Consider the following 144,179-nt stretch of genomic DNA (forward strand, 5'->3'; position numbering starts at 1 on the left):
AGCCCCCTGATTGATCGTCCTGCTGGCCAGTTGCCTGGGCCTCCCGCTGCATGGCAATTGTGGAGAGATGGCAGGCCCCCTGACCAATTGCATTGCACCCACCTTGGCTGGCCTGGCACTAGTGCACGTCATAGCATGGTCATCCAGAAGGTCATCCGGATGGTCATTCTGCTGTTCCGTCGTTCGGTCGATTTGCATATTACACTTCTATTATTATAGATTCATCTGTCATACAATTCTATTTTTTGTGCTCTGTGTTTGTTTGCATTGTCCTAGTTGTGTCTGTAATAGTGCAAACAATAAAAAATAAAATAAAAACAATGAAAAACCATATCTTTCTCACTGGTTTTACAAAACAGGTGGCACCCAAGGACCATCATTTGCCAGCCTCTATTCTAGACTAGGATCCTTTTAAATCTGCATGTCTCATGCACTCTATCAGTTCTCTAATAACTACAAAGTGATGGGAGGACACTCTAACTGTAATAATTTTATAATAATGATAATACACTATTTTCCAGATGCTGCCCCAAATGGTTTATACATATTGTTGCAATTTCACAATAGCCTCATGAGGAAGGAACTGTGATTTCTCTGAGACAGAGAAGAAAGTGGGGACTTAGACTACTGTAGTGACATCTCAGTCCACACACATGAATCAGTTGAACCCAGGTGTTTATCTCTACACTTGAAAAACTTATAATCATTCTATAGCTGAACAATAAGGAAAGAAGCAAGTAATTTTCACATTTCAGGAGAAAGAGATAACATAGACAAACCTAGACAATACTAACATTACAACATTGGTATACTAAGGATATTTGAAGGTCATTGTAATGTAGTAGTAAGTAAAAAAATAGTTAGCATTGTTTTAATTACTTTATGACTGGCTCTGTCTTCCAAATTTTGACGATGGATCCATATAGCAAACACAAATAATAACACTCAGAAGCAAAATCCTTAGTCACTATGTTTTGAATTAATGCAGTCATTTTTTTCCTTACTATAATATACATGCTGAACCCAAACTGATAGCTACTTAGTTTAGTTTTGTGAAGAGAATGAAGACAGATGGCAAGATGAACTTCATATACATGCACTATATATTTAACTGCTTTGAACTTAGCACATACTCTTTAAGGTGAAATTGTCTGACCTTCCTTGATAGAACAAAGAGGTTTTTACAAGAAAATGAGATATACTTCTTGGTTTTACAACTTTCCCTTTAGGACTAACAGGTAAAATTATAGCTATCTGCCATTTGACTGGACAAAACTCCAACTGTGGTTATTGCTTCACATTTGTTTTATTTAACACTTGCCCCTAGAAAACCTTGTAAAGTAGCTTCAGTTACTACAAAATTTAGAAACATTGAGGAAATGTGTCACTCTTTTCTAGTATTTCAGGAGGAAAGCCATTTTTGCCTGTCAAAATGTTAAAGCTTTTAAACTGAAAATAATTGAAGCAAATGGATATTTGTATTTTAATACTTATCAGTTTTTTTAAAAATTAAACTTACTAAAGGCTTACATCTGACAGTATCATTAGACACAAAGCATATATACTATATCCTATTATATATTTCATAGCAGAGGGAAAGAGTCAAAAAAAGTGTTATAAATATACATAATTTGTAACTCAACATTTTGCATCTTTCAAAAGAGGCATATACAGAGTTATAATTACAGTTATATATATATGCATATATATATATATATATATATATATATATATATATATATATACACACACACATATATATATATACACTTAATATTATGAGGTGATAAAAACATATATTTTGCTTTGGTAGGTAACTTTCTCATAGAGTCAATACATTGTTCAAAGTACCAAAACTCTATAAGAATACACATTATAGAATTAAAATGTATGAATTAAAAATATATCTGGATAAATTGTAGGTAATATTAGTTATATTGCATATGTTTTATGTTCTAAGTATTATGTCATATAAAAGCTACAGTATCAGATATATCAGAGCTAGTTTTATTGGTAAAAACACTTCATAAAAAATAAGTGTAATACAATGTGACATAAAATAGTTTAACTAATTAAGATAGAAATAATGAAATTAAAGATGAACACCTGGCACACTCCTCATAGCACTTATCACATTGCATAAAATAATATTTATTTAAGTTTAATTTACCATTAGACAATATGCTCCTATAAGAAATTATATGTATGTTTCTGTAGCTTTAAAACTCAACCAAGTACTGAAAAATGATTGGTATGGTTGGTGCTCAATAAACATAAAAATATTTGATTCAACTATGTGAAGAAACAAATCTTCCTAATTAAGAGTAGGCATATAAATGTTTGTTTTCCAAATTAATTAGAATCACATAGAAAATGAGAGAGAAAGAGAGGTCGGGGGGGGGGGGGGGAGAGGGAGAGAGAAAAAGAGAGAAAGAGAGACTTCCCAGGAACATAAAATTTATGGAAAACTGAGGATTATAAAAGTAAATTGATTAACTTGTTCTAATTTGCTTAGTTCCTCCAATTCTCAGGGAGAAGAAAAAAAAAAAAGACCTTCCATCTTATCTATCATCTCTTATATAAAACATATTATTTAAGATAATTTTTATTCTTTATCTCTTTTAGTACCAACAGGTTTAGAAAAGCACTATACAGTAGATTACATGTAATGATTTATCTAGTTTTGCACTAATAACTTTCATAGCATTGTGAAATATTATGTTACAACATTATAATGATAAATGAAATTATTTAAAAATATTTTATTACATAACAATGGTAAAAATTGTTTTCTACTTTTAAACTTTCTATGATATTTTATTGTTTCATCATCTGATATTAACTATATGCCATTAACTTCTTGACAAAATATGATATTTAATTTAATTGATAAATATGAAAAAAACAATCTGGCACTTACAGACATTCAGTAATCTAGTATCAACATTTTTAGAAGGAATTATAATATGAGCTGGTTGTCAAGTATGAAAAGTTCTGTCCTGTTTTAATTTTGAAAGTCACAACATTACAAGTAACAGAAACATTTCTGATAAACAAATGACCAGAAAAAAAAGAGACAGAGAGAAAATGTTGACTGGTACCCTGAATTGCTCTATGCCTTAGTTCAATTTCCTTAGACTTTTAGAAAAATAATACCTTTGAAAAATTCAGAAAAGCCTTCAACTTTATTTTTCATGATCATTTTCAAATTTTCTTCCAAAAAAGTGGTCAAATGTGTCAGTTTTATGGTCTGAGTGTCTAGTTGCGGAGACATAATGCTGTAACTCCCAAAGTAGAATACAGATACATATCTCTGTCATGTGAACGTATCTTTCAAGAATTATTTGATATATTTATGCCCACATGGGACTTTAACAATACATTTCTGTTTCCTTATCCAGTTTTATCCTTCATTACAACAGTCTTTAAATAGAACAATAGATAAAATAATATACTATTTGGGCCTAGCCTCCACCATATCTCAAAATAACATAAAAAAGTTACTTTTTCTAAGATTTCATAGTTACAAGAATGAAATTTGAAATTCATTCAAATTTAAAACATTAGAAATAGAAATATGACTTTGCTAAGTTTTTGGTATTCTCCTTTTAAAAAATTAACTATAGGGTGCAATTTATAATAATAAATTTTATAAGTTCATAATTGAGTTTACTTTAAAGCAAATAAAATGATTAATTGTTACATTACAATTTATTAGAGTTTAAAGACCTAGATTTAACAATGGCAGCCAAGTTGTGATTCTTTATTTCTGCTTAGAGAAATATTACTCATTTGTGCAATATTCACCATGCCTTAACTGCAGATGGTTTTATTTTTGAATGCTTATATTCATAGATTCCTGCCATGTCATTGCATTTTATGGTATAATTTCAGCATATTCTTAAGGATTTCATTTGAATATATTCACAGTTTATATAACTTCTCAATGAAAATGCTATAATTTTGATATCAATTATATGATATCCTCAAATCATCATTGATTATTCTCATCAGTTGTTGAGAGATGTTTTTAATTTTCAGTATGAATTTCCACATGTTGGAGTCCATATTAATAAAAACAGATATCTAGGTAGTAATCAACAGTACTATTTTATCAGTTTATTTAAGCCACACCACAATCTTGCGGTGTAATTATTACTATCCCTAGTTTATAAATGAAAGATGTTAGAATCAGAAAGGTTAAGTCACTTACTTGATGTTTCTTTTTTTTTTTAAAATATATTTTATTGATTTTTTACAGAGAGGAAGGGAGAGGGATAGAGAGTCAGAAACATCAATGAGAGAGAAACATCAATCAGCTGCCTCCTGCACACATCCCACTGGGGATGTGCCCACAACCAAGGTACATGGCCTTGACCGGAATTGAACCAGGGACCTTTCAGTCCGCAGGCCGACACTCTATCCACTGAGCCACACTGGTTAGGGCTACTTGATGTTTCTTAAATAATAAGTGACCAAGATTGGAATTAAGTTCTGTATATAAAGCCAAATATAATTTATATTTATATTTAATATCAGTTAAAGTGAATAGATTTTACTTATAGAGTGAGATACATGTAAGATTTAGACTTTAAGGAACCTGATCTATTGTTATTTATTTTAATTCCAGATTTATTTTAATAACTCCAGAAGTATTGATCTAGAGAAGAAAAAAAATATTATGCTTTTGTCAAGTTATTCCACAAATGGTATATTTTTTATTTAGGGATATTATAACAAGAAGATACATGTAAACATCTATTCTGACAGTGATTATTATGTCCAGAAACACTCTTCCTTAAAATCTTTAAATATGGTTGACACTCCAATGATTATGAAAGGATTATGCTCTGCATTTGATGGATGAAAAATTAACTAAATACTTTTTAATATTATGGCTATCAGCTTCTCTAAGGAACTAAAAAATTAGTGTTCAAGCAAACAATTTGATTGACCCAAAGAATAATTTTTGGTCTCATAATCAATATAAATATAAAAATACATTTATAAACATCATTTCCATTTTATGTAGAATGAAAGAGAATCAAAGTTCAATGGATAATTACCTGCTAATTTATATTTGGATCCCAGTCATATTATTCAGTCACAAGAATCAGCCGAGATGGGCACTTGGGAATTTCCTATCCTGACCCAGATAGTCTTTTGATTAAAATCACATGGTTTTTAGTTTTATTTTCCAGATGGGAAAAAATGAAGACCAAAGGATGGTTTATGTTGAAACTAGATTCCTTGATCCCGGTGCAGTGGTCTTTTCACTTCTGAAATCTTAGATAAATTACTATTATAGACCAATACATTGTTTATCCATTTACCTAATCAACATGCTTTTATTCCTTTAAAGATTTTCAATATTTTATTTAAAAGAATACTAGAAAGAACAGAAGCATTAAAAAGAAAAAGAAAGAATGTGTTCTTCACCGGTAGTTTCTTTCTCTACTCATCAGTAGAGCGCTCTTTGCTCAGTAAAGGAATTTCTCTTTAAGTCCTCCCTTTTTCTTTACACAACCTAAATTAGCACATGTGAAGTATGGTTTAAAGGGATTGTATTTCATATTTCTTTGTATAGTGCATTCCAAGAACACTATCAAAGCCATTACAAACATTGTCCCACTCCATGGAGTTTCAAAAATAAAGAACATCACTGGATGCATGCTAATGATCATATAATGAATCATGTAATATTATACAAGTGAAGAATGTTAACTTTTATGAAACCAAGTTTTGAAAGTCTCAGTGAATTGTCTAGTATTCACAACAAAATTGTGTAAAGACTATCTAGGACTCAGCATCTACCAGTTGGTCTATGGAGATGAGTATGTTTTCCCCATGATGCCCTGATACCCAGCCAAGTAAGACATAGTTGGTGAAATGCATTATTTAATTGTGTAAATATAGCAAGCAAAACCAAGCTATGGTACATTAACTATTGTACCAGTTTGTGTTCTTTAAATATACTAAAAGAAACCAACTGTATCTGCCTGGTTTAAACAAAAAAAGTTAACATGTTAAACATGAGGGGGTAGGTCATAGAATCAAAGAAACAGATACAGAAGCTGACTCAGCAGGAGAATGAGAAGTCCTGGGCATCCTTATATAACATCTAGTCTACAGTCTCTGTTAGGTCCCTCCCCTGGTCACCAATGCAAGATCTCATATTTTATCAAAGTTCAATACTAGCAAGCCAAAGAGACCAGCCCTTGCCCTCAGGGGGGGCATATATTCTAGAAGAAAGTCGTATTTCCAAGCTTCCATTTTTATGATTCTTCTAGGATCCCATTGCTTTCCATTTTAGTTACAAGTCTTGCTCTGTAAAGAGAGTTTTCATCTCTTTAGTGATCATTTAAAGAAAAATAGTTGATGTTTGTACCTTCTATAGCATTTAGCACATTGTGTAACACAGAGGGCACGGTAATAAACACTTCAACATTGGTCTTAAGTGCATAATCACCTAACTTGGTCTCCTGCTTATCCTGTCTTGATGGCTCTACTACATGTACAATAAAATGCAAATTCTCCACATGGTGCTTTGAGCATTTCATAGCCTTCCCTTAAGATACCTCAGTTTTATTTTCATTATGCCACTTATATGGACTATACTGTAATTCCACCCTATAGCCATATGAAACTCATCTTCCACTTAGGTGTTCTTATATTTAGTCATTATTCACACCTCTATATTGCAGACAGATTCAGCCTTACCGTGGACTTGTTTGTATATATTTCTAGGGTACCCTGTAATGGTGAGCTCCTAGAGAGGAGAGATTATTCAGTTACGGCTCTCTTTAACGGCTATTGGGATGCAATGCGCAAAGTAAGAATTCAATTATTATTAAATAAAGAAAGAAAATGTTTTTGATCATTCTTTAAAAGTACTTATTTTTGTATAAATTATATGCAAACACTGTACTAACTCTATAGAGAGTTATATCTCATACATTTCTTACCCTTATGGAAAGAAGCGATTTTGAGAGACTATGAAGGGGTATTAAGGAGAAAGGAAGGTGCTGGAGCAGGAGACAGGAGGAGGACAAAGGGAAGGATAGCAGAGAGAACTGCATTTTTCAAAATTCAAGCATGGACAGAAGAAAATAATCTATAAAAAGAGAGAGGAAATGGTCAGAAGAAAAAAGGAAAAGTAGAGAATTTTGGAAGCCCAAGGTGGAATGTTGAGATATTTGATTTCAGGATATCTAGTGTTCTTGAGAAGATCAAGTATGATGAGTGGAACTAGAAACATTAAGTGAACATTCAAAAGAAGTTTAAGAACAGGCAAAACTATGTGATAGTGACAAAAGTCATAGGTGTGGTTATGGGGCATTCATTAACTGGGGAGCTGGGGAGCAGTAGAACAAATCGTAGGCTGGTTGGAGACTGCCTATTTTTCAGGCCATGTAGTGATTAAATTACTACCTTTTTGTTCATATATAGATATATAGATATATGTTATGCCACAAATAAAAAAAAAAACAAAAATAGTATCTATAAAATAAAGATAAAGAAAACGTGAAGTGACTTTTTCAGATCACCTGAGTACTAAGTCAGATGCAAGATTCAACTCCAGGTCTGTTTGACTTCTATGCATTTGCTATTAACCACTATCAGATCTGATTGCTTCCCAATGCTTCCCTCTGATGTGGCAAAATGGACTTAGCCCTATTCAGTCTTATTTTAAAGACACCTCCTTATTCTACTAACCAATACATAGAGTTATTTTCACTTACAATTCTTACTTAATGATTCTATAACTTTGGTGAGAAATATTGTTCTGAGCTATTCATTAAGGTATTCTGTAGATACCCCATATGTAATTACTGAAATCCAAAGGTATTCATTCAGCTGAGAACTGTATTTTAATCTAGTGTTAGTAATGATATATGATAATAAGGAAAATATACCATTTCACTTTAATATTATCTTGAACTCAAAAATGTAAAAATTTCAATACCATGGAATAGAAAAATATTCATATACAAGGATGCCTTTTCTTAAAAGGACAGATAAGTCTCTATTTTCATAAAATTTCTTTAGTCATTTATTTATAAGAGATAGTCCTTCACATCTTTTCCTGTTTAGCTTAATATCTTACTTGTTTTGAAAGGTCATGTATATTTTAATGTGATAAATCTTATTTTAGCTTAACAGAGTATTAAAAGTGAGGGAGGGCAGATATTTGCAACTGTTTAATAAATTAATTAATTGTGGGCTGCCAATAATAAATGACTAGCTGATGAGAGTAGTTTTTATTTGTGGAAGACTGATTTCTCATTGTAAACAAACATATTTGCGTTATAATGGAAACACTAAATATCATTATTATAGTATCTTTGTTGGTGTGTGGCCACCAAGAATATGATATCTGGCTTCTACACAAGATGTAGAGTTTTCAACCTGAAAACTTAAAAGCTATATATTGGAAAAAAGCCACCAAATAAATGTATTTCCCAGAAGGCCCATCCCAGTCAGTGGCTTGCACCTGCGTTGTACCTCTCTGTCCAATACTTCATTTTAATAAAGGCATCATTTATACCATTAATCACAGCTTAAAATTTTGGTGTCAATTTAGGGTGAGTTCATGTTTTATATGGATTTAAATACACATGTTTCAAGTGGTGGGATAAAAAATTATTAATGGATTTTCAGTCTATTTGTATTACATAACATGATTTAGTTTTCTCAAAATGGTGCCAAGATTTGCATAATTTCATAGCTTATGGATTAACTGAACTACAAAATGGGCATACTCTATTGATGCTGATTGATGCCTTTTTAGCAGATAAAAGGTTATATTGGCGATGCCATGTCAGAACTAGTCTTGACTTATGAATTTAGGATAATTTGGAGTCTTAAGGAATGCAGACTTCATATTAAATGTGAACATCCTATATACCATCCTCATATTAACTTTATAAAGATATCCTGTGGACCCTAAAATGTCATTTAATATCACTTTCAAGTTCTAAGCTCTGTTGCTTCCTTAAGCAAAATTATGGAATCTATTTTTAAAAGTAAATTGAATTAAATTGACTGGGTTTTATTTCATTAGCAACAGAAAGTAATGTTACAAATACAAAGGATGTCTATTTTATTATGCGCTACCCTTCAATATTATTTTAACAGTTTTTTTAACCATAGGTCAATTTATGATTTAAAAAATCTATTCAATTTATATGTCATATACCTTCTACCCATGATGTGACAATACCATGACAAATTTTTACTTGGCTTTAATAAACTGAATGCCTGTTTCCCTCTCTTTAAAATATTGTAAAATATCAATATATTCAGATATTAAGCACCTCTTAAATATTTGCTGAATGAAAAAGTATGACCAAACTACTTTTATAAAATCTTAGGAGTTTGGATATAGAGATTTGATTCCATTCCCTTTAATTTTCAAAATTTTACATGATACAAAAATCAAATGCACAATTTAGACTCAGAGTTATTTTTAGAAGCTATAATTTTTGATTCAAAAGAAATCTGTGATCTTGCAAAAATGAGACTCAGTTTAACAGTGTGTTTACAACGAAATTGTGGCTGCTTTTCGACTTTTTTCTTAAATAAGACACTTGTGATAAGGAGAGAAAAAAAGCAGAGAAATCTATAAGGCTTGTAAATATAGACAGTTGTCCTACAGTTGAAACCATATTATCTGAAAGTGAGAGCGAAACATGTTCTTATTCTAGCTCTCCCTCTAACTAACTTACTATTGACTTGTCAATGACAGTCACTAGCAATGTACCTTTGGACAAATCACAGGGTTACCTACATTTTATTTTCTTCATCTGGACCACTTTACCAGATTAGAATATGGCTTTATCTTTTCAGATTAAACTTACTATTGACTTGTCAATGACAGTCACTAGCAATGTACCTTTGGACAAGTCACAGGGTTACCTATGTTTTACTTTCTTCATTTGGACCACTTTATCAGATTAGAATATGGCTTTTCTCTTTTCAGATTGAAGTAGAAGAAGTATCATATCTAAGTTGTTGTTTTCCAAACCCAGATTAAGATAAACCAGATTTATTCATTTTTTTTATCTGTACAATGTTCATAATGCAACACTGGATATATATATATATATATATATATATATATATATATATATATATATATATATGTATATATATTCTCCAGGATGAGTGCTTGAGTGCTTTTCCTGGAGCCAAACATTACACTTTGGAATGCAGCAAAAATGCTTGATTTTGTCACCTTGATTATTAAAAAGACATGTACTCCAGGTACCTTCTGGGAAACACTGTTTTTTTGTGTTTGTTTGCTTCTTTGCAGTGCATGCTTGGTTTTGACATTGATGACATCTAGGACAGTAGTTTCTTGCACGTTGGTCTCTGGTCTTCTGGTGTTTTAACACTATTATTTTATTCCAGCCATGCCAATGTCAACACAGTAAAAGAGACAAATATCTTCCTATTACTATGATGAAAATATATTTGATTTCTCAGATACCCTACAAGAGTCTCAGGGACATCCACAGATTCATACATGAAAAATTGCCGCCCTAGATTTTAGAACTGTCCTTTTAATTGTTCTGTACATGTAGAATTTTCTTATTGTCTCTTGAATTTTTCACATTGAAGTTTCTATTAAGGTTTCAAAGATGTGCACATCATTATATGTAATCTCTCTAGAGTCTTCTCTAGTATGTCCTAGAGTTACATATACATTATGTAAGTCTTCCCTTAATATGTTCTTATGGACTCTTGCTATGTGAGCTTTTGGGATCTTCTCTTCTTGAGTACAAGACACCTGTGAGCCTGAAATCAGGCAGAGCTCCTTGAGCAACCCAACCTCAAGCTCGTGTCTTCATTCATTTTCTTGATGAAATATCGTAGTCTTGCACACTCATTTCCTCTAAAAGCTATTTCTTGCTCTTTCAATGAGGTTTGGTGGCCTCTTAGATTGTCATCTTAAGTAACTGAATAGTGGGAGGGATAATATATTTGAGCATAAGAACACACTACCTTCTAAGTGGGATGAAATTGGCTTCCTGACAAAGTGTCATTAGAAGAATTCTTCCCAGCCTCCACACAGTTTATAAGGGTTATCAGTTTCTCACGTTTACGATCCTTAGTTCATCTTGCCAACATTAGAGCCCAACCCCAACAGTGACCTGTTCTGGGAAGCAGAAATTTTAAAAGACATCATGCTTGAAAGCAAAAGACTTCAATTGCATTGCAGAATACATACTGCTGCCAACTGTGATCATCAGCTTCTATGCTCTGCTTTGGTGACAGTTAATATCATGTAAAATGAAAAGCAACTATACCATATCTGTTACTTACATTTGGATGAATTTAAATGGAACCTGAATGATATCCTGTCTCTCAAAATTAAGGTTGTTGTTCTTAGCCTGCTATTCCTGGTGGCTGCACTGGAAAAGGAACTCCCAGATACTGGACATAGAATCTTGTCATGGTTTTTCTTCCTGTTTCCTGCAATTTACTGTGGAAAGATTTCACATCTTTAAGGCATGGTGATTTCAAAGGTGGTAAGAATCACTTTATACTGATTTGAAACTTCCAAATAATAGATGGATAGATAGATGGGTAGATAGATAGATAGATAGATAGATAGATAGATAGATAGATAGATAGACAGACAGTGGGTAGTAATTGGATCATAACAATTTAATGTATTCCACATTAATTTTGATATAATTTATAATTAACCCTCCTTATTTTATTTAACCCCTCTTTAATTTTTATTCTTTCAGAATTACATGGAAAATGTAAATCAAAGAGCATTTCCTCAGTAGATGTTATTGATTAATATGTTATTTTGAAGCACAAAAATAAAATTAATTGGTTAACATTTAATGGGTAAAGTGAACCCTGTAAATTATTTTTAGAGCTATTCTTCTGTTATTCTACTTTGTAAACTTACTATTGGTAATTATTTTTAAAATTAATTATTATTAGAAGCATTTTAGGACTTAAAAATAAATATAAGTGCACTCACTTTGAATTTTGAACATATGCTTTCATGCCATAACAGTTCCCAAAATACCACTGATATTAAGGGGAAAATAAGCTGTTATTGTCTTAAAATATATTCCTTTGTTGAGTTCATACTCCTAACCCTTTAGAGTGTTGACAGCCTATTATTTTTTATATGTGCCATCTTTATCCAGGAAACTGAAAGAATAACTAATTATATCTTTCTTCAAATAAATGCAGCAGAATAGCTTTTGTTCAACACAGTGTTAAGTCTCTTCAAGGGACTGTTGAATGACTTGATAATTTACTATGAAATGTGTTTGAGTTTGTGTTAGTGTACAGCCACTTTAGTGGCATAAATATATGATTATATGTTATGTACTATTATAAATGTAATTGTACTTGGAATAATTTTTAGAGGGTATATCTCTAGTTTAGGTTGTACATTTTTGGTTTGATAGACATGATAATTGCTGATCTTAAAGTTTGTTCAAATGTGGCTGGGAGAGGGCAGAGGAGTGAAGAATTAAATTGAAGGTCATAAAAATAAACCTATTAACAAAAGCATAATGATTTCTAGAATAATTCATTTATCTCTTCCCTATAAGTTTCTATCTATATATATAAAAGCCTAAGCGACCGAATGGCCAGTCAACCGGTCACTATGATGTGCACTGACCACCAAGGGACAGACACTCAATGAAGAGGATCAGGCTCCTTCCTGTCTGGATCAGGCCTGTGGGGATCAGGCCAAAACCAGCTACCCGACATCCCCCAAAGGGTCCCGAATTGCAAGAGGGTGCAAGCCAGGCCGAGGGACCCCTAGATTTCTAATAATTGGATTACTAATAATAGTTTTCTATAAAGGACTATAATTTATAACCACTGACATCCTGGAAGAAGATAAATGTTGGCGTCAAGATTGAGTAACTTGCCCAGGCTTCAATAACTTGATGAAGCCATGATTGAAATGCAAACTCAAATGCTAGTATTTTAGGTCTCTTGAACATATTATTTTACTTACACTAATAATATTTTATATCTGTTTTAATCATGAGTCACAGTTGTTATGTTTGATCAGGAATGCCCTTCCTGCTTTGAGATAAAGGATTATTTGGGTACTGATGTTATTCTCACTGGTAAGAAGCATTTCAGTGGTTACGTTGATCCAGAAATAGCACATGCTAAATTACCCTTTTCTACATCAAACTCCTTGACAGTAGGAACTGGGCTTTTATATTTTCAATGTATCTGCATTATAGCCTGATTTTCTTTGTCTACATATAGTGTACTAGATCAAAAAATATTTGCTGGATTACCACACAATGTTTAATACTAAGGCATTTTTGACATCAGATATGAATGACTATATTCTTTTTTTTGAAATGTATTTTTATTGATTTCAGAGAGGAAGGGAGAGGAAGTAAGAGATAGAAACATCAATGATGAGAGAGAACCATTGATCAGCTGCCTCCTGCATGCCCCCTACCTGAAACCTGATCATGTGACCTGATCAGGAATCAAACAGTGACCTCCTGGTTCATAGATCAATGATCAACAAATGAGCAACACCAGCAGGGCAGAACAATAATATTCTTAATATATATATATATATATATATATATATATATATATATATATATATTCATTCCAGCATTTTAAAAGTCTTAAAACATGACCCTGTTTAAAAAACAGGTAAAATTTTTTAGAATAAAATACAAAAAATTATTTTCACACTTTCAATATCCAATGGCTACTTCAGTATATTTGAATCACATACATAGATAATTAATTTTAGAAACAGCATCAAAATAAAATATTCATATTTAAAATAAATATGTACTATTTAGAAATGTAGATAAAATATTTATATAGCAGAATGGTGTTAGACAAAGTATTATTATTAAATGTATTATTTTAAAAAGACTAATAAAAACATTTATTAAATCTTAACCTTATGTCAATCATCATATAATTGTGTAAGCTGAACATAAATGAATAATCACTCATATAGGAGGACACTGATGCCTCAAGAGAGAAAGTAACTAACTCTTCAAGTTCATACAATTAGTGGAAAAGTGGGAATTTTAGCACAGCCAAACTTAATTCAGAATCATTTTTAATTTTTTAAAAAATGTGAACAATACTTTCAAATGTCAAGAATTCAAACTGTACAGAATTATAAAAGTCACAGTTTTTTTCTACCAAGACAACCATTATTTAGAGCTTTTTACCATATTTTTATCTAAAATAAAAATATTACAATATATTTTACAGCATATTAATGGTATATGTACATATATAATGTACCATTTTATATACTAGGATAGTATCTAATATATGTAACTATATATCACATATTTAATATGTCTATATAGCTACAGGTATTATATATCTTTCTCTTAATAATATGATTATATGCACAAATCTACTACATTTTAATAATAGCGTTATGCAATTCTAATGTATAGATAGATCTAAATTATCTTTTTTCATTATTCATTACTTTTTAGTTAGTTTCTCCTACTACTTTATATTTTTCTACTCCTATATATGCTGGAATAAACATGAGTTAATTTTGTTTTCCATTAAATGCACTTCTATTACTGAAGTACAAATGTTGAGATAACATGATGTATAAAATTATGTTTAAAATATTTTATCAAAAAAAACAAAGAAATATAGTAGGAGGTGTGCAAAGTCCTGCTATCTGCCTTATCTGAGTGATGAATATATGAAGTTTTATTGTTAACATTTTGTCAACATGTGTGTTTAAATATTTTATAACAATAAAAGAGTCTTTATTAGGCAACTTATTTTTAGGGAAGAAACAAAACTCTCCACAAATTCCTATTATCTTCAAGTAGCACAGGATATTCAAATGTGGCCATGTTAGCGTATGTCTAGAGGAAAATGTAAGTGATGTGAATATACATGTTAGAAGCCTTACATTTCATGTGAAATGATGTTTGAGAAAGGATTTTATAAAGAAGTATGATAGCAGTGAACTGAGTTTTGGAATGAGGTAATGTCATTCAAGTGAGAAGAATATGGTGAAGAATATTTTGAAATAACTGGAGACAATGAGGTCAGTGATAAGATACTAACATTAGTGCAAATGACTCAAAGAAAGAAAATGTGTTTTTTCCCCAGTTAAATTTTTTTAAAGTATGTTTTTATTTATTTCAGACAGAGGAAGGAAGGAGAGAGAGATAGAAACATCAATAATCGGAGATAATTAATGATTAATGAGAGAGACTCATTGATTGGCTGCCTCCTGCATGTCCCCTACTGGGGATCAAGCCCTGACTAGGAATCAAATTGTGACCTCCTGGCTCCTGGGTTGATGCACAACTGAGTCACACTGGCCAGGCCCCAGATGTTTTTAAATATAATTAACAAATCACGTTGTGTAAGTTTAAGGTTTACAATGAGCTGATTGATATACATATGTACAGGATGTCCCAAAAAATGTATATACAGTGAATAATTATAAAGGTAGTGTTTATTAAAATATATTTCATTTTCCTAATGTAATAGAATCTACAAAGTGTGTATACATTTTGGGGGGTGCCCTGTATATTGGAAAATTATTACCACAGTAATATTAGTTAACACCTCCATCACCTCACATAATTACCTTTTATTATTATTATTATTATTATTATTATGGGGAGGATATTTAAGATTTACTTATTTAGCATCTTTCATGTATATTTATAATACTGTACCAAGAAAGAATATATGATTATTTTAAAGAACCTTGTTCTCTCTCCATATTCTATATCTATCACTATATTTCTATTTATCATTTTCTATCTATATCATATGTAGAACTATATCCACATACATGTATGTATATACATGTGTGTATGCATGTAAACTATATGCTTATCTTAGCCTACTTGTGGTAACATTTATCTGATTTATGCATAGCTGCTATCAATTCATAAAGCTTAGCACACATTTCTGCTGTCATGACGGAGAGTAATGTGTTGTCATGCTTAGTGGGACAGCTGTTTTTCTGAGTCTATAAATTGTGATAACAATGGCACCATCATGACTTCTAAACCTTTATGGCAATCTCACACCTGTGACTTAAGGGATTACTAGCTCTCCAGTGAAGTCTACACACTCAAAGGCCAAGAAAATTTGCAGAGGAACTGAGAGGATTTGCTGTTGTGATTGCAAATACTCAAACATTTTAGGCTTGAAATGTGATTACTGACCTGTGTGTGTGTGTGTGTGTGTGTGTGTGTGTGTGTGATTTTGTAATGTGTGAAATATCTCCACCTAAAAATCTGCATATAGCAGATTAAAGATTAAATATGATAGTGTACAAATGCTACTCATCTATAGCAAAATCCTTCCATTGGTTTCAATTTAATCTGAATCATCTTTCTTCTTCAACAATAAGTCATCCTCATCTTTTCAGCTTCCCTCTCCACAGGCTTCAGGACTGCATATTGCTCTGCATTGCCTATACCTGCTCCTTATGCTTTAAATACAGTCTTAACAACATATTCCTATTGGTGTATAGTCTAGAAGCTCAGACAACTGGCTTTAATTACTGAACCTTAAGAATGGTAGAGTGCATTAATTTAAAAGTCAAATTTATTAATTATGCCTCATGAATCAAGTTGTACTTTACTTTTTCTCCCACTAGAAAAATGAACTACTAGTGTACTAAATCCCACAGATTCTACACCAGAACCTTAGGTCAGTGGTAAGCGCTTGTAGTTCAGTGGCTGAAGTGGGTTTCAAGTGCCTAAGGATTATCTCCCTTCATTTGAATGTTTTCTGCTTAGAAAGTTAACAGCTGAGTGCATTTTGAGTAAAATACTCGAGGAAATAGCTGATAAAAATATCAATTTCATATATCTGCTTGAAGGAGATACATATCTGTTCTTTCTCAAACCACTGTTAAGCTGTCATCCGTATGCTTATCACAGAAACAATTATCTCACAGTATTTTTATCTCCAGACGTTTTCCTGACCAGACTGAAAGAATCTGTGGAAGCAGCCATTCTCTTCATTTGTTTTAAGGAGGACTGTGTTGGTTCTCAGATGAATCCACTTACACAGGATATTAATATCTATAACTAGTCGCTGAATGTATTTGCTATATAGAGACCATTCCCTACATATGGGGAGATATTGTGGTAAAGCCAAATAAACAAAATGGCAAGAAAGTGATACTAACCTTTCCTTTGAATATTGGTTATCTCTCTTGTTTATGAAATGGTCAACTGATGAAATTCTAGTAAAGTCATATTTTTAACATCTTCTAATTACTCAGAGTTTCCTTAAGAAACTTAGTAGCTACCTTGTGGGAAAGAGGACATTTGATTGGAGATCAGGGAAGAATGTGTTAAGTGAGTGGGGCGCTGAAATAGTCTGGCCTGCATAGGGTGCCAAAAAGCAATTGTAAGATAAGGGAGCAAATGCGATATAAGCAAGAAAAAAAGAGGGAATTATGATGTAAAGTAACAAAATGTAATCTGTGGGTTGTCTTATATGAACTACACATTTGTAGCTTGAGCTTTCCAGGCTTAGTCAATGATGTCAATCTTTTTTTCCCTTTTTGCACAACATCTGGTTACAAAATTTTAAAGACTTTTCATGGAAATCAAATGAACATTAAAAGTCCTATAGAGGCCTAGGTAATTTTTATATCCTACTGGTATCTTTCTGTTTCATATGGCTTCTAGCAGCATTCAATTATTTTCCTTTTTATTAATAAACAACAAAATAATTTAGAATAAATATAATTACCAAAAATATAATGTACTTGGGCTTTTATAAATAATCTGTACAGAAGATCCTGGATATTTATGAAATGTGTATGTATTTTGTAAACTACTAAATTTATGAAAAACATTATTGCATTTGCTTTACTTCATAAAATGCAACAAAATGCAATTAAAGAATTAAAGTGATCCCTTTAGGCACTTGATGATTTTATAAGTACAAGGTAAGATATTATTTATTCATCAAAATGTTTAAAGTTTGCCCCAGAAGCAATATTTTCACAAAATTTACCTTCCCTTAACTTCATCACCAAAACTAGCAATTTAGAATATTTCACACAGAAAATATACACACTATTGATATGTGTCATTATCAAGAAAATCAATTTAAAATCAATGTGGTGGAGAATCTCTTTACTTGTTAGTGATGTGACTGACTTTCACACATTATCTCACAGCATCAGAAATTCGGGTTTATATGTGAATAAAATAACACATCATTGTACATAATGAACCATTAAGATGGGTTCTAAGCAAGCGAAACAGCAAATGCTACATCAGTTCCTGTGGGTGCTCTATGCTACCTGTACTTAGAACAGTTATATGCAGCCTTGCCTTTTGGTGGGAGGGTAAAATTTCCACTTTCTCCTGCCTCTCCCAACTAGAATTCTCAAATGTGTACGTCAGTCTTTTATCCAATACTGCCCAAGGGAAGATGTGTTTATTAGCTTGAGATTCTCCATTTGTGAAGACTGGACTTTATCTTACTGCAAGATACAAATGGTATGAAGGAGTCAGCCCTGAGTTCCTTCACAGTTGTCAATGAGTAACTGAAACAATTTCTTTGTCAGTTACTCCTTTTGCTCACTTGAACAATATTTATTTCTAGATTCAAAACTTTGCTGATTATGTTTCAAACCTCAAAGCGATTCTCTCCAAACCTTTGTTGAGGTCTGGTGTCTTAAGGAAGCATGACCATATAAAAAGGAGTTAATGATCCAGACCAACCCAGGCTGCTATGATTTGCATAATGCAAGCTTCATTGAGTTCCACTGTCCTCCAGTTCTTACAGATGGGATTTCTAAAGACATTATCCCTGGAGAGTTCATGCCAAGACTAGCATAATTCTTTATACAGGTGGTACTCAAAGTATGGCTAGTTAATCACCTGTATTATTATTATCTGAGGGGAAAAAACACTCAGAAAATGAACTATAATAGGATGTCTTTACTCTTGTGTAATGCCTGGAAATATATTGCATACTCCATTTAGATGTGGGTTCAGTGAGCCCAGAACTGAACACAACTCCTGGTCATAAGTATTTGTTGTATAAATGAATGGTCATATCAGCTCTTGTCAAATATCCCCAAGTATCTTCAGACTCTATCCCAAAATTGTCCAAAGAAAGATTCAGGGAGAGAAAGATACATAAAAAGATTAATAAAATATTTCAGTGATTATTTTTCAGAGGAAAATGGCTTCATCACATTTTTATTCTTTGAGAATTTTTTAAATTTGTTTTCATTCTTCTAGTGGTTCTAGAAATTCTATAACAGAGGCATTTGTATTTGAAATATTTTTAAAAATCTTTAAAACAGAGGTGAATATGGTAATAATAAATAACAAATATATGTCAACTAAATGTAATTGATAAGAACCTTACTCTGAATATGTAAAATTGAGGCTGCAAAACATGTACCAGATACAAAGATGTACTTTTGATGTATTTTTTTTTTTTAGTTGAAAGAGGTTATAGATTTTTTGGGAAAGAAACACCTCTTAATCAGCTAAACATATGAAACATTTTACTTAAAAATATATTTTAATCTCAGGATTTAAAATCAACAATAAACTATGATAACAATATACTAGTATTATCTGTTTATGAAATCTATTATAAAATTATAGCATTAGCAGCTTAGCATAATGTTTTTCCCTGTGAACAATAATCAAAGGTATAGTCTTTTTAGAAACTACTTTATAGTAATATACAGATTAAGTAAAAACTGTAAGAAGGGGCTTAGAGGTTTTGTATTACATGTATTTTTTATTTTGTTTACTGTGTCCAAGAAGAGAAGCGCATTTCACTTGCCAGTGCCCAGCTGTAACTTTGACATTTCACTGAGTCTTTGCTGCAGGGAGCTCATTCTATTTGATTTGGCCTCAAAAGTCCCATTGTATCTGGCAATTTAAGACATAGAATAACAAGTTTTCCTTAGTTAAAAGAAACTTTTGGTGTTTGGACAGCAGGATAATGAATACCCAGACAGTCAGTGTGTTTTCATAGAAGGTGCACGAGCTTTAGAATTAACAGGCCTGGCTTAGATTTCTTATCTTCCAATTATTAGGGATGTCGGCTAGGGCAAACCACCTTAATTCCCTACACTCTGTATTGATCTGGAAAAAAGGGGAAATCAATCCTATCATCCATGGTTGTAATGAGCAGTAATGTATCTAATATGTGCAAAAATGACTGGCTAGAACCTATGGGATATACCATTTACTTCCACATGTGCTTTGTGCCAGGGAGTATAACAGTTATTTTATAGGTTATAACATTACAAATATAGACGTGAACACAGGTATACAGACATATTTACCATTTATAGAGTATATATCCTTATACATGCTCCTACATGTTTGTAAAAAGGAATAATGGAATTAGAATTTAATAAAATATAACAGTGAGAGTCAAAATAGCATAATGGTCAGGAACAAAATAGTGGGAGATATAAATGAGATGTGCTTCTTCAGCTACTTATTTTCTGCATTATTTTGAGCCAATTATTCAACCATTTCAGTTTTATATTCTTTATAGATGAGTCTATATCTCCATCATATAGTAGTTGTTGGAATAAAGTAGAAAATACATAAAAGAACTTTAACAATTACCAAGACAGAGGAAATGATTGATAAATGGTCATTATTATTTTACATATTTCTTAAAAATTTTATTCAATATAAAACATTAGATCAGAGACCTTGCTGGATGAAATAAGGACTACTCACAATAGGGAAGGTCAACAATAAAATATCAAATGGATTTTCAGCTTTAGGTCCTTGACCTTAAGGTTGTAATTTAAGTCCCCTCACCTAATTTTTAGAAAGTTTCAAAATAGAATAATACTCAGAGTGGCAGGATATCTGGGTTCTTTTAAACTTTATCTGTCTAAACATTGGGAAAAACCAACTCTGTGAAGGAAATTGAATGTTCTTTGAATAAATAGAAGATGTTACTATTTAATTTTATAACGTAAAAGTTGCCTTAATGGATAATGCTTTGTTTTTTGTATAAATATTTTCAAGTTTTTAAATTGGATAATGTTGACTAAATTAATGAAAGTATATATTAAGGGCATTTCAAATGTGTTGCTATTATCAGAGTTGGCAAAACTATTAAAATTTTCTTATACGTAGATGATAACTTTTTATTCTTATTGAAAATGTTGCTCAGAATAAATTATCTTAAAGACCCTTTGCCACTACAACTATGTAAAGAACAAGAATGATGGTGCATAATAGTAATTATATCAGTTGTGATTCTTGGTCACAAGTAATATAAACAAAAATTTATATCAGGAAAGAATTTATCAGGAGGTTATAGAATAGATGGCAGAAACAGATGGAAGACCCTGATATTAGACAGGAAGCAAGAGAGGACATAGTTTCTGAATTATGTGCTCTGTAGCCAGACTGCCTGGCTTCAAATCCCCGCTCTATTTCTTATTAGACCTGTGACCTCGGGCAAGTACGGTAATTTAAATTATCTGTGCTCCAGTATTCAGGTCCCTAAAAAAAAAGACTGTTCTTATAATTAACTGATTTAATATATTTAAAGCACATAATAATTTTCAATAATTGTTCAGAAAAAAACAAAATCGGTCTAGGACCATGACCATCATTATACACTATGAACTCCACTAGACATAGTCATTGTAAAACCATTATTGCTGTCCTTTTGAGTTTGCATCTGTCCCCAATGTTCATGAAGCATATTTGGCTTTGACTGGATTGAGAGAAGGTCAAAAATGGCAGAGTTTCTCCTCTTTCCTTCCAAGAGCAAGGTACAATTTCCTAAAACCAAGAAGGGAATTTGAATGTTAAACAGCCAAACATTTTGAAAATGTCTACTATAATTAGGATGATCATATGTCCTGGCTACCTAAAGGGAGTCCTAGTTTACAACTGATATCCCACATGGTTAAACATATGTTCCTGGCATAAGTGTCATAATTTGCATGATAAATAATATGGCCATGCTAAACATCACTCACTCCCTTTTGCTATTGAAAATTTGCATACATCCTTTTCCTAAAATATATTGTTCCAATGGAAAAAAAAAACTCATTAACATGCAATTGCACTTATAAATAATTTGTCCACTCTTCAGAAAATGAAACAAACAAACAAAAATACCCAACGTATTGTCTATTTCTGAAATTATCTCTAAGGCTTGGATTCTGGGTATTCTCTTTTCCTTTTATATTTCTTTCTGATCTTGTTTCAATATTCTATCATTTATGGAACAAGTTTTAATATTACCATCACCATAACGCTCTGGATAACACACACACACACACACACACACACATGCATACCATATACTATAGTAAAGGAAGAGAATATATGAAGAATCTAGGTTTCTCATTTCTGTACTTGAATATGAGGCCAAATTAGGTGCTTATGACTTGTTTTCTTCATTATCTAGTACAAAGTTACTCTGCCTTCTGGGCACACCTCAGAAATTGCTGGAATTTTGTACATGAGAATTCAAAGATATTTTTCCAGTATAGTTACAAATGGTATATAAGTGTTGCTTTCCATTGGCACTAAAGTGAGTTTTCATTAGGTCACTTGATATTCAACAAAAGGTACATGGTAACAGCAGCACATTCTTTGGTAATATTCCCACTGCTTTACATCTTTTGTTATTGAACATATCCTCTGTTCAGTATCAATGACATATAAATGTGTGATTATAGAGTTTATTTAATATGTATACAGATAGTTGAGCAAGTGGATGCAGAAATAGCAAGACAAATATATCCATTTATTAACAAAGGTCTATTCCATTGATGATAACTCATTGCACTCTCCATGATTCAAGAAATCTACTAACCACCGTGTAGTTGATAGGTATTATAAGCCAAGGTGCTCCATCAGGGGCTCAAGTTGTTTTCAGTGTGGACAAACTGGACACTTTGAGGTGATGGTATCTAGGTCATACTTGATGAGAAATGTGTAATCTACTGTGTCATTAGCACATTTCTATCTCTGAGGCCTTGGCCACTTTACTCAATAAGAAAACAGTAGGGTAGCCAGGAAAAGATACTTTTCATTAGAAAATCTACCACCTTATTGGTGATTATATGCCAACCTGTGGGATGGGATCAATGGTTTGGCTGGATGGTAAGGTCTTGGAAGGAACATGTTCATTAAATTGGTGAGAAAGGAGTTTGGGAATGAGTTGTAAGGATAGGCACTCTGAGTAAACAAAATCATAAAGATATCTGTATCCCACATGGATGTTCATCAAAAGGTGACCTAGGCAGAAGAAGATTTTAATAATTAAGTGGATAGGATTACTGTTTTTGTGGATATTACTCAACCTTTTTCTGCAGCCACCTTTGTTATCACTCAATGGGCTCACAAACAAAATGGCCATGGTGGCATGGATAGAGATAACACATGGGCTTGTAAACATGGATTTCCAATTTCCAAGTCTGACCTGGCTATAGCCACTGCTGAGTACCTAATCTGCCAGAAGCAAGGACTAACACCGAGTCTCCAATATGGCACCATTCCTTAGGGTGATCAACCAGCTATCCAATGGCAGGTTGATTGTATTGAACTTCTGTCACAGAAGTGGCAGTATTTGGTTCTTATTGAAATAACCACTTACTCTGGATAACCACTTCTCTGAATGCAATGTATCTGTCAAAACTACCAACTATCCACTTACAGAATGTTTTGTGCATCATGATGGTGTTACACACAGCATTTTTTCTGATCAAGGTACTCATAGCAAAAGAAAAATGACAATGGGCCTATCCTCATAGAATTTACTAGTCTTATCATGGTTTCCAACATACTGAAACAACTGGCTTGATAGAATGGTGGAATGATCTTTTGAAGACTCAGTTAAAGCACCAATTCATTGACTGTACTTCACAGCACTAGGACAAGGTCCTCCAGAAGGCTGTATGTACTCTGAATTAGCATACAATATATGGTGACAATAATTTTGTTAAAATTAATCTATTTCACATTCACATTGCAAATAAAAATATATTTGTCAATTTGTTTTCACGCAGAATTGAACAAACTCTTTTTTATTAACTTTAGTTTCAAAAATGTATTTCTTATAAAGCAACCCATATAAATTATATGTTGTAAGGAAAAATCTTAAACAGATGGTGGTGTGGCAGAGTCATAAAAATTGCATTATGTAATAAATTCCAGAAATTACAGTACTGTCAATGTTTTTTTGTTTCTTTGAGATTGATTCTACTAGTTTTCAAGTGTCTCTGCAGTGAAAAAAAAAATGAACAGAAATAAAAATTGTAAATGATCACATAGGATTAATGTTATTCAATTTCTATTTCTTCATCTTTATATTCATTGTTATAGTTACTTATTTCAAATCACAATTATATAGTGTCATATGATTTGGAGATTGGGACTGTACTAGAAGCAAGCCTAAATAACCAAAATTTTATGAACTTTTTTCTTAAATCATTGACTAGGAGAGTCAGTGTTTTTCAAGGATGCTTATAAAATTTGAAGTTTTCTAATTTAACAGCCATGTAGAAAACAACATTCACTAAATAACAAGCAATAAAAGTATTCTAATTTGATGTTTAGACATATAATATTAAATTCAAGAGAAAAATATAATTGTTTTAAACTTTGATAAAAATATTTGGGGCAGGTGAACTTTTTGATCATGAACTAGAAACTACCCATGGCATACTGTGAAACAATTGTTCTTTGAACTCACAGTATTTCTGCTATGATTGTTAGGGCTACTATAGTCCTTGCCTCCTGGGAGTAAGTCCTAAGATTTTAGTTTCTACTGACACAAACACTCCCAATACTAATGTTTTTAGGTAGGTCTATATTGCTTTGTTATCGTTCCCCTATAGTCTCTTTCGATAGAAGTTTAAATAATCCTATATAATAAAGAGGTAATATGCAAATTGATCCTCACACCCTTGTGTCACAAGATGGCCGCCCCCATGTTGTCACAGGATGGCCGCCCCCTTGTCGTCACAAGATCGCCACCTCCACATCGTCACAAGATGGTCACCACAAGAAATATATCCAGCTATTCAAGGTAACCTACTGTAACCATAGTCTATGGGTAAGGGCCCACTTGAAATATCTACCTCAATTTAATTTTATTCCTCAATGTTTGAGCACCCTCAGAATCCATTCCTATGAAAATTCTCACAAATATTGCTGATATAAATAAGTCTAGCAATTGTGTTCCTGTGCCATTATTTTCTGAGTATACTTGGATTATATAAGAGTCTTAATTCTGGTTAAAGTTCTATATCTGGAGATAATGAAAACTGGATAAGTAGGGGGTGGGATGAGGATTGTTTTCTCAATCTGAGGTAATTCCTTTATATAAAAAGCCTCTAAAACAGGAAATGGACACATTTGTTTCCTATTGCTATTCTAATAAATTTATTGTTCTGTTGTGTTAGTAAAAATTCATTAATTTTGCTTCCATTTTAGAACTTTAAGAGATGAAAAAAAGAGTATTTAATGGTTAAATCATTGAGCAGGAAAGAATTGGAAACTTACTAAGGAGATAGGTATGTAGGGGAAGATACTGAGAATTCAGAGAATACAGCCACTGATTCAACCTTCCTAGTATAACACTGCAGATAGGTGTAGTGACACTTGCTGGACTATTAAAATCTCAGATGCAAATCTTAAACTTTATACCATCCACTCAAGATTTAAAATTTTTAGTGGTTAATACGTATTCAACTCACTTTGGACATTGATTTCTTTTGGGTGCCAACAAGTTTAGGAATGAAAAACTACACACTTTGGTTTTTGTAGAGAGATATAGGACTCCATGCAGTGTAAAGTTTTATACAAATTTAGGAAGCAGGTTGGGAGGATTGACAGACAGAAAAAAGTAATAAATTGCTAGGCTCAGGTAGAGAATTTTATCAAAAGTCAATATAAAACCTTTACTTCATCTCTAATCTAAGGCAATTGAACAAGAATAAATGTCTTATAAAATAACCTTTCTTTTAAAAAATAGATAAATGAATATTTAGAAGTTTATTTATTCCTTGCTCTTTCACCTTTTTTCATTCTTTTTTTGAAATATTTTTACAGTTATAACATGTTTCTCAATATTTAAATGAAAAAAATCCTCCATATTAAACATTTTACTCTTTACAAATCTAAACATAATGCATGCCTTATGCCTAAAGTTTTAAAGACCACAATAGCCCTAGCTGGTTTGGTTCAGTGGCTAGCGTCAGCCTGTGGACTGAAGGGTCCGGGGTTCGGTTCCAGTCAAGGGCACATGCCCAGGTTGTGGGCTTGATCCCCAGTGGGGGGCATGCAGGAGGCAGCCGATTGGTGATTCTATCTCATCTTTGATGTATCTATCTCTGTCTCCCTTTCCCTTCCTCTTTGAAATCAATAAAAATATATTTAAAAAAAGAGCACAATAACTATGCCATCCTCATAACCTATAATTATATATATTTTTCTACTCTATTCATTTAAGTGGTAAACCATTGTTTAATAGATACAATAGATTCTAGAATCTTGTGAGAAAGATCTTAAAAAGCAGTTTTTAAATTGACTCCTCCTTCTTGTAAGAAATACATTTCAGTGAGGGTTATTTCCTCTGATAGTGTAAGTTGATTTTCATTTTGACTAAATTTTCATAAGTCTAGGAATTTTTTGTCATCCATTTGTCCTGAGTAATATATATATTAAATATGCCAATGGTTTTTAACTCTGGCTCCAATTTGGTTCACTTGGGGATCTTTTACAGCATACTGATGACCTAGTATTATTTTCAAACCAATTGAACCAAATTCTACAATTTCATGGGACTAGTGTTAATATTTAAAACAAACATCTTCACATGATATCACTCATTTATGGAATATAATGAACAACATAAACTGATGAACAAAAACAGATCCAGAGACAGAGAAACATCGATCAGACCATCAAACCTCAGAGGGAAGGTAGGGGAGGGTGGGGGTAAGGGGGAGAGATCAACCAAAGGACTTGTATGCATGCATATAAGCCTAACCAATGGACCCAGACAACAGGGGGATGAGGGCATGAGTGGGGGGGGGGGGGGTTGGGGGTAATGGGGGAATAAGGACACATATGTACCACCTTAATCAATAAAGAAATTAAAAATAAATAAATAAATAAATAAATAAAACATCTTCCCAAGTTATTTTAATGTATATCCAGGATTGATATTCACTGGTCTAGATAATACTGAATTCAAGAATACATAGATTATGATTCCTTCCCTTCTGTGATAAAGCAAGGTCCACAGATTGGAAGAAAATATAACAGCAGACTCTAAAATACTGTTAATTCAGAGGGATCAGATAAGGTGCAGAGCACACATATACATTCTGTATAATGAAGCTTACTTCCAGTGTACATAACTATAGCAAGCAGAAATTTGTACTTAAAGTGGCTTGCCTTAAAAAGTATGCTAACAGTGTGATAGGCCCTCCATCCAGAGGTAGGTTTCCATCCAGATAACAGTGGTTTCAAGCAGGACAGATGATACCACATTCAAATACTATTTGAAAAATAGCATGTTCCAAGGATATCCTATGACTTACTTTTAGCATTAATTTTATTTAGTAAATTTCTACATACATTTTTATTAATTGAAGCTCTCAAGTAACTTAGGTAAACAACATATTTGGTGCCATTCTACTTTTTTAATATATACTTTTATTGATTTCAGAAAGGAAAGGAGATGGAGACAGAGATAGAAATGTCAATGATGAGAGGGAATCATTGATTGGCTGCCTCCTACACACCCTCTACTGGGTTTGAGCCTACAACCCAGGCATGTGCCTTTGACCAGAAATGAACCCAGGACCCTTTGGTCCACAGGCCGATTCTCTATCCACTGAGCAAAACTGGTTAGGGCAGTGCCATTCTACTTTGAACATACCTTTAAGGAAGATGTTTTATAAAATTAAAATCCATCTACATTATGATGTAATTGCTACAATAATCATGAATCATAACTTCCTACACTTATAGCATATTCAGTGGCAAAACAAAATATTCATGTGTATATAATATTGATTTATATTTTATTGTATTCACCAGTTTTCTCATGCCATAAACAATGCCCTAAAGATATTAAGGTATACTTATATAAAATTTATTCACTTTTATGATACTTCAGCTAACCTGAAAAACAATCCATGTTTTTATTTGCATATGGGTACATTAGGATATTTATTTTGTTTTAATATTTCCAGAGTTACATGAATGACTAACTATATGTGCAGATTTCATAATATTGGACAGAGTGATTTTTCTTTCTTGTAAACTTTTTTAGTTAAAGTTTTAAACATACAATTTTAGGCCTAAAGCACACAAGAATTGTCCTATATACTAATAGAAACTTTGTATGTCAATGTAAAATTTTCCAATTTAGTGTCAGGAAAAAATACATTTTCAAAGTAGATATTTTGCTTTTCTTTCCTCAAATCAGTGTTAAAAGAATTGATCTCATTTTTTTTTAATTGTATACCTTGAATTTGATGCACTCATTTGTCAGACCAGAAAAATTATATGATAATATTTTAAGATCAAGATAAAATAAACATTCTTAGAATATAGCTCAACTGTAGTTTGCTCAAAGAAATTTCAAATATCCTTAAACTATACTGTAAATTAAGTATTTCCTACTAATTTCCTAATGTTTTCTCTGACTTAGTTTATAAATCGTCCTCAATATTTAATATTTAACAATATTTTTAGCAATGAACTGTGTTGGGAAATAAAATATTTGGGAAGATAATTTATTATGATGATTTTGTCATATAGTTATTTGTAAAGCATTTCTAACTAAATTTAAAAAACTATTTATTCTATGGAAGGAGAGCTATTTCAAAAATTGTCAAGTTTAACATAGAACAAAAAATATCTTCATTTTTTGTCCAACCATTGTGGCTCAGTGGTTAAGCATTGACCTATGAACCAGGAGGTCATGGTTTGATTACTGTTCAGGGCACATGCCTGAGTTGTGGGCTTGATCCCCAGTGTGGGGCCTGCAGGAGGCAGCCTATCAATGATGCTCTCTCATCATTGATATTTCTATCACTCTCTCTCTCTCCCTTCCTCTTTGAAATTAATATATATATATTAGATAGGATATATATATATATATATATATATATATATATATATATATATATCTCCTATCTAATACAAGAGTAATATGCAAATTAACCATCACTCTGCTACACCCACAAGCCACGCCCATCAGACAATAAGGAGAGATTATGCAAATTAACCCAAGCAAGATGGCTGCGGCCATGGAGCGAGCAGGAGGCTTAGCTTTCCCTGGCAATGAAGCCAAGCTTTCCGCATACCCTGGCTGACCCAGGCCTCCACTCAAGGCTACAAAGTTTAAATTACAGAAGATAAATAAAGCCCAGATACCAGGGCCTCCATTGGGTCACAGGGGGCGTGGCCAGCCTGCAAACCAGCACAGACCCCTCGCCCAGGCAAGCCCACACACCAAGGGAACCCCCACCCTGATCCGGGACACCCTTCAGGGCAAACCATTGGCCCCCACCTGTGCACCAGGCCTCTATTCTATCTAATAAAATAGTAATATGCAAATTGACTATCACTCCAACACACAAGATGGCTGCCCTCATGTGGTCAAAGATGGTTGCCCCCATGTGGTCACAAGATGGCCACCACAAGATGGCCAGCAGGGGAGGACAGTTGGGAGGGAACAGGCCTGCAAGGCAGGGCAGGTGGGGGCGATCAGGCCAGCAGGGGAGGGCAGTTGGGAGGGACCAGGCCTGCAAGGCAGGGCAGGTGGGGGCAATCAAGCCTGCACGGGAGGGCAATTAGGGGTGACCAGGCCGGCAGAGGAGAGAAGTTGGGGGCAACCGGGCCTGCAGGGAAGGGCAGTTGGGAGGGACCCAGGCCTGCAAGGGAGGGCAGTTAGGGGTGACCAGGCTTGCAGGGGAGGGCAGTTAGGGGCAAACAGGCTGGCAGGGGAGCTGTTAGGCATCAATCAGGCTGGCAGGGAGTGGTTCGGGGGTGATCAGGCTGACAGGCAGAAGTGGTTAGGGGCAATCCAGAAGGCAGGCAGTTGGGAGCCAGCAGTCCTGGATTGTGAGAGGGATGTCTTACTGCCCAAACGGGCAGTCGAAAATCCCTTGAGGGGTCCCAGATTGGAGAGGGTGCAGGCTGGGCTGAGGGACACACCCCCCCCATACACGAATTTCATGCACCAGGCCTCTAGTATATACATATTATCTTCATTTTTAGCAATATCTTGCTAAATGTCTAATCATACATTTTAATCACTTTTGATTAAACATCACCAGACTAAAATAGACATTGAGTCATAGAATAATTTTATCTATGTATTACATTTCTATTTCCATGTATCACATTAAGAAAATATAAAAATCCTGTTTGATTCAATGAAGCTTCAATAACATTAACACTTTCATTTTGTTAATGCATTTCCGTAAGCTGCAGAGTGATGTAATCAATACCTGTCCAACACCCATTCATAATACTTTTGAGTTGAACCTAAAGACCATTTTGAATAAAAAACAGTATATAAATGATACTTCTCTTACTAATAATGAAAAACACATTTCAGGAAGAGTGAAAAAATAGAAGAACAAAACTTGTCACTGAAGAGACAGGTACATTAAGGTAATACTGTGGTCTCAATATTACTCACCAAGATGTTCTTTTTTTTTTTTTTTTTTGTCACTATCTATTATCTGGGCATCTTGTATAGTCTGCATGAAAAATGTCACTGGTATGCATATCTGTGTTACTGTGGTATTTCAGATGATGTAAACAGAAAGAATTTTAGATCATATATAATCCCTTTTTATTCATTTATGTTTATTCTTGACTTGTTCCAAGCCTTCCAACATTTTTTTTCTGTTTTTCATTATTTAATTCATGTTACCGCAGGTCTTTGGACAAATAAATGGCTTGATGCATTATCCCAATCTCCTCAAATTCTCAAGGAGGCATAGTGATTAAATGTCTATTAGGATTTTTTCCACATTTTTAATTTGTTACAAGTGAATTACTGTAAAACAATTTGTAAACACAAATTCTGAAGTTCATGCATTTATAACTTGTGCACATTAGTATATAAGCCATATAAGAAATTGATTACACTGAAAGGCAATGCCAGAAGACAAACAGAAAATGTCACATTCTCCTTTAGGTAAATCTGGATATAGACTTTACCCACATTTACATACAATGTTGAAATAGACAGATGGAATTAATTTTGTCATCACTTCTGCTTCTCATCTTCCTGGGTCATGGAAGCAGTTCCATTGGAGATGTATTGGTTGATCTGACTTAGTTTTAGTGAAAAGTTGGCCATTATGTATCATGCAATGTCATGACTCAAGTCATGACTCAAAGAGAAAATCAAGTATTTTAGATACAGCTTGATATGCCTCTACATCTTAAAAACCAGAAAACACAAAGCACTGAGCATTGCCATCCTTTTGAGACTGTAGCATGTCCTTTTTTATTTACCTTTCAGGTCATTATTTTGCTCCTGATAAACTCATGCTACCGTGTGACTTTTTTGCTTTATTTAATTTTTAGCATTTCAAAGAACGATTTCAGATGAGAACTAATCATTTCTAAAACAATGTACAATATAAAAAAGTATCTTTTTCAGAAACATTGATTTCTGATTGAATTAGTGTGTGAAAGACTATAACATGAAGCAAGCACCTGATTTAACTCAATACAGCTAATTACCATGGAACACTTACTGTATGTGACTTGATATTGATGTTCAAAATAAGGGTGAAACACATAATTTTAATAATTTTATAGTTTGAGGGTTGAGTATAAGGTGAAAGGAGAAGACAAAGTATAAAAAACAAATAGACAATAAGCTAGAGTAAAACATTTCTATGAAGAAAGTAAAATGTCAATAATTTGAAACTTAATAAACACTTTATACAGTGATAATTAACTGTACATGTCCCAAAATATAAAGGCTGAGAAGCATTTTTTAATATATTTTTATTATTGACTAGTGACCCAGTGCATGAAATTCGTGCATGGAGGGGGGTTCCCTCAGCCCAGTCTGCCCCCTCTCACAGACTGGGAGCACTCAGGGGATGTCCTACTGAAGGCTTAGGCCCGCTCCCAATGGCCACCCTCTGCGGGAGGCGACCGGGCTGATCAAGGCAAGGCACCAGCCCCATTACCCCGCTGCTGCAGCCACTGCCAGCCACCGCAGGTGCCAAGGTGTTTTCATCAACATGGACTCTAGTCCCTTCACAGTGAAAAAATGACAACTTTCTTTAGGCATTTTCAAGATGTCTTTCATAGGATATGACATTTCTTTCTTTTTTTTATCCTCACCTGAGGATATGTTTCCATTGATTTTTAGAGAATGTGGACGAGAAAGGGAGAGACAGAGAGAAACATCAATGTGAGAGGGACACTTTGGTTGCCTCCTGCATGAGCCCTGACCTGGGCCCCGGCCAGGGAGGAGCCTGCAACTTAGGTACATGCCCTTGACCAGAATAGAACCTGGACCCTGTGGTGAGGAGGCCGAGGCTCTATCCACAGAGCCAAACTGGCTAGGGCAGGATATGACATTTCTTAGCCCCTCCAGCAGTGGACCTTCATTTTTTCCTCCAGAAGTGTGGTGGAAAAACCCTAGATCACCTTCTGGGATTCTTATAACCCAAGTTACCAAGAACACTGCAAGTGGCAGCATACAGGGAGTTTAGCCAATGAGCAGTCAGAAAAGGTATTTACTCTCGAACTGGTTTGGCTCAGTGGATAGATCGTTAGCCTGCAGACTGAAGGGTCCCTGGTTTGATTCTTGTTAAGGGCATATACCTTGGCTGGAGGCAAATCCCCAGTGGGGAGTGTGCAGGAGGCAGCTAATCCATGTTTCTCTCTCATTGATGTTTCCAAATGTCTATCCCTCTCCCCGCTTCTCTGTAAAAAAATCAATAAAATATATTTAAAAAAAAAAAAAAAGAAAAGGTGTTTCCTTTGCAGCTCATGCGGCAGAGGACCCCCTGCGTTGTGTCCACTGGGCTAGGGGCGTGTCCCTGCCCTTGGTGGTGGCCACTGGGGTCTCCACATGCCCCCGAGGCCAGCAGCTAGCCCCCTTGTAGTGGACGCGGGGCTAGGGTTTTGGACCCGAACTGCTGCTTGGCGCCAGTGCACATGCAAGCTGCTAGGGGCGGGGCGGGAACATCCCCATCTCTGCATGCCCCGTGGCCAGCAGCTAGCCCCACATCATTGACGCCAGGCTGAGGGGCATACGGGGACCCCTGGGCCGCACACAGTGGTGGCCGCCAGGATCTCTGCACACCCCAGAGGCCAGCAGCCAGCGCCCTCCCCGCCCCCCGTCATGGGCGCTGGGCTGGGGGTGTGGACCCGAACCGCTGCTTGGCACCAGAGCATGCGCAAGCGGGTGGGGGCCTGCACCCATAGGCCTGGAGTGGTGGGGGTGCGTTCAGGGCATAAGCACCGGCCTACAGGCTAGGAGCAGCCTGGGTCCCAAGGATGCTCCGAGGACCCAGGCAGCTCAGCGCCTGCGTGTGCAAATTACCCCCATCTTTGTTGGGTTAATTTGCATACTTCTGATTGGCTGGTGAGCATAGCGAAGGTACAGTCAATTTACATGTTTCTTTTTTATTATATAGGATTTCAGAGAGGAAGAGAGAGGGAGAATGAGATAAAAACATCAATGATGAGAGAGAATCAATGACCAGCTACCTCCTGCATGCCCCACACTGGGAATTGAGCTTGCAACTGGGCATGTGGCCTGACTGGGAAACTAACCATCGAACTGTGACTTCCTGGTTCATAGGTCAACCACTGAGCCATGCCAGCTGGATCTGAGAAGCATTTTATAAGAGCAGATCACTTTTTCTAAAAAGACAGTTAACTTATAACTGCTTAAAGCCTAAATATTTTATGAGCTTCCACAAATACTACGTCTTTTGACTTTCAGATAAATTCTGAAGCTGTCTTAGTAGATAATGTGGTCCCTGTTTCAACATGAAAAAAAAGTCACTTAGATGTGTGTGTGTGTGCGTGTGTGTGTGTGTGTGTGTGTGTGTGTGGTCATTGGGCTGGTGGAAGGAGGGAGTGATAGCCCAGGCCACAGGGTGCAACTCACAAGTGCAGCTTCTGATCTGGAATTGAGACTGGACAAGTTAGGTGATGGAATAATGGGAAGGAATGAAATTCTGGCTTAAGAGTATTTTACCTAATCAGGTAAAGTTTTATTTTGGAAAATTTTTGAGCAGTCATGAAATTATCAAACTCATATTAAAACATTTCAGAAACTGAGGAGATCTTGAAAAGGTGGAAACATGAGTCAGCCTAAGGATGCAATGTGTAAAAGTAGATATAAATCTAGAAACCCATTCTAATTCCAAAAGATAAACTTCAGTATAGATGGGATAGATATGGATTAATAGCAGGCTTTATACAAAAGACCTAAATCTTAATTGACTGGAAGCTCAAGATGAGTCCACAGAGGCCAAAAATGCAAATATAAGTGAAGCCAATATTTTGAAGAATGGGGAGTCCACTGAACACATTACACTTATAATCTGTGTTCACTCTTTACGAGGGACATTGACAAACTTAAACACATCCAGAAGAGAAGAATAAAGATGAGTTAGGAGATTAAGGCCTATAAGAAATATTTAAAAGAACTGAGGAGGTTTTCTTAAAAAGCAGATACATTGGTTGAGACTGGGGTGGGGAAGGATTGACAAGTGTGGAAGGAGCTATTTTTAAAACCTTTGGGGAATGTTATATGAAAGAACAGTTGGACTTTTCTGTTGCTCTTGAAGGCAGAACAAGAATCATCAGGTGTAGATGTCAATGACTACCTTTCTAAAAATCACATTATTCATTCAGCAGTTAAAAACACTGCTTTCCTTATAAATTGCAAAATATACAATGCGATTTTTTTTCATCTGGATTACCTTGAAAGTCCATTTTGACCAAGATTCTATTATGTTGTTAATTATATGCTGTATCCCTGCTCAATAATATAGATATGGTTCTAAAGATTGATTAGCACCTACATAAAGAATCAAGGTTTTGTTTGTTCTAAATTATATAAAATAGCAGAAATACAATTTAGGTGTTTAACATGCTGATATAATGAAACATGTAGAATTCAATAGAGTAAATCAGAACTAGCTTCACCTTATGTAGTTTCAGAAAACTGATATTTAGAGAAAACAAAATTGCTTTAAGGAGCAATAAAAACAACAAAACATAATGTTAGCATCCAAAGCAGGAAACATTTAGCATAACATTTAGGTATATATTCTCAAGGGGTATTTGTTTAATGGATGAATGTCTGAAGGATTTACAAAGTAGGCAGCATATTTTCAACATTTCAGTGAGATTTCTAAATGGACAGCTCAGAGTAGTATAAGAAAAGGTCGAATGATACTGGAAACATGGCCCTAGGTCACAATTTCTCCTTGATACGCTCCCAAATCATTTATGTAAATGGTTTTACCTGGGTCCATGTGAAATGCCACAGAACCCATGAAGAGAGAGTTGGGATTTTGATCTTGAGCTAAATCATGCTTACTATGGGAGGCGACTGGTCCACAATAAAGAAGGAAAGTCTGGCTGTTTGGGGTGGTGGCATTGCTGTTATAATTGCAGCAATGTGCTGGCTTGGCATATCATCAAATATTCTTTTTGAACCTGTCTGATCACTTCCAGAGAGGGGAGGTTCTATTTTGTTATGGTTCATTGGCCATCATTTAGAAAAATGCATGCATTTTAACGCAATAGCTTCTGCTGCTGGGTGTTTTCAATCATGTCTAGAAGGGGTTGCTAAATAAGGCCAATGCCAAACACTAGTTTTAATAATCTAGTGAGATAAGAAAAAGGAAGTGAAGATTTTTTGTAACAGAGGTTACTTTTGAAATGACTAGAGGTAAGAATCACACATAGAGGCAGATTACGTCTTGAGAAAGATCAAAAGCATGAATCTTACCTGGTTGAATCCCTCAGTTATTCCAGAGATCAGTCATGCTCAGGGGTCAAAATTCTCTTTTATTTTTGACAGTACTGTATTCATCACTCTACTTTAAAAACTGAAAATTGAATGTGGTGATATATAATGTTGCTTTTAAAGTAACTTGACATACAATGACTTACTATATAAAAATCCATGTCTTCCATCTTTGGACTAAAATATAAATATATCCAATTGCATGACATTGGACAGTAAACTATTAAGGGAAACTTGGGTAAAATATATTCCCCAAGATGAAAAGAACACTAATGCTAAACCATCAATCATTTCTTGATGGTTTCCCAAATATTAAAATATGATGAAGATGCTGAGGAAAATGTCTTAATTTGGAGATCTCCCAGAATCCTTTAATCTTTTAAATGCCTTGATTCAACATTTACTGGATTTAGAAATGTTCTACCATCATCAAATTAGAGTGGAATGTAAATTAATGTTTTCTTCTCTTGCTTTGTGTCAGTTCAGTTTACCTTTGGTTGCATGTAAAGCAAAAAAGTACAGAGTGATTTGCATGAGTGGAGAGCGTTTTTTGTTTGTTTGTTTGTTTGTTTTTTCTCTCACGTGAAAAGGAGCACATGTGTAGGTAGTAGAGGACTTGTGCAACAACTTGATCAATTTTTCAAGAGCCCAAGTTCCTTCTAATCTCTTTCTTAGCTTGGAGCTTTTCGCTCTCACAATATTTTCATCAACAATGTGACTGCTCCATCTCTTTGTGCATCTTGTTGGCATTCAGACAAGAGAAAGATTAAGATTCAGTAAAATGCCAAGGCTCAAAAGGCATATGTAACTAGTCATTTATCTATTAACCTATTATTGTTGACACATCGTGGCAAACCCTTTCTGCAAGGGATCCTGGGCAAATGAGTAACTTAAACTAGGCACAATGAAAATTCTTTTTAAAAAATGCAGATCTTTAGTAAGAAAGAAGTTGTTCATGAATTGATACTGGGCAACTGGAAGTGCCTTCCACAAAGTTATTGAACTTTAAAGGGGAAAATATATTCCTAATTGTAAAATTAATAAAATGTCGATGCAGAGTATTAGAAGACCAAGTGAATTAAATGCCTTTCCTTCTCTCTCTCTCTTACACTTTCTCTCTAGTTGTCTGCATATGTTTTTTAATGTATTTATCTTTATTGTTGAAAGTATTTCAGATGTCCCCTTTTTTTATCCATTGACTCCCTCCACCCTGCTCTCATCCCCTCCCCAGACTTTGTTTTTGTAAGCATAATATTAAAGAGAACATTATGCCAGTTTGATTTTTTAATTTAACTATTGTAAATATTTTGATACCAATAGCTACTACATTATTTTATTTTTAATAGCTAAAATTTTACAATGGAATCTTTAGAAGCTACCACATCTATTATATGTGTATACTTCTATATGCTTAAGAACCTGCATAATAGAGATTGTTTCCAATTTTACTATTGATATTTTTAAAACTCTTAAATATACAAACCTCATGTTTATCTCAGGTCATTTCTGTAGGATGCATTTTGAAAGAGGAAAAAAATCATGGAATATGCACACTTTAAGGGTTTTGATATATAATGAAAATCCTATATAATAAAGAGCTAATATGCTAATTAGACCGAACAGCAGAATGAAGAGGCAGCAAGGGCCAAGCCCCTTGCACAAATTTCATGATCCGGGCCTCTAGTAACATTATAAAATTCTAAACCAGTTTATATTATTTCCTCAATGTCTTTCCAAATCTTTGCTATTCCTCAATGTCTTTCCAAATCTTTGCTATTCCTCAATGTCTTTCAAAATCTTTGCTTTCAAAATCTTTGCTGTTTCATGGGCATAGGGAACAATATCTTGTTATCTTAATTGTAATGTATATGTAGGAAGGGGTTGTAATTATTTTCGATGTGAGCCAATTAACTCTTATTTTTAAAATGACTTCTTCATATTCTTTGACTATTATTTTACTTTCTACTCATTTCTAAAAATTCACCCACTTCTTCCCATCTTAATAGGCCATATTTTAAGCCCAACTCTCTGTCTAGGTTATCAAACCATTCTTGCAATACCCTCCTACCTTTACCCCACCCCAATGTGCCTTTTATTTCTGAGGGAAAGAATTGGCAATGAGAGGGATGAAACAGACTCACTTCTGTATTGAAATCACCATCTTCCCCAGAAATCATATTTATACTTACATTTCAATTTTATCCCCAATTATAGAATCACAGTAACTGTTCCAAAAATGTGAATAGATCAGGAATATAATTTGAGACCATATAGGTCTTCTAGAAGCCTGAAAGGACACAATTGTTAAAGCACTTTTTATAACTCAAATGTACCTTCACACAGAATCACAAAATCTGGGTTCAGTCTTAGTTTTATTATTAAGGTTTTGAAAGGATTGAAAAGTTAAGCAGTAAGTCATGTTCTTCCTTCTTCCTAAGATTGTAGCTAATTGAGAGATTGATATAGGAGATCAGAAATCCTGGGTTAAAATAGCTGAGCTATTTCTAATAAATTCATATTGGAGAATATTGGCCCCCTAAAATGTGTCTCTCTAACTACTTGGATATTCCCATTTCTTCCTGACAGTTCTTGACAACAGCCAGCACATTGAATTTATTACACTTAAAAAATATATATGAGGGAGGGGGAAGGCAGGAAGAAATTAACCAAAGAAATTTTATGCATGTATGCATAAGCCATGAACAAAGAATAGTGTGGTGAAGGCCTGAGGAGGGTGTGGGCGTGCAGAGGATTGAGTCAAGGGTGGGGCGGAGGGGACATCTGTAATACTTTCAATAATAAAGATAATTTAAGAAAACACACACTCACAAAACAACAACAAACAAACAAAAACTTGACTGCACTTTCATGAAGATATGCTGGAAAACCCAGCACAGACTGTATTTCTGGTCTCATCTCCCATAACTATCCTGTGAGGGGTGGGAGGGAGGCCAGCTTTTGTTTAGTGATAGTCCCTGTACATGAATACAGACATAGAAGGACATAGAATCCCAGGAAACCAGTGTTTTTAATGTCTACAACAATTTCATTGTATGATTTTAGTCAAGCCTTGACTTCCTTTAGATTTCATTTTCTTAGGTTAAACTGAAAATAATACTATTTACCATACAGTATATTTATAAGAATTTAATAATGTCACATACAAAATAGATCATAAGACCCACTTCTGGGTTTTATGAACTGTAGGTATGATCCAAAATGCCAATTCTTTTTTTTTAATGATTAATACAGAATTAAATTAAGGACCAACATCAACACTAAAACAGCATTTGGGTACTTTTTCCTGTATATATAATAAAAAAAAATAAGTATGGTTATATAGAGAGTATTTATAGCAATTGTAAGAAAAATTTTGATATTCTTAGTGTTTAATATACTTAGTGTTTTGTATTTTCCTTGTACTTTAACACATTTCTCAATGTGGTTTTCAGTGAGTTTACTTTTCAGAGACAACATTTTTGCTTGTTTTTAAGAAAAACATTTAATTTTGAAATTGCTTACATTCTTATTTGACTTTGACAACATTATTTATCTATTATTCTCTCTTTTTGCAAATAAAAAGTAGATACTTATTAATGTAATTCTAGGTCATCAGTATGTGGGCATGAGGTATTCCCTGGTTAAACAAAGGCCTTCATAGACCCTTGTCAAAACTATATAAAAATGTTATTATTGCCTCTTTGTTTTGATACTGGTTTTATTACCTTTCATTTACAGGACTTTAAATTATTTCCTCTATAGTTTTGTGAGATTTCTTAACAACAACAACAACAAAAAATGCAAGTAGCAAGTTAAGGGAAACCCCAAAGTTTTTCAGAGCCTGTGGACCCAAGGCCTGACATCTACCCACATGTTCAGTAGAGTTTCCCAAAACTCCTGGGAAAGAACTGCATGCCTCCACTTCACCAAAGACCTACGGACCCTATGGAGCAGAGCTGTGTTCAGCAGGAGACTGGGACATACAAGCATTTAACACATTCTTGTGTAGTCATACGTTAAGTTGAAAGATTTAAGTTTAGAGAACCAAGATCAGAAAGAGAACATGGAAGGGGCTGAACATATACAACCCAGCTGATGAAAGATTGCATGTGATATAACATGACCTCGTGACTGAGTGCCAGGGCTTGGAGTCTGCCTGAGATCCCAGATACAGGTATTAAAAGCCCCTAATACCTGAAAATGCTAACCTGAATAGTGAAGAAAAAAAACCTACAAGATGGCGGAGAATACTATAAAATTCATAGCATTAGTGCAATTTTGGGATGCCTTGGAATTATCAGCCTACGACACTTAAACCAGCTCTTAAAAGTGACTCACTAAGTATGGCTAAGGGTTATAGAATGTAGAGTTACCATTCAAAATAAAAATCAGTATCTTAATTTATGAGCATTGTGAACAGATGTGGTAAAAATCCTTTTTTTTCTTTTCTTACTCTTCTTGGAAATTAGGTTGATCATTGACACAGCAAATAGAGTATCTTTTTTAAAATTTCTTTATTAAGGTATTACATATATGTCCTTATCCCCCCATTGCCCCCCACCCCCAAAAATAGAGTATCTTAATACCACAGCAATAGAAATAATAACTAATTTTATTCATTTCACATTTTTTGTGTAATCTCCATGAGGGAGGCAGGCTAGTGAATAATTTGAATAAGCTGCTATGACTTTTATTTATTATTAAAATGTATTACATTTTCTTCCCAAATGCAAATGGGATTTAAATTTGATGCTTCTTATCTTAAATCCATAAAGGTCATTCCAAGTCCTGTTTTGTTAAATTACCCCATTCTTTACTTTCTTATCCATAAAATCCTCGTCTAGACCCAGACTAACTAATATATTTAGATTAATGAAATGTCTTTCTCCTAGTGCCCTGACTTGCTGGCTTCAAGCCTTTTTGACTTCCAGCTAATCCTGCTCTTAGGCATGATCCAATCCAGAAGGGATAAATGATCATAAAGATGCTACTTTATTCTTTACTACTTGGCATTACTTACATCCAAGTACATCCCTGCCCTGGCCTTATTTCTGGTCCAGGTACTTCATTTTTAATAAATTCTATTTATTCATGCCTGAGTGTTTCTTTATTATCCCACTTGATATGATCCCCACACAGAGAATTGTTCTTCATAGCCTGCCGTATGCTTTGTGTCCTCCCAGACCATGACACTCACCCCAAACAGACACTTACAGAATGATTTGCTCACTGAAGAGACTTTAATAAGCTAATGTGGCATCATTCCCAACCATTTTGCTGCACTGCCTCTTCTCTCAAATTCTCCCTGTAGAACTTCACATTTTCTATGACATTGCAGTTATATCGTTTGTGAAATCTACATGGCCATTCTATTTCCTCTTTGGATTCCTTGATTCCATATCCAACTTCTCACTTCACTAGGAGCCTTGAAGATATGAAACTATGAAATAAACCTTACCAACACCATCTACTCACCAGTAAACAACAACAACAACAACAACAAAACAACATTTACCTCATTATCACTTTTACTGCAAGAATTTAGTAAAGCATTTTTCATGAAGGCCCATGAAGTAGATTGTTTAAAATGTTTTAGTAATTCTTCAAAGACTGTGGCCAAGTACACAAAATCTTAGCACAAAGAAATTGGAGTTTTATTCCCAATTCTGGAATTAGCTTTATAATCTTGAGAAACTTCTTACGTGTAAGATGCTACACCTGAAGTTCACATCTGTCCTTGTTGTTTTGAAAATTATTAAAATAACTAGAGGCCTGGTGCATGAAAAATTGTGCACTGGCAGGGCAGGGGGAGTCCCTCAGCCCAGCCTGCTCCCTCTCACAGTACGAGATCCCTCAGGGGATGTCCTACTGATGGCCTACTAAGCCACAGTCTGGCCTCCCTCTGTGGCCCCATCACCCCGCTGCTGCTGCCACTGCTGGCCGCTGCAGCTGCTGACCCTCTGCCCTCGCTTCTTAGTGCTGGACCTGCCCCCTGCCCACTGGTGGGTTGGGGGTGATCTGGGGCCAGGCTGGCTAGGGGAGGGGCTATGGGAGGTTGCGGCACCCTGTCTAGCCTCTGTGGAGGTGTGGTGCCGGGCCCGGGCCCACACCACTGCCTCTGTGGCTGCCTCTGTGGAAGGGGCAGCACTGGGACTGGGACCGTGCAGCCTCCTCTCCCGCTGCCTCTGCGGAAGGGGCCGCAGTGCTGCACTGGCCTGCGCCATCATCTCTCCTGTGCTGCCGCCTTTCCCGTGCCGCTCGCCCTTGGCCCTTGCAGCCACTGCGGCTTTGTCCGGAAAGATGTCCGGAAAATGTCCGGTCTATCCGATCTAAGTAGCATATTACCCTTTTATTAGTATAGAAGGACATAAACTGCACAGTACTGCCTGGCACATGGTAAAATCTCCAGTCATTTTAAAGAGTCATTCAATTGCAATTCTCATTGTTTCTGGTAATGCATAGAAGCAGGGGTTTGATAAACTTGGCTTTAAAGTGAAGTTATTAATGGGTACATTGCAGGGTTCTTGTGATGATGAAGTGATTGCTTGAGTTGGGAAACATTTCATAAACTAGTAAGTGCTATGTAAATGGTAGTTATTGAAGTATCATCACTACTGACCCTATAGGGAAAAAAATAAAACCAAAAAAAACAGGCACACATATTTTATATATAATTTTTGCTCAAGTATATTTTAAGTTTAGGTTTGGGAGTAGAAATTGCCACTGATAAAAGTATAGCAAGGAAAATATGTATGCTAAGAGGCTAGAGGTCTCTTAAATTTGGAAATCCTTTAATATCCTTTTTTTTAAAAAATATATGCTCTATTGCACAGTATGATACAGACAATTTTGTAAATACTACACTAGAGTGAGTTATCCTCGTCTAACTTGCCTTATAATCATATGAATCATTATATAATGGCTTATCATTTTGATCCTACTATGAAATAGTTTTAGAAGGTGTTTCTTTTCTACTTTTATTCTGGTTACACACCAAAAAAAAAAAAAAGAAAGAAAGAAAGAAAGAAAGAAAGAAAGAAAGAAAGAAAGAAAGAAAGAAAAAGAAATCTATGCAGTACCTTTGTCATAAACATAAAAAATAATCAACATTAACAAGATTCCCTCAACATCATCAAATTTCATTTTCCTTAACTTTTGCGACTATTCTTTTTGGTTTGGAAATAGATACAAAGTTTCTAAAAAACATCAAATTCATGTTGTGTATGGTTTCTCTTTATAAGTAAAAATAATATGGAATTATTTATTGCAGTAATTTAAGTTCTAAAAATATATATTGAGTAATTGTTTATATTTATTTAATTTATTAGGGTGATATTAGTTAATAAGATCTTATGAGTTTCAAGTGTACAATTCTATAATACATCATCTGTATATTGTATGTTAACCCCCTAAAGTCAAGTATCCTGTCACCTAAAGGAGATTAATTTTTTAAATGAGTATTATATGGCTTTTAATTTAAGAATGTCAATATTGAAGAGATTGAAAATGGTTTGCTACAGTGAATGACATGAGCTCTGGGATGTATTAGCAATGTCACACCAGTTTTCCCACATATACTCCAAGGGCAAGCTGGTTTGGATCATGTGACTGCAGTGAAATGCCCTCAGACTTGCAGTTCAGGTGCAATATGTGGCCATCTGTTGTGATTTACAGGGATTGGTGATTAATATCTGCTTTAGTAAGTTTGAAAAAGAATTATGTGTGCGTGTACTCGACATTTTATGCAGATCATATGAATTAATATTTATCTGAATATCAGAATTATCATAATTTAAAAGTGAAAAATATTTTATAATTATTACTTCTGGATTTAGTCCCAGAAGTGATATTTTCATGGCTCTTTTTAGTCATCTTTAATAATCAAAATAATGATAACATTAATGCTGACAAATACTGAGAACATCTTTAATCAGAACTCTTCTAGATGAGGAACATGCATAATGTTGTTTAAGCTTCACAATTAGCCAAACTGGTAGACACTCATTTTTCCTACTCAATGGATGAGCAAACTAAGGCACAGATAAATTAAATAAGTAATTTACAAAGGATTTGCTGTGAAATCAATTTGAACAAAGGGTCATTAGTGTCAGTGTTCCAAGTGCCTTAAATTCTACTATCGCTTTTATTGTTTACCTTGAGTTAAGTCTTGCTTTTATGAGTACAGTCGTCCCCTTATCTGTGGGGGATATATTACAAGACCCCAAGTAGATGCTTGTAACCACAGATAGTACACTGTTTTTTTCCTATGCATATATATCTATGATAAAGTATAATTTATAAATTAGGTACAGTAAGAGGTTAACAAAAGTAAGTAATACTAGAAGAATTATAACAAGATACTGTAGTAAATGTTATGTGAATGTGGTTTCTCTCTCAAAATATCTTAATGTACCGTACTTACCTTTCTTCTTGTGCTGATGTGATTTGGTAAAATGTCAAACCTATTCCTGAATCCATATAAGCATCTCTTACTTGCAGTTTTCCTATAGCCTCAGAACATGTTTTTCTTTCATGTCTTCCACCCACAAATGTAATGCCTTTTCCATCTTAACTAAGCACTTAACTTTTGCAGTTTGAGGTGCAAGAACAAAAGTAACATATATTTATTTTTCCTTCTTCATAATTTCATGGTTAGAAGAGTCATTCTTAGTAGATCTTAGCAATGTAAGCATATGTTTTTTTCTATCCTTATAAAGTCCAGAACTTTCATCTCTTTACTTAAAGAAAGCACTTACAACTTCTCAAATTGCCAGCATCACTACTCTTGTGCTTTGGGGTCATTATTAAATAAATAAGAGCTACTTGAACACAAGCCTGAGATACCCTGACAGTCCATCTGATAACCAAGGTTACTAAGTAACTAACAGGCACTGAGCATATGCATTGTGGAGATGCTGGGGAAAGGGATGATTCATGTCCCAGGTGAGGCAGAGCAGAACAGCCAAGCAATTGAAAACTTATAAATTGTTTATTTCTGAAATTTTTCATTTAATATTTTCAGACCTGCAGTTGACTCTGGTTACCTGAAACCAGGGAAAGTGAAACATAGACTAAGGGGGAGGATTAGGGGGAAACTACTGTATTCTTTTAAACAAAAGCAATTTGGAAGGGCTGGTACATTCAGTGATGACATTACCTCTCATTAATTAATCCAGAATATAAGAAATGCCCTTGAGAATCAGAGAACACTGGGTGCCCAAAAGAGGCAGAGAGGATTAAAAGAGAAGAAATGGGTTGAAGGAGCATATTGACCTCAACACTATATATAGTTATTTCCTACGTGTGGTATATTTATGATTTTCCTCAATTATGTCAAAAAAGGAAAGGGTAGAACTTAAATTAATACCAATTTAAAAAGTGTCTACAAAACAGTAACCTGAACACACTCCTGGGTGCCACACAGAGGCATCGTATGCAGAGCAGCACACAGGACAGCAGGGTGTCTGGGGACTGAAACCTGCTATTAGAAAATACAGCCATGGTTAAAAATGTTATAGTTTCCCCATGTACAGAGGGGTTATACAACCAGCCTTAAACTTCTAATTGTTCAAGTGGGAGTTCGCTAATAATATTTTCAAGACAAAATAAACGTTGGAAAGGGAAACACATAGAGGGACATGTCCAAGATAATTTTTTTTTAAATGGAATTGTGTGTGCCTGTGTTTATGCGTTAGTGGAATATAAATTTATACACAAAATTTTGAGTTTTAAATTTGAACCTTTCATTCCAACTTTTGAGCTTGTTTCTCAAAGGACTAGGCACTTTCAAAACTTTATAAAAGTCAGCTCCTCACGGGTTACTTTTTGGGTAATAATTCTTGTGGACATATGGAAAATGATTTTTTGAGTCATATAAGCCAATATCTGATCAAATGGATTTAGCAGAAACTTTCCAAATATTCACCTCTTGGCTGAGGCTAAACCTGGAGTGTTTAAAGCCCAAAAGGAGAGTTTTTTGAGAAAGTTATGAATGAATGGATACTACTTTATTATGGAAATACAATTGTAACCAAGCACTATAATGTGTCTAGACATATGGGTCTTGGTTGCCAAAAATGAAGTGTTCTAGCTTTAAAAGAAATCCTCATGGAAAGTGCACAAGATGTTACATGGTGAGAAGTCTACCAAAGGCCCATATGTGCTCCTGGCACCATGTGGGACTAGTTCCCCTTTGAGGAAGGGATTCTTAGGGATAGGCAGGAAACTGTGAAACCCTATTCATGGGACATAAGCCTAGGCTTGGGAGAGAAAAATAACGTGTAAGGAAAAACGGTTTTAAACAGTTTAAAGGTTATTGTAGTTTTCTGTTTTTATCCTTTTCTTTAAGGGTATTTGACAAAACTATTGCAGAGTGATGATTTTAGGAGAACCCAGTCCATGGTAAATTTAGCAGCTCATTTTCTTTCCCTGACACAATTTTTTGGAAAGATTACATTGCTATTATTTACATTCTCAGCAGTTGTAGGGTAAAATCCAAAGTGAAATGCTCCTATAAGGTCACACACATAAGAATCATAAAGAAATTCCTTATTAGAAAATAAATGGTATGATTTAAAAAATATGGTTTCTAATGGAAATAAAAGAAAACCACAAATTAATGTTCACTTTAAAAAAGTCTCATGCCAGTAATTAACTTCTGATTAATTGTGGGAATACCTACAAGGGCTATATTTTGGAGAGTTTGATTTCCTGGCAGTCTCTTTTCTGAGGCTGCATTTTTTTTTTTTTGAGAGAGAGAGAGAGAGAGAGAGAGAGAGAGAGAGAGAGAGAGATCCAGCAATCTAATTTACTCCAAGCACTTATTTTTACAAATGACTTTATAAGGCCTGAAAGAAGAATTATTCTCTAGTGTTTTCAGAACCACTTCCAGCGGTGTCTCTCCACACTCAAATAGAGCTGTCTTCATCATTTTTACATATAGACTTCCTCAACCACTAAAAAGTATGATAATCGCCTAATTATAAATTCACTGTTAATATAGCCTTAGAGCTGAGAACATTTCTCTCCAGCAGTTAATTTAGTCTGTGGTAAATTCTCACTGTTATTTAATGTCATTTATCACCTGCTGTTTTGTCTTACTGAGAACATCCTGCCTGCCCCACACTGTCTAAAGTACATGGACCTTCTGTGACTTTAATGTGCTCAGAACAAAGGCTCCAAAGTGCTTCTATCGGGAGGATTTTGGCAACTTGCCTTAGATATATTCAAGCCATTTTGCTGCCTGTCACTCAGTGCTGCACAAATTGAACTCAGAGGAGAGGTAAAAAGGGTCTATGAGGCATTTTTTTTTTCTGGGAAGAATATGCTAATAAAGCGTCATCAGCAGGAAGCAGGCTGTGTCTGAAAGAGTTTTGTCAACTCTGAATTAATTTTGTGTGTTAAGAAACACGGGGGTGCTTCTAGAGCCGGCCTGTGGTAATTAATCCTTCCTGTTTCTGGAAGAACAGAACTGTAATAAATGCAGCCCAGATTTAACAGATGTGTGCACACAATGTCTGCTTTATGAGGAGTAAAACAAAATGACGGGCACAGAACAAAAAAATATTGATTTGAAAAACTAAAACAGTATGGAAAGCACGAAGCTTGGAATTCCCAGCGTTTATGCAAATATAGTATTCCTTTAAATGTTCACACACAACTTGGCTTTGAAAACATCTGTCTGTGGGGTTGGATGCTGTGAAGAGACTGAAAAAGACAGATGTTTCTTGTTCCTTAGAAAAATGAGTAAAAAAAAAATTGCATGCAGACATAATGTATGTGATGGAGTTTGCTATTCCTAGGTGTAGTTGGAATTGCACCCAAATATTCAAAAAGTGACCTCATTCTGAGATAAAACTCTCATTTTTCTCTCCCTTATTATTTTTTTCCCAAAGTGCTTTATGGAGGGAAATACTCCGATTATATTACCTGTAACTATGAACACAATGCTTATGTGACAATTTGAATGTTGTCAAGAACAGAAGAATTTGGCTTTCAAAATTGGGCATGAAAATTATGCTGCCAATGCTGATACTTGATAGAAACAAACACAAGATTCCCATAAAGGTGAAATATCAAGTTGGTATGATATTTATTTATTTTTTAAATCTGTATGGAAAAAAAAAAGCCTTTTCAGTTCAGGACTACCAAAACAATCTAGCTCATTAACTCTTTTCCCCACTTTTTTTTTTTTTTCCTCCCTTTTTAGCTCAGTAAGCTATCCCTGCCAAATGTGCCTAAGAGGCAGGAGTTTGACATGGTTAAGTTAAAATGGAATAATGAAGAAAGTGCCCAGCCAGTAGCAATCAGTTTGATATGGTATGCTTTAAGCAGATTTTAACATGCCATTTTCTTCTATCATGAAGCTATCTTAGGTGTATATTTAAAGAGTCAAAATCAAAAATTTGGGGCCTAATGTGAACAGCATGTAATCAAATCCAGCTCTCTCCACATTGCCCGTAGCTTGTCATGTAGAACAAGTGCCGAAAACACTGTAACTCACTTTCAATGAAATGTATAACTTATTTCATGCAAAATAGCAGTGCCTTTAGGTTTGGCAATATTACCTATGGAAAAGTGGCTGGAAAAGGTCAGTCTGAGTTTACCCTTTACATTTCACATCAGTATCATGTAGAAGCCTTCCACTCCAAAGAATTTCAGCTTTCACCATAGTTTTTTTGCCAGATTATTTAGTCGTATGTTATATGAAATTTCTTTGATTAGCTATCTTCACATTACTTAGTGTACACATCAAAGTCAATCATTTAATTGTTATTCAAAGTTGCTGATATATTTCAGTGAAATAAATGACCAGAAATTGAAAGGCCAACTGGTACATAAAGAGATGGTCAAGAACATCACTAGTCATTGGGGAAATGCAAATTAAAAACACAATGAGATATCACCTCATGCCTGTTAGGTTAGCCATCATCAAAAGGATAGATACAAAATGCTGGAGCGGGTGTGGAGAAAAGAAGATCCTTGTGCACTGTTGGTTGAATTGTAAACCAATACAGCCACTCTATAAACACTTACATGTAGAATCTAAAAAAAAAAAAGAAAGAAAAAGAAACCAAGATCAGACTTATGCTTACCAGAAATGAAGTGAGGGAGTAGGGATTGTAAAATGATGATCAAAGATATAAACTCCTGTTATAAGATAAATAATTACTAGGATGTAATATAAAGCATTGTGACTATAAATAACAGTGCTGAATGATATACAGCGAAGTTGTTAAGAGAGTAAATCTTAAGAGTTCTCACCATAATAAGAAACTTTTTCTTTTCTCTTTATTATTTCTATATGAGATGATGGATGTTAGCTGAAACAATTGGGCTACTCTATTTACAACCACCCTCGTGTGTGCCTTGGACTTACACAGTGATGTATTTCGATTATTTCTCAATAAAACTAGAAAAAAAAGGCTAGAAACAACCTGTGATTTTAACGGTAAGAGCAATGCAGCTAAATAGACCTACTCATTTTATGTATTCTTTTAAAGTCTAGTTAATGAAGGCATACATGAAGAATGCACAGGTATATGTAGCTTATCATCATCTAAGTGAAGGTTTAAACTACCTCAAAGTTAACACATTAGCCATTTATATTTAAATAGACATTAGATCATTCAAATATATGAAGTTCCACATATTGTATTTAAAAATTAAATTTTAAGAGTTGCAAAAAATAGTTTAAATAATCCAAATTTATTAATGAAGTTTATCAATCTTTTGAAATGTTTCTATAGTCTAAAAATATTGTTACTCCTGAAAGCTTTGTTCATTTATTCAATAAGCATAGTTTGAAATTATACTTTTAGATGCTTAAAAATAAAGCTTGCTAGAATAGCTGCTTCAAAAGTAAAGGAGATCATTGCCTTCCCTTGAGTAAGTCATCATCTAATGTGGCGTCTCTGCAAAATTTACATTTCATCTCTAAAATACAATAAGAGAATTCAAGACCCAGGAAAAATGATTCAGATTTTTACCAGTTGACAGGGTTGGGACTGATGAAGAACTGTTTCAAATGGAAGAACCAGCATATGTGAAGGCCTGAAAGATTATGATTTTTTAAAATAATTTTAAGAAGTACTGCCAAAACCGGTTTGGCTCAGTGGATAGAGCATCAGCCTGCGGACTGAAGGGTCCCAGGTTCGATTCCGGTCAAGGGCATGTAACTTGGTTGCGGGCACATCTCCAGTGGGAGGTGTGCAAGAGGCAGCTGATCGATGTTTCTCTCTCATCGATGTTTCTAGCTCTCTATCCCTCTCCCTTCCTCTCTGTAAAAAAATCAATAAAATATATTAAAAAAAAAAGAAGTACTTTTCCAGGAACATAGAGTATACAGATCTTCATTCAAAGCTCACTCTTTACTTGGTGCAAAGAACTCTACAAATCATCGATAAACACATGGGAGTCTTCTTTGTACACAACAAAGATGCTAATCACAAGGCCTGTTTTGGATGCACATGGTACTAGATGAAACCTTGGGCCAATGTATCTCAAAAGTTTCTAAGGAACTTGGAAATACAACCCACTGAGAGAGAAGTATGGGGGTCCAGGGTTATAGCAGGGAAAAAATGTTTTTCAAAAATATCCTTGGAATCTCTTCTATGACTTAGGTAAAAGTTCCTGTGGGTGGGGGGAAGGTGGGCCAGGTCTTCCCTGAAGCATCTTAAAACTCTGTGCACTGTATCATCCTCATGATTTGGAAACTTAGTTGGAGAGTGATGCCCTTTTCTGAGTTGTTTTTAAACCACAACATGACTTGAATCATCTGTGTGGTGCCAGGGCCTCACCTCTAGAGATTCTGATTTTCTAAAACATGTGTATCCTCAGAAGAGATTATGCTTGAGAAGTGTTTAGCAAAGTACTGAGTGGGTGCCCAGTAAGTGCAAGTTATGATTATTATTGTGGTTGTTAGGGTTAAGAACTCCTGATGGTGAATTTAATGCATCTCATATTCAAAAATCACAGTGGTTTGCTGCAGAATACAAACCACTCAGGCTATCACCCTGCGATTCCCCTAAGGTTTATACTGGGGATGGATGGGGAGGGAGGACTACCAGAAGTCATGGCTGCAGGCTGTTTTGTTGTTGTTTAATTGTTAAATATGTATATATTGGAGCCTCTGAAAGTCATTTCCATAATTCTAAGACAAACCCAGTGGCATTGCACTTCTCCATTTTCCTAGCATTACTCATATTTTTGAATTCCTGCCTTGTCTGAGGTTATAAATTATGTTCATTCTATCCTTGCTTTGACTATATAATATTTGAGAGCTGAAGATAAGGTGGGAGGGTGAAGAAAAATCTAGTGTTAAATATATTAAGAACTGGGCCAGAAGTTTAAAATCTGACCTTGTTATCATCACATTTCAATTTATGTTACTTGATTTTGATTTGGTTCACACACTTTCAGAGATTTTACTTAGTTTGTAACATCTCCCTCTCTCTGTGCATTATTGATTCAGTTTTGGTGTGACATTTAAGCTGATATTGACTAGAACATAAAATTGAAATTGTTATATTTTTTCAAAATGGCTAGTAATCAGTATCTAAAATCCTGCTAATTCTTTCACCATCTTCAGCTAGTGATAATAAACAATGCCATGTGAACCCTTCAGTACCTTTAAAGATGGAGACAGAAAATGTCCCCTCCAAATTGGTATCAATAAAAGAATAACAATGTTATTAAAACCTCTCAGTGTTTCAGGGAGTAAAGGAGTTAGTAAATCTGTCAGACGATCATTATTCTGAATTCCTGCTTAGGAATGTTCTCAGATCCCAACATGGCACTGCTGTGTGTAATATCCCTGGGCAAATGCATAAAATAACAGTGGTAATGAGGTGTGTAAAAACGTGCTTATCTCTTTCCACCCGTCATACTGGAGTTGGACTAAATGAAAAAGAAATCTTTAAGAGGTTAACATTTCCCAGATACAAAGCTAGTGAAGGCTTTGGAAGGTTTTGTTTGAAGAATTAGTCAACATTTGATTCCATGTAGGAGGGAGCAAACTTGCCATTCCCAGTCCCTAAACACCAACTCCAGCCCACTCGCTTCAAGATAAATCAATTTGTCAGGGCAATTGAGCACCTATGTGGTGGGATGTTCCTGGTAATTAAGGTTTATAACTGCAGCTGTTTTTGTATCTTGGCTTTTAACCTTACGTTAGTGGGGGAAGCCATCCTTAAAACATCTGGGTGCCTTGCTGAAACAATAGCATGGCTTCTGCAGTAATCTTGTATAATTTCTGGTGAATGGTAGGGTACATTTAAACAGTTCTAATGGAGTGAACAATACTGTTTTAAAGGGCTTTGATCATTACTTATCTTTCAGCTGATTATAGGAATCTTGTTGGAAGTGTTCAAAGGATTTTTAATTTTGAATCTCTTTATGTCTTCAACCTAGTGATGACACTAATTTCCCCTATTGCCTGTGAAAGGAAGCCTAGTTTTGTCCTCAGACGTTTTTTGTTCCTTATGTCATGTCTTTTGTGTATGCAGATGGGGCTGATTAATTCCAAGGCCTTTGCCACATTAAAAAATAATTTAAATAACTAGACACGGTAAAGACAACCAAAGTGTTTCTGTTTAAGGAGGAAATTACCAAAAATACAAATATGTCTATTCAATTGTTATTTTTCAGAAACAAACAGTGAGGCTACTGCTTGCTGTCCATGCTAAAAAAGTATCTCCATATTTTGGAAATTATATGATTTTCCTAAACTAACTGTCTTCTTCTTTTTTCTTTTTTTTTTTTAATATTCACTAAAAAAGGTGTGTGGGGGGGAGCTATGTTCATTTAAATGAAGTAAGTAAAAAGTGCTATGAAAGGAGACAGTGTGTCCCATATCCTAGCATCATTATGTCACACAACAGGATAGCTATTTCTGAAGGAGAAAAAGTCTCGGATGAAAATGTGGCGTTTGTGTATTCTGAAATTATTATAAGATAAAACAATGAATTAAAGGACTTACATTAGACAGTTTACTCTAACCATGAAAGCCTGTCTGCTATAATATTTAGGAGGTGACTATAATTTACTTCCTTTTTTAAAAAGCTTTGTATGTTTTATGACATTTTTGTTTGATAACAGTTGTATGACAACATTGTGTACTTTAATAGGTTAATGACAGGTGTGTAGCAACATTTGCTACTTTTTTTTTGCTCCCGAGTATCCAAACTCACCCATCTCCTCTGGTAGCCTCAGTCCCTTGCTGGGAGGTCCTCATTTTGTGTTGTCTCAGCAGGACATGGCTTCCTGGGTCTGCTGCCCACTCTGGCCTTCCCTTATGGGGCCATGTTTTGTCTGATCTTGGTTGAAGAGTGCGGGGGTGGAGAGAGGAAAGGCAGCTTCTAAGAACTAAGTTCAGGTCTAATCGTTGGACATGAACTGAGAGTTTACGTAGGTCTTTGCTTCTAGAAAGGTGACCCATAAACTAACAGCATCGGCATCATGTGGGGGCTGGTTAGAAATACAGACTCTGGGGTTCTACTCCAGACCTACCTATGGAATCCAGAGCTGCAGTTTCAAAAGATGCCTGGTAATTAATCTGTGTACATTAAAATTGAAGTGATGGTGTGGAGCATGAAATGCACACGAGATGCCCATCTAAGAATGCCCAGCTGAAACTATAGTAACCCCCAAACAAACATGTGAAAGAAATTGTGTATTTGGTTGTATATTTGGATCTTAAAACAACTCTAAAATTAAAAATTGAATATATAGTTTTAGTGGGTTTTTGTTGGTTTGTTTTATTCTGGGTACATGGAGTGTTTCAAATTTCTTGACACTCAAATCCTGTATTATTGGCTAATTAAGAATTATAGGTTTAAAATTATAGGAAAACTAAGTATTATACAACTTTAGATGAGAAATTTGAGACATTTTCTCCATATTTTATCAGATATTTCATTCAAAGCATAAGCATTTTTTTTTTCTTTTTACTGACTAGAGCCTCAAGCAGAGAGATTTTTAGTGAAAATATGGAGAATGACTTAAAAATAACTTCCACCATTTGTGGTGTTCTCAGAAGTCATATGTCTATTGATCAGGACTGACCCCAGGAAAATGGAAGATGTTTTTATATTGTGGTAAAGGAAAAACAAAAACTAAAAACCATGATTTTAAGGCTTCCAAAATGCAAATGTTCTTTTTGTGTAGGACTTCAATAGGTTTAGAAAAAATAATTTGAAAATATTTTGTTGGGATCTATGTTGAATAAATATATTAACATATATTTATTAATTACATAGTATATATGCTATATTTAATAGTATTAAATATATTATACAACTATATTTAATAATAAATTAAAATATCCCCCAGGTTTATGGTAGAAAATATCATTAACTAAGAACCTACAATACTCAATCATGAACATAAGAAATAATATGCTAGAGGTTTCAGAACCTCTCAATATAAAAGGGAAAAAATGTTTTAAGATGGTCTTTTTCTAGTTCTCTACTCCTAGAGACTATTAACTCTAACTATAAAAGAAGAAATGTAAATTTATTACATTTACACCTTTCGATGACTTATACTTTTCCAGTGTTTCAGATTTAACAAAACAAATTATCATATAATAACATCATATTTGGTCCTATTACAGCCCCATATATTGAGCTAGCCAAGCATGAGTCAATTCTATTTTCCATCACAACTGAATAGGTAAGATAGTAGTTTTTTAATTTAGAGTAGATATAAACTGACCTGGATTTTAATATTGGCTCTGGAATTTATTGCCAATTAAGGACCGGAGCAAATAACTTGTCCAGTGAACCATTCAAAAATATTTCCCAAGCACCCACCATGTGGCTGGCATTCTGCTGAACACTGGACATATGGGAAATTTAGACATGGTCCCTGAGCTCCTGGAACCTAAATCACATGCCTATGACAACCAGATTGGCTTTTAAATCATAGTCCATTAGCTTAAAAGAGTATGTTCTTTTTCTTATGTCATGCCACCTATAACATATATTATATAGAACATTTTAAAGTTCATATTTTATTTCATGTTAGTGTTTTAACTTAGATTTTTTTTAATTGAAATAACAATACTTCAAATAATCCCTTGTCTATACTTAGTATTTTAGTGTGTTCATTGCCTATCAAGAGAGCAGCATTGAGGTTTGTTCTCATTTATTTTCTAGTAACGGTACCAGGAGGTTTTCCTCAGAAATAAAGACAATGTCTTGAGCCTTTGGGTTAGGTACTTGCTTTTGCTACCCTTTTTATTCTTCTGGGCTCCTGAACTTTGCTCTTTGCTGTGCTCCGTGCATAGCTCCTTCCCCTGCTTGATAGTGGCTTCTGGCTTGAACTCTGCTTTTGCTGAGTTCATCCCTCTTTAATCATATTCACATTGGTCTGTGATAGTTTCTTCTCTCAATGGTTCTTAAAGTAACACACACTACTCCATTGCTAAACTTAGCACAGTTGTAACTTCAGATTTATTGGGTGTTTTAAGCAATATCTGTCTTTCCCATCAGAATTTGCTCTTAATGAGAACAGGGGAAAAATGCTTTTAACTCAAATTTGATTTTATATGCTTTATATAATTTGCTACATATTGGTTGATAGGATGTAAGAATTATTAATGGCGCATGCATTATTTTCTCTCTGTCCTGTTTAGAGAGAATGCTGTAGGACTTATAGGTTACACAGTCATTTGTGAGGATGTCACAGTGAGCGTTATTTCAGTGATGGCATTAGGAAACATTGAACTGTTACTTTGTAAGCTAATAGTTCTGATATAGGGTTAAAGTTTTATTTAATAATCTGCTTTGAACTAGAATGTACAAAAGAAGGAGTCACTAGTTTCCTAAATATTCTTAATTATATATAGAACATTAACCAAAGTTTAATTTTTGGAGATCATTAAAAGCATAGATTAGAGTGAAGGGTGGGCAAACATAGTATGAAAAAGGCCAAAGAGTAAATAATTTTAGGCTTTCTGGTCTATACCATCTTGTTGCAACTACTCAGCTTTGCCACAGTAGTACAGAAGAGGTCACAGATAGCGTATGAACCAATGGACATGGCTGTGTTCCAATGAAATGTTATTTGCAAAAACTGTCAGTGAACAGGATTTGTCTATCCCATGAGTTCTAGTTTGTGGACTCCTGTTTTAATATATTACAAATACACTGATCATTTCCTACGTTATCCGCAGCCCTCAGAAACGGGGAAGCCTGGGCTTGTCCTCCCAGCTGCTAAAAACTTAGTTGCGAGCTCTATATAACCTTTGGTTTTATAGAGATTTTTGACCATTTTTCTTACTCCAGAATATGGACATATATACTTCAGTCACATTATCATCATCTCTCAATTGTGAGACATCAAAGAGTGTCAGACAGTTAAACAAAATTAATCTTAGTTAAATGGTTATTTATCCTTATTTATTATTTATTTTATAAACATCATCTGAGGATATTTTTTCTCTTTCTATTTATTCTAGAGAAAGAAAAGGGAGGGAGAGTAACACTGATGTGAGAGAGAAACATCAGTAGATTGCCTCCTGTACACAGCCTGTCCAGAGATCGAACCCCCAAACTAGGTATGTGCCCTGACCAGGAATCAAACTCACAACCTTTTGGTATACAGTATGATGCTCCAACCAATTGAGCCACCCAACCAGGGCTATTTATCCATTTTTAATAAGTCCAGTGTGCATGATTTTATTCCTCTTCAAGCTCATTTTTTTTACTACACATGTTTCTCTGACAGTTAAAAATAGCTTGTACTTTTATTTTCTTCCAATACTTTTTATTTAACTAACATTTAATAGAAAATACATTTCTCACTGCTATCGGCTTAGGACCAGCACATGTTACTTGCAGATAAAGAGAAAGAAGCACCCTTGTAGGCTACATAATAGACATTTATAATTTTATATGCACTGGAACAAGGTATTAGGATAACCGTGGGGTTCTGTCTGATTTATCTCTGTACATCTCAATGGATCAATGAACTAGTCTGGTCATCCTCTTCTCATGGTGATGGGTGGAAGAACCAAAGAGCGTAAACACTCATTATAAATCAAAGTATGTTATTCTGTCAACAGAAAGGACAATTATAAAAAAGTGAGACGAGAAAACCAGAATTGTACTTACACCTCAAGAGTTCTCAGACAGAGGACTTTTAAGATCAAATATGAAAGTTAAGAATGTGGGGTGGATCTGTTAGCCCCACCGTGCCTGTATAGCCCAAGAAAGTCTTTGCATACCTAACAGGTCTTCTCAAAACTGGTCTAAACAATTAGCTATTACAAATTCCATTTTAACAATCCTATATAATAAAAGCCTAATATGTAAATCGACAGAATGGCAGAATGACTGGTCGCTATGATGCACACTGACCACCAGGGGGCAGACGTTCAATGCAGGAGCTGCCTCCGGTGGTCAGTGTGCTTCCACAGGGGGAGTGCTGTTTAGCCAGAAGCTGGGCTCATGGCTGACAAGAGCAGCAGTGGTGCCAGGAGCCTTTCCCACCTCCACTGCAGGCAGGTAGTAAGGAGTGAGGTGTCCTGAACTGTGAGAACCTCGGACTGCAAGAGGGGTGTCTGCCTGCCAGCTTAGGCTTGATCCTGGAGATTGGGCCTAAGCCAGCAGGCGGACATCCGCCTAGGGGTCCCAGACTGCAAGAGGGCACAGGCCGGGCTGAGGGAACCCGCCCCCCCAGGTGCACGAATTTCGTGCATCAGGCCTCTAGTAGATAATAACCTTAAAAGAACCTTACATAATTTGTGGTAGTGAAAAAAATATATAGAGCATGGCCATAGAGTCCTTAAAGATGTATTTTTAAATTTATTTTCTATTGACTGGTAGCTTAATTTTATAGATTAAATTTCCTTTGCTTACTTCTTATGGAATATATAAGAAGCCCATATTTATTCACTGAAAATCAGACAGAAAGTTATCTGAAGCAACACATCAGATATTTTTTTTTTACTGGTGTTTGCCAGATACACTTTATGTATTGATAGAAATGCTGTAATAACTGCTAATAACTATGTATGTTACCAGATGGGAACTTACTTAAATTATTGGAGGGATCAATTTGTAAATATATAATTTTTAACCACTGTGCTATACATTTGAAAGTAATATAAAATTATATTGAACTCAACTATAATTAAAAAATAAAAATTTAAAAATGTTGTATTAATGTTCCATGTTCATTAAAATTTTGCAGAGAACACAAAACTGCATTTTCTAATGAGATAACATGCTGAATGTATCATGCAATGTAATATCAATAATCAATTACCAAGTTACTTTACTTTTGTTTCCAGAGTTTATGGCCATCTTGTATAACTTTACATACAAAATTTTATTTATATAAATCATATTAATTTTTATAAAATTTACCAAAAAGTGCTCTGAATGGGGATGATCAAGCTATCAAACAGGAACATTAAATAGCTCTAGACCTAGAAATACTAAACATAGTTCATGATAATTTTAATATTCATGTTATAGACAACAACAAATATTTTGACTTTATCATTTATTATTAAAATACTAGAGGCCCAGTGCATGAAATTCATACATGGGTAGGGTCCCTAGGCCTGGCCGGCAATCAGGGCTGATCTTTGGGGCAACTGGAGGGGTGATCATGGGGCCCCTGCTGGCACCCGCCTTGGCTGGCCTGGGCCCTGGAGGCCAGGGGCAGCTCCGGCTTTGAGCATCTGCCCCCTAGTGGTCATTCTGCCAGTGGTGCCACTGTTCAGTTGATTTGCATATTAGGCTTTTATTATATAGGATAACTTGTTAACATAATTGACATATATATGCCCATACATATAATGTCATTTTTTTGCTTTAATTGTTAACATGATATTAAGAAAATTTATCATTAGGTACAGCATTAATTTTTTGTTATAATTTAAACATTTGGATTTTGTTTTTAAATATGTAGATTTTCATAATGTTATTATGTAGATAAGTTGCATACAAAAGTCCAGATTGCAAAAGGTGTTAACTTCTTTGATAATATAAATACTATTTGATTAGTAATTATTATTTTTGCACTCAGGATTATTATTTATTTACATTCTTGAGAGTTCTCATTTATTTCTTATTTTACTAGTATTCCTTTTTAAAATGCATATGCACATAAGTTGTATTAAATATAGATATGCTCCTTTAACTGGAACATATAAAATACAGTTTTGTAGGAAAAAAAATGATGCTTTTTTATTTTTAAAATTCACTCAAAATACCCTAAAATGAATGTCTTTTATTTATTTTAAAGTGCTTATTAACTCTCAGGGAAATCATTCTTACTTCAAACTTATTTACTATATATCATATCTTAAATCAAAAGAGTGAAATCAAAATTCTAGAATACACATTGTACTTTCATATAAAAGCCAGCTGCTGTTCTTTTTTAGTGGAATCATTTCATATACTCATGGGTCCTGAACATTTACCCATATCCGAGAGCCTTATTCCTAACCTCCGCTTTATTTACAACTGACTGGCTATCTGTGTGGGATGCCTCAGAGAAATCTCCAATGTTAATGCAACAAAAACAAAGCCCCTGATTTCCCACTCTCCTACACAGTTGTCCTTTCCTAGGACTCCCTGACTCTGTAGTTCACATTCCTATTTTTTTAACTTGTTTTTGCCAGAAAACTAGGAGTTACTCTTGACCTCCTCTCTTTCTCATGCCCCCTTTTCTAATAACCTCCTAACTTTTCTCTTTTGTATGATTTCCAATGTAGGCTTCACGTGCAGGTAAATAACCGAATAAAAATATATTTTGGCCATGTCACTTGTTTATGTTAAACTCTTCAGTGACATGCGTGATACCTAGAATCAAAGACATTACTTTTCTGAAAGACACTCTAAAATCTTTCTTTCATCCAACTATACAGACATTCCTCCCACGCCTTTTCCCACTCTGGGATGACGCTATACTGACTTTGCTTTCCTTCCTCCTCACATGCAGATCCTGCTTTCAGCAAGAAGCAGACACATCCTTAAGTTGACAGTCGATGGAACTTGTTTCCCTGCACTAAGACACTATCTCTGGGCTAGAGTGGCAAGGATCTGGTCAGAACATATGCCTTTTGCTCCTAATGTATTCATGGAGTGAATTTCACTCATAAATGTATTCCTCTAGGAAGGATTAAAATTTGAAAAATGAATAAATAAATAAACTCTCTTCAGAAGTATTGTTTTCATAAACACCTGGAATGGTTTTCCAAACTGATTGGCCTACATCTCTTTATTCTTTAAAGTAAATACTAAATTTAAGTTCCTTCTATAGGGTTTCATTACGTCTTAATTGAAATAATGTTTGACCCTTTATTTTTTCTCCACTGCACTTCTTACAACTTCTAACTATATATTAATTCCTGTACAATGTATTTACTTTCTTTTCTAGTAAATTCTATGATCAATGCGAACAAGAGACCCATTCTTTTGATTGACAGTTATAGCCCCAGTACCTAACAGCATCAGATATGTATCATAATGCAAATTTTGTGATTTAGCTTGTGACTTGGCTTTGCTTGATTGGCTACATTCTTGGGTGTTCTTTGATATTGTTTTGTTTTCTGGGTAGTTATTTTTGTCTTTAAGTTCTTAGAAATTAAATTAGACCATGCCAGTACATATGCTCACACACAGCTGTAACTAAGAATTCTCTTTGGTTATGTACTATATACTTTGGGTTTTAATTGTTCTAGATTCATGGTGAGTCTCACACACTTATATCATAAAGCACAGCTCAGAGTTTTCCTGAAGCTTGATGTGCCTTTCCCTGTATTTAAGTCAACACCCAGAAATCAAATGCCACCTTCTTAGAAAATCTTCCCTGATCTCCCTGCAATACTCCCTTTTAAATCTCAAATGTGCCTTATCTATTGCATTCATGATTGCAAAGGTTATTTCATATGATTTTAATAGTTGTTTACATTATTGTCTCATGTAGCTTATGTCTTCCTTAAGATTAAAGATCATATCCTTTGTATCCTTCTATTCCCTGTGGCACTTAAGGAAACATTTGTACATGGTCATTTCATCATTTATTTACAAATACAAATGTGTACTATCTCTGAGCCACACACCATAATAGGTCTTGGGATCAATACATGTGTGTCTAATTGAATTGAAATTTACAGCATGATATAGAAAAGCATCATCTCCTGGTGAAAGCATCATGAATACAGAACCAGCACTGTACAAGGATATGGATTGTGTGTGTACCTGAATACTCAAGCACATTTAGAGTTGTAGTAAGGGGTGAGTTGAGCATAGGGAGTTAGAGCAGAGGAATTTCTTGGTTGCTAACTCAAGTGGAATAGACTTTTGTTAGTGAAGGGAAGTCAGCTAGGTTCAGTAGTATAATGTTTGGCCATCAGAAAACCCACAGAAATAAAATATATAAAACAAGTTTTGACGTTATTTTACTATGATATTTATGAAAAATGTATGGAGTCTAATCACAAATTATCACTGTATGTAATGCAATAAGTACACTTCAACAACCCTCCAGTCAGCTACTAATTTGCTATTTTTTTTTTCTCCTCAAGACTTCATAGATTTCCAAACTGGTCAAAACGATATCTGCAGAAGTTACAGAGTATAGGAATTAAAAGCACATTAACTCTCAATCCATTAGGTTGATGTGTGCCCTGTACTTGGACTGCAAGGAAAGCCCTGGCTTTCTGCCTGATTGCCTTGCATTGCTGGGGATTCCACGTAACACCCTGCCATGACCCTCTGCAGGTATGCATGCTGCCTCAGTCTGGGTATGTTTCACATTGAATGGCACTGGCAGGCCATGTGGCTCCACAAGGAAACATAATACCTGCATTGTAGAAAGCTTTGTAATTTACATGGTATTGACTTCAGATTCAAACCTAGCCCTTGTTTTACAACAGACAACTGTGATTTTAATTTAACCTGCCAATAACATGACCATTCTAAAACAATGGTCAAAGTGAAACATTTTGAAGGAAAGTGTTTTTAAGGTAACATGAGTAGTTCCAATGTTTATATTAAATGTAACATTTGTGCAAAGATGTAAGAGATTTTTATTCTACAGCAGGTGTCTACATAAAATAAAATATTTAAATATTTAGGAGTGTCATGTGATACTATAGTATTTATCTACATTTCTAGATTCTTCTTTTTTTTTAAATCCATACCCGAGGATATTTTTCCCATTAATTTTTAGAGAGAGTGGAAAAGAGAGGGAGAGACAGAGAGAGACGCCAATGTGTCTCTCAGACACACATCAGTTGGTTGCCTCCCGCTTGCCCCTGACCAGAGCCAGGAGCCTGCCTGCAACCAATGTACGTGCCCTTGACTGGAATCGAATCCAGGACTCTTCAGTCTGCAAGCCAATGCTCTATCCACTAAGCCAAACCAGCTGGTGCTCTAGATTATTCTTTAAGTAATCTTCAGCCTAACGCCCCTACAAGTTTGGGCAAGCCAAAGAACTCCTCCCTGTGTCCACATCAGAACACATTTCAGACTCACTTTGGGAACACATCTATATCTATATCTATATCTATATCTATATCTATATCTATATCTATATCTATATCTATATCTATATCTATATTTATATCTATATCTATATCTATCTATATCTATATCTATATCTATATCTATATCTATCTATATCTATATCTAATCTATATCTATATCTATATAACTAATATGCTAAGTGTCCAACCATCCAACAAGTTGCTATGACACACACTGACCACCAGGGGGCAGATGCTCAATGCAGGAGCTGCTATGACGTGCACTGGCCATTTACAGAGAAACTGCACTGTGGGCCTGGCACCCACAAAGCAACACTCGGCTTCCCCCAAGTGAGACACAGGCCCCACTACCATCCAGGAGCGACACTCCACCAAATAGCAGCCAACACTGCTGAGACTCCATGGCACAAAATGTAGCCCACAGCCCAGCCCAGCCCAGAAACAGTGGTTGTGAGCTTTAGGTAATGACGTCATGTGGCAACACCCAGCTTCCTCTCCCTAGCGACGACTAGCCTCCTTGCAGTTTCTTCAGCCCAGGAATATGACTTGCTTTATAGCCAGGTGGAAACATTTTACACTTTAACCAAATGTCTGTGAAGCATTTTCCCATGCCTCATCTCATTTGATCCTCACAGAAGTCCTGGAGTAGGTAGATAGGAGACTCGGTGGAATCCTATTTTCTTTTCATTAGCCAGAAAATAGAGATTTAGAAAGCTTAAAAACTTGACCCGACTGAAAAGAAGTAAGAAATGGTGGACCTTGAAAATGTCTTCAGGTTTTCTCACTGCACAGAATATAGTCAAATACTGCTGCAGTTAAATATTTTATCCTTTGTTCTCCCTGCATGATCTACAATAATAATGTGCTCTGTGTTGATATTTACTGCTGTGTTGCTGACAATTACCTTAAAGAGAAGTTGGGTTGTTTCACTGGACTGGAAAAAGTTTAGCTAAATCAGAAAGCAGGTTTAATTTAGCAAGTTTATTCTATGTACTAGAGGCCCGGTGCATGAAATTCATGCACGGGGTGTGTATATGTGTGTCCCTCAGCCCAGCCTGCACCCTCTCCAATCTGGGACCCCTCAAGGAATATCTGGCTGCCCGTTTAGGCCGATCCCACCTGGATTGGGCCTAAACGGGCAGTCGGACATCCCTCTCACAGTCCATGACTGCTGGCTCCCAACTGCTCGCCTGCCTGCCTTCCAGATTGCCCCTAACCACTTCTGCCTGCCAGCCTGATCACCACCTAACCACTCCCCTGCCAGCCTGATTGATGCCTAACTGCTCCCCTGCCAGCCTGTTTGCCCCTAACTGCCCTCTCCTGCAGGCCTGGTCACCCCTAACTGCCCTCCCCCACTGGTCTGGTCACCCCTAACTACCCTCCCCTACAGGCCTGGTCACCCCCAACTGCCCTCCTCTGCCGGCCCTGTCACCCCTAACTGCCCTCCCCTATTGGCCTGGTCTCCCTGAACTGCCCTCCCTGCAGGCCTGGGCCCCCCCCCCCCCAACTGCCCTCCCCTGCAGGCCTGGTCCCTCCCAACTGCCCTCCCCCACAGGCCATCTTGTGTGTTGGAGTGGCAGTCAATTTGCATATTACTCTTTTATTAGATAGTATATAAAAGGCTAAGTTGACTCATGCATGCATGATACGTATAAAGTTCTTGCTGGTGTCAATCACATGCTTGTGTTTTGATCTGTCATTGTTGATCGTGAATTTGGTTGACACTGTTATTATAGAGAAAGGGCAAATAGAGATATTAAAATATTTCTCTAATTAATTTCCTTTCAATGTGCATGAATCCATGCACTGGGCCACTAGTTATATTATACTGATATAGTAAAGCTGGGGCCTCTTGGAGACTTCTCCACAACAAGCAGTTGCTCTCTTTTGAGGGGCATGTGATACAGAGGCTAGGGTGACACTACCCTATGTCTTACATTATTAATCCAGATTCTTCCCATAGAAAAGCACAAACCTAAAACTACATACTTCTCTTTTAGAGGGAAAAAAGGAAAGCAAAACATTTGGTTTCATGTTGTTATTATGCGATAGAAATGGAATGACCTACCATAATTTTACATAGGTCCAGCATCCTCCAGGGCACATTTTGTCATTTGGTCTCCTTTTCTAAATGGTGGTAGCAAACCTCACTGTCATCAAATTATGTTGTTGTAAATAAGCAGAAGGTGGGTGATATCACAAGTTGGCTATGGGAGCCTCATTTTTAAGACTCAGGATGCCACAACTACTAAGGCAAGCCTGCATCTTGATGAAGATGAAAACATGAATGTTGTAAGACCATGACACTGAAGTTCCTTAGCACCAAATCCTAGTCCCACTGGGGTCCCAACTGTATTGTTCTCTCCACTAATCTTGACCTTAGTTCTGCCTTTCGCGTTAGCTCACTTATATTTTTACATGGCTTTATGTGGAGTTGGCCACTTGCCATAACTCTCCAAATTAGTTTCCAGTATGATTTTATATTGTACTTTGGCTACCCACCTCCATTCTAGACCAGTCATATTTAATCTGTTGTTTTGTTTTGTTTTGGGCACCAGTTCCAATGAGGAAAAAAAAAATAGAGGGGCATTTCCCCATTAAGAAAAAGAGTTACAAAGAACTGTTTAGAGTTTGTGTGACAAAGTTTATATTATCATTTATGATCTAGTTGTGATGAGGACAGAGATTAACCATTTCAAACATTGTGTCCCCGGTATCAAATAGTTCTCTCTTTGGAAAAACTAAAGGTTAAATTTAAGATTTTCTAATTCCAGAATCTAGCCTATTAATCAGCAATGCACATAACCATATATGTGCAATCATTTTTTTTGTAAGCATTTATTGAGTACCAATTATATGCAAGCCCCTGGGGATTAAAATTCAAATATAATAATCTCATTCTTGGATTGGATTTCTTATTGCAGAAAGGATATTATGCTTCATGAAAAGAAATGCATGAAGGGGACAATCTTTATTATGGAATCTTGTGGCATTATCTGTGAGCTTTTCAAGATTATAGAACTAATGGCTAAATCACAAAGGGGACTCTGTCAAGGTCCAGAGAGTCACGGGTGCCCAGGATGAACAAAACGGACAACACTCCCACTAGGTTGAGTCCATATATGAGGAAAGGTGCAGAGACCTTACCACATCGCAATGAGAACACCAGCTGAGTGGACACACTGACAATTCAATTTCTCAAAATCCCTTCTGATAAATTCAAATACATTTGAACATACTTACAAGTGGGGAGGTTGGCAACAAGCCAAAGGGCCATGTATAGGGAAATACTCTTGATTTAAAGCATGTTAATTAATCTAAATTAATCTAAATTATTTATGCTAAAGATATCATAAATGTGTATGGACCATATAAAAATCCCAAGAATGAAGTTACAGAGAGAGCTGATAATGAACTGTATAGAAACAAAGGATCAGAACAATAGTTATATAAGTTGTGTTTTCCAAAGTGAACAAGTCAATGGTATAAATACGGTACCAATAGATTTTTTGAGCTCTATTTCCTGCCACGAGAAATCTGACTTACTTTACAATGTTTTCAAATAGGTGTGGAACTTCCTACTTACAGTGTGTGTCTTTTGAAGGTCTCCTTAGAACTTCTGAGCTTTCTCTCCCATTTTCTGTTTTGCATTTTCTGTCTTTCCTTATTTTTTTCTGCTTGCTCTAAATCACTGTCATAACTTCTGCTCTTTATTCTGAGGTCTGAATCAGAAGCTATGCCACTAATGTCTACCAATTATGCCTTTGCCACAATAGTGTCCAACAAAATAGAAGCCATTGCCAATGTCCAGTCTGATTATGGTTGCTGCTGTCCACATGAGAGGTGCTAGTCCCAGCTGATTGCTGCTCTGAGGCTTCTCATGTGTGATGTGTGGACCTGAAATCTCTCCAGCTGATGCCAAAGTGGTTGCTGCCAGAATCACAGGCATTGTCTCCCGTATTGTAAACACATCTGCACTAAGACAACCAATACTTTCAGTGTCCCAAAGGGACTTTTGTAAATCTCCTCTTGTAGTTTTTATTCACTTTCTTTATACCTCTATGGTACGCTAAACAACTTTCCCCAAAGATGTTCAATTATAAGCTTCTGAACCTGTAAATGTTACCTTACTTGGAAAAGGGGTCTTTGCAGATGTGATTAAAGATCTGGAGATGGGGAGATAATCCTGCATTATCCAAGGAGGCCTTAATGCCATCACATAAGATAGAGGTATGGTAGGCGATGTGTCTAGAGGCAGAGATTTCTGACAGCTACCAGAAGCTGAAAAGGAAAGAAACAAATTTACCCTAGAGCCTTTAAGAAGAATATGGCCTGTGACACTGTGATTTCAGCCCAGAGATACTTATTTTGTATTTCTGGCATCCAGACTGTGAAATAATAAATCTCTGTTGTTTGTGGTAATTGTTACAGCAGCCATTGGAAATTAACATAACCACCATCCATTGTGACACAAGCATGGGTTCATGGAAGCAGAATTGGGAAAAAATACATATTTGGTTAAAGATGGACCTTTGAATAACTTATGTACCAGGCTCTAAAGGAGAAAATGTATTTCCTATTTTCTGTTGTGAACTGAGAGTTATTCAAAGATTAAATTTGAGCCTAATAATTACAAGAAGATGCAAACTCAAAAATTTCAGAGTATCCCCAGGTATAAATGATAGTCATTACACTTGAGTACATACAATCTCACATTTACTGCTTCTCAAAAATACTCTGCTAAGTCAGATGAAAACAGGGGGAAAAGGACAGAAGCAGATTTGCAAATGTGCATGGCTAGGCCAGAGCAGAGAGCGAGATAAGTGGCCTCACCCTTTCTGGTGCTTCTGCTCTTAACAAAGTCCTTGTAGGAGTCGTCTGGGCACATTTCCCTGGTAATTAGTGGTGCTCCTGAGACATGGCTATTTTAATACATTCCAGAGTGTCTGGAGAATAAATGCAAGGCTTTCTGAGTGTGGTGCCAAACTCTGGATAAAGGGATTGCTTGCCTAGACCTAGTGTGCTGGCCCAGTCTCCCAGAATGGAGGTTGAGATGTGAAAGAGCAGGTTCTCACCTATTGGAGTCCAAGAGGTCAGCCTCAGTGTGTGGTGCAGAAGTGATGCAGGAGAGAGACCCCTGCTCTGATGATTCTGTTTCAGTGCTAATACCCCCTATTTAGGAGTCAGATCCATCAATCAGTTTAGGAGAAAGCCTTTGAGATTTGTCTGCAAACAAAAATAATGTGAACTCTGAATGCCATGAATAATGAAAAAAAAGTGAATGAGAAAAGCATTGCAACAGAATGCTAATTGCATCTTTTATGCCAAGTACACAGAACAGCTAGGAAAGTATGGCTGGTCCTATGTTCTTCTGATTCATGTGGTAAGTGGGAAACTGGTGACTCCCTAGGGTATCCAAAGGGAAACTAACTGGGTTTCTGCATTGGTCCTTGAGTTGAGAAGGGTGACATCCTCTTAGTAGCATCTGGACTCTTTGGGCCTTGGCTCATCCAGACAGAGAAGGTAAAGTCCCCAGGGAAATGGGTTAAAAATATCCAAATAAGAAATGAAATACCTTATTTTCTATAATCAATCTATCCTATGCTGACTATAGTAAAGGGAAGTGTCCCTGGGGAACTCATGGAGAAACTAGCAATTTCCTCCTCTTGTCTTCAAGGAAGCCTTTACTTTTCAGCAGTTGGAAATATAATTCATTTAAGAATATGAGCAACTTAGGCACCAAACTGTGTTTCTGAGAAACTCAAAGGTGGTGTATGTCTCCTTTAATTTCCTACTATGTACATGAAAAGCTGATCTTTGCATAAAACAGCTAACATCTTGTGATGAAAAGCATGTAAAGCTTCTCTTAATAAAATTTCATTAAGTCTGTGAAACCTTGTGTACCTGCTGTGGGAAGACAGGGGGATGTCAGAGTTCACAGCGTGATGAGGCTCCCGGTCATTTATTGCCACAGTTGCATCCAACTAAGTGAAAGAGGAATGTTTGCCTCTTTTCTACTTAAAAGACCCTAAGTTAACCCCAAACACTGTTTATTAAGTAGGTACAGAATGCTCATTGACCATAACAATATGGACAGAATTTCTGTAAGTCATGACTCTTGAAAAGTCCCAATCTGGTCAGTTTGAGAGTAGATTTTAGAAACAAAAATAATACATAGTTATCTACATTTACTTCCTCCTCAATGAGTAAGAGTAGAAGGAAAAGCCAAAAGTTGTTTTTACATTTGGGAATAATTGGCAGTGAGCTTCCTAGAACAAAGATGAAGTAGTCATATTTGAAATGTAAATTTACTCTTGGAAGATAATTAGGTATAAATATTCTTCTACTTCAGTCTTACTTAAATAGTTTGGAAATGTCTTAGCTCATGCCTTGATCATTTATTATTATACTAAATATTTACTGAGCATCTACTCTATATCAGAAAGGTAAAGCTACTAGCATCACCGGATCATACTACCATTGATAGCCTGTTCCTTTTAAAATTCATTAGGTGAGGGAAAATACTTCCAAGCACTCCATCTATCAAAAGCTGTACACACAAAGAACTGCAATGAGCATGCATTATTGAAGGATTTCCAATTGTTGGCTTATAAAGTTTGAGATGCACATTTTCCTCCTATGTGCAGTCACCACCCCAATTCTGGTTCAAGCGCATGGTTTTAGAGCAGGGGAGTAGGGAAGGGAAGCTCACAAATTTCACAAGAGTGGTGGGGAAAACCGTCTGGGCTCCAACAGTATACACATTCATGACCAACTATTCGAAAGAAAGAGAACAGAAGTAAAAGAGGATCAAAAGTGGCTCATCCAGATATTGGTGAAGCATGTTACACCCTCTTAATTGAAGGGTGTGTGCATTTCTGATTCTTCTCTGATTTTAAAGGAGAATATCCTATCTAATAAAAGAATAATATGCAAATTGACCATCACTCCAACACACAAGATGGCTGCCCGCATGTGGACACAAGATGGTCACCACAAGATGGCCAGCAGGGGAGAGCAGTTGGGAGGGACCAGGCCTGCAGGGGAGGGCAGTTAGGTGCAAACAGGCTGGCAGGGGAGCAGTTAGGCATCAATCAGGCTGGCGGGGAGTGGTTAGGGGGTGATCAGGCTGGCAGGCAGAAGTGGTTAGGGGCAATCAGGAAGGCAGGCAGGCGAGCAGTTGGGAGCCAGCAGTCGTGGATTGTGAGAGGGATGTCCGACTGCCCGTTTAGGCCTGATCCTACTGGGATCGGGCCTAAAAGGGTAGTCGGACATCCTACCAGGATCGGGCCTAAATGGGCAGTCGGACATCCCTTGAGGGGTCCAAGATTGGAGAGGGTGCAGGCTGGGCTGAGGGACACACACCCCCATGCACTAATTTCATGCACTGGGCCTCTAGTAGAATATAACATACAATTTATACATGTTTGTATTCTCAGGGTGAAGGGGAAGATGATTGATTAGGAGATTTCTGGTCCCACACCTCATTAGTTAGAATGTTATTTTTTATTCACTCTTTTCTCATGGTTACTTCCAAAATGGCAGTCTTTATTTTCAGTTGGGTTGGGTGGATATAGACATGGTTGAGATACACACAGATCAATTTTACCTTGTGTCTGACTCTAACCACAGAACAATGGAGCCATGCTCTGTGTCAAGGATTTGATTGCTCTCCAATCTACAGAGCCAGGCTGAGGATGACTTCCACTTTGTTATATCTCTGTTTTAATTTATAGAAAGTCTCTGTATACTAGTCTTAGGCTAGTTAGCCTATGAGCCAAATATCATATGGAACTTATTGTTCTAAACTCAGTTCTTATATTAGCTCATTTAATCTTATCCACCAGGCAGAAGTTTATTTTATTAATCCTCTTAAAAATATGAAAGCTGCCAAAACCGGTTTGGCTCAGTGGATAGAACGTCGGCCTGCGGACTGAAAGGTCCCGGGTTCGATTCTGGTCAAGGGCATGTACCTTGGTTGCGGGCACATCCCCAGTGGGAGGTGTGCAGGAGGCAGCTGATCAATGTTTCTCTCTCATCGGTGTTTCTAGCTCTCTATCCCTCTCCCTTCCTCTCTGTAAAAAATCAATAAAATATATTAGAAAAAAAAATATGAAAGCTGATGCACAAAGAGATTAAGTAGCCTTTTAAGTAGACTTAGCCTGGCTCAGAGTACAGATACTATTAACTACTACTCTATAGAGTTTTGATTGCTCTAATACTTGCTTTAAATATTTTAGGTTATTTGAGTCATTTATTTACATCTTACACAATAAACAAATGTGCCATCCTTTACTAGTAAATAACATGATGCTATTTACTGACTGCCCATTTTTAGTTATTTTGCTAACAATAATGATTTGTCTTCTACTGATCCATTCATATCATATTAAGGATCCCTGTGATCAAATTTGGGATCCATCAATTCATTCAGATTTTGGGACAAACTTCCTCTTTGTAAGAAATTAGTATAGGATATTGGATTAAATAACATGATACCTTAAACAATTATATGAGACACTAGAGGCCCAGTCCACAGATTGGTGTACCAGTGGGGTCCCTCAGCCTGGCCTGTGGGGATCGGGCTGAAACTGGCTCTCTGACATCCCTCAAGGGGACTGAATTGTGAGAGGGTGGTTCTCTGTGACACATCTCTCTTCTCCTAATATTATGTCACTTTCTCTGTATCTGTCTGGCTTCTTTCATCTCACTTTACCCTAAGTTTAGGGGTAACTGACAACTTGTGGGCATTTAGCTGCAAAATGCAGTTATTTAGCAAACAGGATTTCCAGCCGTGGGCAAACTACGGCCCGTGGGCCGGATCCGGCCCGTTCGGCTTCTATCCTGCCCGTGGAGCCAAAAGAGCAGAGGGTTCTTTTGCTCTCCCCTCTGCTCCTTTACTTTGAATTTATATTAGTTCACACAAACACTCCATCCATGCTTTTTTTCCGGCCCTCCGGTCCAGTTTAAGAACCCATTGTGGCCCTCGAGTCAAAAAGTTTGCCCACCCCTGACTTAGCCTGTAATATAGTCAGCCTAGGGCAGGACCCTGCTCAATGTCAGGCTTCCACCCAGGTCCTTCTGCCCAGGCAGAGTCCTGTGGCAGCGGGAACCTCCTTCTTCCCACCTGAGCTGCTCCTTTGCCTCCTTCCCTCCCTGGAGGTTGCCCACTGGCACTACTGTCCACCTGGAAGGAGGGAAGCTGGCTGCAGCCAGTTTCCCAGCCAAGAGTGGTAGTGGGAAAATTTGCTGCCTTCACTGGAAATCCTGGATAGGCAGACATGAACGCCAGATGTTGGCACTGCAACCAGTAGGTCTGCACATCTCATCACTTAGCTAATCAAGTCAAAAAGTTTCTGTAAGGGCCAGACCCACAACCTCTGCAATGGGCTAGAGGCTTGGTGGGGAGCCAGACCCGAAGTGGGGAGCCAATGGGCTAAAGGCCTGGTGCATGGATTTGTGCACTGGTAGGGTCCCTTGGCCTGGCCTACAGGGATCAGGCTGAAATCAGTTCTTGGACATCCCCTGAGGGGTCCTGGATTGTGAGAGGGCAGTTCTCAGGTGACACACCCTGGAATTGGGCTCCCTCCTCTCTGGTTCCAGATGCATCACCCAAGATCCACAGCTGCCAAGTCACCACAGCTCGGCAGCTCCTGCATTGAGTGTCTGCCTCCTGGTGGTCAGTGCGTGTCATAGCTACCAGTCAGCCAGTCAAACAGTCCACCAGTCACTTAGGCTTTTATATATATAGATTGGTTATACTAATTTCTATATTTGGAATTACAGGGTAGATATTAACTTTATTATTCATTTGGTCACTGTTAGTGTAATGTTTAGATTTGGTTAATATGGTTGAACTTATGAGCTAACCTGAATGAATAAGGCTGAGAAAAGTTAAATTGGTTAAAACAAGTAATTTAGGAAATAAGTAAATTTTATATTAGTAAAGCAAAGAAACAGGTATATTTTTATAATACTTATATTGAATTTATTATTTTATATCAGTAAATAATAGAGTAGACCCAAGAGGAAAAGAAAAATTAGAGCACACTTTTGTTTCACTCTTTTTGCCTTCATTTCTGGAACTAATCTTGCCCCACAGTTTTAGTTTTACTGATTAAAAAACACTGCACTGGGGTACATATGAAACATAGAGAAGTAACCAGCATGATCCCAGCAAGCACTGAGACCCAAAGATATGTGTCCAATTTCCATTTCAGTTGTGGATGAATGTTGCTTTGAAGCATTGATTCATTTCTTCTTTTTTTAAGTTTCATTTTTCTTTCTTCACATAGGCAAAAAAAATTCTGCAAGTATTTCTTACACGGTTTCAAGCATATAGGTGAACTTACAGCATTTGAAGAGATAGAAAAGAAAAAAGCAATTTGCCGGGAAAAGCAGGTTGTCTTGAGATAAGCAGATTGGAAAGAGTCGAATTCCCTAGGCATGGAAAATGAAAGCTGAACAAGGAGGATCCTGGTATGGCTTATTGTTTGTGGCTGAGGTGGACTAGAAATAGACAATCAAAGCAGGCAGGGCCTCATGAAAAAAGTGTGGGTCCCCAATATGGCACAGAAGCAGAAAAAAAGATGCAGGACCCAAAGGAGCCATAAGATAGGAGCAGTGGATGTTGTTATGAACAAGACAGCAATGACCATAACCCTTCCCTACCAATGGGCCAAACACACACACACACACACACACACACACACACACACACACACACACATGCATGCACACACTTGTACTTATTAGGCCTCTGAACTTAAGAACAATACTTGATTGACCTGAAACTCAAAGTACTATCATAGAAAATAGATAAATGGAATATTCTTGTATGTCTGTGATTTTGGACTGAGATTCACAGACTCCACATACTATTTTAATATACCAGGTCTTTAGAGGTAATGGATGAGTGCACTTTAACTATCATTTACCAGCATTTGGATGATCTGAAAGAAGCCTTATTAGAGTAGTTGCATAACTTATTACTGAATTCTGATTTCTCTAAAAGGTCTTAGGCATTTTAGTATTAAAATAAAGCAAATGTAATTTCGCAGTTAAAAGTATATTATTATTCTGTTATATTAAAATATAAACATCAATGTATCTAAATTAATTATTTCCTTCTCATTAATATGGGTCAGTTGTAGATTCTGAGCTTTGATGACTGCAGTCTTCTTGCTTTTCCTTTTGTCTCAGGAGATTAACTTTGTGATAATAGTAATGATTATGTGAATCTGGAAAACAAGCTGGTAGAGAATTTTGTTTTCTCTCTGGTCTCTATTATTGCTACTTTGGTCATTTAGTCTATCATAAAATTCTCTCATGGGCCTGGAAAAAAGGAAAAGGGGGTCTGCATCTTTACTGAAAAGAATAAACCATTGCTAGAATCCCCATGGAGGTAATCCAGTCTATTTCAGCTCATTCTGCAAATATTTCCTGAGCACTTTTTAGAGCTAGAGCCTGGAGATACCATTAAAAGTCATGCTGTTTGTTAAACCAGAGGTCTTAAAACAATGTCTGGTATACTATAGACAACTGACAAATAAGCAATGTAAATATGTTTAGCAATACCGAGTGTTTGAGTACAGTAAATATACACAATATATTCAAGTAGAGTGAGTATATTTGACAATAATGTATGTAGCAAAATTTACATTCAATATTAAACGAGAAAAGAAAGAGAACCGAACTGTAAGTGAAAAACTTCAAAAAGCTTTCTAATTTCTGAGAAGAGGCGATTTTAAAAAGGATCAATTAATTTCCAGGCACTCTGCTTGCTCAAAGAGCCCCAGCAGATGCATAGGTATGCTTAGGGAATTGGTGAGTAACTGACACAGTAGCATCCATGTCAAGTACCAATACCCAGCCTTCATCAAATCCACTGAGCAAAGAGGGAAGTTACAGCAATAATAAGGATCATGAAATATGTGCAAGGAAGTTGAGTAGAAAGCAAGAACGTCTGGGGATAATCTGTGCTCTTTCTCTATCCAACAAGACAGATTATTTTTCATAGAAGATGATTCCTCAGGTTCATGATGCCCTTGACGGGAATTCAGGCAGCCTCTACTGGGCTTCAGGATAGGAAAGAGGGTGACCAGAAGTCCCTCCCCTTTCTCTTTATCTGTTGGTTTTATTCTGACTAATGGAATGTAGTAAGCCTTCAAAATGTAAAGGAAACAAACCTGTAGACCTCACAGAGTTATGTGGCTACATTTACAGGAAATGGCAATATCCTAAGCTTTAAAAGGTATTTCTGTGCCTACCTAGGCATCCAGGGAAAAAGCACATAACAGCAAACTGAAAATAGCAAAATTACTCTATCAGTAAATTCCCAAATAAATTGACTACATTATAACAACAACCAAAGGCTTCCTTTTAATTAAAAAAAAAGTTTCTCACTATCTTTGAAAGTTAAGTCAATCTAATGTGTTACCTATGGTCTGATAGTTGTTGCCGCCAACAGCTATGGAATTAATCAGACTGCTGTCTAATCTCTTCTAGAAAGCTAAGGCCCTGGCAACTATGATTCATGGAAAAAGTGAATATTCTTCATGTACACATTACAAGATATAATAACTTTACTGGTAATGTTGAGGCTATTTGGTCACTGGTTACACAACCCTTGTATTTTATTTCTAAGTTTCCCCTTTAGCTTGATTTTATCATGTAAATCTGTTATCTGATTAGCACTTAGCACAAATTTTGGGGGAAATAAAGTGAAACAATTTTTGCTAACACTCTACAGCTGCTCAAGAAAAAAAAAATTATACTCCACTCATTACTATTTAAAGGAAATTCTTCTACACTAGAGTTTCCAATTAGGGTATAGGCCACCTTTAGATTCTGGAGGAGATGCAGGATGACATCTACTTCTAAAATAGTGTGTGGGTTCTCACAATCCTTTCATTTAAAAAACCTGGCCATTGGTGAGGAAACAGCTATGAATTAGGAAAGCAAAGTAATACTCTTTAAGATCAGAATAGTTTGATCTGTAAGAGTAGATTAATCAAAATTAGGTGAATGATTTAACTTATTAAAAAGATGTCTTCTGTTAAAAAAACACGTTTGTTTCATTATTTTTCTTTGTATAGCAGGGCATATCTGCCCAAGTATCATAGAAGATATTTGCAAAAATATAAGTACATTTTGAACTTTCTCCTAAAGTGCAATATATCTGTTAAGTCTAGATTATAAAATTTAAAGTAATTTACAGCATTAAAAAAAACCTTCTTCATGATTTTGGATAAGAGATCTTTGTAAACTACATTCTTCAATATTTCCTGTTATAGATTTCAAGTAATCAGAAAACAGAGTTAGGGATGTTCAGGTTTAATTTCTTTCTTTTCTTTTTCTTCCCCCTCCTTCTCAGAACAACAACAAAAAAAATACAGAAAAAAAAATAAATAAAGGTAAGCATCAGGATGTGGATTGATGATTTCATTTTAAAATAGTGAGGTCAAGAAATAACTCATACCACTAGTATTTGAAGTAATAAGGCAACATAATATTAAAAGACAAAAACATATATTTATTTCATATAAATTTGAGAATGTGAATATATGCATGCATTTTTATTTGATGTATAGAATATAAATATATAATTTATGCATATGTATGCATTTTTTACTTAATTGAAATTACATAAATATAAAGTTTTCTACTATGAGATTTGAGTAATTCTAAAAGTCACAATAAGTCAAATTATAAATTAATTTTTAGTAGATAATTTGGTATAGTTAAGAATGCATTTTTTAAAATGATTTTATTGATTCCAGAGAGAGGATAGGAGGGGGAGAAATAGAAACATCAATGATTAGTCTCATCATTGGCTTTTTCTGTACACCCGCCACTGGGGATCAAGCCTGCAACTGTGCATATACCTTGATGGGAATTGAACCATGACCTCTTGGTTCATGGATTGATTATCAACCATTGAGCTACACTGGCCAGGCAAAGGTGCATTTTTTGTTGTTGTTGTTGTTAATCCTCACCTGAGGATATTTTTCCATTGATTTTGTTAACTTTTAAAATTTATTTATGTATTTATTTGTTTTTTTATTGTTTAAAGAATTACATATAATATTACATATGTTTCCTTTTTCCCCCATTGACAGATATCAAGCTATATTTCAAGAATGCCACTATTCTTGAAACTGCCTAGTACTGGCACAAGAACAGACATATAGACCAATGGAACAAGAACAGAGAACCCAGAAATCGACCCAAGCCATTATGCTCAATTAATATTTGACAAAGGAGGCAAGAGCATACAATGGAGTCAAGACAGTCTCTTTAGTAAATGGTGTTGGGAAAATTGGACAGATAAATGCAAAAAAAATGAAACTAGACCACCAACTTACACCATACACAAAAATAAACTCAAAATGGACAAAGGACAAATGTAAGATGGGAAATCATAAAAATCTTAGAAGACTCCATAGGCAGCAAAATATCAGACATAAGTCGTAGCAATATCTTTGCCAATACAGCTCCTAGGGCAGTGGTCGGCAAACTCATTAGTCAACAGAGCCAAATATCAACAGTACAACGATTGAAACTTCTTTTCCGAACCAAATTTTTTAAACTTAAAGTTCTTCTAACGCCACTTCTTCAAAATAGACTCGCCCAGGCCGTGGTATTTTGTGGAAGAGCCACACTCAAGGGGCCAAAGAGCCGCATGTGGCTCGCGAGCTGCAGTGTGCCGACCACTGTCCTAGCGCAATGGAAACTAATGAGCAAATAAACAAATGGGACTACATCAAAATAAAAAGCTTCTGCTCAGCAAAAGAAACCATCAACAAAACAACAAGAAATTCAACAAGAAATGGGAGAACATATTTGCCAATGTTATACCCATTGATTTTTGAAGAGAGTGGAAGAGAGAGGGAAAGACAGAAACATTAGTGTGAGAGAAACACATCTATGGGTTGCTTCCTGCACAAGCCCATATCAGGGTCCAGGCCAGGAAGGAGCCTGCAATTGAGGTACATGCTCTTGACCAGAAACGAACCAGGGACCCTCTGGTCCATAGGCTGACGTTCTAGCCACTCAGCCAAACCCGTTAGGGCAAGAATGCATTTTCAATGTAGTTAAACAGTTGGAATTGACATAATAATGAGGAAAATTAACAACAATGAGAAAAAACTTATCTTCTGTTTCATATTAACTTTTTTTTCTTTTTACATTTCCTTTTTTCCAGTAACTAAATTTTACACCTCAATCAGCTTTCTTTCAGTTGATTGTTTTCTGGATTTATCACTTAAACATTAATGATGTCTATGATGATTCTTCATTCCCATAACATCGAACCTAGGAATGTGGCAATAGGTAAGCTATCTCTGAAAAAGGCTCTGCTTCAGGAAGGACAGCTCTATCTTCTCTTATCCAACCTTCCTAAATCCAGACCTCATTCTTTCTCTCCATGATTTCTGCCTCTAGTGTTAGGCTAGTGCATTTTTTAGAGCATATCAGGTATTACATCACAATATGTTAACTTTTTTATGCGAATATTTCTTCCCAGCTCTTTCCTTTGCCCTCTTGATTTTGGATTGTTGCTATGCAGTGTGAATAACAACACTGTTTATTTCAAAGTTATCATGTGATTAAGTACATGCTCTGTGATAGAGAACTAAGAATTTCTTTCCAGCATTGATTTGATTGGGTCCTATGAGAAAGATCAGCTAGCACTCTAGGCATTAGCTGCCATAGATACCTGTTTATGCTGCCCATGTCAATCCATTTAAATGCATTATTAATAGTTTATGTGACTCTTTGATGTTTGATATTAGTGTTTTCATACAATGAAAGATGATAAACTGATGCTACTTTTATTGTGCACATTATTTGCTAATTATTAAAAACTAGAGACTCGATGCACAAAATACATGCAAGAGTAGACCTTTCTTCACCTGGCTGCCGGCACTGGCTTCCCTCTGGCACCTGGGACCTAGGCTTCCCTCTGGCCTCCAGCAGGCACCCAAGACCTGGGCTTCTCTCGGAGCCCCGGCTTCATCTGGAAGGTTGTCCGGAAGAATGTTTGGAAGGATGTCCTGTCTAATTAGCATATTATGATTTTATTATATTATTATATTATGCTTTTTCCTTGTTTTTTCACCTTTTTATGGGAGGAGGGGATACATTCTTGTTTATTGATAATTTTCCCTTTAGTTTTATATAGTGTTCTCATTGCATTTATTTGCTTTTAATATTTTAGTTTTTAGAGCAATTTTAGGTTTACCCACAATTGAAAAGAATGTACAGAGATTTGCTATATATGCTCTGTCCCCACACATTTATAGCCTCTCCCATTATTAACATCACTCACCAGGATGGTAATTTCTTTTTTTTTTTTAATTTTTTTTCCATTGGTAATTTTTTTTCACCAAAAGTGAAACTACATTTGTCACATCATAATTATCCAAAACTCATGGTTTATCTTAGGATTCATTCTTGGTGTTGGGCATTCTTTGGGTTTGGACAAATGTATAATGACAACTATTAATCATCATGGTACCAAATAGAGAGTATTTTTACTGCCCTAAAAATCCTGTGTTCTGTGCCTATGCTTCACTCTCTACACTCCTACAACCACTGATCTTTTATTGTCTCCATAGTGCTGCCTTTTCCAGACTATCCCATAATCAAGTAATGGAAAATATTTAGGGCAAAGTCTCGATAGATTATTTTGAGGAATTAATGAAATTTTAAGTTTAATTGCAAAATAAGTAGGTACTATTCTACTTACATAAATTCCTAGAAAACTTAGAAAAATATTTATTTGGTATAGATTTCATACCAAACATTTTAATATTTATTTGGTAATAACAAGAGCTCACACATTTTAACACTAATTTTTGCTGTAGATGTCGTTAATTTAAGTGACCCTCAATAGCTAAATAGCTTCAGTCCAAATTTATGGCAACCTCTAAGAAACTGTGAAAATTTTAAAATCCTGAAGAGCATGGAATTAGACAGTTCTGGTCTTGTCATCTTGGGGGAAGGGGCTTGGGGGATGGGACTCAGCCTTGCGAAAATTAAGGAGCACTGCCTGGACATAAGGATGATTTTTAAACTTCTCAATTTACTGATGGTATAGGAGCCCTGGTGAAACTTTTGACAGTCTTGCCTTATTAACTAGTCTGTAGGAATGATTCCTGCTATACTGTTATTTTCAAAAAAGGAATTGGTTAGTTAATTTTTAAAATACAGCTTCTTACGTTTTGGTAACATCTAAAAAGGGACTTAACAGACTTGATAGGAACTTAAAGTTATTACTATAACAACAAGAGATCATTTATAGATGGCTGCAGCTTTGGAATTTTCCTATCTTCTAACTTCTTTCCCATTACCTCATTCAAGTAACAATTTCTCCTGTTTCAAAGCCCAATTTCTGAAGTTATTGTCCTTCAAATCTCTTAGTGTGTTTTTTTTTTATCTTTTTTAGATGTGCAAGGCCTAAAGAAAGTATATATTTTAATAATTTAGTAACTAAAATATGGTTCTGATTCTTCTTTAAGAAATTTATCAAGATTTCTAAATGTAAAATTTACAATTTTGACTATTTTTCATTTAAGAAAACATGTAGTATAAAACTGAAACAAAATATCATTTTTTGCATAGTTCAAATCTTGACATATTGTTTCTTTTACCTATCTTTCAGAAACATGATAAATGCTCCCAAAAATGTGAGACATAACATTTAAGAAAATGTCATTGCCTTAAACATGGCCAACATTTTGAAATAATCCTTGACATAATCTGTCTATTGTGCCTTTTCTTCTCTTAAAAATCTTCCCACACTCTATCCCTCTATTATGTCCCAAATTGTTTTCTTTAGCTATATCTCTCCTTTAAGTATTTTTGGCAAATATTTTAAGTTCTTTTCTCTTTGGTTTTGGTTGTACAAGATGGAAAGGATCTTGATTTGCACATGTAAGTAGTCATATATATAGCAACTTTTTTATCAACTGCTTCTCAATCTTAGGATCATTTTGAATGTAAATAATCTAAAAGATTAAAAAAGGAGTAATAGAAATTGTGTCTCAAAATGTTATGGCTAAGAGGTCTCAACACTGCTCAAAGTTTATATTTATTTGTCATAAATATAAAATAAAGGCAACATTATTCCAAACTTAAAGCAAAAGCTGTCTTCAGTACTTTGCCATCATGGCCAGCCCCATTTGGTGTTCACTCAGAAATGTGCACATGTGAAGATCATATGCCAGGCAGATGAAGGTTATCCTTGGTTGATGTTTAATAGCGCATGGCCCATGTGTGATGTATTAGTGTATTCACCTGTACCAATTTTACATGTGCAAACATGTGTAGGGCTAAATTGTAAAGAAAGACCATGGCAGAGTTACAACTTCTCTAATAAATGACACATTTGCTAACAGTTGAGCTATTTGCATAGTGATGACAGGAGGAACCATATTCTGAAGTGCAAAAATTAATTAACCTCGGAGCACAAAGTCTGACTGCATTGGTGGTCTTAGCATTTCATTTAAATGTTGATGCTAGTTTGTAATTTCAGTTTTAAAACAGATAAAATCTGACCCAAATATCATTTTTAAATACAATATTTAGAAAACCTTTAAAACATTTTTGTAACCACTACCTAACCTGTGGTCTTTCTAATGATTTAAAAATGCTGACTGATTCAAATTTAGCTTTATTTATGTAAAGAAAAGGGAAAGTAAATAGAAAAATGTGTCATGCAAAATATATCTAGTAAGGGCATAGCTAGAATGGGTATGCCAAATAAATAGCCTTTTTTTTTTTTTGCAAATGATAAAACAAAAATGTCTTTTTTCCATTAGTGGCAGGAAGATTTTGCTACCATACGACAGCTCCCAGAAACCCACTGCTATTTTCAATAAATGAAAGAATGTTGTGGACATAGTGTACATGCTCATTGTAAACCACTTTTGATGGATTAAATCTGAAGATACAGAAGAAAGACACTGAGCAGACTGTGAACCATCTGAAGTGTCTATCAGCCACCCAGTGATTCCTTGTATTTGCCAAGTATTTAAATTAAATTTTGATATCTTTCTCCATATGTGCTTTGCACATACATATTTTCTTTAGGCCACAAAATTATAGTTGCTGATAAGTAGAAACAGTTTCCTTTGTTTCCAGATAAGATAGAATGTGTATTCTTTAGCTTTTTATTATTATATTGTGAAGTATAAAATAGCTCAATAATAATCTAAGAGAAAGAGAGAGAGAGAGAGAGAGAGGGGGGGGGGAAAGAGAGACATTGGTATTTAGTGCAGAGTATTATTATAGAATAACATAACTACAACTAAATTTATAAATATGCTTCTTATTTTCCATCAATACATAGAGAACATTTCAAGTGTTGAATAAGCTATGCCAAAAAAATAAAAAAGGTGAAAGGAGAATAAAATTGTGTTACCCCTGACACACTCAAATTACTTAACAAAAAAGAAGAATCCAGATCTAATAATGATGCCCAGAATATGAAATTTAATAAATAATTATTTATTTTTAGGTGAGTTTCTCTTTTCCAAACAATTTATTTAAGGCCCATTTTGGCCATGTGCTACTTAATATATTAAAACACAAATGAAAACCCATTGGTTCAAGTAGAAAACCATGAATTTCAAAATTGGCAAGAGAGTCTATATTTTGCACATCTTGTATTTCACTGTATATGGGGGTATATGATTTACTATCCCAGCCCACTTTTATGGTATGTGTTATATTATGTTATTTATTTATTATCTATTTTTTAAAAAGCAAGACTAGAGATTTTCATTTAAAAATGTAAAGGTCCAGTACACCTGTTCATTCAATCAAACACATTTGGAGGTAATATTTCTTTTAAAAAGTACATCATGGCTTTATTGAATTTTATAAGTTGCATAAAATTTATTTCATATTTCTAAAGTTTTCCCAATCAGGTTATATTCATATCTGCAGTTAAATTCACAGCATCAAATAAAAAATATATTAAACATCTACCTTGTGCAAATGGTAGAGTTAAGCTTCTGTAGATAAATGAAATACAATCTTAGCCTATGATTTCTGACTCTCTAAAAGCAGTGTCAGGAAAGAAAGGCAAATTTTTAAGTCACCATGACTTTGTGGTAACAGGTAGAGATATTGCCAGCATTACTCAATTCCAAGAAAACCTCGCCCTAATTAGAAAATGGAGAAACTGAGTTTTAAGTGCAGTGTGAGGCCAAAGTAGGGTTACTGTTGTTCCTATAGAAAATAATACTTTAAATAATAAATAATAATACAACTATAAACCTACTTTTGCCCCACTCTATATTTAAGGTTCTACATTTTTATTTGTGTTGCAAGACTGGTGGGTAAGTAACCTGGTGTTTCTTAACTGCTGGTGATTTGGGGTCATCTAGTAGGCAGTCTAGGGATGCTGCTCAACATTCTAAAATGCATAGGAGGGCCCCTGCAACAAAACAGTTAAAGTTACCTGGCCCCACATATCAATAACGTGGATTGTTCTACATGACATTTAATAATAGTCTATGATGAAATGTTTATTAGTCAATAGCCAAGACACTGGCTGAATTATAAACAACACATATAATTTGTTTCAAAAACTAACCTAGCCAAAAGTCTGTATGAGTTTGTAAGTATGAATAAGGAATTGTATTGAACCATTTGACTACTTAGCTAGATAGCATTCTATAACCAACCATAAGCAATGATGGAAAGAAACAGAAAATAACTGAAAAGAGTTTAATTGCCAAGTCTATGAAATCATCTCTTTGACTAGTTACGCTATCATTGTAGAAACGTGAGTTTTAGTTTCAAAGTGACATTTTGAACTTGATATTTTGGCTTTGCCTTTCTGAGTTTCAGTTACCCTCTTCTGAAAAATAGACATGGAATCTTGCAGGGCTGCTGGGATGATTGGACATGAGACTATGCAGCACAGGGCATAAATTAGGAAGTTTAGAGGAGCGCGCTACTATTAAGCTAGTGCTACAGATGTTAGTCTTTTTTGCATTCGAATTAGTGTTGACAGTACATCCTTCCTTGCCCTGGTTTATATGGGATTTATTATAAATATTAGAAGAAGAAAGGATCTGTGACTAGACCCTCTTGAGTCCTATCTTCATCATATTTTTTTTAGCTTTTGGACCTTAGGTAATTTTCTTAATCTGTTTTGAAATCTGTAAAACTAACCTTAATAAATTTGAATTCATAAGCTACATCCAATGTTTAGGTGTATGTTGGCATTTCGTGTGCAGAGTGTGAAGGGTCACTTATATTTTGCAGTCTTACCCTGAAAGACAATGAAGGATAATAAAAATAATAAAATAGCAGGTACATTGAAAAGAGTAAGAAAACATTAGAAAATGATATTGAAATTTCTGACAAGTTTCTCTGTTCCTAGCCAACTCCATTTTAATAAAAACTTATGTCTATTGAAAAGTAATCCATTAGTCTTCAATTGAAAGAGTTAATTGTTATTGATTTAAATATTTTACTATTATGATCTCATTATCAAAGAGCTATAAGAACTTATATTATAGTAATTTGTAAGTTGAATAGAACATTGCTCACTAACAAAATGTCCAAACTCATTAAGAAAATAAAATGCCAGAGGGCTTTGTGTGTGATAGTCACATCTGCATTTACCAACAGCCTAAATTTCCCAAAATGGCCCCTAGCATTTTAAATGTCTCTTTGTTAAAGAAATGCATGGTTTAAATTTTTCTTCATTTCAAAGTTCAGCTTATACCCTTGATTAGGATTAATTTTGAATATATATTATGTACTATATTTTGTTTTTCTGTCATTAGGGAAAATGTAATTGAAAATCTTTACTGCTTTAAATTTATCAAAAGGCTGAATTGCTGTTGTTGTTATCTTATTTATATTAACTAAAACAAATATATCCATCACTAAACAAGTTCCATCACTAAAAGAATTATAGGAATACTTAGGATTCAGTTAAAAACAATGGCTGTAAATTAATATTTTTCTTATCAAATTGTCAAAGTTTTTTGATAAATGCTATTGATAGAATTTCATAAATTATCAAAATTGAGTAATGAGAACTTTATTTATTTATTTATTTATTTATTTATTTATTTATTATATTTTATTGATTATTTTTTACAGAGAGGAAGGGAGAGGGATAGAGAGTTAGAAACATCGATGAGAGAGAAACATTGATCAGCTGCCTCCTGCACACCCCCTACTGGGGATGTGCCTGCAACCAAGGTACATGTTCTTGATCGGAATCGAACCGGGGACCCTTCAGTCCGCAGGCTGATGCTCTATCCACTGAGCTAAACCGATTAGGGCAGTAATGAGAATTGTAAACAACTTAGTATAACATTAAATTTCTTCCCTCCATTCTTTTGTGAATTATTCCAGCACTTTTTTGGCTACCATATATCTACCAGAACACCTCTCACTTCAAAAATGAAGCTAGTACTATAAGACCATAACTTGCCCTACTCCAGGACTGTGAGGTGAGTGTCTTATCATTATTTTTAATTGACTTTAAAAATGTGTTGCTTTATTTTTAAGACCATACCACACTCTTTACAGGTGATGCACTATTTTCTAAAACACCTTTTTAGTTGCTCTGGCAACGTATGTACAGTCAGAGTAGATTCCATTTGTAACTAAAATGACTGTAAAGACAAATCAACTCCATGAAATTGAATCTATAACAAAAACATGTGTAATCCCTCAGCAAGTAGCAGTGTTTTTCCAGAACCGGTAGGAGAAGCAATGAAGTCTTGTTGATATTAAGCTAGAGCAATGCTTTAAAGTGAATGGTTGCCTAATTCACGGATAGAATAATCCATAACTCAGCTCCCCAGGGGCAACTTCTGTATTACAACATATTTCAGTATTCAGCAGTAATAAAAGATGTCATTCAGATGACCTGAGGTCTACGATTTCATGTTATGGGAAGAAATAGCTATCTCCTTCCTTCCACATGGGCCTTCTTCATGGCTAATTTAGAGCCCTTGTCTTTCCATTGCAATTTGCTTGACTGTTTGCTTTTAACTTCACTGTAATATTATCAGATCTTGAGTAACATGAATTTTAGACTAATTTTAAAATTTATTATTTCAATTAATTTTAAAGTTGATTTCTCTTATTCTGTTTTTTTCCCTTCTTCTTCTTCTAAATAATCTTGGGAAAGACTTGTGTAAGTAAGTATTCATTCACAGGCCCCAGCCTCTGGATCCTACTGTAATTGCACATAAATGTCTCATGTTTTGTTTTTGTATACCAAGTAGCAAGCTAGATTTGCCGTTTTCAATATAAATTTAATTATTTATCGATCTATTTAGATTTTATATTTATGTGCAAATATTTTTATCTTGTTTTCCCCTAAATTAACTATGATTAGGGTTTTTAATTATTTTATTTTAGTACATTTTTTTCTAATGCATTACTAAAATTCTGAGTGTATTTTAAAAATAGTGCTTTCTTTTCTTTTCTGGTGATATACAAATTAACAGATTAAATGCATGGGAAATAATACAGTTTTGAGAAAAAAAATAAATGTTTTACGTATTTCCATCAAAAAAGGTTTTAAAAATTGAATGAATGGCAAACTAGATGAAAATACTAATTAGATCAACCTGGTGGTTCAAGGACCACTCTGATGGAATGTTCTATCATAGTAAAACACTTGAGTTTACACAAATATCTAGAGTGGTTCTGAAATACATAAATTGATCTCAATTCTACTTGAACATAATTCATAAAGTTTCACTTGTTGTTCAATATCTCATAATAACCTTTTACTATCCATTGCAAAATTAGCTTTTATCTTACCTTAATTCTGGGTCATTGAAGCCATTATCTTAGCATCTTTGTTATTATAATTCATATTTTAACACTTGATAGTCTATCTTTCCATATCCAAGGCATAGATGAATTTACAGAATGTCCTTGAAGCCTTGACTGGTACATTCAAGTACTTTAATACATGATTTTCTACCAAATCCATCAAATCACAATATTTCATCAATCAATGGGAGCTTTAGGAACACTATTTGTATTGTCCAGGTTTTTCTTAAAATAATTATTCTAAGACATTTAAAACTTGAATTCCTGAGGCATTGCAATATACTTTATTCATCTAATATGAACTATGAGTTCAATACAACCATCCACTCAATAATTCAGTTTTTCACTCATTAAATAAATATCTATTGAAATTTACTCTCTATAAACATTACTCTCTACTGAACATTTTCTAATTTCTTGGAATGCAGCTATGGATAAAGCTCATTGCCCTCATAACTCTTATATAAAGTGGAGAAAAAAATAAATACATAAATAAAATAATGGCTAATCATGGCAAGTCATAAGGCAAAATGCCCAAAGATGGTGAGTAAAGATTCACTCTCCTAGTTTATCATACAACACCCAAGGTATGATGTTTATTTATCCCATAAATGGAGCACACGGGATCATGGATAATTTTGGAGGAGTAAGTGAATATAATAAATAAAGTGAATATAATAAATAATATACTCTTTTGGAAAAAAATGATCAAGTTGCTTGCAATTTCAAAGAATACCAACAGAGAAACACCAATCTCTGAACGATTTTTCTCTCACCTATTGAAAGAAACCTGGTGGTTAGGTAGCAGTTATACATTCACACACGGTTGAACATAATGGAGTTGGAAACATTATTCTTACATTGGAATAATATGGTACTGCCAACTCTCCTTCTAAGACTCCTCCTTTCTTTGTACTTCTGTCATAAATGGGCAGTTAAAAGCCATTTGCATAGCCTGCTAGTTCTTGAAAAGACATGTTTCCTTTTCTCTTATTTTGATAAAATATTCTCATATTCATAGAGTACTCTGATTGGAAAGCTCAGCTCCTCTTGGTTTTGGTCTAGAGAGCAGGATAAATGCAATCCAATTTGAGACCTATCTATAATTTTGCTTAATATCCCCATTGTGAAAAGTCAGAAGATTTAGGAGGGAACTATAATTGCCTTATATTTAAAATATTATTGAGAATGCATTGGACTGAATTTAAAATGCACTTTGAGATTCAGCCTCCTCATTTTAGAAAAAAATGTTTTGTCAAGTTCACTTCTAAAGTGCCAATGCATTCTTTCTCTAGGTCTTAGTTAGTCATTTTAAAAGAGTTAATAAAAATCTGCCCGGCCAGGTGCTCAGTTGGTCGGAGGATCATTCAGTTCAGCTGAAGGTTGCAGGTTCCATTTCCAGGCAGGGCACATACCTAGGTTGTGGGTACCATCCCTGGTTGGGGTGCCAACAGGAGCCAACCAACTGATGTCTCTCTCTCTCTCTCTTTTTCCTCTCTCTTTAAAATCAATAAAAATATATTTTCAAGTGAGGATTTAAAAAAATAATAGAAAATTTTGTGGTATAAGATGTCAATAAGAGTTTGCCATTATTTCTTTTAATTTTAAATGTACTGTATAGCCTGTTTTTTGTACAACTTATAATAAACCTGTTAAAAATAAAAACAATTAAACAAAACTGAGGTTTACATGAAATTCATTTTGCATTTTCATGATCAATGAGGTTAAAACAGGACAAGCCAGCAAATAGATAACAGATTCTGAAATGATCACCACCATTTTGCTCCCATGGACTTACAAATGTTTTTGGTATTGTTTTTGTTTTTGTTTTTTACTAATAAAGTAGTTTTTCTAAAACATTTACTGAGTAGTATGTTATATCATCATATTTGATAGAAAGGCTTTATTATTCCTTTGCTTAATGTCAAAGAAATTCTGACTATTCACATCTGTAATTCCAGTCTCATTAGATTCTTTGCCTCTTTTAATTGTTTTGTATTGTTAATGTTGCTGTTATTATTATTATTGGCTTTTTGAATGAGAATCATATTAAATGTGGACCACTTTATTTTTTCAGTTAATAACTTCTTGTACATGATATTACGGGATATGTTAGAAAGATTAATATTATTGAACTTTACCATAACACAAGCCATTAACTCCAGGTTTCTGATAGCTTTTTCAAGCTGATAACAATTAATAGCTCCCTGAAGGATTAGGAATATTCTGTTTGTAACAAAAAACAGGAGAAAATGTTTCCAACATCATAGTACCACTCTACTGGGGGGGGGGGGGGGGGCGGGGAAAGAAAAAGTAAAAGAAGAAAAACATGAAAAGCTTGCCTATATGATAAAAGCCCAAGGGAAGAGAAATGAGATAAAACACACTAAGATATGTATGTGAAATCCTATATTGCAAGTCCTTAATTATATTACTTATCACTTGATAGGACAAAAATGTAGACACAATAGAAATTAACTGCCCCCCCACACCCTTAACATTTGTTTTGTTTGCACGCCAAGCCTGGTGGGTAAAATTATATTGGCAAAGAACATGGTCTGAAGCCATTATTTGTGTAGCTACTTCTTGTTCAGAAATCAGAAAGTTATTTAAGCTTGGGATAGGCAGCTGTGTGAAGGGTTATTGAGTAAGTGATGTCTGCAAATTAGTAAAAAAAGTATGCAGCTGGCAGTATCATCTGAAATCTAACCATTTTTAGAAATGCTTGCTAGTTGAAAGAATGGATGAAGAAAAAGGAAAAAAAAATAGAAACAAAACTTGACATCCAGAATAAGAATATGAGAGAGAGAGAGAGAGAGAGAGAGAGAGAGAGAGAGAGAGAGAGAGAGAGTGAGGATTATAATACTTACACTGGGCTTCTACCACATTTCTTGTTTAAAACTAGAGGCCCAATGTACGAAATTCGTGCAAGAGTAGGCTTTCCTTCCTCCCCGGCTGCCGGTACCGGCTTCCCTCCAGCACCCAGGACCAGGCTTTGTCCCAAAGGTCGTCTGAAAGGACTTCCAGTCTAATTAGCAGATTATTCTTTTATTATTATAGACACTATATTTATTTTCTTTCTTTTTTAAAAAATTCGCCTTATTGTTGAAAGTATTACAGATGTCCCCCCATTTTTTTTTTTAATATATGTTTTCACCTTAATTCCCTCTGGACAAAATAATGTAAAACTAATCATGAAAAAAGGCTTCTAAGCCAGATTTTTATTGTAGTAAGGATTAAAAATGAAAGAAAGGCCTTACCTATAGCACAAGCACCTCCAAATTACATTCATAATATGGTTGTGTAATAATGCCAATAGGAAAAACTTGGGTTGTCAACCTATGTCTCAGGATCATGTTGTAAATTCTGTGTTTGTATCTATTTTTTCCCCATTTCATTCCTTTAAAAAATCTTGCCTCTGCAGACTAGAAATAAACATATAATAACAAAAAATGTTTGAGTCCCAGTTTCCATGTCCAACAGTTCTGAGTCCCCGTTTCAATGTCAAACAGTTCCTTAAGTGTACATGTCAGCAATGATATCTGGATGGTGGGCACATGGTGGCAATGCAGGTCTGACCCTCTCGGGGGAAAAAAAAAAAAAAAAAAGGAGACATATGTACTACTATTTGTAATACTTCAAACAATTAAAATAATAATAATAAAAAATAATAAAGGCTTAGATAAAAAAATAATAATAAAGTACAGTAAAAAAAAGTAAAACAGTATTGAGTAAAAAAAATAAAAATAAAAAAAATAAATTCTGTTTGTTTTTTGGTTGTTTTTTTTTGGTGTGTTTTATTGTTTGTTTATTTCTTTTCCTTTTCTTTCTTCTTTCTCTTTTTTTTATTTTTGGTGTCTGCTTGGGTAAAATAGATTTTTCATATTAGATCAAACAAATCTATGATCTTATGGGTGCCTTTTCCTTTACTTAGTTTATTGGTTTTGGTTTGAAATGTGCAGTCCTGTTACTTAAGATTGTGAAATAATAGTTTACTTAATCAAAATATGCTAAATAATAATATCATAGGAATTAAGGAATTCTTAGTCAGCATATTTAAGGAAGACTCTTTGTTAAGTATAAAAATTTATTGTTTATGTTGATCAATAGCTTTACTATTCTGTGATAATTTTCTTAACTAAACATTTTTAATGTTGATCTAATTGCAGGGGTCTGTTGTCTGTTCTTTTTACCACAAGAGTGTAAAAGCAACCATGTTTATTTTGCCCGCACTTCTGCAGTCTGATCAGGGCTCTATGTAGATGATAACTCAGCTCTTCCCCACATGGCATCAGCTGGGCCAGCATGAAGGGAGAAGTTATTTGGCAGCTGAGATTAGAATGGTTATGTGGATCACTTGGCCTGACAGTGCAGGCTAATGTCAGCTGGGACTTCAGCCGGGGCTGTCGGCTGGAACACCTGCACATGTTTTTTGTCATGTGGTTACTCTGCTTCCTGACAGGAAGTTTGCTGAGTTCCTAAGTGAATATCCCAAGAAGGTAAAGTGAATAAGCAAGGCTTTCTTATGACCTAGCTTTGGAAGTCACATTACATCTCTTCTGCTCTTCTTACACAGTTCTGCCCAGGTTCAGAAGGAAGGGATATAGAAACTACTACTTGCTGGAAGGAATGCCAATTTAACTTATTAAGAAAAGCATGTAAGATTAGATATCTTGTAGGGGACCTCTTTCAAAAATGCAGTCAACCATAGTCTGCCCTCATGCCGTAATAATCCATTCCCCTCTTACATGCAAAATACATTTGAACTCTCCACTAAGAATTGAAAGGCTCATTTCCTTAGGATATCAGTTTAAAGTATATGATTGTATCATCACAATCAACACCAGTGTAGAGGTGCTCCTGGGGTTCAATTGCTCAGTATTGCTATGCAAGTATGTCCTTTCAGTCTGAAATCCTGTGAACTATGGAGACAAATTATGCTCGGCGGTGTGGCTTAGTGGTTGAGTGTCGACCCATGTACCGAGTTTCTCTTGTTAAATATCCTTTTCTCCAAGCCGGTGCCATCATTCATATGGTGATCCAATCCAGAAACTCTAAGATTGATACTGGATTTCACTATTACCCTAATTTCATTCTTAGGAATCTTTACTAGATGCTGTCATTTATATCTGATACTAGAGGCCCGGTGCACAAATTCATGCACAGGTGGGGTCCAGCTGACCCATCCTGAGAGGGGCCTATTGGGCTGAGCCAGTGGGGAGGAGGGGCCGCAGGCAGTTGGCCAGCCAGCCCCACCCCCAATTGGGGTGTTGGGGGCCAATTGGGGCCGGGCTGATGGTGGGGGGTGGGGGGGCCCGATCAGGGCCCAGATCAGCCTTGTTGGCTGCCGCAGTGTGTGTCATAGCTACCGGTCATTCTGGTTGTTCTGCCATTCTGGTTGCTGGGCTTTTATATTTATAGACTAAAGGCCTGGTGCATGAAATTTGTGCATGGGGGGTCCCCTCAGCCCAACCTGCACCCTCTCACAATCTGGGACCGCTGGCTCCTAACTGCTCATCTGCTTGCCTGCCTGCCTAATCACCCCTCACTGCTTCTGCCTGCGGGCCTGATCACCTCTAACTTCCCCCCCTGCCAGCCTGGTCTCCCCCAATTTCACCCCCTGCCAAACTGGTCACCCCCATCTGCTCACCCTGCTGGACTGGTCACCCCCAAGTGCCCCCCCTGCCAGCCTGGTTGCCCCTCACAGGCTTCCCTGCCAGCCTGGTCACCCCCAACTTCCTCACCCTGCTGGCCTGGTCACCCCCAACTCCCCCCCCCCCTGCCAGCCTGGTTGCTCCTCACTGCTGTCCTGGTCACCCCACACAGCCTGCTGTTAAGTCGTTTGGTCGTCCCTCACTAACCCCCCTGCCGGCCTTGTCGCCCCATGCAGCCTGCTGTTCGGTTGTTACTGTGAGGGTGTTCTGACCAATTTGCATATTACCCTTTTATTAGTATAGATGTTTATTTTCTGTGTGTCCACTCCATGCAGTTATTTGCCCTGGTTGAAGGTTTCATATTTTCTCACCTGGTCACCTAGCTCATTTTAGAAACTATGAATTAATTTTTCAAAGGGCTGGCCAAGAAATCTTCTAAATGGTGAGCATAATCATATCACAACCCTACTTTGACATTTTTAAATAGTTCCCCATAGAGTTCAACCAACATTGCAGGGATTCAAACTGCCCTCCATTTTTCAGCAGCAAATTCAGGACTACACTTTCCAGCCATACTTAATTTTTGCACTGCTTTTAAATAGTTATACTGTGAACTTTTCAAAGTATTTTTGCTGTATTTGTTGGTACCAGAAGCTTCCAATTCCTCCAGGGTCCTTGTTTACCACACTGACTTCAGGATTCCCTAAGTCCTCCTGGTCAGAGAGAATCTCTGTCTTTTACCTCTTTGGGCTGAAATCCTCTCTTTGTGCGGTGATCAAGTGTGGGTGATGGAAATAGTCTACAGACTCATGATTGAATCTTACACTGTTTACAGGCTTGTGTTGCTGAGATGTGACTTTCAAATTGTTGTTTTCAGCTTCCCCACTCTTCCTTTATGTGGGACAGGAAGGCTGGAGGGACCTGAAGTCAGTAACTGACCTCTGTCTGAGTTGGATCAGGCTCTGGTAAAGTCTTTTTCCCTGGAGTTAGGTAGGCATTAGTTTTGGAAAACTCTCTGAGCATATTTCACAATGGTTGCTTTCTTCCTCCTCCTATCAGAGCTAAAAGAGGGATTTTCTTGGTTCTTCACTGTAAGAGCCTAGCAGGGTTCTTTGAGTCATCTCTCAACACTATGTCCTTGGGAGTTTCTTGGTTTCAAACTAGTCCACACTCAGCTTCCAGCAGTTCAACACAATTACAATTTATGTTTTCTACCAGGTTATGTCTCCAGCAGTTTCTGCCCTGGTAAGCTGACCTCACCTGCCAGCTCTTCCTGTCTCTCCAGATTTCAGGATGGTGGTTTGCCCTGGACTTGATTTCTCTGAGTCCAGGAAAAGGTGTTTATTTTCAGGTTGTTCAGCTTCTTCTTTTGTATGTACCAGAGTGAAGACTTTCAAGCTCTTTACCTGTCAGATTATTGGCTGTCAATAATTTTTATAAGTTAATAAAAAGCTTATTTGGCCATTATTGTGTATCTATTTTTATATCCAGTTCACAATTTATGTATTTGTTTATTTCTACCTCCTTAGTTTCCAAAATACATTGCATTGTGACTGAGTGCAGGTCCTCATTCCCCTAAAACTGTCACAACTGAAGTGATAGTGAGCATTTGTCATAATAGTGGGTGTTTCATGTTATCCCATTCAATTTCCTCTTCACAACTTGAGATGTAAGTACTAATTCACTTTATAGAAAAGGAGGCTGAAGCTGAAAGAAATAATAGATTATCCAAACTCTCAGGTTAGAAAGAGGCAGAAGCTGTATTTCAACTTAGATTTCTGACTTCAGTTTCACAAAGATATTAAAATTGAGGAAGCAATATTTAATCACTGTAAATTGCTATGAAAAGTACAAGATATAAATTTAAGTGCAAAATGTTGTGGTAATTGCTCCCTGAGGACTTTTCTCTTTCTTTGCAGCCACAGTGTAATAGAGGCAGGGGTCAGTTCTAATTTTCTATTGTCTTAGCATATCTAGGAAAAATCCCCTCTCTGCATTGTAAGCTTCTGAAAGACAAGCAATTTGACTTTTTAAATATATACAGCACAAATACTGATATAATGTTGAAACACTGCATGGATTTTAAGGAATTTCCCTCATTCACAAAGGATGACTCAAGTAAGAATTGATAACTTTATTAGACTGACAAAATGGATAATTAATTAATGTAAATCATGGTTTTATTGATTTTAAAGCAGCACAAATTTTTATTACTTAAGAGAAGGATTGTAGGAAAACTTTATTCTTGATGGATTTACCAACACAATATATCCTGGACTCAAGAGGTAATTATGTGGAATTTTTGAACCTTTATTTATTAATCCCCTTAGATTCACAGTTGGTTTTACAATAATGATAAGTTGTTTCCTAAAGTGACAATTATGTTTTTCAGGAACATAATTTACCTCTTTGAGTATTTAGAAATATTTATTTTTATAGTCCTATGATGTCTGTGTTTGGCATATGGAACATTCTGAAATAACCCTTCACTTGCCCTAGGTGAGTCCACCTACCAGTTTAATTCATTTTGGAGATCTGTCTTCTTAGTATGTGGTTATATTATCTGTCTATTTCTTACATTTATGGTTAAGAAATAGACATTTATAAAGTAAAACTACATAAAAGGGGATTTAAATTTCTTCATTTACTAGCTCAATTGCTGACATATAGTATTTGCAAATGGGCTTCAGTAGGCCTTTCAGGTTATCCTGAGTTCATATGTGAGTAGCAGATATTAGATTCTGTATTCTAGAGAGTGTTATAAACATTAATTAACTCCCATAACAACCCTGGGAAATGTGAGCTCTATTATGTCTATTTTGTAGATAAAGCACTTGCAACTTGTAATCAAGCTACACTGAGCCAGATCCTGAGGAGTTTCCCATGAATGATGAGATAGAGTAACAGGTTTGTACTGACCAAAAGAAAACAGTCATGTCTGGCCGTCATCTTCATTTGTGATTTTTTCTTCTGTAAATATTAATTTAGAAGAAGCCCACTCACATTTTTCCTTGTTTCTCATAAAAGTTCTTCTAAGCCTATTCTTTTTATTTGCCTTCACAATTACTTGCCACCACAGACTGATCTATATTATTGCTTTTACCTTTTTATTATGAATTTAAAAACAGCTGGTGTTTGCCTTACCAATTCTCTGCCATCTTTTCTTTGTATGTAACCTATTTCCACATCCATTCTCATACTTCTGCAAGAGTTCTGAAGAAGACATGGTTCTTCTCATCTTTAAGTGATCCCCCCCTTTTTTGATTCCTGAACAATATTATTTTCATATTTGTGAATTATTTCTCCAGTAGCTATTGTGTCAATCTTATGCATTTCTTCATCTAACTTTTCCATTTAAAAACCCATTGTTCTCTCCTTTTCAAATTGCTTTCTTTTTTCCCCCATGTCTTTAATAATCAAACCCTTTAACTTGTGTTCCTTTTTTCATTGTGTTCATTCCCTTAGTGCATGTTACTTTCTGTAACAGCTTGCAAAGTCTTTCTAATTTAGCATACTGCTAACTCAGATATCTCAGTACCATAGGCTTAATGTTTGTGTTCCTCCAAAATTCATATGTTGAAATGCTAATGCCCAATGTGATGCAATTAGGAAGTAGGGCCTTTGGGAGGTGATTACATTAGGAGAACAGAAAGGGCTCTCATGAATGGGATTAATGCCCTTAGAAAAGAGGCCCCGGGGAGTTCCTAGCCCCTTCCACCATGTAAGGATACAAGAAGTCAGCATTCTGCAAACCAGATGAGGCCCTCACCTACCCATGCTGTTCTTATCCAGGACTTCAGCCTCCAGAACTGAGAAATCAATTTATGTGTTTTTTCAAGCTACGTAGTTTGTGGTATTTTGTTATGGTAGCTTGAATGGCCTCATATATGGGATAACCAGATAATCTATACTTTTTTTTTTCCATATCTTAGAATGTTTTAATATTTAAGTCAATTTTTAAAACACCTTTCCTCTATTTAACATTGTTTTACAAGCTTCTATCTTCAAATTCTAATCTTTCTAAGCTTCCAATATCTATTGGTCTTCTTGATAACATATTTTTATAAATTATATATACTGTATATATACATATTTTTTCTATTTTTATCTATTGTTTCTCTCTATTATATTTGCAAACCCTCTTTTCTCTCACATCATTAAATGCCTCCTGAGGAAAATAAACCAGCCCTCTACTCTTACAGGATGAATTTATAGCATCTGTTTAACTACTCACTACCTTCTGTATAGTAGATAACTGTGCGCTAGACGTAAAGATAAGAAATGGTGTCTATAAAGTAGTCAAGAAATATAGAAATAACAGTACTATTTCCATTTAAGTAAACTCTATTTGCATGTTGCAATTGCATTCCATGGTGTGACACCTAGTCTTGAGTCTTTGCCTAAGAAGATAATTGCTAAAGAAGTTCTCATGTTGTCAGATCACCACATAGGACTCCATGCTGGACCCTGTTGACCTGTTCCTACTTTCAGGTTGCTTATAGGTAGCAGATATTTTTGTATCATATTTAGGGGTATGTAGCCATTCACCTCTTTTATGATCACAATGGGCCATGATGCTTACATGGATTTCCTATTAATCCATTTCCATTTTGAGTCTTTCTTCCCCCATTTCTCTTTACCCCTCTTCCTACTCTCCCATCTAAAGCTCTGCCTAGTATCACAAAATGGGGTAATCTCTTTGTGGCACTTAACTGCTATGTTTTCTTCATCTCCATCTAACTTTTTCTTCTATTCAGCCCAGGAGATTTTCTCTCAAGCTTCCATAGAGGCTCAAATCACCAGCTCTCACTCATAGATATTTCTTCCATGTATTAAAACCTCTCCAACCACTAAGGGAAGAGCTTTCTGGAGGCTAAAGGCAGGATGCTCCTTACTTTCTATTTTCCTTGTTGTCATGCTGGAACCCAAAATAGACTATTGAAGCTCCTAAAATGAGGATTATGTTTGTGGTAGCAAAGTTCATCAGGAGAAAACCTCCAAGTGTAGACCAGATAAGATCTGGTAGTGTTTTGGATCATTCCACACTTTCACATGATCACAATTGTGACAGAGCTGGAGCAGAACCCCAATTCTCTGCCCAGCAGGCCTGTCATCATCAGAGGAAAGATGAATAGAGTCCTATAATGGTCTCCCTATCTTCACTCCTGCTGGTTTCTTTAAGCAATTCCCATGCTTACTTATGGCCCATTGTTCCAAGAAAATAACATGAGCATGCTAGAATCAATGGGGTGTGTGGAGGGAGCAGGTAAACCAGGACTGAAATACTGAAAGGTGTGATTTATTGGTAGATATCAATAAAACTATACATTCAGACTCTGATGGTTTATAAACTATAAATTTTGTTACGCTAGGAATATTTCCTAGGATCACTTTTTCTCCATGGTCTAGGTAAAAGTTGGCAAAAAGGGGAATGACATGAAATTGGAAGATGGTAGCCAATCATTTGTAATTACTCACTAAAGATTTTTGTTGTCAGGTGTAGTGACAGGGAACACAGATATGGCTGATGGGCTCTAGCTGCTCCTTGATCTTCTCTGGTCCGTGCCCAAATTTCTTCCTGTCTATTGGCCCTGTTGAACAACAGTGGTCCCAACTCCATGATCAGATACTTGGCTCTAGGTCCAGAATTTTAATCATGCAGAGGCTTCAGCTTCCCAGACATGACCTTCCAGTCATGTTCCCAGTTTGGTGCTTTATTGGCTTCCCAACACCTGCAGAGGACTGACTCCTGCTGTGATCTCACCTACATTCCAGGTCCTGATTGTCCCAGGCATCCTCTTTTGTGTAGGGTCTAATCCCTATTATACTTTTCCCATGACAATTCTAGAGGCTCTAATACCCTTAGTGACCCCCGAATGGTGCAATGATAAACTCAATATTTGTTCTGTTGGGTTCTCCAGCTTCTTGCATAAGTCATAAGAAAATAGAAATAATTGGCTTATAGATGTGGAAGCTCAAAATATATAGGAAACTTTGTGAAAAAAAACTAAATAGAAAAATATCAATATGACTTGCTATTATACTTAAACTAGAGCCCTGAGCATGAAATTCATGCACTGGGTTGGGGTCCCTTAGCCCGGCCTGCGCCCTCTCGCAGTCTGGGACCCCTCGGGGGATGTCTGCCTGATCAGGCCTAAGCCAGCAGGCAGACATCCCTCTCACAGTCTGGGGTCCCTCTTGCAGTCCAGACCCCTCACTCCTTACCGTCTGCCTGCTCGCTGCTCTTTACCGCTGGGCTTGCTGCTCCTTAGCACTGCTGTGGGGATGGGAGAGGCTCCCGCCACTACCACTGTGTTCACCAGCCTTGAGCCCGGCTTCTGGCTGAGCAGTGCTACCCCTGTGGGAGCGCACTGACCACTAGGGGGCAGCTCCTGCATTGAGCATCTGCCCCCTGGTGGTCAGTGTGCATCATAGCGACCAGTTGTTTGCTGGTCATTCCACCTTTCAGTCAATTTGAATATTAGGATTTTATTATATAGGATATTTCAAATTTCCAATAGCTTAATTCTCATTAGAACAATATGTCTTCAATTCTCATTTTTATGATTTCTAAATAATCTGAAATTATATGTCACAATATAATTTTTTGTGGTATAATGTTATAAAGAGTATAGAATTTTTTGTATGTATGCAAACAAAAGTAAAATCCCTTTAAGTCTTTATATAATTCTCTCCATTTTACTTTCTTATTAGTTAAGTCCCAACACTACTTTGTTAATATTGTGATTTTCTTCTTTGTTCTGTTGACTATTATTTACCTAAAAGGAGCAACAAAAGCTTTTCATAATTACCAAAGCATGCAGTTCTGAAATGGATTTGGGAAAATGTGGCAAAAAAAAAATAAAAAATAAAACTACCTTGAATTTTAGTTAATTTTTATGTTAATTTCTCCCAGCCATGCATACTATATTATTTTCTGTATAAAATGATGATTATTTTTTATACTTTATAGTTTTGATTGTTAAAACATGTATATATAGTTATTTATTATATAGTTATTTGTTCTAGTTAGAAAAAAGTGGATTCTTATCATAAAAGATGGCATATAAATACCAAAGAATTTATATGCATATATACATAACCCATGGACACAGACATAGTGTGGTGAAGGCCTGGGAGGTGGTACATGGCAGGAAAGGGGGACATCTGTAATACTTTCAACAATAAAGATAAATAAAAACAAACAAATATTATAAAAATTACCAAAATATATAACTTAAGCAGTAGAAAAAAATGACTATTACATGTTTAGCCTTCTTCATATGTCATATTTATAAACCTGCACATGCACACACACACACTGTGAGATTATTACTATTTGGCAAGTTTTTTTTTTTTTTTAACAGATTATGAATTTTTTTGTGTGTTTGTATATAATTCTAGTAAAACATTTGAATCAAAATTGTTTTTTTGGTTTTAAAATTCTTTATTGTTGCCAAAACCGGTTTGGCTCAGTGGATAGAGCCTCGGCCTGCGGACTGAGAGGTCCCGGGTTCGATTCCGGTCAAGGGCATGTACCTGGGTTGCGGGCACGTCCCCAGTGGGGGGTGTGCAGGAGGCAGCTGATCGATGTCTCTCTCTCATCGATGTTTCTAGCTCTCTATCCCTCTCCCTTCCTCTCTGTAAAATATCAATAAAATATGTTTAAAAAAAATAAAAATAAATAAAATTCTTTATTGTTTGAAGTATTACATATAGTATTACATAGGTCTCCTTTTTCCCCTATTGACCACTCCCCAGCCACCCCCACCCCGCCAGCATATGCTCTCACCCACCCTAGTGTCTGTTTCCATTGGTTTCAAAATTGTTTTTTATTTCTTTTTTTAAATCTTTATTGTTGAAAGTATTACATAGGTCCTTCTTTTTCCCCCACTCACCTCTTTCAGCCCACTCCTGAGAACATCATTAATCTTGCTGACTGATTTTATTAAAAAGCATATTCTGCTTATTTTATACCAATTAACACCAATTAATTAATACTGATAGTGCTCATTCTAAAAGTCTCATGAGCATTCTCCTTCCATGAGCTCATAATGCAAATACTAAATTAATTTAGGGTGACAATATGCCACTATCTTATTCTTAATGTATATTTGGAGCTTCTTTGCTTATTTTGGTGAACTCCTCTAAAAACATTTTGCTGCTAAAGAAATATATTGTGGTACCTTAAATCAAGATGTATTAAATAATGCTTTTCTCATAGTCAAAAAAATATATAATAGTCACAGTACATGTGTTGCTTCTCACAGACATAAACATTAACTGTAATATGGTGCTGTGAGAAAATAAATAAATACTGAATTCAAAAACACTCTGTACCTTGATTCCATAATAACTAGTCTATTAACCTCTCTCAGACTCTTTTATTTTATTATAAAAAGGGGAAAATGACATGGTATTGTGAACATCACAACGAGACAGCAGTGCACAGAAAAAAATAAAAGCATTTATTAAGGATTAAAACAGGAACCTAGGTGTTGTTGTACTGCCTAGGTTCACTTCAAGCCCTACCACTCATTAGCTGGATGATTTTAGTCAGTGAGCCTTTCTGTGCCTTGGTTTTCTCATCTGTGTAATGGATATGATCACAATTATGACAATATTATTTATTTTAGGATTACTAGGAAGATGAATTGGGTTAATAATTGGAAATTAGTTAATGACATTGACTAGCAAATTTAAGGGTGTAGTAAACAGTAAGAGTTTTTTAAATGAAATATAAGCACAGGAATGCTTTTCATATTTTGAAAATTGAATGCAGAAAGCAGAGCAAATTATTTTCATGTTGGTTCTTCCCAAAAGTTATATATAAAAAAAAAGGTAAAAATAAAGAAAGGCAATGTTCCAGTTGATGGAACAAAGCTATGTTCCTGGCCCTGCCTTAGTAATCTAAGTTTGTCTTTAGAAAAGCAAAATAAAATAGTTAGAGACCCAGAAACAGTCACTGCAAAGATTGTTTCCCTTTAAAAATGTTCTGGGGTGTTTTTTCTCATATATATATATATATATATATATATATATATATATAGTATAAATTCTTATGATTGGAAGACAATTATAACTTAAATATAATAAAGAATACCTAATAATTCTTTTAAGAACCATTGGAAAACACACAGTAATGTAATCATTTCTGTTGACCATAATTTTAGGAAAGGAACAAAAAAGAAACACATAAAGGTAAAATCCACTTATATGCCAACCCATCATCATTCCTTTTATAGTGAATTTATCTAAATGAACCTTATTTTATAATTAAGAATCTATTTCATGGCCAGTAAATTACTTTTAAGATTTGCCCTGTAGCTCTGCAGAATGCCACCATCACACTCTGTCTCGAATATAATAGAGGACATTTTTATATTCATAAAATGAATGTTTTCTGTCCAGAATTGCTTTTGATTAGTGTAAGGCTGCATTACTGCACTGCCTTTTTCTGGGAAAGAACCCCGAGAGTATTTTATCAAAGTGCAGTAATTGTACTAGAAATGAGATAGCAATGGCATTTGTTAGCTTTGACTGTAATGGCTGTAAAAGCTACAGGAAAGTAGAACTTTGTGCTACCTTTGCATGAAGTAATGACTGCCCATTGCGTGCCAGCTTTTATGGACTTAATTGGTGTAAGAACTGATAATGCTGGGCGTGTACTTATGGCTTTTCCTCTCTGAGGATCCACTTTTCATTTTTAAATGTGCATGTCAATGTGGCCCAGAATCAATGAAAATGGCCTTGGCCTTCAACATGAGCTGTCTAAATTGAGACAAGCATATTTAAAGGGCTGAGACACAGTCACAAACTCGGTGACAGCAGCTGGATAATGAAGCACAACCAACCTTTGGCCCCAGTGTGCTGCTGGCCTGGGGACAAGGAAGGGAGGTACAAGGTCCCCTGGCCTTGTATTTGCACTTCCATAGAGCCTCTACCACCCAGAGGCAATAACCTCTGCCTCTCTTCTCAACTATCCAGGGATATCTGCTTAGCTTGAATAGTGCAATTATTATTTTTCAATTCTGTATTATCCATCTGACATTAAAATCTGGACTGTGAAACAAAACAAAACAAAATTTGCTTTTGCCTGAATTACACAGAATTCTCTTTGAAACATCTGCAGACAGCTGTGAATTGTTTCACTTTATCTCATAGGCTCTTAGAAAGTATAATGTTATTTTTAAACAATATACCTAGGGAGGGATTTGGTAAGAGGATGCGAAATGCATAATGTCATTAGGGAAGGTAAAAAAAAACAAGTTGTTGGAAATTTAACAGGATTAAATGCATTTTATCCCCACCCTCAGGTGTGGTGAGGTGAATTATGGCTTATAGATAAGCATGTAAGGAGTAATCAATGACTGAAGGAGTTTCTTGGTAGATACAGCAGAAAACCTGGTGCCTGGTCTCAGGTGGAGCCCAGTCTTAGGGAGAATAATTTTTTATTTCATATTACTGTATTACTCAGATTTAAATTTCAGTGATTTTGTGTTTTTATCAAGATTGTAAATAGGATCTTTTTTTTTTTCTGAAAACTCTTAAAGCTGTCCAATAGTGAAACAGTATAAACTCAAATCAGAAGCCATCCTGTGGTTTTAGTAAACTTCAACTAGCTAGCACTCCAATTGGTTTTCCAGGATTACCTTTACTTATTAATAAGATTATCATAGGATCTAAATTTATTTTTCATATAATTTGACAGAAAAAAATAGACTTGTAGAAATCTTTCTTAGTATGTTGGTAAGGAAACCTTCAATAATACATTTTTATTTTGTCAGATGTTTTCATCTAGTTATTTTGTAGCACTATTCAAGGGAGTTGAAGATTACTGATATAAAAAAAAATCATACATAATCCAGAAGTCTTCTTCCTTTGGAAGGGAAAAACAAAATTCAGAACTAAATTAAATCAAATACTTTATACTGTCCCAAATGATTCTTAATCACTTATAAATGCTTAGATCTGGCTTAGAGCCACCTATATCTCAGACTGAGAGATTCCACTATTTGAAGGAAGTGCAGTGAGCAGAGCAAACTTAACAGCACACAAAGATGGTGACAAATAATATAATCCTAATAGAGGAGTTTAGCTTCTCCTATACCTGGGTGTCAGGCCTCCTAATGGTGGTATCTTTTTTTTTTTTTTTTTTTTTATGTTTATCGATTTTTTAAAAAGATGGGAAGGGAGAAGGAGAGAGAGATAGAAACATTGGTGAGAGAGAAGCAACAACATCAACTACCTGCCTCCTACAAGGTCCCTGCTGGGAATCGAGCCTGGGCATGTGCCCTGACTAGGAACCGAACTGGTGACCTCTTGGTACATAGTCCCACATTCAACCACTGAGCCACACTGACCAGGCACTACTGGTGGTTATGCAAGCAAACCTATGCTACCTTTTAAGTGTACACTTTTCTCTCTTGCTTTTTTCTTTTCTTTTTCTTTTTTTTAACTTTTAATTATATTTTTAATTTTTTTAAATTCTTTATTGCTTGAAGTATTACATAAGTGTCATTTTCTTGCTTTTTTCTAAGTTAAATAAAAATAAGTTTGGACATCATCTCAAATATTTACAAACATGGCTATGTTATTTATTTGTGTAGAATGGTATTCTTTTTTATAATTTTAGAGAATGAAACAAACTGTCTTCTATTTAAAAATAATAATAGTCACTACCATTTACTTAGTGCCAACTTTGTCCTCTGACTTCACTATTTTAATTGAGTCATGGAGACAGATATTGTCCCTCTTTTTAGATGAGAATACTGAGGTCCAGAGAATCTAAGTAGCTGAGAATGAGAGAGAAGTGAACCCAGCCCTTCAGACCTTGGTGCCCCTAACAGCACACCTCACTTATTTTGTCAGTAGAAAGCATTGATGCAATTTTAGTTAATATAACTAAATAATATAGTATTTCTCAAAGATCAACTGCACATTACTTAAATATAAAAAAGGAGAATCCTAACTATCTTTAAATGTGTCTGTTAAGAAGTTACTTTTTCTGGCCTGGCCAGTGTGGCTCAGTGATTGAGCATGATCCTATGAAGGAGGTCAAGGTTTAATTCTTGGTCAGGGCACATGCCTGGGTTGTGGGCTCAGTCCCCAGTAGGGGGCAGGCAGGAGGCAGCTGGTCAATGATTCTCTCTCATTATTGATGTTTCTTTTTTTTTTTATTGATTTCAGAGAGGGAGAGAGAGATAGAAACATCAATGATGAGAGAGAATCATTGATCAGCTGCCTCCTGCATGCCCCCTACTGGGTATTGAGCCTGCAACCAGGGCATTGTACACCTGACCAGAATCAAACTTGGGACCCTTTAGTCCGCAGGCTAATGCTCTATCCACTGAGCCAAACTGGCCAGGGATCATTATTGATGTTTCTATCTCTCTCTCCCTCTCCCTTTCTCTCTAAAATAAATAAAAATATAGTTTTTAAAAATTTAATTTTTCTTGTGAAATCACTAGTTCCTTTTTTTTAAAATATTTTATTGATTTTTTACAGAGAGGAAGAGAGAGGGATAGAGAGTTAGCAACATCGATGAGAGAGAAACATCGATCAGCTGCCTCCTGCACACCCCCCACTGGAGATGTGCCCGCAACCAAGGCACATGCCCTTGACTGGAATCGAACCTGGGACCTTTCAGTCCACAGGCCGGCGCTCTATCCACTGAGCCAAACCAGTCAGGGCAAAACCACTAGTTTCTTACCTGTGAATATCATAAACTGTCACCAGGTAATAAGTAATTAAATGTTTTGTTCCTCTACTCTGTGCCAGGCTTATAAGAAGCTGTCTTAATGTATTAATTTGTTTAATTAAGATTATTATTTTATCTGTACAATTACCATCTTACCAATGTAGAAACTCAAGAACAAAAAAGTTCAATAATTTGTTTAAAGTTATATTGCTAGAGGCAGACCTGGGATTTAAATATTTTATTTTTACTCAGTCTAAAATTTTAGCTACTATGCCAAATTACCTCTTTAAACAATGTTTTCCATAGTGTGGTTAACCTTAGTAAAGAGAATTTAATAGCACATATTCACAGCAATATTAATTCAAACCTCAAAGACAGAAATATTTATTAAAACCACCTTCTTATATGATATATTTAGAAAACTCATTCACTTACAGTTAATTGTACTTTATACTTAGTTTAATAGATAGATTGAACTATCACACATCAATAGATTGTGAGTCATTTATTGGGCAATGGGAGCCCACCATTATTTTGCCATCATTATTTTTGCTCATTTTTAAATTGGTTAAGTGACTATTTTTATAGCAAGGGAGGGCCACTCTGCTAGCACTTTGAAGTAAATATTCATGGGAGCAAAACAGAAAGAAGATAAGACATTTAGAATTTTATTGCAGTAATTCTGGAGAAAGATGTTCAGATACTGAAAGTTAAATTGAAAAGATGCACAAACGAAACATTGGTAGCTAACTGGGATGAAGAAGGGGGTCTATGGAGGATGACCTTTACTGCCTGGTTGGATGAAGAGGTCCTTAATCCAGGTAGGGAATACAGAAAGTTAATGAGGTTGGGGCTGGAAACAAGGACGTCTGACTGGTATATTTTGAGTTGTAAGTGTCTAATATCTAGTAGGATCTGGTAAAATTGCATCTTTTGACCACAGGATTTCTGTCAGGCACAATGTCTTACCTTAGGATTCTCAAGGAATACAACTGTGGGTGACAATTAACCATACCTCAATAAATACTAGTATGACTGGGATTCGGGACAAAGATCTAGAGCACAGGCTTTTGGAAATCATGGTAGTCAGGGACAAAGATAAGAAGTAGGCTATCACCCTGGCTGAGTGGCTCAGTTGGTTGGAGCATTATTAGTTCACCAGAAAGTTGTGGGTTTGATCCAATCCCCAATCGAGGCTCCTATGGTAGGCAACCAATCAATGTTTCTCTCTCTCTCTCCCTCCATCTCTCTAAGCATGTCCTTGGGTGAGGATTTAAAAAAAAAATTAAGTGAAAGATGTCCTGTAGGACACAGAGGACTTACCAGTTTTCTGTAGGGAGATGATATGAAGATTTCGAAGGAGTTGGAGAATGAATGACAGTGTAGAGAAGGAAGGAAAGTGTGTGCTATAAAGGACCATTTGTGAGGGAGAAAAGCATTCAGAATCCCGCAAATGTGGCAAAAATGTGTATGAGATGATAAAATAGAAGATCAGGATACAAAATTCCACACACAGGATACAAAAATGATTATTTATATTTATATTTATATGCACATGTATTACATATACAAATAATTATAAGGAAATATGCTATAATGTGAATAGAAGATAATAGCTTCTGGATAACATGATTATGGGTAACTTATTCCTGGTTTAAAAATAATTTTCTATAATTTACTGGTATTCTATAAAGTGGCACAGATTCCATACTCAAATGAGGAGTGAGAACAGAAGTGGAAAGAAGTATTTGACTCTGCATCCCTTAACTACCAACCCCAAGGACCTTGCACTCCCTAAATGACTCTATTGTCACTCATTAAGGTTAATGTAAGAAAATATAGCACTGGGAGGCATCACCCATACACATTGATTTCTGAGAGGTAACAGTGGCAGACCTGGCCTGAAGCAAGTTGATAGGAGACTGCATTTTTTTGTTTAAAGTTCTATTCAGCGCAAGAGGTGAAGCACCTGACCATTGGTGTCAAAATAGCATCTGGGCCATGGTTACTAATGAAAAGCCATCTACACGTGTGCTTCAAGTAGAAAGCATAATATGCCATGCATCATTTATTAAAGTTCACATGTCGAAACAGGCAATATTATAGCTCTCAGTATCAGCTTTCATCTGTGACTAGTAAGACAAAAGTGGAATTATTAGGCTGGAAGAGACCTTGCAAGATTATTTACCCCATTGCTTGATCTTTAGGAGAACCAAAGAAGTATTGTATACACTAGTCAACCAGTCAACCAAGATTTATTGTGCATTCACAGGTGCATAGCCTTGTATAGACTCTGGCTCTCAATACCATCAGAGTCCTGTTTTCCCAAGGATTTGAGTCATTTTAAAGAGGAGCCAACAAAGGTTCAGAAGAAATACCCTGTTTATTTAGTACAAAAAAAATAGCATCCCTCCTATACAGCATTCATTGTGTGCAGTGGTAGGAATAAATGGTGAATAAAGCACAGCCCATTCGACAAGAAGTTCACAATCACTGGCAACCCCAACCCCCTCACCCCACTTCATACCTAGACTTATCATCACAGTCACAGGGCACCAGCCACAACTGTTGCCCAGTCTGGATGACAGCTCTTCAGCTCTTAAACATCTGAAACTTATCATATGTTCCTTGGAAAGTTAACAAGAACACATATTACATATGGCAACAGCTTATGACGTCTGAGAGAGATTAGATATGTTGTTTTAATTCCAAAGTATGCAAATATGTCTTTGTGGGAAAGCGAAATGCACAGTGACTAATGCAGCTAATTCAAACTACAGCCTACATCCAAAGCCGGGTGGTGGTGGTGGGGGGGGGGGAGGGGTGGAGTCCCAACTGTTGTTCTCCAACTAGTTCTCCAATCATCCAGATCTCATCTCAACCTCAAACCCGCATGTGCTCGGGAGCCGTAGTACTGACGGTTCTGTGGCTAGGATCTAGCCAGCTGCTGGGTTAAAAACAGTCTGTGTTCCAGGCTTTCTGGTTCAGAGATCAGTTGGAATGTACACACCGCCCCTCCCCCTCCCGCCCCCTTCCCAACTGCAGAAGAGAAGGGCTGAGAAGGGCTAAAGAATTCAGCCTTGACAATTGGCTTCTAGAAGATGTATATATTGTATGCTTGACTAAGCATAGATTAGAGGTGCTGGTCAAACCAGGGTTGAACACAAGTAAAGCGTTTGAGGGTTTTATGCAGTAATCTGACCTGAACTCCAAACTTCAGGAATATGAAGCATGACTTTTTGATGTGTCCTACAGGCATCACATTATGTATGAGGATATATAAAGATACAATACTGGTGATTTATTAATGGGCCAGACTATAGAATCATAAATCAATGAGAGGGTTCACATTAGCCATAGAGGTTTGATCTACTTATGAAGAGGGAGTGAGTGCCAGCATTTAGCAGGCAGTGAAAACCTTTATGGGAGATTCCTGGCTCGCCATGCTGTCCTCTATTAAACTGCATATTGCCTAGCAACAGTTTGTCTTCTGAGTAGATTTAATGGGTTATGAGCTAGAGAGCTAAAGTCTCACTCTGCACACATGACCTTTCTAAGATGGTTTAAACAGATATAAGTGGACACTGTGAAACTCCTCTGCCCAGATACCCGCTTCAGAACCAACATACCCATCTCCCACCACCTGTGGATATTGGCTTCAGAGGGAGCACAGGTGCACAGCGCTCTGGGAATTGCTCTCAGCTGTGGACAACTGCCTCGTTGGAGGTTACATTCCTTCCAAGAGGGCAGTCCATGGCCAGTGATTGACTGATGAAGATGGAGATGTAAGGCTTGAGCTCCTTTGCTGCAGTTTGAGACAATTCTTAAAGGTCAGTTCCAAAGCTTTTTTGTGGACTCAGCTGCAACCATATTGAATGTCAACCTCACCCATTCCAGGCTCTACACTATGGTATAGAGCGGTTCTCCTGTGTGCACTGCAGGCAATAAACCTCTGCACGCCGTTCCCCATAGACTATAGATCTATATAAACCTTTACTAAGCTGCAAAGTTTCCTCATCATATGAAGAAATTCAAGTCAATTGTGTCTCAATCTTTTTCTTCTTACTTTTGTTTTGTTTTGTTTTGTTTAACAGCATGTATTATAAAGTGGTTTCAATGCATTGAGCTCCTATGAGCTCAAGTTAAAGCCATCTCTTCCTTCAAATTCAGCTCTCAGTGCAATTCTTAAATTGGTGTAAGCTGTCATTGATATTGAAGCTGCATTGTTATCTGGCAATGGATCTTAATCAGCACTTTTGTTCATACATTATGTTGAATAAATTGCAACTTATCACATTGGCTCATGGCAAAATAGAAAAATTAAACAGCCCAGTGGCAGGCTAACATTTATCAGGCTATTTTCACTATGAGTTAAATGACTACTACAGCATAATCCAATTTCTGTTTTCAGTAGCTTTGGGAAGCATCAAGGTGCCTGCGGTGTTTGTGAATGGACTGTCAGTGTGGTGCACTGATTCTAAAATATATAATGCCCAGATATCAATTTTGTCCATGTTTCTTGGATCAAATCAAGCTATTAAGAAATGTGTTTTCTCTAGAGTTAGCTGGAAGAGTCATTACTGGGTAGCACATCTCTAATAAACACTTGAGGAGAAAGGAGTTGTCTAAAGGATCATTGTTTAAAGATTCCTGTTACACTAGGGAACATGTGTGTAGTCTATATTACAAAATTCTTTGCAGCGTCCCTTTGGAGAAACTAAGATGTAGAGATGGTAGAGATGGAAACAACCTGTCGTAAGAGACCCATCATGTAGATTGACAATGTAAAGGGACTTCTCTAACTTGACTTTACTCCTCTGCAACCTCATATTAGCAGAACCCCCTCCCCAATATGCCTTTAAATACTATACTTGCAAATTGATATGGAGACTATATACAAAAGCATGCAACAAATTGTCTGCTCTTGTTCCATTCTCCTTTGTGAACATTGAATTAGAAGGTCAGGTATGGGTTATTTTTATAATTCTAATATTAACCCAGTAATTGAGTTGTTTAAAATAGTTTCTGGATATACCACTAATTGTTGGATTGAGGACAAGTAAGTCATCTTACTTCATCCTGGGACTAATTTGTTCACTTTTGAAACTGGGAAATTAATGACAAACTATAAGTATCATATCTCCTCTATCTAGAACATAATTTATAGAAATAAATACTATAGCAAATGCAAAGCTAACTTTAAAATTATTAGTTAGAAAGCAAAGCTGTATTGATAAAATAGCATGAGGTTTTTATATTAATGTCATGTTTAACCTTATAAATAAATAGTGCAATTTAGTGTAATAAAAATGTATAGTTCAGGTTTAATAAAATTTCTTAGCTTCCAGGGGACATGAACACAACCCCTATTAATGTACAGTTATTAGAGTGTTCACAGTTAACAGGAGATTTTTCTCTTGGGCTATTCGAAACTAAAGTCCCCATGTGACCTTATATAGTGAAAACAAGATTGTTAAGACATTAAGATTTAGGGTTGTTTGTTGCCACAGTAAAAGTTGAAAAATGCAGATGTTTACTGCTGTACAGATAAAGTTGAAGTTCAGATGGACTCCCACAAAACCAAGGTCTTGGAACAGCCCTTTAGTCAGATAGACTCATGAACATTGCTGAAAATGATACAGATGGAGAGGAGTTCATGTTGTAGTACAAAGAGGCGAATTTAATAAGCACATTATTTTATATTTGCTCTGATAATAAATGTTATAGAGAAAATGTAACAGAGACAGGAAATCAAATGCAAATTGATGGGGAAAATGAAATTTAAAATAGAGCGTTTGAGAAAAACCTTTACTGGGAAGGTGACATTTGACTAAATACATTTAGAAGGCAAGGAATTAGGCCATGAGTTTATGTGGGTGAATGGTGTTTTAAGCACAGAAAACCAAAAGTAAAATTGCCCTGAGGTGGGAGCATGTCTGCGTATTTAATGAAAATGAAGGGAAACTGAGTTTAGAATAGCATGGAAGATGAGAAATGTGTTGGAATCACCTGGAGGGTTTGTTAAAATGCAACTTTTTTTTTTCAGCTCCCAAAGATTCTTCTTCTGTATATCTGAGGTACAGAATAAAGTTGCATTTCTAGCAAGGTCCCTAGGGATGCTAATGCTGCTCCTCTAGGGAGCACATCTAGGGAAGTATAGTTCTAGGACTTTGTCGACAGTGAGGTGAGAAGGACTTTCGTGTTCAGTCTGAGTGAGACTAAGAGTCACTGGAAAGTTTACAGCAGAGAAAAGACATTATCTGATTAAGAGGATGATTGTGGTTAAGTTCAGAATAAGCAAGAAGGTGGTGAAAGTGGCAGCAAGAAGACTAGAAAGTATTGAAATTGGCCTTAGGTATAAATAAAAGCTATCCCTTTAGTTTAACAAGTGGAAAGGAGGTTGTTGATGCAGGTAGAAACACCTTGAGAGCTTACATTTAAGGGCCTTAATATCCTATAGCAAGACCATCCAACTTTGCTGAATGGAAAAAGTGAGAAGGGGCATTGGAGACTTTTGTGAGGATAACAAAAATGATCAATGCTGAGAGTAGGAGAACTAATTGACTGAAGAAATATTATGATTATTCCATAGCATCCTTATATAAACAAATGAGGTTGTGACTTTGTATTTCTGGTTCAGAGATATTAAATGATATAGCATGTTTACGCATGCTACACTAAAACTAGAACCATTCCCAGAACTTAGATATCCAAAATCCACACCTGATGCAGCTTTCTTATTTTAAAAGGAGAATATCTTGGAAGCTAAGGATCCTTGAATTTTGATGAATACATAATTGCAGAATGACTGCATCAATAGCCTATCTAATAAAAGAGTAATATGCAAATTGACCCTACCTTCATGACACCCACAAGCCACGCCCACCAGCCAATCAGGAGCGAGTATGCAAATTAACCCAACCAAGATGGCTGTGGCCACAGAGGGAGAAGGAGGCTTGGATTTCCCTGGCAATGGAGGAAGCCAAGCTTCCTGCACACCCTGGCCAGCCCAGGCCTCCACTCAAGGCTACAAAGTTTCAATTACAGAAGATAAATAAATCCCAGATACCAGGGCCTCTGCTTGGGTTGCCAGGATGCATGGCCGGACTGCAAACCACCACAGGCCCCTCGCCCAGGCCCCCCCACACCCCAAGGGAACCCTCACCCTGATCCAGGACACACTTTAGGGCAAACCAGCTGGCCCCCACCCGTGAACCAGGCCTCTATCCTATCTAATAAAAGTATAATATGCAAATTGACTGTCACTCCAACACACAAGATGACTGCCCCATGTGGACCCAAGATGGCCACCACAAGATGGCCAGCAGGGGAGGGCAGTTGGGAGGGATCAGGCCAGCAGGGGAGGGCAGTTGGGGATGACCAGGCTGGCAGAGGAGGGGAGTTGGGGGCGACCAGGCCTATGGGGAAGGGCAGTTGGAGGGTACCTAGGCCTGCAGGGCAGAGCAGTTGCGGGGGGACCAGGCCTGCAGGAGAGGGCAGTTAGGGGCAATCAGGCTGGCAGGGGAGCAGTTAGGCATCAATCAGGCTGGCAGTGGAGTGGTTAGGGGGTGATCAGGCTGGCAGGCAGAAGCAGTTAGGGGCAATCAGGAAGGCATGCAGGTGAGCAGTTGGGAGCCAGCAGTCCTGGATTGTGAGAGGGATATCTGACTGCCCGTTTAGGCCCAATCCTACCGGGATCGGGCCTAAACGGGCAGTCGGACATCCCTTGAGGGGTCCCAGATTGGAGAGGGTGCAGGCTGGGCTGAGGGACACACACCCCCATGCACGAATTTCATGCACTGGGCCTCTAGTTTTATATAAAATGCTAATATATTTTCTTTTTTTGCCAAATATTTAAAAATGGAAGTTCAGCAAAACATTAAGTAAAATAGAATCAAAATGTGTTACTAGGGTGTGTATATAAATTGTAGAATCAAAAAGTTTACTAAAATTAATGAATGATGATGATAATGATGATGATGATGATGATTATGCAGCTGGATATAGCAGCTAAGAGCTCTGAGTTTTATTATGTGACAGGCACTATTCTAAGACTTTTTCTGTTTCAGTTCATCCTCTTCACAATATGATGAGTTTGTTATTAACATCCTTCCCATTTTACAGATGAGGGCATCTCAGCAGTTATTTGCTCAAAGTACATTGACAGCAGTAGGAGCAGGGAGAGGTGAATTCAGAAGTTCTGGCCAGCAGGTTGGGTCTGAGCTTCTTAAAAACTGTATCTCCGATGCATGTGAATATAATACAACTAGAGGCCCAGCGCACAAAAACGTGTGCGAGTAGGGTCCCTAAACCTAGCCTGTGATCAGGGTCATGTCCAACATCCTTCAATGCCCCATGATGCCCCACGGCACTTGCCGCCACCCATGCCCTGTGACACTCGCCGCCGCCACCCCTGCCCCATGACGCCCTGCGATGCTCACCACTGCCACCCCATGATGCTGTGAAGCTCACCTCCGCTGCCTTGTGATGCTCAGTGAAGCTCCCTGCCGCCAACTCTCCGCTATGCTCTCCTTAGTTGCCCCCATGAAGCTCCACAACGCTCCCTGCCCTGCAACACTCCACGACACTCCCTGCCACCACTCCCCACCACCGCCCCACAATGCTCCGGACACTCCACGATGCTTGCCTCTGCCACTCTGCTACGCTCCGTGAAGCTCCCCACCCTGTGACTCTCTGCAACACTCCATGATGCTCTCCACAGCTGCCCTGCAACGCATTCCACCCCAGGATGCTCCACAAAGCTCGCCACTGGATGCTCACCACTGCTTGCACCCACTGCCTGCCAATGCTCAACAGTCCCCAGGCCTGCCCCACCGCCAGCCCCTGTTTGCCGTGGTTCCCCATTTTCCATGCTGCGATTGGAGCCTGCGGAGCTGGGGGGAGGGACCGAGAGGTGGTTAATGCATCTCATGGAGACTGGTTGCGTGGTCGTTCTGGTCATTACACTTATGGTCCTGGCCTTTTATTATATAGGATAATGAATTTAATCCTTTCCCACTTTATTAAAGTGAACTATGGGGAATGGCCCATACTGCTGCACAGTAAATACAATATGAAGTTGTTTCTTTGCCTGCGCAGAAACCAACTGAACTGTCCTACGTATCTAGGCCACAAAAGCAGGAAGGAGAGGCCAGGAAAGGGTGCATGGATGTGACTGGATGGGTGGGGGGAGTGGGAGAAGAAAGAACAGCAAATAAACTTTCTGGTGGAGTTTCTGGCACATTCTTTGAAAGAGACTGTACCATACTGACATGATTCTTTATACATCTCCAGATAGCCACACTCATCAGACTTACTAGGAACAGCCACTTGGTTCTGTTTTCTTTGAAATGGGAAATTCAGAGAAAGAAGAATAAAATGTTAAATATATCTTCTTCTATTGAACAACTTGCAGCAAGTCATACTAAAATGTTTCCTGACAGCTTTACCCTACCCCTCCCAATTTTCCACCTAAAAAAAAAAAAAAAAAGTTTAATTTTAGAGGATTAAAGACAGTGCATAAAATAATTATTCAATTACTCTTTTTAATGATAATTTCCCACAATTTTAGAGTTCTTAAAAGGAAGAAAACAGACAAGAATAAGAGAGTTCCTCCCATTAAAATGGCCACTCTACCACTTTTATCTCCTGGTAAATAAATTATATTTGTGATGAACATTTAGGAGGTCACTGAAGTTAAAAGGCCTACTATTCCCTACAGAATTTAAATCATTGAGGCTTTTGGCCACATTTATCACTTGTAAAAAGAATTTCATTGACCAGGAATGCATTTACAAAGTGTCTAAGTAGTGTCTGCGTGTGATTTTCATTTACATGACAATGATCCTTTCCACCCTTTTCTTACAACTTTCCCTTCAGACCCTATGATGTTTATTGGTTCATTATTTGTAAAATAGTAAAACCTCATCTGAAGAAAAAAAAGTGGGTTGTGTCTTTAATTTAAAAACTGCCTCAGGGCCCTATGGGGTATATTAAATCTGTCTCTTTGCCGTATATCTTGATGTACATTTTACTTGAAACCAGGTGTTTTGTATATTGAACTTTTTAACACTGCAGGGAGGTAAGTATTCACAGCTGGAGTTTTATGCTTCGCACATTTTCATGTTTGAGAACAAGAAGCAACCCCTAGGAAAACCTCCTCCAGCATGAAGAGAGGCCAAACAAAGCGCTTCTGTATCTGGTGGCAGGACATGGATATGATGAAGTCACAGATATGGGACCTGAATGCAAAATAGATGCCAGTGAAACCAAGACAAAAAGTTTCAAGGAATCCAAGTGCACAGGTTCTCAGATCAATCACAAGCGATGAGGTTGTCAAGGCACAGAAAGACTGAAAAGCAGCATCAAAGCCATGAACGAGAGGGGAGAAGCTTTTGTTTGGCCAGCTTTTGTCTTCAGAAGCAACATTGGAAGCCAGCTCACATCCACTGAAAGGCCGAGTTAATCTATTTCTAGTGAACATTGTTCGACTGTGTGTAGTTAGCCCAAAATCATTAAAGGAAAATAACTAGGTTGGCATGACCAAAGAAGCCATTGATTTTCCTGTGGGGTCCATTTGTATGAGTTGAATTTTTTGCATATGTTATTGTCCGCATGAGAAGGAAAGGTGACTGACCTCACAAAATAAATGCACACAGCAGCAGTGCTTCTTAGCCTGGAAAATAAACGTTGTGTTTGTAGATCAGGACATAAAATGGTTTATTAAAATTAAAAGCATCATGTTTCTAATTCATCCTCTTCTGGATTCAGTTTATCCTCTAAAGTCTTCTTAAAAATCCAACAACAAAAAAGCACTTTTCCACTATTTGGTTAGCCTTTTCAGAGAAATTTGTCACAGTATTGTAGTGAGCTTTTTGTTTTTATGTGGCGGGTGGGAAGAGATTCGGGGGCGGGGGAAGGGTAAGTGGAGAAGGGAGAAGAGAAGGACTAGGGAGACTGAGATGCTGAGGGTCTTCATCACTACCTAGTATGTGGTTTGATGGCCCACAGCCCACAGGATTGTTCCATTTTATCTCAAATGGTTATAGACCAACCACTCCTCTTTGCAAATGCAAGGATCCTACGCATTTGGTCAAATGCTGATTGCTTTTAAGATTTTTATCCTTTGGAGGGAGGCACCTCTGGTGGGTACAAACTCTGCTATCTTTAGCTCAAGCTAAATGAAGGCCCCTCTTTGCATGTGCAATGGTTTCTAAAACCTCAAAGCCTCACTCTCTTGTTATGATGGCTGAGCATTCAATTCTGTGCAGCTCCAAGAGTAGGCACCATGAGTTTTAATACAAGAATATAATAAAAACCTTAAACTTTTTTTAAATGACACCAAGAATGCAAAATAAAGGAGAGCTTATGGATGGATGTCCCTACTGAATGAAAACATAATAGTTACTCACATAAGTAACATGACCTGAGGAAGGAAAAAAAAAAAAAGAAGTTGTGTTTTTAGAATCTTTCTCACAGATGAGTTTTTGATGGTTTGAACTTTTTTCTTCACATTTTTTGTTACTGATTCTCTGAATATGCGTTTTCTTTCATGATTTTGGGTGGCATAAGTTATTTTGATGGAAAACCAAATGTGGTGTTTTATTTGGACGCATAGAGCAGGGAATCTGCCATTCTCTGGATTTTAAGGACACAGAATTGCTCTATGCAAGTGATAGAATGTCATTTCCTGTGGTGATGAGCACTTTAGAATAAGTAACTACTTGTAGTGACTTCTTCAGGAACATAAGTGAGAGTTATGAGGACATTTAGTGAAAGCTGTGTGAGCTGTTACCCAACCAATGACACTCTTCAACTAATGGCAATTTCTGAGCACTGAGCTTCTTCTGGGTTCCTCCCTTACCCCCATTAATCCTCCCCACCCACCCCTGCCAGGATACAATCATACAATCAAGTGAAATTAAGCTTTTGTCAGGGACATACTGGAATACAAGGGACTTCTAGTTTTCAGGAGATGGGCTGAGTGACATAGAAGGTAAAAAGGTGACCATTGTAATGTTAAGGACAAGTACTTAGTAGCCAGCCAGCGCACATATCAGGCCCAGGGAAAACCTGGGGCATTAGAAGCAGTAGCAGGTGGGCGGAGTCCCCTTTGTCCACAAAATCTATGTCAATGCACAGCGAACCAACGGAGCCAGAACAGAATGCAGGAGAGAGACCTTGCTCTTGGGCCCTGAGGCTCTAAAGTTACTGAAAGAATGAGAGAGGCCGAAAAACCAGGACTACAGGCTTTATTAGAGGAGAAGGACCCTACCGGGCTGTCTCGCAAGGGGAGAACAGGCACACGTGCAGAGGTGAACATGCCTTTTGAGGGGAGGAATGGGAAGGGATGGGGCTTAGGGTACTCGGCACACGCTGATTGGTGGTTTCATATAAGGCACATGATTAGGCACTTAGGTACTTAGGAATCGGGGGCTTAGGGTATTTGGCAGGTGCTGATTGGTGGTTCAATGTATAGTCCATATAAGGTGCCTGGTTAGGTGCTCAGGAATGTCCAGGCCACAGGTGCAGGTTACCGCATACTCGGTCCATCAGTTGGGGGAAGGGAGGATCTATCAGTTACACACTTAGGGAATCACCGGCCTTCCCCTCACTGTTATGGCCAGGAACCAGGACACAACAGCAGGGTGACATGGCAGAACCTTTCACTGGCTCCATGTTGGCAGCTCTGTGTTCACACTTAGGGTAACTGCCGCACTTCTATGGGCATATACTATGGAGTAGATGTCCACCTTGTGCAATTGCAACTGCATGATGTGGTGAGTTACATGGAAAAATTGGACACATCAACATTGATGGATCAGAAAACATTAGAATTGTCTGTGGACTACTGGATGAAGGTAAAGTTGGGGTCAAAGGTGTCTATGACTTTTGAACAAAAATCTGGCTGAACTTCCCAAGAAGCATTTATTGTTGCTAAAGGTCCTCTGTTCAAAACTTCCAATATAATCAGCCCTACCAATCACTTTCAACCAATAAGAATTCCTTCCTATACTGATGTCTGCTGTGTTGAAGTCTTTTCCCCACATATCTCACATGTATGGGTGATTCCAATATGTGTTCCCAAAAGCTAAACTTATAAATATTATCTGAAAATAAAATGTATATTTTGACATGTTCTTTATATAATTTCTAGACATATATATCCATCATATATAAGCATAATATATAGATATACATAACATTATATAGTGTGTGCCTGTATAGGCACACAGTTGAAAGCTACATTTTGAAAATAATACCCTATTGTTCAATAAACAAGTGGGTATCTATTTCTCTATCTCTCTAATCATATTTTTGTGATGTTAGCCATCTACTCTAAGTTTAATTGACTTTTCCATGTCCACTTAATAGTTCAAAACCCAGTTAAAGAGTTCACTGGAAATGTCTGACTCTTAGGATCACTGAGGCTTTTGGAATTGAAAAGTTTCATTTTTGTATGCAGAATATCACGTCTGGTAAATTGTTATGACTAAAAATCAATGATTTTTAATTTATAACAACATGGCATCTCTTGGGGAGGGGGAGCTTACAAAGGACTCCGATGTACATATGTTCACAATGATGATGATCCTGCATGGGAATCTTAAAAGAAGGCTGCTTATTTACAGTGTATATAATGAGCTTTCTGTCCTGGAGCTCAGCTCTTTGGACGACCCCAAACAAAGAAAGTGTGTATTAGAAGAGCTCTCCAACTTTCTCCATGAAGTGGGCTCTCTCCATACTCTAGGAGGAGACTGAGGCCTTGACTGCGTAAGTGGTTCAGGCAGAGTTCATGATGACAGAATGAAAGGGATGGAGAGAGAGTCCTGTTTTAAAAACAGCATGTTATAATACAGTGAGTTTTTTGTTTTTTTAATACTTGCACGAGGCCAACATTTTATTTTTAGTAATGTAGGCAAACATCATTAGTGGCTAGGGGAAATACAACATTTTACATATTATTTAATAAAAGCATTTGCCTCTTAAAAAAGAATCAATGTTATCATCAAATAAATGCACCTAAAGCAGTCAGAGGACAAATGTTGCCTGAAATGTTATCTAACAGTGGGAAGAAAAGGCGCTCAAATAGAAAATTTCTAGAGAGAAATATAAGCATATTCTTGCTTCCTCATTTTAAATGTCTTTTTTTATGGAAATATAAAATCAAAGCTTTATTGGAAGTTCCTATGTTTATAAAAAAATATTATGTTGAATGGCACTTATAAAATAAACATATAGATATAAATTTAATTCAGATAATTGAGAGAGCAAGTTTTTTCTTATCCAAAAGTGCCCAATCATAGATGCTAATTTTGTTGTGCCATTTGTTAGTTTGTGAATAACTGAGTATTGTCTCATGTTGACCAAAGCTATCTGTGGATAAAGATGCCATAAACACAGGTATAAAGAATGCACATATTTTAAGTAGTATATTTTCAGTTGTATATTCATTATTCATTATTTATGTTTTGTTAAACATTGACATTCTCCAAAAAGTTGATAACCAGGAAAAGTCTATCATGATTCATACATCAGGTAGGAATTCACATTAGGAGAATATCTAATACAAGCATGTCAAACTCAAAGGCTAACAAGGGCCAAATAAACAAGGTTTAAGTTTATGTGGGCCGCAAAAAAAACAAAAGCTTCAATTTTCATAGAAACGTAGGTTTATTTCGATAGAGACATGCTGAATACAAAGGGCTAAAATGAATAATTGTTAACATAAAATAACACTTTAATAAAAATTAGTATTTTTTCTTGAACATTAACTTACCAGACACTGAACAACTGCACAAATTAATAAGCGTAATACAAATAAACCTATTTTTCTTGTTCTCTGAAAGCGAAATATTTCCTGTTGCACACACCAAACAAGTCAGTACAAGACTAATGACGTGGCAATCGGCTGCTGAAATATTCGCTGCTAGTATTAGTAGAGAGAAATGGTGCCCCTGCACATAAGGCGCGTAAAGGAAATGAATGCAACACAATTATAGTAATCAGTCATTAGCAAACCTTGTAGTTCCTTGTTAATAATGATGTATAACAGGATATTGTAAAGTTAAGTTACAAAATTTTTATTAAAACGCTTCATACATACCGTTATATTGGCTGGGCCACAAAAATATTCGCTGTGGGCCCCATGCAGCCTGGGGACCGCGAGTTTGACATGCTTGATCTAATAGGAGGTGGGAACTGCTGAAGCATTTAATTTAATGTATCAGGATGAATTTTTTTTTTTTTTGCTTTATTTTCCCCAGTTGTTGAGGAGAACATTTTGAGAGCATAATGTTTCTGTTTCTGTGGGTGTTTGCATTGTTTAATTTACTGAATCTATGACTTAGATTGTAAAACTGAGCTATGAGAATCTAGGTTTACTTCCTAGGAGAGTGAGGTGTTAATAAAGTGAAACAGGACAAGAGTGGAGTTGGTAAACTGGAGAGTAAGGCTCTCAGTGATCAATCACATATGCTCTTCCAAAGAGCTCAGAGCAGGGATGGAACCCAGTATTCTGTGGAGTTCTGAGATGTTCCTCAGGGCCTTTTGCATATACATATATCTGAGGAGCTGCCACTGAACTATGTAGCTGCAAAGAAATTAGACACCGAGGTGATGTTTTGGTTCCCACTCACACTGTAATCAGATCATTCCTCTATTAACAGCTTTATCTTTGGGGTTTCATGTAAGACTTTTTCTGAAGGCTCTGAGAATAACAGGGCTGCTAACTCTTTTACCAGTGGGGGACAAACTTAGCCAGTTCAGAACATTTGCCAATTAAGAACACTAAGAGGTGGTTCCTGGATCAGACAAGAAAGATGAGGTGGCTGGATAGCAAACAAATATATAATCCTCTCTCCTATACTCATTGCTGTAAATGTTCCGACTGAGTCATTGGTCTCATATGGACCCATGAATTTTACAACATTTGTTATTATTGTAAAATATATGTAACATAAAATTTACCATTTTAACCACTTTAAGCATATAGTTCTGTGACATTAGTACATTCACAGTGTTGTACAATCATCACCATTAGAACTTTTCATCTTTCCAAACTGAAACTCTAGACCCATTCAATATTAACTTCCCATTTTCTCCTTCCCCCAGCACTGGGAACTACTCTTCTACTCTGCCTCACTGAATGTCACTCCTCTAGGTGCCTTACATAAGTTTTATCATAGTTACGTATCCCTTTGTGAATGTCTTATTTCACTTATCATAATTTTCTTCCTTTTCAAGGCTGAATAATATTCAATTGCATAAGTATATCATATTTAGTTTTCCCTTTCATTATTGTGAATAAAGATGCTATAAACACAGGTATAAAATATCTATTGAAGTACTTGCTTTCTATTATGTGGGGTATATACCAGAAGTGGAGTTGCTGGATCATTTGGTACTTACCTTCCTAATTTTTTGAGGAACCACCATACTGTGTACTATAGTAGCCGCACCATTTTACATTCTCAATAGCAAGGCACAAGGTTTCCAATTTCCCCACATACTTACCAACACTTGATGTTGTTTTATAATAGCAATGTACTGGGTGTAAAATGGTTATCTTGTTATTTTATTTGTATTTTCCTAATTATTAGTGATGTTTAGTATCTTTTTGTAATATTTACAAAATTATGTGTGCATAGAAAGAAACCCCAGAGAACATATTTGCCTAAGAACCTGTAGACCCAAGGGGTGGCTCTGGTGGGTTCTAGTTCTGGTTCTGTGAAGTGTTGGGTAAAATTTTAAACCTATTTGAATCTCAAAATTATTAGGTTGGCTACATTTTCATTGCTAACAAGTGTTCTGGAGCACTAGTACTGTACAATTCTTGCTTTCTTGAAAGGTAGAAATATAGTTTACTCTAAAGAAGACCTGGTATTGACACATATCTGCTTTACACACTCCTATCCTGCATTTTATATTTCTCTGTGAGATTTATATCATACTACAACTCAATATTAATTTAAGAAATATTTAAAATTATCCCATTACTATGTCACTTTTCTGTATTAAGGACAATAATAATCAAAAGAGTAAACATTTTAGTGGAAAAATATATTCCTTTTATGAAGTCATAACTAAAGGGAAAATCAATTGAAATTTAAAATGTCATCACTAAATGACTATTATTTATCAAATGCATTATAATCTAAAGCTTTCTCTTCAATAAAAAACAAAGTTCCAAAGGTAGCATAAGTAAGCTAGAGGATGGTAAAACAGTATCTTGTTTGGCAAGAAGACGGTCTTCTGAAGCAGGGAAGGTTAGAAGTTCAGATATATTTAACTCATGTGTTCCCTGTCCTGTGTGAACTCCTCAGTACTATGTATGAGGCCTACATGGTTGTCGCTTTTCTGATATTTTTGGTCCAATTATATGTCACCTAAGAGGAGTAAGAAAATGTAGAAAATAAAATAAATATGTACATTAAAAAATAATATGATCTGTGTTCATACTTTGTTTTGTATCCTTACAATTTATATGCTCTTTTTCTCAGGGAGAAAGGTTGATTGTTTATTTGTTTGTTACATAAATAAATCACTTGTGATAATGCTATGCAGGTTGGGGGCAGTTCTCTAGCTAGCCCCTTCTTATCAGTACTTTGCCCTTAAAATCCTAGCTGCTTTGGCATCTGTGAGCTACTATGTCCATTTTCAGAGCTCAGAGAGGTCATCAACCCCTAGCTGGTAGTATGTCTTCTCTTACTTCAGTATAGTTTAGATATTGCCTCCAAGCAAAAAGTTGAGATTATAGTTTACTCAATTATTTCCTCTTAAGTTTCAAAGTCCTACACTGACTATTATCCAATGTCTAAAAGTATTGTTTTATATATTTGTCCAATATTCTATTTGTTCAGAACAGAAAAATAGCTCTCATGCCAATTACTCCTTTGGGGCAGTAATGAATATCCTGGGATTCCTTTAGATTGAATATTGGATATTGTTTTTCTCTAGCTCAATAAATTAATAGCTGCTGCTGTAACAACACACTTTCTTTTCTTAAAAATATTAATAGATCTTAATTTCCTTCCCTCTGGGGCTTTGTTTTTTTTTAATTTTGTTTTTATTTTGTGTTCTCTTTATGACTACTTCTTACTTATTTATAAAGCATGTCTACTTAAAAAAGGGGATATCTGTAATACTTACAACAATAAAGATAAATTAAAAAAATAAAATCAATAAACATATCGGGTGATGATTAAAACAAACAACAACAACAAAAAAACCTTACCTCTGAATACTACAGTACTTTTTTTTTTTTCCTTTTTTTCCCCCACCAGATTTCTCTTTCTTCAGTTTTCAGCATGGTCTTGTTTCCCCCTCATTGGATTTTATTGTAGACTTTATTGTTTATTTCATAGCTCTTTTGGAAAAATGAGTATATATTCACATCCCTTATTTGCCTACTCACTGCATGGATTTTCCTTGGGACAATTCTGATGATCTAATTCATCTTTGGAGTTCTAGAGCTAGACCACAGTTCTCAGACTTAACTCCTCAGTCATCACCAGTATCTACCATAGGCATCTCCTATCAGATGGCAGCTTCTTCTAACTTCTAGGCTATCTGATATTTGAAACAAAGTTCAACTCCTATTCCACTAATTAAAAATTTTTTCTCTAAACCTGTTTATAGATTTCTTGTAGAGAAACCCGCTCTCTGCATAAAGTATAATCCCTTAGTTGTTATTCCTATTCAATGCTCTAAGAGTAACAGTTGATTATTCAGGGAGACATACTTAAATTGGAGGACTGAAGGGCTGGGATGTAGAAAGTAAACTACAATTTATGAAAATATATTAGAATATAGTTGCTCCAACTTCTAGTTTCATAATTGTTGTTTGGATCCTGAAAGATGGAAGACAAATTTTTCAGTTTTAGACTTACTGATAATTAAACGTTATTAGTGATCCTCAAATTATGTTTTTTAAAATCTCACTTCATGACTTTTGTAGTCAATGAAGACTCATAGTCAGCATATTACACAGAAACCTTTTGGCTGGTCAGCATCTCTCTCATCATGACATGTATCAGACTTGACATGCTAATTGCAGACTTGAAGAAATTGCTGAGTATGTGCAGATCCAGTATCTATAATTTAAAGTGCAAAATCTTCATTAACTGGTTATTTTTATTCTCACTAGCTGCCACCACACAGATCAAAAGTTGGAACTTAGAGCACCCATTGTGAAAATCCCTCCTGCAGTTTCTTATAAATACCTGGAAGTAAGTTTTCTCTCTTTGCTCTGTGGTATTTTGACCATTATATAATTTCCTGTTAAATTCTACCTCAACAATTGTCTGCCAGTCTTTAGACACCCCTCATTTTATTTAATTTCTGTATGCACCACCACATTTCCCCCTTGAACATAGAGAATGTTGATTTAGTTATTTAACTATTTTATGGCCATTTATATATGAACTAGAGGCCCAGTGCATGAATTTGTGCACCTTGAAAGGAACTGTGGGCCATGAGGCTGTGGTGGGCACAGGGGTGGGTCTCAGCCCATCTTCTGTGCTGCCACCTGGCCCCTACCACCATGGCCCCTAGTCCCCTGTCTGCCAGCAGCCCTGCTCCTACCATCGTCACTCCCACATGCTGACAGTGCTAGCCCTGCTTGCATCCGCTGATGGCGCAGAGTGATTGGGGTTGGCGCCAGCAGCGGATGTGAGCAGCGGGTGTCAGCAGGTGCAAGCAGTGGCTCCAACCCCAGCAGTGGGTGTGAGAGGCGGCTGCTGGCCCTGCTCGACCTTCAGGAGCAGGGGGAGGTGGAGAAGCCCTGAGGGGCGATTGGGGCTGGCAGCCGCCTCTCACACCCACTGATGGTGCCGAGCGATCGGGGCCGGTGCCAGGCGCCGGCAGCAGGTGCGAGCGCCAGGTAGGACCGCGGTGTGTGGGAACAAAGAATTTTCAGTAACCAACAGAGGCTCACCCCGATGACAGCGAACAGTGCCCTGCCTTGGTCTGGCACCCCTGCTCACCTGCTCCAACATCCAGCGATGGCCAATGCTCGCCATGTTCTGTGCTCTGCTGCTGATGCCAGCCATGTTCCACATGTGCCCCCTGGTGGTCAGTGCACATCATAGCAACCAGTTGTTTGGTTGTTCAGTTATTCCACGTTCAGTCTATTTGCATATTAGTGTTTTATATATATAGATATGTTTTAATTGGTAATCACACTAATTTTGAAAATTTTCAATAAACCCATTGTTCATGTATGATAAATAATATGGAGGACCCTATTTTCAAATCTGGAAACCTCTAAATTTTTAATTAGGTTTGGTTCCTGGAGAAACAATATTTATGCATATGAAGTATGAAGCAAGTAAACATACTTTAAATATAACTTTATAGTTTTTCTTCATTAAATTTTTAACAATTATCAAAAGTTTTATTCTCTCAGCTGAAAAGGTTTTTAAACATTTTACTGTTGCTTTAATACTATTTTTTTATTGAATGTATTGGGATGACATTGGTTAATGAAACCATACAGGTTTCAAGTATATGACTCAATAAATCATCATCTGCATACTTCATCCTGTGCTCATCATCCAAAGTAAAGTCTCTTTCCCTCCACATTTATCTCCCTTTGCCCACTTTCAACTCTCTCCACCCCCTTTCCCTCTGGCTATCACCATATTTTTGTCTGTGTCTATATGTGTGTGTGTGTGTGTGTATATATATATATATATATATATATATATATATATATATATTTCTTCTTGTTATTGTTTAATCCCTTCACCTTGTTTCACCAAGCCTCCTTATTCATTAAATTTTATTCTGAAAGATGCCTTTAAGAAATCCAAGTAAATAATGTCTGTGCCATTCCATCTTAGATTTGAAAATCAAATATAAAACACTGGGTTTAATTGATTTATATTTCCAAAGTTAATACAGAGTTAGATTTTTCCTTTTTAGTCAAATATTAATGTCAGTTTAAATCAGAAAAGCAATTATTTTTTTGCTAGTGATAGCTAACATTCAGTATCATGACATATCAAAATAACGGTATATATGACTTCTTAAATAATTTTACTATAAAATTAGTTTAATTTTTCTAGATGAAAAAATAGAAAATAAAATTATTTACAAAATTTATAAATACTATTGATTCAATTGGCTTATGATAAGCAAGCAATTTCTTTGTAGCTGATAATAAAATTTTATAATAAATATTCTCTATTAAGAGTGAGCAAAAAAAGTACTAGAAATGCCAGATCATATAAAACTGTTTAAATATGAGTTTCTGCGAAAATTCCTGTGTGGTGAAACACCTAACCCACCTCTGAGTAAGTCTACAGGGCTGCAGACTGTACTCATCATTACCCTGGTGGTTTAGCCCAATAGGTCAAGCAGCTTGTCAGAGTTCTGTCATTTAAAGTAGAAATACTTCAAAAATTAAAAAAAAAAAAAATAAGGCATGATTCCAATTTCCAAGGCTTTTTCCCTTTTATTCACCAGTGTTCTTGCAGCTGATTGAGCGAACAACAATGATTAGATGGCGAAGCGCACTTTGACCACTGGGCTAACAGGGCCAAAATCACAGGTTCAAACCCTGTATGAACTGGTTAGCTTTATGTTGATTCATAGACTTAGAATTCTCCCTCACCCCAAATAGCTCCAGGCCAAATGCCATACTACATAATAAAAGTGTAATATGCAAATTGACGCTAACAGCAGAACGACCAGAAACGGCAGATCGCTATGACATGCACTGACCACTAGGGGGCAGACGCTCAATGAAGGAGCTGTCCCCTGGTGGTCAGTACACTCCCACAGGGGAAGCTCTGGGCTGATGGCTGCTAGCTCAGCAACGGAGGCGGGAGCCTCTCCTGCCTCCTTCCGCCTCCTCGGCAGCACTAAAGATATCCGACTGATGTCTTAGGCCGGCTCCCATGGGGGCTCTAAGGCTGCCAGAGTGCGCAGGCCAGCCTGAAGGACCCCTCCTAAGTGCACGAATTTTTGTGTACCAGGCTTCTAGTTGATTATAATGATGACAGGGCAAGAGGGTATATAGTCTGATGAGAAAAAATACATCACATCTAATAGGTGTCTTTTTAACATAAGCTCAATAACTTTATGTATACATTAAGAATATTATTGCATTAAAATCAACCAAGTAAGATCTAGTTTGTACATGCATATAATACTATTTGTTTAAATCAGTTAAAACTCTTCTAGCACCCAACACTCTCTAGTCACCATAATAGAGCATTGAGCTTCAATTAACAGCATAAAACCACCAAATAACAGGAAGCTGAATTGAATTCCAGAAGTAACTCTTTAAAAGCTTGAGCCAGTCATAACATAAATTTTGTGATTCACTATCAGAGTAATTTGACTATAATTTGTGTCTTCCATCTAAAACAGCTTCTGAAAATAAAATGTAATGTTTGAAGAAATAAGGTACTAACTACATCTGATGCTATTTTGATCACAATATAATATTGTTAAATTTCCCCATGATAAAATAAATATGATAAAAATTTAGGTAAAATATATAGCATTTGAGGTTTTCTTCAGAGAGAACCTTTCCATAACAGCTGTTAATTAATTTGAATTCATTGAAATTCTATATAACATCTGTTTATCATTATTCATCAATATATATTGAACTGTATGTTTGAAAAAGTAAGGTTTCCTAATCTGTTAAGGTATTTAAGTCTGTACATCTCTAACTCTTTTTCTAAAAGATTTATTATAAAGGAGGCTTGATAACTTGGTGACAAGTAAAAAAGCAGATGATTGGCAAGGCCTGGGGTGAAAATGAACAAGGTCTGAATGATGTATGGTTACACTTCCCTATCTCATTTTCACCTTCTAGAACTTGTTCCTATTTGTGAACTGCTACTCGAAATGTATTTTGGAAAGAACATTTAAGCATAGTGAAAAACTTTCTGCCCCATGTAGGGGAAATCATTTGCTCTGAAGAACTTGTCAAGTATTTCTTCAAACTTTTGACTGAAAAGAGTCAAATTGAATAAGAGACAATACTAAGTTTCTTGTGCCAAATCAGTATGACCAGATCTGGTCATTTGGGCTCAAATCCTAGATATATATATTTTTTCAGCTTAGTTAAAACTCCAGGCACATCAATCATGTGATACATTTGAGTTGCCTCTATACATAATATTTCGAAAAATTATAATTGGGGAAAATAAGGTAATTCAAATTGGCTGTCATTTAGTTCAACAAGCATCTGCTGGCTACTATATATGCCTAGTACCACCCAAAGCATCATATATTTTTGCACTGAGGATGCCATGTATTGTAGCATACATTACTTAACACTGAGAAAAACAATGCTGCTGAATTGGTATATTATTAATTGTATGAAGCACTCTCAACTTTAGAGATACTATAATATGAAAAAAATTGTATGCTATTAAATTAAATAAATTGTTCAAAATATGCTCATTTGTCTTCATCTCCATGCAAATGACCTTAGTGCAAACCACCAGGCTGTCACATGAACTCTGTCTTTTTTTTTTTTTTTTTTTCAAATTTTTTATTGAGGTATTATATGTGTACATATCTTACCATTGCCCCCCCCCCACCCCACTCCCATACCTGCCCTCACCCCCCAATGTTTTGCATCCATTGGTTACTCTTATATGCATGCATACAAGTCCTTCAGTTGATCTCTTATTTCCCCCACCTCTCCCTAACCTTACCGCTGTAATTAGACACTCTGTTTGATGCTTTACTGCCTCTGTAACTATCTTTTGGTTCATCAGTTTATAATGTTTTTCATTATCCCTAAATGAGTGAGATCATGTGGTATTTTTCTTTCATTGACTGGCTTATTTCACTTAGCATAATGTTCTCCAATTCCATCCAGGTGTCTACAAATGGTAGTAATTCCTTCTTTTTTATGGCAGCATAGTATTCCATTGTGTAGATGTACCATAGTTTTCTGATCCAGTCATCTGCTGACGGGCACCTAGGCTGTTTCCAAATCTTAGCTATTGTAGATTGTGCTGCTATGAACATAGGGGTGCATATATCCTTTCTGATTGGTGTTTCTGGTTTCTTAGGATATATTCCTAGGAGTGGGATTACTGGGTCAAATGGGAGTTCCATTTTCAGTTTTTTGAGGAAACTCCATACTGTTCTCCACAGTGGCTGCACCAGTCTGCATTCCCACCAGCAGTGCACGAGGGTTCCTTTTTCTCCGCATCCTCGCCAACACTTGTCGTTTGTTGATTTGTTGATGATAGCCATTCTGACAGGTGTGAGATGGTATCGCATTGTCGTTTTGATTTGCATCTCTCGGATAATAAGTGACTTTGAGCATGTTTTCATGTGTCTCTTGGCCTTCCTTCTGTCTTCTTTCGAAAAGATTCTATTTAGGTCCGTTGCCCATTTTTTTATTGGATCATTTATCTTCCTTTTATTAAGTTGTATAAGCTGCCTGTAGATGTTGGAAATTAAACCTTTATCAGTGATACCATTTGCAAATATGTTCTCCCATACAGTGGGGTTTCTTGTTGTTTTGTTGATGGTTTCTTTTGCTGTGCAAAAGCTTTTTATTTTGATGTAGTCCCATTTGTTTATTTTCTCTTTGGCTTCCATTGCCCTAGGGGCAGTATCACTGAAAAAGTTCTTTTGGCATATGTCTGAGATTTTGCTGCCTGAGGATTCCTTTAGTATTTTTATGGTTTCCCGTCTTGTATTTAAGTCCTGTATCCATTTTGAGTTTATTTTTGTGTATGGTGTAAGTTGATGATCTAGTTTCATTTTTTTGCATGTATCTGTCCAATTTTCCCAACACCATTTATTGAAGAGACTGTCTTGACTCCATTGTATGCTCATGCCTCCTTTGTCAAATATTAATTGCGCATATTGGTTTGGGTGGATATCTGGATTCTCTATTCTATTCCATTGATCTATATGTCTGTTCTTGTGCCAGTACCAGGCTGTTTTGAGGACAGTGGCTTTGTAATACAGCTTGAAATCTGGTATTGAGATCCCTCCTACTTTATTCTTCTTTCTCAGGATTGCTGTGGCTATTCGGGGTCTTTTTTTATTCCAGATGAATTTTTGGAGAGTTCTTTCTAGGTCTGTGAAATATGCTGTTGGTATTTTAATGGGGAGTGCATTGAATCTATAGATTGCTTTGGGTAGTATGGACATTTTGATGATGTTGATTCTACCAATCCATGAACATGGTATGTTCTTCCATCTGTTTACATCTTCCTCTATCTCTTTTTTCAGTGTCCTGTAGTTTTCCGCATATAGGTCTTTTACCTCCTTGGTTAGGTTTATTCCTAAGTATCTTAATTTTTTTGGTGCGATGGAAAATGGGATTGCTTTTTTAGTCTCTCTTTCTGTAAGTTCACTGTTGGTGTATAGAAATGCCATAGATTTCTTGGCGTTAATTTTGTATCCTGCTACCTTGCCGAATTCATTTATTAAGTCTGTTAGTTTTTTGATAGAGTCTTTCGGGTTTTTTATGTACAATATCATGTCATCTGCAAATAAGGACAGCTTTACTTCTTCTTTTCCAATTTGGATGCCTTTTATTTCTTCTTCTTGTCTAATTGCAATGGCTAATACTTCCAGTACTATGTCAAACAGGAGTGGTGAGAGTGGGCATCCTTGTCTTGTTCCTGTTCTTAGGGGAAATGGTTTTAGTTTTTGCCCATTGAGTATGATGTTAGCTGTGGGTTTATCATATATAGCTTTTATTATGTTGAGGTATGATCCTTCTATTCCCATCTTGTTGAGAGTTTTTATCAAGAAAGGGTGTTGGATTTTGTCGAATGCTTTTTCTGCATCAATTGATATGACTATGTGATTTTTATCTTTCAATTTGTTTATGTGATGTATCACATTTATTGATTTTCGGATATTGAACCATCCTTGCATTCCTGGGATAAACCCTACTTGGTCATGGTGTATGATCTTTCTGATGTACTGCTGGATCCGATTTGCTAGAATTTTGTTGAGGATTTTGGCATCTACATTCATGAGGGATATTGGCCTGTAATTCTCTTTCATTGTGTTGTCTTTATCTGGTTTTGGTATTAGGGTGATGCTGGCTTCATAGAAGGAGCTTGGAAGTGTTCCTTCATCTTGAATTTTTTGGAATAGTCTGAGGAGAATAGGTTTTAGTTCTTCCTTGAATGTTTGGTAAAACTCCCCTGTGAAGCCGTCTGGCCCCGGGCTTTTGTTTGCCGGGAGCTCTTTGATGACTGCTTCAATTTCTTCCATAGTTACTGGCATATTGAGCTGTTTAGATTCTTCCTGATTGAGTTTTGGAAGGTTATATTTTTCTAGGAATATGTCCATTTCTTCCAGGTTGTCCAGTTTGTTGGAATAGAGTTGTTCGTAGTATTTTTTAACAATCCTTTGTATTTCGGCGGATCTGTTGTTATTTCACCTCTTTCATTTCTGATTTTGTTTATTTGGGTCCTCTCTCTTTGCTTCTTGGTGAGCCTGGCTAGAGGTTCATCAATCTTGTTTATCCTTTCAAAGAACCAGCTCTTGGTTTTGTTGATCTTTTGTATTGTTTCTTTGGTCTCTATGTCGTTTATCTGTGCTCTGATCTTTATTATTTCCTTCCTTCTGCTTACACTGGGCTTTTCTTGTTGCTCTTTTTCTAACTCTTTGAGTTGTTGGGTTAGGTAATTTATTACCCCTGTTTCTTGTTTTTTGCAGTAGGCTTGTAGAGCTATGAACTTCCCTCTCAAGACTGCTTTCGCTGTGTCCCATAGATTTTGGATTGTAGTGTTTTCATTGTCATTTGTTGTCATGATGTTTTTTATTTCTTCTTTGATCTCTCTGGTAACCCAGTCATGGTTTAATAGCATGCTGTTTAGTCTCCATGTGTTTGATTTCTTTGGGTTGTTTTTATTGTAGTTGATTTCCAGTTTTATGCCACTGTGGTCTGAGAAGATGCTTGATATGATTTCTATCTTCTTGAATTTGAAGAGACTTTACCTATGTCCCAGCATATGGTCTATCTTTGAAAATGACCCATGTGCACTTGAGAAGAATGTATATTCTGTGGCTTTGGGGTGAAATGTTCTGAAGATGTCAATTAATTCCATCTGGTCTAGTGAGTCATTTAGGATTGATGTTTCTTTGCTGATTTTTTGTTTAGAGGATTTGTCCAATGGTGATAGTGGGGTATTAAAGTCTCCTACTATGATTGTATTGCTGTCAATCTCTCCCTTGATATCCTCCAGGAGTTTTTTTATGTATTTGGGTGCTCCTGTATTGGGTGCATATATGTTTACCAGAGTTATTTCTTCTTGTTGGATTGATCCCTTTAGTATTATGAAGTGGCCTTCCTTATCTCTTGTTATGTCCTTCAGTTTGAGATCTAATTTGTCAGATATAAGTATTGCTACCCCAGCTTTTTTTTCAGTTCCATTTGCCTGGAAAACCTTTTTCCATCCCTTCACCCTCAGTCTGTGTGCGTCTTTTTTTCTGAGGTGGGTTTCTTGTAGACAGCAGATATATGGGTCATGTTTTCTTATCCAATCCATTACCCTATGTCTTTTGATTGGGGCATTTAATCCATTTACATTTAAAGTTATTATTGATAGGTACTTATTTGTCGCCATTCCTATTCTTTACACCTGTGTTCCTTCTTCGCTTCCTATTTCTTTTTTTTTTTTTTTTTTTTACAGCAGACCCTTTAGCATTTCTTGCATTGCTGGTTTGGTGGTAATAAATTCCCTTAGTCCTTTTTTGTCTGTGAAGCTCCTGATTTCACCTTCAATTTTGATTGACAGCCTTGCTGGGTACAGTATTCTTGGATTCAGACCCTTCCTTTGCATGACTTTGTATATTTCATTCCATTCCCTTCTGGCCTGATGAGTTTCTGTTGAGAAATCAGTTGCTAGTCTGATGGGGTTCCTTTGTATGTAACTTTCTGTCTCTCTCTGGCCGCTTTTAAGATTCTTACTTTGTCGTTGGTGTTTGCCAATTTAATTATAATGTGCCTTGGCGTCGGTCTTTTTGGGTTCATTTTGCTTGGGACTCTGTGAGCTTCTTGGATTTGTGTGGGTTTTTTCTTCTCTTTATCAGGGAAATTTTCTGTCATTATTTCTTCAAATAGGTTTTCTATTCCTTGCTCAGCTTCCTTTCCTTCTGGAACCCCTATTATGCGGATGTTGTTTTGTTTCGTGTTGTCCCAAAGTTCCCTTAGGCTCTCCTCCTGCCTTTTAATTTTTTTTTCTAGGAGTTGCTCTACTTGGGTATTTTTTCCCATCTTGTCTTCTAGCTCACTGATGCGGTCCTCTGCTTCTTCTAGTCTACTCTTGATGCTTTCTATTGAGTTCTTTACCGCAGCGATGTCATTTTTCATTTCTTCTTGGTTCTTCTTCATTTCCTCTTGGTTCTTGCTCATATTGTCGAATTTGTCTTCCATTCTTTTCAGCCACCTTATGACCATTTCTCTGAATTCTTTTTCTGGAAGGTTGCTTGCTTCCATTTCGTTTACTTCCTTTTCTGGTGATGCCTGCTTTTCTTTCATATGCGGGCTGTGTCTTTGTCTCCCCATGGTCTCTCTTCTCTGGGTGTCTGGTTATGTAGTTCTCTCTCTCCTGCGTCGATTTAAAGGCACAAAATACAGCACTACCAGGTACAACACACAAGGCACTGAAGAGAAATGTATTCACAATATTAACAACCTCCAATAAAGGTGACCACCAGAGAAAGGCAAATCAGGGGATAGTAGAGAAAGAAGAAGAGGAAAAAGAAAGAAAGAAGAAGAAGAAAAAAAGGGGGTGTCAAAATGAAATTGGAAAAAGGGAAAAAAAGAAGAAAAAAAAGTAAGAGAGACAAGAAAGAGGCTAAGAGAGAAAGGGAAACAGACTATATATATTGGGGATAAAACTCCAATAGAACAATCACTTATCCCAGCAAATGCCAGCAACAAGTACCTGGGGATTAATACAATCTACAACACCAACTAATATTGAGTGAGGCAAGGGAAAACAGAAGCACTAAACAAACAAAAAAATAAACAATAGAAGAATAAGCAAAACAATCTCACAAAAAAGCATAAAAATTCGATATAATCTACATTCAAACGAACAACAACAGAAGGACAGAGAGAAGAACAATTTTTTGGATAGTTAAGACAGCGAAGAGAGAGGTGTGTATGAACTTGGAGCAGGGGATTGGAGATTAGATATATAAGTAGGGTGAAGTTTTAAAAGGGGGTAAACAGAAAGAATAGGGAAAATCTAAAGCAGGAAAGGGGTAAGATAAACAGGACACTGAAAAGGGAAAAGTGAGGAAGAGAGTGATGGCATAAAGGTAGATTTGAGATAGAGTAAAATGATGCTAAAGGAAAGATAAAAATAGAATGTAGAACATTAATCCCAAAACAAAATGAAGAGAAAATAAAATGACACTTAAAAAAAAAAAAAAAAAAAAAGATAAAATAGCAGTAGTAATAATACGGATTGAAAATAAAAATGTAATAGTTAAAAAGGTAAAATCAAGTGAGGAAAAAAATTAGTTTCTTGAGTAAAAGATGCAAAAAATGAAAATAAAAAAATAAAAAATAAAAATAAAATGTGGAGTAGTGAAGGTCATTCACTTCCTCTGTTGTTCTGTTTGGCACGCCTGTTTCTCAGTCCGGACAGTATTGCAGTTCCCTGCGTTCCACTGCTCTTCAGTGATGTAAGCCAGTCCTGATTTTAAGTAGGCGGTGTGTCTTAATTCGTATTCCTTTATTTTTGATTACACAAGGGTCAATTTGTGATTCAGCCCCTGGGTGGCAGTGTTTCTGGATTGACTTCCGGGTTTATCTATGGCCTCTCTAGGGAGTGTTAGAGCCTTCCCTCCCTGCGGCACTCACCACCGGTCTGTGGGAGTGGGCTGCCTCAGAGCTGGCTCTCGGATGGTCACTCCCCGCTCCGATCCCCAGGCTCCAGAAAAACAACTTTCCCCTGCAGTCTCCCAGGGCGTCCCCAACTGGGTGAACCTACGAACTGGGCTCAGTAATCAGAAGCAAGAACTTCAAGAGGAAAAAGCCCAAGTGTGCGCACTCCGTGGCTGCGCGTAAGTCTAGCACACCCCTGAAACTCCTAGGGTGTCCCTGCACTTCAGATCAAAATGGGTTGCCCTTTAGAGAGCCCTTCTGTCAGCAGCTCTGAGGACCCCCTTCCACATTCACAGATCACGCCAGCCCCAGCAGCCACCGATTTTTCTAGGCACAGACTTCCCTGGTCCTCCAGCTCCTGCAAAACGCGCGTTCCTCTCTCGCGCTGGGACCAGAGACCTCACCTTATCCTAGGCGAAATCTGACCTTTCCGTGGTGGAGTGTAGAGCTCCTCTGAACCCGTGTGTTTGCGCCAATTGGGGAGCGTTGTTCTGGGGCTCGCAGCTGTTCCGTGGGTGCCGCAGTTGTGGATTCTCAGGCTTCTGATAAGCTCCACTTTCTGGTTCCAGATGGCGGCGACTCCGCGTCCAAGCCCGCAGCTCCGGGAGGGGACCCAGCCGCAGTGGGAGCTGCCAGGTCAGGGGAACCCCGTCTAGCAGTCTCCCACCTTCTTCTGGAGTTCAGCTGTCCCCCAACTTGCCAACAAACACTCCTCGTGCGACCCTCAGCTGTTCTTTCTTTCTGCTCCGGGACAAGGCTCAGAACACGTCTGTCTATTCCGCCGCCATTTTTCTCCCCCGAACTCTGTCTTTTAATAGATCTCCTTCGAATTGAGTTTTATCTTCTCTCTGACTCATTCCATCACAATTTATTCTTCTCCCAGCAATCTTGGTGATCCTTCCAAATTTTACATTTTAATATGGTAAGAACACTTCTGTAACTGCTCATTGCTCTCATGATAACATCTTTAAAAAGGCAGAATATAGATATCAGATTTTCTCATGCTTCTTTGCAGAAATTGCAGAAGCACAAGCTTTCATACCATTAAACAAAATAAACTGCAAAATACATATATGATTTTCAGTTACTTTTTAAAATTTAAGCCAAGAGTTATTTGAGAAAGCCTTTTTTTCTGGGAGGTTGTATATCTAAAATTGGCTACAGCAATACTTCTCAACTTAAAGCCTTTTTGCATGATCACCTTGAAACTCGCCATCAAGAGGGGGCTCTGGTTCTTCTCTTTTTAATCTTGGCAGCACCTGTCACTTACTTTGCACATGATGTGGCAGAGGGGAATTTATGTTACTTGCATGGCTGGCTTTAGGGGATATGAAAATTTCTCTTTCACAAACGGGATGTTCCTTTGAAAGGCAGTTGTGATTCTGTGAGACAGCCCAAGCGGGCTTATGAAGGACAAGTCATGCCTGCCTTGCTTGTTGAGAGCCCCACCAACCTTTCCGTGGGCAGCCAGCAGCAGCTGCCTGCCATGGAGTCAGGCCATTTTGAAAGCTCAGGTCATGAGCAGCCACCAGCTCAATGCATCTGAGTAAAGGACCCTGGAGCAGCAGAGACCACATGGAGCAGCAGAACTGCACAGCTGAGCATTGCCTGGGCATAATACAGTGTTCGTTGTTGTGTTATTGTTGTTTTTCATCTTTATTAAGGTATTAGAAGCCCATTGCATGCAATTCCTGCAAGAGTAGGCCTTCGCAGTTGCGGCAGCTGCCTCGATCCCTCCTCACAGCGACGGCGGCTGCCTGGATCCCTTGATCATGGGGCTGCAGCCAGGCTTTGTTCTGAAGGTCGTCCAGAAGGACGACCGGTCTCATTAGTATATTATGCTTTTACTATTATAGATAATTGACATATAACATTGTGTAAGTTTAAGGTATAAAGTGTGTTGATTCAATATCCTATCTAATAAAATAGTGATATGCAAATTGACTGTCACTCCAACACACAAGATGACTGCCCCCATGTGGTCAAAGATGGCTGCCCCCATGTGCACAAAAGATGGCCACCACAAGATGGCCAGCAGGGAGGGCAGTTGGGAGGAAACAGGCCTGAAAGGGAGGGGAGTTGGGGATGATCAAGCCTACAGGGGAGGGCAGTTAGGGGTGACCAGGCTGGCAGAGGAGGGAAGTTGGGAGCAACCAGGCCTGCAGGTAAGGGCAGTTGAGGGCAAACAGACTGGCAGGGGAGCAGTTTGGCATCAATCAGGCTGGCAGGGGAGTGGTTAGGGGGTGATCAGGATGGCAGGCAGAAGTGGTTAGGGGCAATCAGGAAGGCATGCAGGTGAGCAGTTGGGAGCCAGCAGTCCTGGATTGTGAGAGGGATGTCCGACTGCCCATTTAGGCCCGATCCTACTGGGATCGGACCTTAACGGGCAGTCGGACATCCCTCGAGATGTCCCAGATTAGAGAGGGTGCAGGTTGGGCTGAGGGACACACACCCCCATGCATGAATTTCATGCACTGGGCCTCTAATATTTATATGTTTCAATACCACCTTTTAAACCAGTACATTTTGGGATAATTTCTTATGCAGTAACAGATAAAAGGTATTTTCTATTTGGGAATTTTAAATACGAGGTGACAAAGAATTTAACAGTGAGAATCAGATTTATTACTATACATTTCTACAGGAATATTCATTAAATAATATGGTAAAATACAAAACTGCTAGAGAAACAAATGATACTTTTTAAAAACAATTCAAGCATTATGGCAATAACTTTTATAGTAATGTTGCAAGAAGTAATTTTGTATGTATTTGACTTTCTGATGGTTAAAAATATAACACATTTCTAAAATATTATTGTTAACTTAATATCATTCAAGGTGCTGCTGAGTAAAAATGAAGGATTTTGAGATTTGCCCAACTGCAATATTTTAGTGCAAAGTTTTGAGTAGAAATCACAAAAATAAAAAAGTTTCCCAACATTTATATTTTGCTGTCCCCCTAATTTTACTGGTATTATCACATGTACTTTTATACCAGACATGTGAACATGTGGGGAAAAAAATAATTTTTGTTTATTTGATAGTTGTTGTTTTTATTTAATTTGGAAACAAACTAGATCAGCAATTTAATAAATCATGTTTCTGCTGGATTTGCTTTTTGTTCACTTAAAAACACTAACAAATTTTAATTAAAGAAATATTTTTAGAATGAAGAACCAGAAAAGAAAAGTGCCCCGCCATTGTCATTGACATGGAAAAAGCAGTAAATGTTGGGAATAGTTTGGGGATCAAGGGCCTAAAATAATTCAGTCCTGGATCAATGAATGGACCATCTAAAGTCAATACAAATGGATCCCTGTGAAGGACTGGCTAATGTCCAGAGGTTTAAGAGAGAAGGTGCAAGAGAGGGATTGGATGTATTGTCTATTATCCCTTTACCGATTCATCTTACTTGTAGTCCCCTTAGCCAATGCAAAAGAGAAAATGCCAAAAATCAGAAAAACAAAAATAGTTTTCTTGCAAAATTAGATCCCAAGTTCCCAGTTCCTTGAGATTACACAATGATTTGAAGAGATTTAATTCATGATTTTTAATTCTATCAATTTATTTTATTTTATTCATTTCTTTATTGATTAAGATATCACATATTTGTCCTCATCCCCCATTCCCATCCCAAACCCCTCCCCATGCATGCCCCCACCCCCCTGTTGTCTGTGGCCACTGGTTAGGCTTATATGCATGCATGCAAGTCCTTTGGTTGATCTCTCCCCTTATCCCCACACCCCCCGACCTTCCCTCTGATGTTTGACAGTCTCATTGATGCTTCCCTGTCTCCAGGTCTGTTTTTGTTCATCAGTTTATGTTGTTCCTTATTTCCCCTAGACGACTGAGATCGTGTGATACTAGAAATACACTTATAAGAACCGAAAATGAGAGAATCAATAATGGTTATGCTGGGAGGCAAATGAATCAGTCTGTAGTGAGTTTTTTTCTGGGCCAACAGTTCTTTTGAGTCCCAATTTCAATGTCAAACAGTTCCTTATGTGTACATGTCAGTGATGATATTTCAGTTCAGGATGGTGGACAAATGGTGGTAATGCAGGTCTGACCCTCTCTGGTCCTGGGCAACCTGCCGCGATGCACAGCTGCTGACTGCTAGCATGATGAGGCGTTGTCAGCGTCTTCCATCTCTGGACTCTTTCTCTTCTGTCTTCATGGCTGGAGCAGTCCTGTCAATTCCTCTCTGTTGCAGGAATCCACATGGTCTTGGAGTTGTTTTCTGAAAATATACAAACATATTCTCGACCAAAAGTTAATAAAGGAATCTTTTCTATAAATTTGACTTGGGATCCTTTTTCATTTTTTGCCCAAACAATTTTCCTTTGGCTTGTTTAGACACCATGTGTGTTTTTCATGGTTGTTTTGCTGTTAGCATTACAAATGAAAGTTAACCCTCACCCCCCCCCCAACTTTCCAGGGGCCTGAACCCTCACCCCCTCTGAGGGAGGTCTCCTGCCCCCATGGCTGCTTCTCTTTCCATGCCCAGCACAAATTGGGACCCAGGTAACAGACAGAGATGGCCGACAGCAGCTGCCCTCTCACTGCAACAAGACTTGTTTGAGTTGTCTTGTACCCATGGTGTGGGGAAGTGGGTTTTTGATATCTAAATCCAACCTAACACCAGGAATGCTCAGGGCCTACTCAAGAAGGCAAATAATCCTTTCCATTAATATTTACAGGGTAAAAAAGATTGTTGTTAGAGTATTAAATTTGACAGTAAAATAGTATCAAGTTCTCAGACTAATTTAAATTGGCTAAGTGAAATAAGCGATTATTCTAGAAAAATTAATGGTACTGGACAAAAAGCTGTTCCTAAAGTGTTAACTAAAATTTTTATTGGTAGTTCATCTCATGGTATAATTGTGTAACATGTAATGAACCTAAAGCAGTCATATTTTAGTGCAAAAAATTAAAATTTAAAAGCTATAAAGACTACATTATAAAATTTCCAAAAGCCTCCTAATATTTAAATCAAAAAAAGGGGGATAGTAGAAGAATATCATGTAAGGAAAAATATCCTGTAAGTAAATTACATCTAGAAAATTTTTACTTTAGAAAATTCTATCAATTTTTATCAAACATCTAATTTCTGAGCTTAATAACAATGTAAAATGTGACTCTGTTATGAACCAATTTATGCCTGGTACAGTGAGCAGCAAAGGACTGGAATAGGATAGTCTGAGATTTAGCTCAGAACTTTTCAAATTCCAGTTTGGGCTCGATAATACCCTTGTTATTTTATAAGTTCAGGTCTTGTGATTATAAAGATTAAATAGATTAAGCACACACACAACTTCTGGCATATTATCTAAAGTGCAGAAATGGCAAAACTATTGGTACAGTAATGAGATCTGGTCAGATGACTGGGTTAATGCCTGTCCAGAATATTGAAAATCCACATCTTTGTGCTTCTGCCTTCTTCAGAATCTCTAATCTCTCTTTCCTCATTCACGCTTTTTATTGATAAACGCTGTGGTTCTGAGCTCACAAGTTATAATTTAGCAAGAATTTAAAACAAAACAGCAGTCTATACTTTCCCCCTAGCAGACCACCCTTAGGATTTCTGCTCTAAGAGGCTCTGGAGGGCATTTGAAAGTACATTGGTAAGAGAGAGAAGTGGGTGCTGAATATCTAAATTTGTTTAAATTGTGATGAGAAAATTTGATTTTTTTAGTAAATATAATTAGAGTATATTATGAAAAGAGAAGTTTAAAATTTAAATTAAAATGTTTATTTTTAGAACTTGTACTATCACATCTTAATCTCTATAAAGGGAACCTGGTCAGCAATATAATAACACATTTTTAAAATATTGATGTTAACTAATATCATTCTAGGTGCTGCTGAGAACATATTAAAGATGAAATTACAAATTATATAACACATCAGTGGTCTTGGAAGGTTAGAATGCCCTTGGAACTTGCTGAGATTAATCCTGATTGGTAACTGGAGAGAAATTCTATACAGTCAGATTAATAGTTCACATTACATCTGTCATATGAGTATAACCATGAGTATTACGGTTGAGAAATTCAGCAGATGTAACTTTCATGCCATTTATCTCAGGAAAAACCCAGTTATGGAGACTGACAATTTTTCTTACTTAATGCTGTTAAATTGCTACCATATTAGTTAATATTTTAGGTGTTTAAAATATTTTTAGTCAAAAAATAATAAAAGTATTGACTTAACAAAGCAAACTGGTATTTAATATATTGCAAACTTAAATTGCTATACCAATGGTGATAAGGACAAATACTTTAACATTTAGCACATAGAAATATTGTTAGTGAGAAACATTATTTTATATTTTATCTGTGAAATTTAAGAAGTTATAGAAATTCTAATATGAGAACACTTAAAATATTATATTACATTTGAAACAAAGAGAATAGTCTTATCCGGATGATCACTTCATAAGTTATATAAATGTCTAATCACTATGCTGTACACCTGAAACTAGTATAATGTATTTCAACTGTAATTGAAAAATAAAATTAAGAAAGAAAGAAAGAAAGAGAAAGAAAGCAAAGGGCAGTATAATTTCTAACAGTGGTGCCATGGCAAATTTTTGAAAAAGTCTATACTATTTTCCTATATCAACTGAATCACAAATATTATATAAATTGTATAAATATCTATGCAATTTTCTTTATAATTGCTTGAGCTCCTATAGGTCCATAAATTCATTGTCAGCCTCTTTACATCACTAATCCCTATGAATCTTCAGTGTTTTGAGTGTTTACAACTTTTTTTGTAAACTATCCTTTTATGTTTTCCTAAGATAACAAGTTTTTTACATTTTAAAATGAATCCATTCACTTTGGGATTTGTTAACTTTTACTTTGTGATTTTTTTGAATCCTTACCTGAGGGCAAGTTGTGAGACAGAGAGAGAGAGAGAGAGAGAGAGAGAAACATTGATTGGTTGCTCTCCATAGCCACCTCGACCAGAGATTGAACCTGAAACTTGCATATGTACCCTGACGGTAACCTTTGTTGCACAGGACAATGCTCGAACAACTGGACAATGCTCAAACAACTGAGCTACTCCAGCTGGGCTACTTTGTGATTTTTATTCATGAATCTAATAAATATTTACCGTTGCCAAGATGAACACATTATTAACCTCTCAGCTTGAATGATATCATTCTAAGCAGAAAGGTCATATGTACAAAGGCCAGAGACAGGAAGTATCATGGCAGTTTCAGAGGTCAACAAATACCTTCATTTGGCCAGGATATGGATCATTCACCAAGATGTCATAAGCCTATTTATCTTTTCCTGTTTCATACTAATTTGAGAGTTTGATCACTGTGTGCCCTACTTTTATTTCCATCTTATATATTCCAATTGCAGGGAATTAGTCATTTCTGTCTGTGCTGCTTATAGACATTCTTGATCTTTTTGGTTGCCTTATAAGTAAGTACACTTGACTCATGATTAAAATAATGAGCCCATGCTTGAATTAAAATATATATACACACACACAAATATATATATATATATATATATATATATATATATATATACACTTATATATATACACACATATATATAATTAAAAGGACTGTCTTCTACATTTTCATCAAATATCATGTCTCTGTAGTTTTATTATGTAGAATATCATGTGTGTCCAAATGACTATCATCATCTTTTGTCAATGGCTCCATTTCTATTTCAAACTACTTTTCTGATTTCTGTGAGAAAGTTTATAAAAGAATAATTGCTCAGCATTTAAATGAAATACTGTCATGTTTTCTACCATTAAGAGTGTATCTCAGTTATTCACCATTCCCTTGAACTCCTAAGCTATCCAGCAGCGGAAATCATTAGAACAGACATTATGAGTAGAAAACAATGACTCATTGCATGTTTACCAAGATTAATAAGTGAAATTTGATATAGATTCTTAAGTATTTTTCTGAGTAAACCAGATCAGATTTGAAACTGTGGCTTCCATAATGAATATTTTTATCATGAGTCTAATAAAAAATCTTTAAATAAATTAGAAAAACACATGAGTTACAAGACCAGCACAAACCAAGCAGCATAGCCATTTCCTAAAGGCAACAGTGTTAACATAGAAAATAAAATGAATGAATCAGTGTGAAGAAGCAATGCTTCTCAACTAGGACTGGCACCACCAATTACTGGTGGTCAGTGCTGGTCCCCTGATGCTGACACGGCCAGATAATGGGTGCTTATCAATATGTAAATCAATATGAATGAATGGACATTAAGTAGTTTCCTACATTGAACTTTTGTATGTAATATCAATTTAATTTGCCTTAATACTTACTACTTTAAGTCTTGAATTATAAAGGATAGATTTTGCTTTTGTGTTCCTATTGCTACTGTGCATTTATGTGTTGTTTTTTTCTACAGCAAATTTGGAGCAACTTAATAAAGAAAGAAGGAAAAGGACATATCCAGATGCTCAATGTTCAGTCTACAGAGTGTATGGAAGTGAACATCACACAGAAATTGAAAATAGTACTATCATAGGAAATATGGATTCTCTAGGTCATTATGTCTCTGATCCTCTCTTACACCTCTGCAGATCTCTGATAAAGAATCTTTGGAAGATTTGTTGACTTGTGCTGGTATTAAATAGAAATCTTTCAAGCACACTTTTATTATCCCCTTGAATAAAAGTTTCAATAACATGCTGAATTATTTGGTGTATTCTCCCTTTTCTTTTCCATTTGACTTTTGTCTATGATATTGATAATCATTTGAAGGTTGAACATATGGTTTATATAAGCTGAGCTACTGCTGAACTTACTTATGGAAATTCATTTCAGACCTGTTACTCGGGAGTATATTCCACTTTTATGCTCTCAGGTATCTACAATTGATGTATACAATTGATGAAGAATTTGTACTCAAAACAATGTTTTAAAGTTACAATATTTTGTTATAAAATTTAAATATATATGAAACTTCCTTAACCAAGAGTCAGAGTTGGGTTATGCAATCCATCTCTTATTACTTAATTGATTGAGGAAAACAAAACAATTGAATAGTTAAAATGTGCCAGGCACTGTTTTAATCACTCTTCATTAAATCATTCATCTATATATATAAAAGCCTAATATGCAAATTGTCCCCTCAGGAGTTCGACCCGGAGACCAGGAGTTCGATTGCTCCCTATGATGTGTGATGACCACCAGGGGTGGTGTGGAACAAAGGGAGGCCCCAACCAGCAGCCTGCAGCCTGGGAAGGGAGGCCCCAGTCAGCAGCCAGAAGGCCCTGATTGGCCCTGATCGTTGGCCAGGACTAGGGACCCTACATGTCATGAATTTCATGCACTGGGCCTCTGGTTAGTAATAAATTAGTATCAAAGACAACTCTTTGTGAAATATAATATCATCATCATTCTGTTAAACATGATAAAATTGAGATGCAGAGTTATGAATTTGCTAAAGATCTGACAGCCAAGGAGTGGCTATTAGTTTCAAACCCAGAGCCCTTCTTAGCCACTCTTGAATGTTGATTGTATTGAGCTTCAGTAGTTTCCATTATGAAATAGAGTAAGTGCTTTCTTCAAAGGGCTATTTCAAAGATC

This window comes from Plecotus auritus (assembly GCF_963455305.1).
Source record: "Plecotus auritus genome assembly, chromosome: 3".
In the NCBI taxonomy this organism is placed as follows: domain Eukaryota; kingdom Metazoa; phylum Chordata; class Mammalia; order Chiroptera; family Vespertilionidae; genus Plecotus; species Plecotus auritus.